Genomic DNA, 144179 nt, shown 5'->3' with positions numbered 1-144179 from the left:
GATAAACAAACTTCATATGCCCTGAAAGCACAGACAGACGGTGTTGGGTAACATAGGGATGACTGCGCACAAGTCACTTGCACAAACCATGTCTTCAAATGTCGCTTGCCGTCTTTCATCACTTAAAACATATGTGTTTATTGCCATGCCCCTTTGAGCACTAGAATCCAGAGCCTCTGAAAACTAGACCTTCCTTAAGTTAAGTACACATGCTGAGAATATCTTATTCATCGGACACAAAGAAAGGCGTGCAGTCGCTGCACATGCCTGCCCTCTTCAAAGGCCAGCAAGGGAAAGGAAAAAAAGCTCTTGATTCTAATCTAGGAGGTGTGTTGCTCTAAAAGGTGTAATCCTGTGGAATGAGAGGTGCACAGGTCTCCTCTCTCATTAACAGGTCCAATTACAGTAAAGGTGGTCTCCACATGAGGACCCTAATGGTTCCAGTGCGAGGACTTCACTGCACCCAAGGGACCCACAGGCTGGAAAAGCCACAGGACAGAAGACCGGAGCACAAACCGAGCCGAGGGCTAACAAGCAGCCACACCTCACCCTGCCTTTTCTCTCTCTTTCTCAGCTCATTAGGATCACTAAACAGTCATTTTAGGTTGGGGCGGTGGCCAGGTCTGAGACAGAGAAAGGCTCTGCTTTTATAGACAGAGCCCTCAAAGATCGCTTGTTAAAAGTAATCTCTGTGTTGAATTAAATAAAGCAACTAGTTAAGGCTGACTGACCGGCTGCTGATGTTTTACAGGCACGTACTGCATGAATGCCGCCACACTGCTGGTCCCTTTGTGGGTTCAGAGGTTACAGCGGTGAGCACTGCCTGCCCATGCTATCCATTTCTGTTGGTTCCCGTCCAAGGAGCCAACAGTGCCACCCACGAGCGCTTGCTGTCAAGGTCTTCGAGGTTTTGGTTTTGTCGGTTTTACTGCAGTCAGGCTGATGTGAAGAGGGTGAGACAACAGGAAAACACTCAGCAGTTTGGTCCGTCTGAACACCAAGGAATAGCCAAAACCTGCCTTGGTTTTTGTGTGATTGATGGAGCCCTTATCGCCAAGTGTTGTCAGCCGCTACAGGAAATAAAAGTACATTAAGTTGTCAAATGCTTCCTCGAACCCGAGGTTTCGACCAACATTTCTGATCTGATGGGTACAACACCAAATTACACCCTTGTTTCCTGCTGCAGCCATTAGACTTCCCAGGGTGCCTGGACTCTCTCCCTCAGTAATTTGCACCATTGAAATGAAAGCCAATGAAGGCAATTTGTGAGGAGATTCCTTGTAATTTTCTGAATATTCTGTGAGAGTTTCAAGACCCCAAACAGCTACTTCACACCGTGTAAAAATGTTGGTTATTTATTTATTTATTCTAAATGGCCATGGTGGGAAATTACTGAGATTCTCACTCGCATAACTGGCAAGCTCACAATCACACACACACATCCTGAACCCACTGTAAATTCTCCAGAGGTGTGATAATCTGCCAACTATTCCTCACCAATTGCAGTGAACTCAGCAACATGACAACTTGACCATAAATCTATTTGTAGGATATCGGCAGCAGGGCTTCCCATAATGCGAATGCCAGAGGAGAAATATGAGCTGATGCATGCCCATTTTCCAAAAGTACACCCAAACCTTAATCAGCAATGACGGACTTCACAAAGGCTGACGAAGATGAAAATATTTTGGGTGTCTAATGGGACTCACTTTGGAAAGAAAATGCCTCACTTTTTTGAGCTATGCAACTTACATCAAGGCATTTATTATAATGAAATAATCTAAGGTACAAGTATTACTATTGTAGACACAATAAAAAAAAAAAAAAGTTCAGTGTCTTTGGCCATCGCAGCCACATAATGAGATGAAACATGTAATTTTTGATTCATTACACTCATAAACAGCCACTGTATGATGAGATGCAGAGGGTCAGTGCAGCTTGCCTGACATCGTCAAGCCACACATCTGGCCAAGGTTGAACTGCGGCTGTTACTTTACAACTCTGGAAAACTTACTGGCAGCCAGAACATACAGATATAAAACATATATATACATACATATATACACCCCAACCTGCAATAAAGGCTATTAGCCATCTTCACTTGGAGACAATGCACCATGACATCTAGCTTTTGTAACAATATAGTGGTCTCTGCACACATATTGTTTCCCCTCTGTCCACTCTTCCAAACCACTCCAAATTATTGCAATGGCAAAGATGTAAGCAGGCGTTCAAATTGAGGTCTGGCAGTGTAGCCTGAGGTTGGATCTCCACACTCCACAGAGGAGAGACTGTGGCTTTTCCATAATTCTTCAGCCTGAGCTGGATCTCTGCTCTCAGCACTTCACAAATATCCAACACTATCACTAGTGTGAACAGGCCAAATAAAAACATAATGGGTGAGACTAAAAAACTGAAAAAAAAAAAAAAAAAAAAAAACGCCTAAAGGACACAAGTAATTACCTATCTGTGTGAGCTGATACTCTATCTGCTGCAGGAGATGTGATGGAGATGTGGCAGTGCCATCTGCTGCTCAGAAACACACTGTGAGGCATCAAAAGCAGTTCAGAGCACAACTCAACTACACTCCTACAAGTTTAATTATAATTTCAGATTAGACAAAAACTAAACTAAAACATCCACCTCGGACATATCGTTTGACGGAATGTAAAATGTTCTGGCCAAGCAGGAGCTCTACTCCTGACTTGATAAAAAAAAAAAAAAAAAAAAAACTTATAATGTTCACAGCTTCTTCTTCTTTTGATTCCACCTTTGCTGTCAAACTGCAGTAATATGGCGCTATGTTGAAACAGCAGGAATTGATAACTCTTGAGTGGGTATTAACTGGTTGGTAAGAGTATCCCTGAGGCCCCACAGAATCTCATAATCCCAGCAAGCGTCTGGACCACTTTAATGGCACTAAGACCCAGACAGAAAATTACCCCAAGTGTTAACTTTTTCCTCACATTTCTGCTGGCATTAATGATTTACGGTGGAAGTGCGCTGCACCCGAATGTGGCGTCAGGTTTGAAAGGCAATTATAGTTTATGAGAGGTCCAATCTTCGCAATTTCCAATAACGATTTGCACGAAATCTTTCACGCCATATAGCCTAATACTATTCTCACATAGTAACCCCTTAATAAACTTCACTTAACTCTCATTTAATTGTAAAATTATTTTTTTTTTAAATAACTACTTCAACAGTAACGTTATCATTGGTATTATTCATACATTCTCCCATAATGGGTCATCCTAAAGAAAAATGTGACAGATATTTTTATTTTTTTACTTTCTAGGAAAATTAAATAACTGAAATTACCTGCCCAAGGATGTTATGTTTCTTGGTGGCAGCAGCGGAGCGATTGGTGGCCGGTGTCGGTGTCTCCTCCAACAGAGCAGGCTTGATGGAGTTCGCCTTTGGGCGCGCCTCGGATACCTGGGATGTCCCTATCCTCAGTGTAGCGACGAGAAACATCACAATACAACATCTATTCCAAGTGGACACGGGCATCCTCGAAAAAATACTGAAATGTCAAAAAAAAAAGGCACAACCTCTTAAATTTAACTTTGTGTCACATGCGTCACGCTTGCCAAACTACAATACAGAAAGTAGTGGATGCCACTGAAAATCAGAAATTCAAAAGAACGACTGCGATCGACACAGATATCTGAAAACCGCAGAGAGCCCAGTGAAAGAGGGAAAAGTGAAAAGGTGGATCTGTTAAAATGCTGATACTCTGAGGGTCAGAGAGGTTTCCACTGTGTCTCTGTCTGGCTGTGAGTGAGCACTTAGTCCTACTGCCGGCTGTTTTATGATCTCGGATACTTTCTTTTTATAGGATTCTAATGAGTTTGCTTCCTCCGCCCCTATTCACAACTGACAAAGAATGAAACTGATCTGTGTGCGGCACTGCTGCTCTCGCATTGTCTTCTCGACACCGGCACCAGGAGCCCCGTTGGGAAAAAGCTATAAAATTATACACTGTGTATTTTAACTGAGCGATTGACCCTTTTTACTGCGATTCGGTTGGGCATGTAGGAAATGGAAAGAAAAAAGTCAGAGCTAAAGGGTAGTTTTGTTAGTAAGGTGGAACATTTTGCATTATCACAAGAATTAATTTATGTCTCTGGGAAATTTTCACGTATTCTCCATTGACACGTTGCCCTGACAAATGTGAAACAAAAAAAGCAGTCAGGGTTAATTTAACCAGCATTCAGGAATAATTCAGATTTTTTTTTTTTTTTTAATCGTATAACCATTGTTTCCCTTAGTGGGAAAGACATCCCCCATGATGCATGGGATAACAATGGTGATAAGGTTAGTTTTGAATTATAGAGGCTCCTTTGTTTGATTCTTAGAGCCTTGGATCAGGATAAGTTATATTCATGGTGGTTATGTAATATAGACTATTTGTTAAGTACAATGAACTCTTTCAGTTTCAGGCAGGTAAACCCTTGATGTTCTCAAATGAATAATTCATTTAGTTGACAGACACAAGCCCTGCCTGGAGAGTATCATTTTAGTATTGTTTTACAGCTCCAAATGAAAATATATACCTTTTACTGCCTTCTCTCATGTACATATAATGTTGTGATTGGTGCTCTGTCAGCCTTTGCTGCAACTATTAAAAAGAAAAATATGTCATGATCATCTACATGCATTAATCATGACTTGCCTCCTCTCTGACAATGGAAAATATGATGAACCACAGTGCATGTAAATGAAGCATAAAATCCATCTTATCAATATGAAAATAAGAAGCTCATCAAAACCATCTTTCCCACAATGCCTCTATGACTCTTCACCTAATAATGTTTTAGCCTTCACACAAGTTGGAAGCATATATTCAGGTCTGGAAGCTTGGTTGGGCTCAGATGAAACCAGTACACCGGTAGAGGCTTCTGACCTCAAAAGCGATCCATCACAGACTCCAATTCAAAGTGTCAAGTTCTTTTGTTGGAGACAATGGGCAACCAACTGAACTGGGGAGTGGGAGGAAGTATTGGACTTGTCTGATGTAACTGTAGATGCTTAGAGGTGATACCATTTTCGCCCTCGTTGTCACCTGAGCACACAGTGATTTACCTTGAAAGACTGCCACCAGACAGTTGCCTTTATTAGAAGTACGTTTTGAAAAGAACTCCACTTTCAGGGGAAAAGTTACCAGCTCGAAACAACTTTTTAACATTTAATAAAAGTGCAGGTCTGCAGATGATAAACTTCCTCTGATTAAGTACCGCTAACGTTGTGAAGTTTTCATTACTGATTTCTGCGAGATAAGTGGAAGATTATGTTCAAATAACCCATTGCAAAACAAAAACATTGGCTCACAGCGAGAACTTTGATTTATTCCATTAAAACTGGGTGGTGCCCAGCTGGATTTTGTCTGCCTTCAATCTTCCTGATGAAACAGCTTAAAAACTCACTCAAGAGAGGGTACAAGTGGCAGAGAACCAGAGCAGAGAGGGACGGGTTTGGAGTGTCTATGGCATTTCAAACACATTCATCACTTTTAATACATGCACGCTGAAAAGAGGAGACACTTAAAATGACAGACCGCTGAAACTCCAGAGGAAAAAAAAAAACAGCATGTTGACGCACTGGTGCTGATAAGTGTGGAAATGTCAAGAGGAACCACAGCAGATGAGATGTGACAGGCCTGAGTAATACGATAAAGTATCCTGATGGAAGCGAGGCGATGTGAATGTTTTGGGCAGCGAGGCTTCTGGTGGATGAGACAAAAGGTTCAGCATGTGGTGTGCAAGTTTTTAGGGATGATGGTGTAAGTAGGCTCATTGTGCTTTGTCACTTTTTTCAGTGTGGATTAACAAAGAGCTTCCAGGATGTCACCAATTAGTGTCAAAAATGTGATCTTTAGAAGAAAAAGAAAGTTTGACTTCCTTGTTATGCAGATCTGGAGCACCTGCGCCAAGATCTGTGATTGTTTTCTTGGCTTGCTCTGTTGGAAAGAGTTTCCCGCTGTATAATCTTGTGTTCTGACATGCCATCATCGCCCCAGCCTCCGCATGGTGATCACATTTTGACTTCTATTTTGCCGTGTTAATACTCTGACTATACAACTGTTGCAGATTCTCAGATGTTGAAGAATTTAAACCATCTGTAAAATAATATTTGAGTACGTATCAATATCTGTTCACCTGACAACAGAGAAAGCAAAGCACTGCTGATTTGCAGTCTGGATTTTGAGGGAAGATGAAAGTTGAATCTTGAAAGGTACACCCCCTTGACAGCTGACTGGATAACTCTGGCATCACTTACAAGTGGATTAGAACTGGAAAAAAATCCTTTGGTGAAATTATAGCTGTTTGTGCTGACAGGTGGTCATCTGCCAGGTACCACAGGCTCACTTCAGTGCATGGCTACAAGATAGTAAAGCCTGAGGCCAATTTCGAAAACATATTTTATATCTCAGAATGTTTAGTTAGACCAGACTGCTTAAGACAGTCTGATGCAGTAGAGGTGGGCTTTGGAGTTATTTCCAACTAGCAACATTTATGATCAAAAACTCCATTCTGCCAATAGTTTTACACCATTGTGTGAAACGTGGCAAAATTATACCAACGAATGTGGCATGTGCCAGCAATGACCAGGAAGAAGACGACTGCTAGCAAAGTCAGTGTAATATCAGCTTGAGCCCATGTGAGACTAGAGCAGATCATTGTTCCGAGAATGTGTTGATGACGTTTCCATAATGCGACTGGTACGAAATACAAACAATCGATGGTAAAAAAGATGAGTCATTTACACAAATCGGTCTAAGAGGAGAGACAACAAGATTCAGGAACTTTTGTTGGTAAGGTCCCATACTGAAATTGTCAGACAAAGTCAAGGAACGATGAGAGACTCAATTGTTTATGCCCAAATTACGGCAAACAAAACATTGTGATATCCGCTGTGTTCTTTTTGTATTTTTGATTTAAGCTTGATTTAAGAAAACATCTTGTTTGGGTCATTAAAAAAATAAATTGTAAGTAGCCTACTAGCTCACAAAAAAATAACTACCGGGCACCTCAAAGACTTTTTTTTTTTTAAATCACAGTCAAAGTTGAAGTTAAACATCCTGAACAACACATATTGAGTACTGAAAAGAACATCAGTTGTTTCCAATTACAATTAAAAAAAAAAAATTGATGATTCCTTTTAACTGTGTTTTCTGCATTGAGTGCATTTTTTTAAATCAACAATTTGAAATAAATACAAATAATTTAAAATTTAAAAATATACCAACTACATGAGTTTACAGGTTAAGTTCAGGGTCTATACAGTAGCAATTCTGAATTAAGCTTGATTCAAATGTATGAGATTTATCTTCACCAAGCTCTCAGTTCTCTTTTCCCTGATGCCTGCTCGAGTTGTGGCAAATGCAATAAAACTTGTGTTAAATCACACAGTGTATAAACCAAATAATATGACATAAATGAGATCAGTAGTTGGTCAAAGCACCATTTTACAGACTGTGTGAAGTCCAACTTCAAATTAAAAGTCTTGGACTGCGATTAAAGTCATTGTGGGTTTATTATTTCATGAAACTGAAGACAGTGTAAACCAGTTTCACTGTGGCACACTGAGTCTGGATCTTGTTAATGGATCACACAGTCCAGGAAGGGCTTCATCCTCTTGGTCGGCTACCCGCAACCATGCATCAGCACAACACATCAGTCGGCCCACTCTGCGTCTGCCTTTGATTCCGAGATCATTCAGAAATTTGGGTGTTTATATTCTGGCCGAATATGGGGTTCCCCACGGTTGAGACCCAGCAACATGTCTGTCATGCTTTGTTAGTGAGGTGGAGCTCAGTGAAAGGCTGTTGCTGACTTTGATGTGACTCAACATGCATATGGTGTACACCCACACTAGATGATGAACAAAATATCAGAGAGACTGTCTCCCTTTCTTAGAAGTCCATGTCCAGCAGATGTGAGCTGGTGGCATGATGACGCGGATCGTACAGCAGGTGGCTAACCATCAGAGCAGCAGGCCAAAAGGAAGCTGGTTCCAGGAAATTAAGTGTTCAGACTTCACAAGAGAAACACATTTCTTGGGAGTTGTTTTGACAAGTGTTTTGCAAGTGACTGTTCTTATTTTTATTACGGGAATTTTTCAGGATGACACTCGTGATGGATTATCTTCTCTGTTCTCAGTTTTCTAAACAGGATTTTTGATTTGCATAGTCCATTGATAAATTTTTCATTTCTTTTTCTTTTTTTTTACAAAAAGTCCTTGAAAAGAACAATTAACTCTTTCCAAATACATTTAAAAAACACATCCTATCCTTATGTCTGTAATAAAGAGAGCCTTGTAACATACACGATTCAGCCAAGAAAGTTTGGACCAAAGAGTTGTAAAGTCTCCTTTGGTGAACATGACCAAAAATGTAGAGGACAACATGACAGCCAAAGAATTGAATGAGTTAGTGAAAGTGAAATTTAAAGGGTGATTTATTTGTAGTTTCTCTTGACATTTAGAAAATTAAAGGTTCACAAAATTTGGGAGAGGAAAGAAAAGGAGAATCCAAAATAATATAATATAACAAATACCTGGCAAACACTTACCTCTAGAAGCCCTAACTTCTTTATTTAGAAGTTAACTACATGTGTGAATTTAATGTACCCCAATTTAATGTCCTTAAGGCCAAAATATTTCATTAACAAGTTTGCTTAACACAGTACAACCAGGTCAGGCAGACAGAATAAGGAGAAGAGAGCGTTCTGTTAATAGGTGTGCTCTTTTTATTAAGGGACCTGGATGATGATAGGCCAACCTGAAGTCCAAGTCAAACAAATGAGTAGCATGGCCAGACTGCAAAGGTTGAAAGCAATTATGTTGTTAACACCTTGAAAGAAATCAGGGGAGGGGAGAGAAAGAAAAAAAAAAACTCAACAGGCACTTCGTCTCTAAATATAGTTTAGTTTGAAGACTCAAAAATAAACACTTGTGTTTGACAGAGATAAGTAATACTTCTCAGTTTGTCAACTCTTTCCATGCTCAATAGATTAACATTGATACAATGTACCCAAAAAAGACTGGTCAATTCTAATACTGGTAATGGATTGATTTTTATCAGCCAAACAAAACCCACATAACCAAATGTTCCAACTTCTCCGACTAGCGTGATTCAAATGTAAGAAATGGGAGGCAAACCACAGTCCTCATTCTATGTAAAAACGAGATATACAATGATAGTTATACTGAGTTTGGCTTTTTAAGAGCAGAGGTGAGAGACCACAATCACAATGTGTGGCAGCAAACAAAGCCATAAACAGCTGAACTAAAGCGCTGTCTGAAAATGCAGCGCCCAGAGCAGGCGAGTAAATCCGAAGTTTGAGGAATACACCCGCTAGAAAAAGTAAATAACTTTGTAACAGTTTCAAAACGAGGACAGAAGGCCTCTTATTTGGTGGCTCGTCAGGTTGTAAACAGCAAGAAGCCAGTTTTTACAGAACACATTGTGGTTACAATGTGTTTGGTGTAAAAGTTAGGAAAGGGGAACTTTGAAAAAGTTTGACACCCATGTTCCAGACAGTGTTTCCTTTCTGAGCTGCAGCAGAGTGGTAGTTACACAGGCAGGACATTTCATGATGAAGTGGCTGTAACTCTGGACTCTGAATTACAGCCACCAGTAACTGTTTCAGGGTACATATGGGAGTTTGAGTAGTTTTAAGAGAGACTTGGAAAAAATGGGAACCTAACCAATGAGTCTCAGTGACATTTGTAACTTTATATATCACTTATTGTTGAGTAAACAATAAAACAAAAAACATGATATGTACAGAAGAATATAATGAATAATACAAAATGCAAAAACAACAAAGGAAAATATGCACGCTAAGCCAATTAACATACACATACAAACACATGTTGGTACAGCTATCTTTGTGAGGACATTTACTGACATAATGCATTCCTTAGCCCTTAACTATCACAACTAAGTGCCTAATCCCAAATCTTACTTACCCTAACCTAAACCTAATTCTAGCCACAACCCCTAAAACAGCCCTTTAAAGGGGTGTGAGAAAGTGAGGATCGGCCAAGATGTCCTCACTTAGTCAAAATGTACACACACACACACACACACACACACACACACACACACACACACACACACACACACACACACACACACACAAGATATGAATAACGAAAACCGCATGACAACCTGCAAAGTTTAACTGAATTGTAGTTTTTGAAAAGATCAGTATTGGGGAATCAAACTATAAGTGCTCTAAAGTTTATTAATATTACACTATACAAACAATACATTAACCATAGTGTACAAATGTTTTTCTTACAGTTGTAATCTCACTGACATAGATACTATTTAAACTTCTTAATTACATCAACATAGGCACACATACTTTTCTTGTCACAGTATAACTTGTGATTCGTTCATCTCTGCCATGTGTGTATGTCATTTATGAATTTAAGTAATTTTTAAGGCTAAACCATGCATACAGAAGTGGAAGATAGCTCTAGATGTTACTTCATGTGAGTATTGTAGACACATATCGCAGCCAGTGAAACTAAAAGCCACTGAATAACTTGCTCAGATGTCAAATGATTCATTGTTCTAACCATGCCCAATCTACGTACAGTACACGTCCTGCGACTCTGATTTGGATCGTGAGCACCATCACTTTAATCAAAAGCCCAACACTGATTTGATAACTTCTTTCAACTGCGCATTCCAGGAGGATGAACTGGAGGCCGCAGTAAGCAGCGGGGACGGCTCTCTTTAAAAGAGGACATGTTGCTTGGCAGATAATTGTTCCTATCCCCTCATTTCCCAGGAAGATGGATTAGGCCATTTCCGAAGAGTCAGGCCTTCAGTTGGGAACATGAATGCGCCCTGTTAGTGCTTTTAACTGACTGAGATTATTTAATCGATAACAGTGACCCCTCTCTGGCAGAACGCTGACCACATGAAAGCATGCAGGGTTCTGGTAATCAAGGACCCAGAAGGCCATTCCTGCCTCTAAATCAAACGATGCCCTCTTTGCCTCGGGCTATGGGAAGTGGTGACACAGAGCCACACTGTCACTGCTGCTGCTGTTATTTGAAGTCCTCTTTAAAGATGCCTGTCCTCCTGAAGTTTCACTATAGATAACTGATATGAGAGAAAAGGCAGCTTTGGCATTCCACATGCATGTCTCATGGGCAAATAGTGATACAAAGATTTATACCAAAAGACAGTAGAGCACAGGTATTACACAGAACAATGGCATGCATACATACTAGGCTTTTGTTCTTTATTCTTTAACGTCAAGGTCACTACGATATTAAATGGGAGGAGAGAGGATTAAATATAGTTCTCTATACAGGGGTTGACATATTTGAAAAGAAAATTTCAGCCTGCGGTTCAGACGAGCATGCACCATGAATAACAGGCTCCAGGTACACATTGAGCAAAGCATTATGCACTGGGGCCAAAGTCTGGCAGCTTGTGGCCAACTCTCCAAATTAGATTTATGATCTGCTTGACCAATATAGGCTATAAATACCATGTTCTCATGATAAACTGTGACTTTCCAAATATTCCATTGAATCAATATGGTAAACCAGAAAATTAGATAATACTATGTGTGGGATTTTCTTAGAATGCTTAGACCTCAACAGTGCATAGACAGCACAGATAAATGAAAGCTTAATTATTGCTGCTGAGATCCCCATGAGGCGTGTTGATTAGTTTTGACAGTAATAGTGTTTTAATTGAAGCCAGCCCCGGCCACATGCATGTGAGCCTGTTGCTATACATGCTATGTCTGGCTCACGCATGCTATTGGCTGTATACCTCAAAGTGCTGCTTTAAAATGTCTGCAGTAATTACAGTTGCATTTACAGTTTTTGGCCTGCAACCCGCAGACCTGTCTGCATATGTCCAGTAACAGTGTTTTCAGGTTTTGTAGGCACTGCAGCAAACAGCTGTTTCAGCAAATTAACCAATTTTATTACAAGAGTTACAGAATGTATTGTATAGGTGGTGAATATGTACACAGACATGTTGCGACAAGTATTAAGAATAAGTGATAAGTGATATATATATATAGTTCTGGCTCCAAAATAGCAAGACAAAAACACCCAAAATCCAAACTAGCGGCACAACAGCAGTTTACAACCAAGCACCAGTTGCTGTTTCAAGCTGCCAGAGTACCAGGATTCACCAAGCTCCAAGTCAAATGTTTTGATGAATCTTTTATTTGTACTTCTTTTCTTTAAATCATCCAAAAGCAACATGCAAAACTCACAGGTTTTCAAAGCAACTCAGTGCCTGCCTTTAGCTTGGTACTCCACCTAACAAACAGATGCCTTCATATTTTACCACTGGTTATAATCTCCCAACTCATCTGCTCACCTGTTCCTCATTCCCCAATCACATTATCCCAACCATTTTCACCTGCTCACTGCCATGTTGTCAAGGCCGCTGTGCAGTCTTTGGATTTTCTGAAACTTCTGTTTAGACCGACCCGTGTGCCTGTAAAAGCCTTTCTATTTTAACCTTTAAAATCCCTGAGCTCTTCTTGCCTGCCAGGTCCTTTGCAGAGTTTTTTTTAAGCATCTATCACTTAATTGTCAGTTTTCAAGGACAAAACTTTACTGTTTACAAAATGTCCAGATGCACTGATAGTTCATTGAAACATCACAATAAACCCCATGTACACTATCTGCCAGACAGCAGACAAAGCTGGTTACTAGCTGGTGAACATAGAAGCATTTAGCACCAAAACTTTCCCTCAGGAGTTGGTAGAGAGAAAAACAGAGTTTAGGTGTGAATATTAGACTGACATTCATCATGAAGCCAAAAAGGACTGTCCCTCTATAATAGCCATCCCCATAGGATATTTGTGAACCATAAGTCGCTCTTAGACTGGAAGAAGTTCTAAAAACTGTTGGAGGAAATGTGCCATTTTTATGTGTCTGCACTGACAGACCTGAGGCCGCTCATAGTTTCAAAAGGATTTCATTTCAAAAGTTGTTTTTTTTTTTCGCTCCTACTTCAGAGTAAGTTAACATCACAAGAGGAACTGTAGTGACGTAAGAGTACCTCGAAGACATCAGCCATATTTATTATCATGACCAACACTTGCCATCTAAGGCCTCACCAATCATCAATTGGCATCTAAGCAATAGCGAAATCATCTCACAATACAAACATAGTTCAAGAAAATGACTCAATGAGACAACTAAAAACTTAGATGAGAGTAAAAGACAAAAGGTCTGCATGGGGAGAAGATCAGGGTGGATGGATGGGTCAACAAAACATTGGACTTGAACAAGGTGGACCGCTGTTCCCTTTTTAAAACCAACCAGATGCAAAAATATCTGTGCTACCTTTTATGCTCGTATGGGTCTTATTTAGAGTATCACTGCTGACTGTATGTCTTATTTTGAGTTCTACAAACTCTGAGCTCCCTTCTGGCTTTAATCTGACTTCAGATTTGCCCATCCTAAAAAGGTACTTCTTTGTTGTTCCTGCAGCAGCTGTGGTGACATCATTTCTCTGTGATCACTCGCTATCAGTGTTACTGCGTAGTACAGGATTGAATGACTGCCACACAATGCTCCATTGTCCCCAAACCTGTGATGTCAGTGAACAGGGAAGTCAGGGAGGTGGACCTCTTTGTAGATTTCAAGCATTGGCCTCCATCAGTGTAATTGCCTCTCAGATCTTTTTATCCCTACACATTTGTGACCACTCAGTCCGTCTAGCCATCCATGCCTAGATTGGTTTTAACAGTGTCCTATTTTATTCAATATCATTCTTTTGAAGGGGCTGTACAAATTCTACTATTTAACAGGTACTGCGCCAGATTTCACACGTTTGAGTTCCTTTGGGAAAAATCATACCTATTGAAAATTGCTTAAGTTTTGTAGACCATCACAATGTTGATTGTTTATGAAGGAGAGATTATTTTTAAGGAACACCCTGTTCACTCACATATTTACACACATTTTTCAAATTTATTTAGGTCAGGCTAAGTAGAAGTTTGTATCGATACGTTATACTTAAATGGGTTATTTAAGTTAGATGTGATATCATCTCTGATCATCACAGGAGGAAAATATGCCTTTTGATTAGAGATGGAATGTAGACGGTGAAGTGCAGGGATAAATGAATAGCTGCACTGCTTCAGTTTTGTGTCTAATAATTTATTTTATGGTAATAATTATTTCAATGTTAATATATGCAATTTGGGTAGACTTGGGTGGAGTTTTTCACAAGCACATTTCAGACCGGATCTTTCTAAATGAAACCACAAAAAAGTATATTTGGTCACAGCACAGCTCTATTTTAGTAGCATAATGAGAGCTTTGTTCAAGGGTGCTAATGAAGGAATGTTACGGTTCACAAAAAAGCGGAGGAAAAAAAACGGTTGGTTTGCGATGAATAAAGCAGGCCGACGTAAAAATATGATACAGGCAGGAGCAGGATTGTAAAAATAGGCAACATCCAAAAAACATAGGCAGGCAGAAAAAAAAAGTACTACAACTTTATAATCTAGGTGAACAGACTGGGCGGTGGGTACAGCAACGGGCAAGAAACTAAACAATGGCAAGAAATAATGCACACATGGACACTAAGGGTAGAGAACTCCAAAATATAACAAGAAGAGATCACACCGAGTCCAAACAGGGTGTGACATGGAAGGCTAAGCCAACCCAGGTGTTCCTTTCTCAGCTTCTTTGGGACATTAACCCGATATGTAATTTCATTGGCAAAAACATGCATAGACAGAAATGGTCCATTTAAAGAGTGAGCTCCTGACAAAGGTTATGTTACAGTTCCCTAATGAAGTGTTGATAGCATAAAGTTCATCCCAGAGGATCGTCGAGGTGTCAGAAGAGAAAAAACTAAAGACCCTTCCCAAATCAATACTCCCTATACCACATCCACCACAATACCACAAACATCTGTGACTCTTACTTTTAATTGCAGATTCTTTCCGGTTCAGTCATAGGTCACTTAGATGTGTTGGTCAGAGTTGGAATATTTCTGGTTTGGACAAGTGTTGATGTTAACTCAGAGTCCAAACTCTCTGGCCTTAGCACCACAAAGACATCATTCATCTCTGGACATGCAGGAATCTTGGTCAGATGGACAGAATGTTTGCCAGCACTCAATCAACACCAACAAACCACTCATTCAAAGAGGCAAACACACATTATTCTGGCAGCAGCATCGTGCTTAATGACACGCACACACTAGTTTTAGGTGGATAGGTCCTAAATCACTAAAATCCTGACGTCCTTTGGACCTCGAATATCTTGTTATTCACTCTAAGGGCAGCTGGAAGATGTAATCGTTTGACAGACTTGTTAGCAAACATTGTTTAAGGATAATTCCAGTTTATTTCAACTTGGGACTTTATAACTATGTAGTGTTGGTCTTCCTCTTACTCAGCAATTACTGAGATCCGAGAAGTGACATCACTATAGTGAAATCCAATGGGGCTAGAAAACAGCCAGACTATCATGAAGTTAGTAAACAAGCCAACAGTTTATCGAAAGGCCTGCATACACTGCGATTTTGGGCTGCCCCAGATGTTCGTAAAAGTAACTTGGTGAAATCAAAACTGAGGTCACAATTTAGAGATTTAGAGACCAATTTCTAAAAGTGTGTTAGATTTAAGAGTACAGGCCTGTTTAGGTAAAATAAGGGGAAGGTAAACCCTACCTCACTGCCACTACTCTACTGCGGTACAAACAAGGGTTGTGATGATGGAAAGTATATCTCTATATTCACGTTATTGGAGATCAATGTCTGGAACATAAAACATCAAAACTGACTGATCTGGAATCAAGTCGTTTAAACACAAATAAGTGAACAGTCTGACTTCTTTTGGCATGTTTCATTAACTGATCAGAAACCATCTGATAATTCAACTGCTTTTACTACAAATATTACTCACTCAATACAATGAAAAAATAAATATACTGTTGTTATTACAGTGTGTCATTGCCTATAAAAGGAAAGATCTGTCAGTTATTTTATAGCAGTTAAAATCTATTAGGACAAAAAAGTGCAGTTGGTCTTGAGTATTATTTCTGTATAATCATCTGACTGCTGCTGTCTTTTGCAATATATTACACACTTCTTTGTAGCGATATCCTGGCCTTCTGAAATCCACTTAGTGAGTACAATGTTATTATTAGCAATAGAAATGATAGTCAAAGCTATCAAAGCAGGAATGATGATGGGAGTCCAGTTCTTTTTCACTCCAAATGTCAAAAATACATTTTATGAGAGCAAAGGGGAAAGTCTGCTCAGCTTAACAAAACAGTGCAGGTGATACAGCCGGAGACAAATCTGTGGTGTCTGGGTTTCCGTGAGTGTGGTCGTATGTGTGCAGTGGCATAGCTATGAATTATGAGCCCCCTGAAGGACCACTATCTTTCTGGACACCTACTTCTCTTAATAAAATAATCCTACTTGGAATTTTTCTCCAGCTGTGGCCCTCTCAAATTGTCACAACCTTTCATCCATCCAACATCAGCAATATCCCAGAGGCACAGGGCTTAACCCCCTGTACAACCTCTGCACGCCTTCTAAGCTGCAGCGGTGTGTCCAACATCCATAAATCTCAGAACAACTGGAGAAAAAAAAATGCAGTGTTTTTTATTACTATTATCCATCCTGGTCCTTAGTGTTTTTCGTGGTTTGCTGTGATGGGACCAGATGTATGTAGGTGTTAACTTTGACCTGGGAAAACTTGTTTTGTCTTTGTCCCACCAAAAAAAATGTAAAATGATTTGGTAGACCCAAAGTGAAGTTTTCATGTGGCATGTTTTCAATTCCTCGACAGCAAAGTTAAACCAAAGCTATAAGGGCAGCGAGAAACCTGAGAGCTCTTGAAATATCTTTTAAGAAAAGCTTCCTTTCAAGTGTCCTTAGCAAATCACAAAGCCCAACAAGACATTTCTGGGACAGGAAAATAACAGACAGCGGTCTTGTTTCTGAGCCACCCATTCAATTAGCTAAACGCTTATCTTGGCCTTTTTTGATCTCATCGCTCAGAAATGGCACTTTATGAATATGTGGCAAGGGGCACCATCTCCGCTTGGCTCCTTTTTGCTGGTTTGACACCTTACAGTACATCTTAAGATAGTCGATCCGTTTCCTCCGCTCATCACTAACAACTAGTGGGCTGAGTAACAGGAGGTGGATGAGCTGTATTCATGGTGGATAGCTTCAAATGTGTGCAGCATCAACCACAAATTTTACAGACATACTCAGCTGCTGGTATGAACAAGAATTACAGGCTTTCTTAATGATGGAAGCTGCTTTCATTCTGACATTATTTGTTTGTTATTGAGAGATCAAAGTTGTCATTGTATTATTTTCCCATTTTGGTCTTCTACTGGGAAAGGTATTTGGGAAGGTCCAACCACAGCTTTTTTTTTTTTTTTTTTTTTTTACCAAATATTGGTGTATATATACAGTATATATATTCAACTCTTGACTTTCTGCTGTAAAGTATCTCTCCTCAGTCAGTCAGAGCAGCGGGAACGCGAACACCACCAGTTTCTTTAGTTATGTCCTGCGTGTTGTTTTGCAGTCCCTTGCTGGCTCTGTGCCTCAGCCTCCGTTGTTTGTCTCTCTGCCATTTAATTTAGCTGTCAGTTTGTGTACTCCGGTTAGGACAAAACAACAACAATTAAAAAAATCTTATCACCATCACAAAATACTGCTTATTTAAGGGCAGGAGGTTTGTAATTAAATATTCAGAAAGAAACACAAGAACATTTTTACCAAGAAAAAATCCATAAAAATCAATTTCATGCTACCTTTGGTCTACTTTGTGTCATACCCTGGCTCAAGGTTGGACAAAGTAAGAGAGACCACACATAAGGTTACCTAAAAATAAGCACATTTCTAGAACTTAAAAGGGAAATTAACCTGTGCAAAAATTGGTTGTCTGCGTTGGCCCTGTGATGGACTGGTGACCTGTCCACGGTGTACCCCGCCTTCACCCAATGTCAGCTGGGATAGCCACCAGCTCCCCCGTGACCCTGTTTAAGATAAAGCGAGTAAAGATAATGACTGGATGGAAAAAAAAAAAACAAGGTGGAAGCCAGAGGGGGACTGGCTGCCTGTAAACGCCTTTTAAAAGCCACTTCTTCACAGGCAGTATCGGCTTGGCTCTTCTTTACCCACTTCGTTATAGTTTTTCATTGTCCGTGGATAGTTTTTTGTTTGTTGTATTGCCTGTGTTAGGGTTTTAAGCCTGCTAAGCAGATACTAAAAGGTGACATGAAAACACTACAGATCACTGTTGGTCAGAGGGAATCCTCACAATCACTTCACACAGACCATTGTTAAATAGCCAAGCTACAGATCAGCTACATTTAATTTGTGTTATTAATCGAGTAAGGGCAGCCTGAAAAACCCTGTCGTGGTCAATAGATGAGGTGCAGACGTTCTTCTCTTTAATGGCTGATGAAAGGATCTGAGGAGAGCTGGACAGAGCTACACAAAACAAAAAAGGATATCAAGAAGTTGCCGATTCTTCAGCCGCACATGGCTATAACAGTACTTTACTGCACTGCAGGGAAAAAGAGAAAGTATTGAAAAGTGACTACCAGTTTATTAAGGATCACGATGGCCGGAGAGGGTCCAACCGAAGGTACTGGAAGTGTTTCAAGCATTGATGTCATATACGGCCATCGACACCAGTCCAGTCGAAGGATCGATGGAACCATGATGGAGGATGGTAAGCTTCTTCTCTTTAAAGCAAAGTACATTCTCTGTACTCTGCTTGAAATATTTTTTTATTTTTGTTGCAATTGGAAGGTTCACCTCTACAAAAAAGTAAAGCTATTCTACTCCTAAACTTGTAAAACCAACATGTGGCAGACATCTGCTAGTGCTGCTGTTGTGCTAATGTTTACGTTCCATTCAGCTATCTAGAGCTGTTGTTGCTATTTCGTATCATGTTGCAGTCGTTCGTGTGATTAACAAAGGATTTGTATAATCTTTCTTTTCAAGACTCAACTTCACACAGTGCTGAGCCCTCCATTATCCCTAACGATGAGGCCTTGTTGGCGCCAGCCATAGCGTTGACTCCGACTCAAGCAGCAGCACCGACACTGGCGGCTCCCAGGCCGGCAGCCATCGAGCAACCACAGCATTATTGTCTTAACTATGTAATATTTCCTAAAGTCTCTTGTTTACTTCAGCAGTCTTGTCATACTGCATTCAGCCTCTTTTGAGACAAAATATGTGTCCTTACTGTAGCAAACAGACACGTATTGAGAATCAAGAACAGCATTCCCTCGTGAAGATGACGTCAAGGCTGTTTGGAGGTACTAGTATTAGGAGGTACTATACACAATGGAAAACCAAATCCATAGAAGTACTGGATAACAAAAGTGAGAATAGTAGAGTATAATCAAGCTGGCACCGTCAATGGAGAAACTGCAGTGGTGGCATGAGACCAGGTGAGCTTAGTCTCCATGATGGCCTGACTCCTCCCACCAGACTCCTGCAGGGATAGACCTGCTAAGAGCGACACCACAGTTGAAATAGACTGGAACATTCCTTTAAGATTCTGTGTGTAAACTGTGTGCAACAAGATTCCTGTTTTCACTTGTGAAAGTCAAAGCCAAAGTATTTGTTGCCTCCAGCGAGCCACTGGTTTCAAATAAAGTGTCACGAACCAAAAGGCCAAAAGACAAAAATTAAACCTAAGATAAAAGATTAAAAGAGCTTGTAATGCCAGCTTTGCTAACAAGATCCACGTGCAAGCAGGGAACCTATGACAACAATGTTATACAAACTGTGTGATTCAATGTGTTTATCTCTGTCTTTGTATGTGTGTGAATGCAGAATGTTCTGTAATAGATGCCAGCTGTTTAGCCAACCTCACGTAGACGAGCAATAAAGTGTAAAAGATGTGATAGTTGACCTGGACCTATGTGACAAACACGGACAGACGGTGCTGCAGTGATGCAAGTCTGGTTAAAAATTTGTTCGACAGCTTCTGCATGAAATGACACCACAACATGATGAAGGGCAGCCATGTGGGGCAAGCATAATTACACAGCAGATGTTAGACTTTGTGGAGGTCTGCTACTTGAAAACACAATTGATTTACACCGACTGTCTCAAAAAAACAGTAAAAAAAAAAAAAAAAAAAAAAGGACTCCAAGTCAAACCAAATTAAATTGCACTGGTTGGGCCGAAAGTGAACACGACACAGCCCAGTCACAGAAAGTTAATTCTGATTCTCGTGGACGCACTTTAGACTTCTGATATTTGGTCAGATTTCACATCGCCCTAATTGTGGTGAAGAACCACATTTGTCATGGTGGTTCAACAACACTCGACTGCTAAAGGGGTCTTGGGAATTTCTGAGAGGCATGTTGACCCATTGCCTCCCTGGGGATTTGTTGGGGCCAGATGTGATGCACGCTGGGCATGTTTTACTCCTCAGTTACCGTGCATATGCCGTACACGTTGGTTGTAGTTCTGCCTTGAGAAAATGAACAAAGTGTCTGTGGTCAGGCATAAGGAGAAGGTCCATTCCTCAGGCAAGGAATATAATGTCCAACCCTCTCTTGAACCCTCTCTTGCATGTAAATGACACTCAAAACAATTCAGATAATTTTCTTTACAAGCATAATAGCTCTAGGCCCTGTCGGACCCTTCACCTATTACATTAAACCCTCCACCACACATGTGCTTAGACTCTGAGCATAAGAAAGAAATTAGAAACAGAAAGTATCAAACTAATTTCAATAAATTCTTACGATTGAACTGAAGTGTGAAAATGTATTTCTACAATCTAAATTATAACCAGCCCATGTTATTGAGACAGATTTTCAATTTTGCCAGACCAGAAGATCAGAGGGCTGATACAGTATAAAAACCAGCACAGTAGTTATAAGAGATGAATGCTGACTACTACAATTTCTTGTTGTCAGGATGTCCGTTATTAGGGCCCGAGCACCGATGGTGCGAAAGCCCTATTGTTCTTCAAGGAATTATTATTAGGGCCCGAGCACCGAAGGTGTGAAAGCCCTATTGTTATCCAAGGAATTATTATTCTTTTCGTTCCTTATTTTTCTCTATACTATATTTTTCTCTCATACTATACTATAGCATGTTGTCCAAAATATGATTAAAAAAAAAAGCCATACTATAGTATGCCGTCAGAAATATTCAAAAAAAAAGTCATACTATAGCATGTCGTCCAAAAAGTGACCCAAAAGTAATTTTTGCACATAGTATCTTGTACATAGTGTATAGTATATAGTGTATAGTATATAGTATAGCCAGGGGGATGCAGCTAAGTTTGACATTTTGCCGTAACACAGGAAGTTGATGTTTAAGGTCAAACGATGTTCCAAACCTCATGAAACTTTGTACATGCACCAGGCACCAATTTTCATGAGTTTTTGAAGATGATAAAGCCGCCAACTTTTTTAAAGAAGAATAAGGAACGAGGTCGGTAAAAATTTTTTTAATTGCAATTGGGAATATGCGGATCCTCGCGTCCTGAACGTGCTGGATCCCCGACGTGCAGCGTGCAAGGGCCCACATATCACTGTTTGCAGTTTTAATTCTGATTATTATTATAATTATTATTATTAAAAAGTCTGCAGTTGATCTGAAATGCTGCAGTTCAGAGTACTGACAAGATTTAGCAGGAGAGATCACAATGCTTAAATATTAGCTTTTCTTCATTGGCCTCCCATGAATGCAAGGATTTCATTTGAAAATTCCAGATTTACAAAGCTCTTCTTGGCCTAACTCCATCTCATCAAACATATCTGAGAGTATATATGATACTTGTGGTTCCTAGAGTTTACAAAAGCAGCATGGGAGGCAGAGCCTTCATCTTTTTAGGCCCCCCTCCTGTGGAACCAGCTCCCAGTTTGGGTTCGGGAGGCAGACACTCTGTCTACTTTGAACATCAGGCTTAAAACCTTTAGATTTGTCAAAGCTTGTAATTAGGGCTGACTCAGGTCACCTTGAGCCATCCCTTGGTTATGCTGTTACAGGCTTAGACTGACCTCGTATGATGTAGCCTACTTTGCTCCTCTACTCTTTCCCTTTCACTCTCTATGTATTTATATGCCGCATTACATCTCATTAACTTTAGGAACTTATCTCTCCCATAGTTTTGTTTGTTTGTAGTCTCTATGCAGTTCTTCTCACTCACATAGTTTGTTCCTTTTTTTTTAAGGTATCCCTGGAGGTGTATGTCTCTGGTCTGCGGTTTACTAGCATCAACAGCTCATTGTTTTGGCACTCTATGCTGTTCTTTTCACTCTTCCTCCCCCTGGTCTGGTTCTGTCTGAGATTTGCTTCCTGTTAAAAGTTTTATATTTTTCCTCCCAGCTGTCACTCAGGTGGGAATTGTTAAATTGTTGCGCTCCTTTCTATAATGTTGTAAGGTTCTGTTGTCGGGACTTTACTATGTTACGTGCCTTGAAATAAAGTGCCGTGTAGTTTGGTGCTATATAAATAAAATTGAATGACGTGTCAGTTTCACAAAAAATACTGTATCTATAAATTGGACTTGGTGGGCATCTGAAATGTCTTCCCAAGAAACATTTGTTTTGTGTTTAGCCCAAAAAAATGTCCACACTGCCACCCGCATGACTACAACTCCAGTCATTGCTCACCTAGGCTTACTTATGACATAAACAAAGGATAAGCGCAACACAATCAAACAAAACCAAATTAACCAAAGTGGGTGCCTGAAAGGCAGCAGCCTTCCACATGGAAGAAGGAGACAGATTGGGAGAAAACTATCTTATATAGACTCCTCCAAAGGTGGAAACAATCCCTCAGTGAGGTAGGAGGAGCCCATGAGAGGCAAGCAGAGGGCAGACCATACAACCAATACTTTGATATTGCCCAGGGCTGACCCTATATAACCAATTAAGCAAAGATCAACTCAAATCAAGTAATCTGAAAAATGCCATTTAAATAACAGTCCTGCCACCAAAATATGAATGTGATTTAATCCTTAATTGGATTGTGGCACTCGGCTTCTATCCACATATCAATTGTGCTCGTCCCTCTCCTGGTTTTGTTATTGTAATTGACTGGACTAAATGAATGTTAATTAGACATGAATTTACACTTATTTTATAATAAATGGGGTGTTTATGTTTGATGTAACTTTAAACTAGAAAGCAAAGTTACATTGCAAAAAGTTTCCTCTTCAATTCTAAAAGCTGAAATTATTTTGTTTGGGGTCTGTTTTTACTAATGTCAGTGGATGTTAATCCATAAGTAAATTAACAAATGCACATCAATGTCTCAGAGTATTTGCTGGTCAAATGCAGGCAATAGAAAATGCACATCCAAAAAACTTAGAGTTAGAGTTGCTTAACAAAACAAAAAAAAGGATTCTTCATTTTTATGGCAACAAAAGCACACTGCTGAGTTCCCAGAGTGTTTTGTATATTATTGCAGTGCAATGTTTCGATTAATAAGATCCTCCTCAGGCATAAACAGTAATTCAGCATTCTTTGAAGAATTGTTGGACATTGGTTCAGTATTCACACATCATCTAAATAATACAGGTCACTTCAACACTGCAGTCTTTTAGCACTGATGGAACATGTGCTTGTAGCAGTGGGAGGCATCAACAATATCCTTTGTAGGAGTGAGACTTTCTATATTTGTAGTCTTGACACACTATCACATTTGTTCACATGTGGTTAATGAGTGCCCCATTGTTTAAAGTTGCTGTAAAGCAAATTCCAAGATTTGCTTCTCAATACATTATATACGTGTGAAATGAGTTGCTGAAAGCATGTGCAAAGTTTGAAAACTTTGTCGCACTGAAATGTGGAGTTAGACCGTTAAACAGTTTCTCATCCGTCTTCAGCTCAGTTTTTTTTAAGTGGGGCTAAAAGGTAGCTTCAGTACATCACCGAGCTATCGCACAGACGGTTTATATAACCTTCTGCATGGCTCCTCTTCTCACACGGTGAAATGCTATAAAAGCCTGGAGCTCATTTGCACAAGAGGTCATCCCACTCGACTTCAGTTCTACTCCTGCCATAGTCAGATTGTTATTGTACATCAGCTGGCTGCTACAGGATGTCTCCCTCCACAAGTGCATCTTTCCTAAAAGCAAGAACCTCCAAAGCAGCGCTTCGCTATTTAAATTTCCTACTGATGAAGGAAGGAAAAAGAGGCAGATAACTTTTCCAGAGGTAACTCTGCTACATTTAGTCCACGGGGCAAACCCCTAATGTGATTTTATTCAGTTCTATTGAGCTCGTAGCCGAGCAGAGTTCAGAAGAAAATGCTCTGATAACCGCAGATTTTTTTATGCCTGTCCATCTAGCTACGATAAGGAACTATAACATATGTAACTCTATATTTTACATGTCGGGGTGATGGTAAACATGGACCAGAGGATACCTTGTCCTCGTGATTAATGAGGGTTGTTGTTTTTGTACTCCGGTGTAACGTTACAATCACCGACCCTCTCGGTTACATGCACCGGTACCGGTCCGGATAAACGAGCCCGACTACATGTGCAGGAGGCTGCAGAGAACAGGTGGAGGTGGAGGAGGAGGTGGAGAGACATCAGTGAAAGAGAAAGACTGTCTGCTTGACCTGAGCAGGTCCAAAGTTTGAATTGACTGATATAATGAACGTGATGTAATGAATTGACATGTGATGTAATGAATGATGTAATGCAGCGTTGTTCATGTTGCAGTCGTTACAGAACTAAATCAACTCCTCCACTCTTATTATCTCCACTATTGTAATGCAGGTGCGTTAGAAGTATTTGGAGAGCTCACTGTCTGCTGTCTCTGGTGTCCAGTTTGACTCCTGTGTTACAGATCAGGGGGACAAGCTGTATTTGATTGCATCTGTATGTTTCAATCATTGGACAAATAAATTCTGATTCTATTCTGTTTTCCCAAAGCAGGCTGCTCCGTCCACCAGACAGACAGAGTGCCAGTGCGACATCATGCATAAAGTCACCGAGAGGTTGGATGTCAGACGGACCGCTTAGTGGGGAAAAGAACTGCAGCCACAGGACTGTCATACAGAACACTGAACACCTTCCAGCGAGTGGGCGGAGCTTCAGCGCCTTCAGGCGATACGCCCCCCAGTCTCAAAGCAGAGAAGACTGATGATTATCTCACGGTTTCAAATCCTAATTTAACATATGTGTCTGTTTTTTTTCATTCAAATTTGGATTGGTAGTTAACAACCCATACTTCTGTGGTGTGATGAACTTAAAACTCATTTTCATTTCTACTTTACAGCATCTTTAAAGACACACATTTGTCTTTAAATAAATGTTTCGTGGTTTGATCACTTGTAGCATTTTGTCATTGTTCAGAAAGATATTCTGATATGTTATTTAAACATTAGACATGCCTAAAAAGGATCTTATTGATCAAGACGTTTTACTGTAGCAACTAACAAGACAATGCAAACAAATCTAATATGACAAAGTAGTTTGCTGCACACCAAAAACTTGTCTCTGGACCAACATTAAAGAGTTGAGAGTGGGTGAACTGCAAGCCCTCACTTTGTGTGTTGCTTGTTGCTTAACATCATAAATCATCATGTTTTCACATTAATTTGGAGATTTATAAATTTTTGTAGGGTAACAATTGTCTGGATCCTTGTATTTAAAAGTTTCTTATCCACTGGATAAAATCAACAGAAGTTGTTGTCGAGTTTAAACAGTAGGCTATTATTGTAAATTTTGAAGAGCTGACTGGTAGCGGGCTTGGCCTGTGTTTCAGCTGGAAGGGAGAGGTGGCGGGAGTGGCTCTGGGAACGTTGCCGGGGAGGGAGGTAACTGACACATGTCTCTGGTGTTAACTGATAACGCTCTCTTCCTATATATTGGCAGCAGCGCACTGTGGCTGGTGTCCACACTCACACACACGGATAGACTGGCAACTGGTCGACTTTTTGGCATGTGGGCTAACGCCGGGGGAAATTGAAAGCACACAGCCCTTATGCTTGTAGTGTTTAGTGTGCGATTCACTGTTACTACTTTCTTTAAACTTACTGTGTGCACCTACTCTGCACACTTACTCTACTGGTGTGGTTTGGGACGAGGGAACCCACAGCAATATGCTTACACTGACTTGTTGGATAATTGAAATCTTTTCATCAACAGTGTTAAGTTACTCTGCTTTGCTGAATGTCTTTACTTTAGGGACCATAACTTATAATACATTTTGAAAAAAGATCCCTGTGCTTTCTGTAACTGTTCAAAATAAATCAAAGGTTTATGTCACATGCTCAAATGTTAAATGCATAGTAAAATGTGGAGCTATTGCCCTGGTAGAAGGGTATTGTCCTATAATTTGAGTAAGTAAGAGGGAGAAAATAAGGATTAGAAAAATGTTTGAATATGCTGAAAGTGCATGTTTTATTTATGTAATCATACTGTTGAATCAGATTAGCTGCATTTGTACATAAAATAATTAAACCTCTTTAGATTTTTTTTGGGGGGGGGTTTTGTAAGTAGTCACAAAATCTTTGTTCTTTTGACCATAAGTAGTTACGTTTGATTTGATCAGTTTTTCTGTATTCTATCACATTTTGGACATCTCAAATTTAGCAAAGTGTCGCTGCACTGGAAATGTGACTGATTTTCTGTGCCTTCACGCTTCAACACTTCATTTTATTTGACAAAGATGTCAATGTGAGCTTTTCTCTAAGCTTTTGACCACATGTTAGTGGAGTGGACGTTGCTCTGTTTTCATCACATAAAATATTTACAAACATGTAACCATTTAACATTATTAAAACCCTGGCCAGTGCACTTTTTTTTTCTTTTTTTTTTTAACAATTCCATACATATCAACCCCCTCAAAACCTAGATACAATATCATGAGGTGTCACCTCCAATTCTGAGAAAATATTCCAGACCGAGCACTGCTTTGATCAAAAACTGGCCCAATGGCAAATGTAGTGAAAATAACAATCTTTTTTTTTGGAATAAGATGTTAGGGTAATAAACAAACTGAGTTCCTTGGAAACAATCACCAAATTCTCAACAGCTTATATCTGTTTACACCCTGCATGATGTTACTGTGCATGTTTATTGACAGTACATGTACACCAGCAGATGAGGTGAGCATCTACTGGAGGTTCTTAACTCGTCTGATGCAGGGTAACATTATAATGTCGAGCCTCAGGCTATGGCACCACTGAAGACTGAGCCTCAGGCAAAAAATAACACCAGCCACACAGAGCTGGATAAATGCTCGGCTTAAAAACAAAACTGCAGGTCAACATTAACGTAATCTTGCAGTAAAATTCATTTGAGAGGTGGTTTATCACAACAGGGTTTTTTTGTTGTTGTTGTTGTTGTTGTGGTTTTTATAGAAACCATGCAGAATATAGAAAATTGTATCTCTTTTATTTAATATGTAGAGGAGTTTAATGTCTCAACATATGGTGAAAAGTGGGAAAGTGAAGTTTGTTTGTTAGATGGAAGTACAAATGACTATTGATTAAACTCCCTTTTACAGTGATTGAATTCTATATTTAGACCTGTTTTGAACAAAATATTTGTATTATTTCACAAATGGCTCAAATGATGAACAACTAACGGAGGATATTACCCAACTCTGTTGTGCCCATTATTTCATAGAACTGTTTTAGAGCCTTTCAGCTTTTTTGTTTGTTTGGGGGTTGTTTTCAAGCGAAACGCTGCATTGATTTTTGGATGCAAAAGCCAGCTGTTGTGTCAGACGGAGAGTAAATGTTGGATTAAGATTCATCAGGGGGCTGGAAATGCTACTCCAAATAAATTATAATGTTGCTCCATATCTTAAGGTGTGTAATAGGCAACTGTTCCCACACCTGCCATGACAAAAACTTTGTAATGACATGATTTGTCAGTGATGTGTGCCAGCTTGCTCATCTGGCCCGAAGTGGCCAGAACAATCAATTAATACAGCTTTCTACCCCAAAACCACCATATTGGTGCTAATGTGATATCGAACCAAGTTCATGGTATAATTTGAGAATTCTTAATCACCAAGAGGAGACTGTTACATTTTACTATTCTGACCATAGTTTCAGCAAAACAGTGTTTTGTAATTAAAATACAATCAAACTGAAGAGATTTTGTTGGTGGTGTTTCACAGATGGGATCATCAAAGAACATGATATCCCAATATACTGGAGTTTTAATGCTTTTAATGTTATTAAATCTCAATATTTTAAACAAAACTCTGCTCTGATCTCAGCATTGAAATGACAACATAATTTTGAAAACTGATCTGTGGGAACAATGATCAATTCTGGCCCTGGGAATGTCAAAAATATTTATGTTGAACAGCTTTGTTTTTCATGTGCAGAAGACAGTGAACAAACCATCTTGAGGTGGATCATTACACGTTGGCATCTGAACATGCCACATCATAAAGTAATGACCTCCCTCAGGATACACATTTGATACTGTTGGTGGGTGCATATTTCCTTCTCTGTGCTCTGAGGATGTTTTCCAATAAGAAATTATGTGTTGCACAATTCACTGTGAGGCTGAAGCTGATTCTTAAATCATACATTCACTTTAGTTATTGGTTGAAATAAGCTCTTTTAAAGGACCTGGCAAAGACTTACTCTGTCAACAGTCACTGCATCTTAAAGCCTTGCTTTTGGCCAGTTCCAATAAACTTTATTAAATACTCTAAAAGGCCAAAAGGCATTCGTGAATACACAATTATCTCAAACTAATGTATTTGGAATTTGGGTTTAAAGTCTCTTGAAATATGACATCCCCACAGATTATCATTTACTTTTGTCTTAAATCCCAGTAACAATTCTCAAATCCTTATCATGCTGTTTACATTAGATCAGTGTTTGTCCCAGTTTGTGTCTTTGCAGTAACTGAATAAGAAATATGGGGGAAATAATTTTAATTTAACAGCAATTGTTAATCAGCCTGTCATTAGAGATGGAGATTTTTCATCTTTGAAATGAGGGGTGTTGTATGCTCTGCACGAGAGTCATTACTCAACTGTCAAATTACATAACTGTGGTAGACTTATGATATGCTAGTTTTACCTGGTAGAGTTTGCACTGCACCTCATTTTCATTTATGTTTTTCGAAGGAGTTCCAGACAGGATCTTCTGCTGGTTGTAGTGTTTTTTGGCAACGAGCTTTTAGGTGCATTACTGAAACCTTGTAGGCCAAGAAAAATACGACAGGTTTTTGTAATGACTATTCAAAAATCATTACCCATCACCTGCTGAACATGCAATAAAGTGTCATACACATGAAAATGTTCCTCCAAAAATACGTACCTTACATTACATATTGTAACATTTTTACCTTCTTGCTACACTTATGACTATTGTTTGACTAAATACACTTTGTTATACTTGGGTGTAATAGTATCTACAGCCTTTAAACTTTTTTCATTGCTAATTTGAATAAAGTAGATGCTCATAATGTGTAATTAGTGTTTTACTTTTTATAGTTACTAATTCATAGCATACATCTGTTCTTGTTTTCAGTATTTTTGTTTTCTTCTTTTTGTGTTGTGATACTTCGCTGTGTGGGATCCAAAAATCATATTTTGTGTTATTGCTGGCTGTGGAGCTGCTCTGTCTTAACTACAGTTACAGATCAGTAATTCTAAACACTTGGAACAAAACAATACTGTTCCAATACCTCATTAAAACATAAATATTAAAATGATATAAAAGTCTTAGTTAAGTTCCCCAGGTTATTTTTGGTGCCACATGTTGGAGCGCTCTGGATGATCAATAAATTAAAAGTCTCTTGAAACCTCCTTTTCTTTAAAAAAAAAAAAAAAAAAGCATGGCTTAACACCATGGGAAGGGTTGGATCTCACATCATTAAAGGTTTTATGGTTATAAATAGAGAATTTTTGGAATTTGTGCTGCCATATTTTAGGATAACCGCACTGAGGTTCCACCGCAGAAGAACATTTAATTCCCAGAGACAGAGGTTCACGATCTTCCAGGAAGTTACAGTGGAGTTTGACCGGAATCCTAATTACAAAATGTTATCACAGTATGCACGCAGCTCTTGGAATTCCAACATGTTTGTTTCCTGCTGAGGGGAAGCTACAAAAGACATTTTTTGCTTGTGGCATGCGGGGGGTTAGCTGTGTGGCCCCTGGGACCAAAATGAGCCACCCAGCCTGTTTGTACTCCTGATTGCTGCTTTATTCCCGAGTCCATAATGAACAACTCCCTGTAGTCACATCTCAGGTTCTACTCATTTATTTGTGCTCAGACACGTCAGGAGAAAAGCTAAACGAATGCGGAGGAGGAGATATAAAGAGATCTGGTTCGATTACAGAACACCTTGTTTCATTAGCACATCCGGACTTAAGTCCTTCACTGCTAAGTGGCTGCACACTGGTGGCTGTGCTGCAAAGCTCATTGTGGATGAAAAACATGAAGGCTGCATTTAATCAGCCCATTTATCCTTTCACCGCTCTCCAACATACTGTAGGCCTCTGTGTCGGTGCTGGAGTACGCACTGGCTTCTCCTGTTCCACGCATTGTTTCCAGAGGGAGGGATAAGGCCCAAACTAATTACTGCAATTTATGATCAAAGCTAGAACAATGTCCAAGACAAATACAATCGTGGCATCGGGTAGCAGCACATCTGATGATAAGGGGGAACTTGAGATTGCCTGAGTGAGCTGTGCCAAGGAGAGGCTGAAACCGCATCACCACACTTCTTTGCGAGCAAAAGCGGCTGGAAGTCAATCACAGGTACTCATTATGTCTTTATGTACAAGTCGATCTCATGAACTCGAAGTGAACTGCAGCACATAATCCATGATTCACAGAATATATAAGGAGTTAACAGCGTGTGCTGCTGATATATATCGAGTATGAGAATATTAAGTATGCAGAGAAACTATGGTATGTTTCTGAGTCAACAGATGAACTTGGAACAGCATGCAGTGAAGGCACCCAGCTGAGTCCCTGAGATCCCAACATTCTTAGTCAAAGAGTCATTTTAGATTCCCTGCAGTTGTAATGGTAGGTGGTCCTTGTTGTGTTTTTCAGCATTCATTGCATAGAAACTATTGCACATATTTTGCCTTTAGTTAAGCCAAAATACATTTTAGTGCAGTGACATCCAAGCTGCGGTTCAAGCAAGGCTCTACCTGGTGGTACTCAAAGAGTCTTGCCGAACAATTGCATTGCAAAAGTCCAAAGGAAATTGTTGTGTAATTGAATTTGAATACAAGCAATATCACATACTCGTCACATTACAGTGATGTAAAAATTTGTTGTTATAATATTTTAGAAATAAAGTTTGTTTGTGTTTCGCCAGGTAGTATTACATCACATCACATCAGACATGGCACAACACCAATGTTAGCTCGACACTTGTAAATTATGACGTATCTGTCATGGAAATTTGGTTTGGTACATAGCTCTACTTGGTCTGAAAAGTTTGGGAACCCCTGTTGTAGCAAATTCTAAAAACTTGTGGAAAAGCAGGAGATTGGCAACAACAAAAAACTACATAAATAAAGGAGTAATTGGAGTGGAAAATAGTGATTTGAAATCCTGCTATGCTAACATTCAATAATAAATAATGGATCCATTTTAGCTCCTTCTGTTTTGGGATCCTGTTTTTTTTTTATATATATATTTCAAAGATTCACTCACTACACAACCCAGTTGGACTGTCTGTAACAAATCAAAAGATCTACTGTCTGTACAAAATTGAAGAACATGTTGAGAATCAGCGGGCCATTTGGCTGACCGAGTTGTGTTTGGGCCACGTTAACTCTGATCTCAGTACAAAACTGATTTGGTTGAAAAATAAGACGAGAATATCTGCATTTTCCATGCCGATGGATGTCAAATGAATAAAGGCAAGTGTAATTTCAGTTTCATGTAAAAGAGTGGAAAACAAGCAGTGCAAAATGAATAGCAGTACTACATATATTTCCAAAACAGAGAAGGTTTTGACTTGACAGGAGGCATCTGTCTTTTGAGGCAATGTGGCATAAAAACACTGGATACATCACAAAGTTATAAACAACACGCAGTGAGAATGTAAATGCAGAAATAAACACAGTCTACAGTTTATGCAACTGAGGAAAACAAAAGCAGGTGGGGGGGCTGAGCTGAAAGCAGGAGGAAAATATCAGCATGCAGAGTGAGTGACAGTGTGAAGGCCCGTAACCGGCTGCAATATCAGCACCGTGAGCTGCGATGGGTGTGGTAGGCGCCGCTGTCAGCTGACTCAGCAGTGTGATGCTGTCCTGCTTGTCAGAACTAATATATTTAGTGCTGATTCACAAAATATAGGCTAATACATGTCACCAAAAATAAATGACTCATTATGTTGTACACAATCACACATATTCATCTATATCAAGGACACCTCAGTATTACTTTACAAAGCGGTCTGACTTCTTCATTTCCCTTAGCTCTGACCTATGTTGTGTCTGTTTCCCCTGTTTACTCAGAACAATTTGTTTGTTGTTTTCTTTGATAAGAATAGAGGAACTTCTGGTTCAGCTATATAAAATTCACACAGTTTATTAAAAGGTAAATTAAATGTATGTCTTGCTGAATGATGAAGCCCAGTCTTATTGAACATCATGAGCTGATTTTCATGTCCAGATGTCGCAAGGCATTATAGGCAACCCAGCTATACTGAAATAAATTTACTGAAAGTAGCACTGTGAATTGCAATTATCTGCTCAACAGCTCCTACTTTTGTCTCACTTGTTCTCAGGACAGCCAACTGCACTCCAAATGTATCAGTCTTGTCACAAAACAAGGACGTTATTTTAAGACATCTACCTCCCACATTAATCAAATAAAGCGATTATCTCAACACTGTAATTAAACCTTCCTTCTTCTGTAGACGCTGTTTATCAGTGTGAAATTTAAAAAGAGTGTTTGGTACTGTGCATTTGGGAGCTTCGCACACGGCAGGGAAAGAAAACGCAAGGCAGACAGACAGAACACAAATAAAGAAAACATCTTCACTTATTTGACAAAACACAACCAAATACAATAAATGAGCTGCAAGTATAGAAAACAATGAACCGATTTAGCTCATGTGGCTTAAAACAACCTAAAATTGTAATGACACAACGACACATACCTCAAACTCATCCCACACCAAAGGTTAACTGAGCAGATTTTGGATTCAATTCAGTCCCTCTTCCAACAATCGACGGGGCTGGTCTGAAGCGATTATCTGCTCAAATGATCCTGTAGTTTGAGGGGATATAATCTTAATGTTTCCGACTGGATCAAAGGTTCCTAGATTACAAAAAAAAAAAAAAAAATGTTGCGTGAAAAGAACAGTTAGGGGAATATTGAGCAGAAGTCTGTAATAACCATTGAGTCGCCCTCAATGGTTATTGACCAGAAAGCGTCCCCATCCTCACAAGGCCAGAGCATGGTAATAATATGGAACAACAATTCAATGTCAGTAACAAGTCAGAGAATGTATAAAAGTTACAGAATTTCCAATGCTAACAGGTTTCACTCTCCCCTCCACCTGTATTCAAATGACATTAGTATCAGCTTGTAGCAGTATCTTGCAGTAGTCTAGCGCAGTTTGAGATTAACAATATAACTTTTTTTCCAACTCACCTCCAGCTCCCACTGCTAAATGTACAAGCCCAGCTGATTCTGTCTTTTCAGTCACGACTTCATCCACAGCGCTTTTCTTTTCTTCTGTTCTTTTGGTGTAAAACATTGCACACACTTGCGAAACAGGAAAAACAAACGCAAACCGCTGATCTCGACGGTCCGCCTCCATGTTTGTTTTGCACTGACGTACAGTTTAATCTCTTGAGTTTTTCCGATATTTCGAGGCTCTATAACCGGCACCCTGAAACAGTTTAGTGAATTCGCTAAGTTTGTGGTCCCGCTTTACTAAATTGTAACTTTATCGAAAAACTACTGATTGAAAAACCTGCATTGTAGACTGCAAAATCTTTTTGGATATTTCTTTGTCTTTTGAGGAGCTTTTTTTAAAAGATGTTTTCTTGAAAACTGTTCAAACTGATCAAATAGTCTACAATGAAGATATCTTTTAGTTTTTCTGACAAGGCATGTTGGATACAGTTGAGCTGGGTGTTTTATAAATAATTTATAAATATTAGGTCACCTTAGGTTATCTTTAATTTCTGAAAACGGTGCAATTTAACACAGCCTAGAAACAACAAAGCTCATCTGGCATTTTTATACATTATAGATTGCCGTGCAGCCTCTGACACTGTAAACCATACTGGTTTATCTTGCCAATAAATAAAGTTATAATGTTGCAATGTTGTTTTTACTGTTACAGGCACATATTGTGGAAATCTTTTTTGGGTCTTAGATTTACTTATCTCTTTGTTCTAATAAAAAAAAAAAAAAAACATAACTCGTGTCTTCTCTAGCCCTCAGTAATATCTGACACTGTACATGTACCAGTTTAGTCTCACTGCTGGTGACAGGTATAGATCAACTGTTTCCTCTTTCTCTGTTGCATCCTGTAGGTGAGACCCTCGCTGAGGAGCAGGGTTATGAAAACAACCCACCTTTGGTGCCTAAGAGAGTATTTGGTGAATGAAACCTGGAATTCCTCTTTTCCAGTGGTCCAAGGTTGTGAAACAGATGCTTTCCTTTGATGTGTTCATAAATCATCATTTGATGCATGATCTCCTTCCCGCTGTATGATCTTGTGCATGTTGAGCGTCTGGTTCGTGAGGTATTGTTCCCAAGGCTGTCCAGTCTCATTCTGACATGGTGCACTGACAAAAGAATCATAAAGCTGAAGGATTTATCAAGCTCTCGTAAGCGTGTAGTAATGAGTGTCCCCTGAAACCCATATCAAGGGCATGTGTGAGGTAGAATAACATATGATGGAAGCATGACTAATGACTTGTGGACATTTTCTGGCCACCAAAGAACATATTTGACATGCATTTATTTGTCAAACCTGGCTGTCTGTTACAACACAAGCAAAGAAATACACAAAATACAGTATATTCATCCTGTGCAAAGGTGTGTAAATAATGTAATCAAGAAACAGAAACTGTGGACTCTGAACTGCTGAAAAAAGTAAAAGGGAGATTACAGAATCATCAGGTACATTTTCTGGATGGGAATCAACCAAATCAAACAATCTAACCGAACATACTCATACATTGGCTGAATGTATTCCAGAAACTGCCCCTTAGGATGATAACGATACAGTCAGAACTTCCTAGAAATCCAGTTTATAAAACATTATGGGAGACGGCTCGTTCCAATGCCATTATCCCGGACCAGATGATCAGACAAAATCATTACTGCAGATGAGCAACGCCTTCACCCTGCACACACTCACAGTCATCACTTGAGGGACACGACTTTCCTTGAATTTTAACCATGTCCTTTATCACTGTATTGCCTTTCTCAAAGTAAAGCCTGTTTTTATCACGACGGGCTTTGAATGGAACTCAAACCAGATGGAAGGAAATTGGAGATAAATGCAGCTGGAGTCCATGTAAAAACAGAACCTTTTGGTGGTATGGGATGAAACAGCCATGATGTCATTGTATGTATGATGCATGCATGCAAATATAACATTATATGTATAGAATATAATTTTTTGCGATTGAGACGACTTTTTATTTGTTTCCAAACTATGCAATTGGCTTAAAACTATATATGAGGCACCATTTTTTACTTGAGTACCATCTCATTTCTTTGAGCTCTAAAGTAAGGACGAGGACATGATATGGCAGCCAGGTATGGTTGCCATAAACAGGATTAAAGTCCTAATGTCTGGAAAGATCGACTGAGATTAAAACCGAAAATTTTAACTTTGGAAAACTTTTTTTTTTCGATTGCAGTAACATATTTACAAGCTGACCCGCCTGTGTAGCACACACTAGCAATTTATTGCATACATGTAATATATAATTTATTTTGATCATTTACATACAATTTTAACAAGTTTGCTGTTTTATTATCTGTTTATTTAAACATGTACAACAAGTTGAAAACTGCCAAAATATGATTAGAAACAATATCACAATTATCACACTGTATTATTAAACATATATTAACTGTTTCATATGGCAGTTATAAATGGCTCAGAGGAGGCTGTGGTTCAGATGGTAGAGCAGGTTGCCCGCTAATGACGAGACTGGCAGTTTGATTCCTGAGTTGTCCTGACCACATGCCGAAGTGTCTTTGGGCCAGACCCTGAGCTACAAGTTGCTGTGCCGATGGCAGGCTAGCACCTTGCATTGCAGCTCTGCCACCTCTGGTGTGTGTGTGTGTGTGTGTGTGTGTGTGAGAGAGAGGAGTGAGTGGGAGGCAGGCAAACTGTAAAGTGCTTTGAGACAGCGACAGTGATAAAGTATATGAGTGCAAACCATTTACCATTTAACATGAAGAGCTCCAGTATTGTGTGGTACAAATTTAAAAAAAAAAAAAAAAAATCTTAAACAAGCTATCATGTGCCTTCCAAAAAGAAAGTCTGTCAGATCATGAGAAACTTTGGTGATAGCAGCAGCAAGAAAAAAAAAAATCCCTTATATGAATATAGCATATTTTTTGTATATAAATAATCTTATATTACCAATAAAATGTGCATAACTAAGTAACACACAATACTTGCAAACTGTAAAGTCTGGTACTAGAATCGGCACCTAAAAAAGTACAGCAAAAAATATTTTTGTAATGCCTGTGATGAATGTTGTTTATGACTGTTTATAGCCTGAATAGAAATATGTGGAGGCATAAGTCGCGTAAATAGTCGTCAGAGCACCTTAAGCCTTTTTTCTCTGGCAGTGTGCCACACAGTAACACACCCTCAGATGAATGAACAGTTTCAAAGCAAGATCTGATTATGGGGCAAACAAGCTGTAAATGGACCCGGGACTAAAATACACTGTGCAGGGTACATCTGAGATAACATCAAGAGGTTATGGATACAGATAGTAGCAGACACCTACATTACCCAGAGAGCACACATCTCCTCCAGACAGTTAAAAGGACAATAGAAATCATAAGGCAACCCCTCCATAATCATTTGATCATTTTTCTGTGTGAAAACAGGTCTCTTGTTCTGAAGTCGCACCGAGGTCCCAGCTCCATCACCATTTGAGATTGAACAAGCTCTGGTGAAAGGTAGGAAGAAAAAAAAAACTGCTGCCGGCAGGTCTCTTCATTACATCTTGGAGCTGGATTAGATGAAGTATCCAGGGCATTTCTGACAGAGCTACTCTTCTCAGTCTCGATTTAACCCTGCACGTTCCACTTTCTCTGCATCTGGAAGCCAGCTGCAGCTCTTTGTATACAGTGTGAGAGACTGTTCGAGTCTGATTGGGGTCACAAAAGGGTCTCTCTCACTCAGTATTCAGCTGATTGACCAACTGAGAGGGCACACAAATTTCAGCAGGCAGTGGTTACGAAACTGGGGAAATTTAGTGTTGAAGAGTGCGTTGATCAGCTAGCTGACAAAGAAACGAGTTTCCAAGACAAAGAGATTTACAGGAATTGAGTCATGCTCTAACATACTGTTACAGAAAAATCACAGAGCTCTCTCATCAGCCAGTTACATGAAATTCAGTGCCGGCATTTGAAATGAGGTGAAATTCTTTTAAAAACATGTATTTTAAACTCTTTGGTGTACTTCAAAAGAAAAGAAAAAAAAAAGAAGAAAAAAAAACACGCACACACATGCACTGTGTGCACCAAATTCAAAGATTAAAGAAAGGAAAAGTAAACAAATTGTTCTTTTTGCTAAAAATGGTTTATTGGACAAGGAAGATTACAAATCTGATCCCTCAGTGAGCCTCAACCATCTGATTATACAGGCCAACTCTTAAAAATGAATTACCACATGGAAAATATTACCAACCCGTGAGATGGGGGGGGGGAATAAAATGGTGAAAATGTAGCAAAATACCAAGACTGGCGAGAGAGAGACGAACTTAAAGCACCAAAACCACATGCACAACACAGTTAAAAAGAGAAATGTGTTAGGGCAGAATAAATACACTAAACAAAACAATAATTCCTAGTACTTGAGTGAGGTTAGGGTTGATATCTCAATAATAGCAATTAATGTTGATCTGTTTTGCAGACATTTCTTGACCTACTGGACCATTTCAGGCTCACAATACAACAGGTGTGTGTGTCCTAATTCAAACAAGACATTGTGCGAGTTAACTTTCTGAGGACCAAGGCACTCGACTTTTAACTTCCAAATACGTGCGTACATCAAATTCTGAGCAGCTGCCACAGCCACTCGCACACATACAGTACGAGGCCACTCGTTCAGGGTTCAGAAGTGCGAGACGTGGGCTCTGGCAGGTGCACGGAGATTTGAAATTTGGACATCACAAATACTCAACATTCACTCCTGCATACTGAAGTACTGGTCAACAGCACTTTCCATACAGGTCCTTACGAGTCTTTTTTGATCTTTATGTGTTAACACGATACCTTTAGAGGAAAAACACAAAACATCAGCTTTGAAATCATTTTTTTCTGTTCGTTCTCTTGAAATGCCAACTCTTCAGTCTAGCGACCTCTCCTGCTTTATTTCAGTTAGAGTAAGTTTAGTTAAATAAAGCACGTACAGCTAAAACACAAATGTGACCAGGTTCATGACTGACACTGACAGAAGCCAGAGCGAGAGAGAGAGAGTGAGTGAGTGGTCCCCACATTCATCACTTTAAACATCAGTGGAGACCACCGTGTTCCCATGGTTTTTCATCCGAGACTCGACCTTTAGGCCTTCTCCAGTGACTTATAGTATTCTTTCAACACTGCCCAGGCCTTCGGCGCCATGAAGCCGTCGGGAGGGTTCTGTCCCTCACGAGCCATCTTGCGCATGCGTGTGCCCGAGATGAAATCAAAATCTTGACGGCTGCAATGAAAAAAGAAAAATACAGAGTGCGGAGAGAGAGAGAGAGAGAGAGTTTTGAGTAACAGACATATTTCAATCAATGAAAAGATGCTTATCAACAAGGCAACGGAGCCAGCTGCTGTTTTAGAATCGGTAGGATCAAGGAGCGGGCCAGTTAACATTTCTGCAAATCGAAGCGAGGCTCTCATAACACTATTTTATGACACGTTCCACCCACCCTGTGAACTGGGACGTAATCATTTTTGAGTATGAGAATATATTACTAAACTGCATTTCATGTGCTGACCATTTCTCACGGCTACAAATTGCTCTAAAATCCCTCTGTGGCAGGAGAGATAATGTCACAATTCAGCAAGCAGCAGCAGCACGCCATAGCAATGGCGGTTGGAAAGTCCGGCCTGTACAGCTGACTGTCGACCCGTAGACGTTTGATATGTACGTTTGAGGGAGTTTCTGAGTTTTTACTACGCATTGCCGTCTGCCTCGGAATCGTTGTTGTTGCAACCAGTAGGACCCAACTAAAATCTGAATTTCTTTAACTCTGTCATTAATTCAGTAATGTTGCCTGTGAATACATACATTAAAAAAAAAAAAAACCCGTATTTTAAGCTATAGTCCAACAGCACTCGCCGAATGAGTTCACACAATGCTGATTTTGCCCGTCAGTGCCAGATGAATCTCTTTCACTTACACTGTGCAGAGATTTTAAATCCAGTGTCTGGTGAGACATTCCCGCATGTGCCAGATGAATTCATACTGAGCATGCTCAAGCCAAGCCCGCCAACTTCCGGTTTAGCCAGATGCTCATTCAATCGTGCAGCGCTTTTAGAGTTCCCAAATAACTGAATGGAACTAAATCTGATAGTGATACGAGTCATTTGGGTTTTGACACAAAACATTTTATCCACCGTTTTCCATTCGCAACAGTAGCTACAGAGCAGACATTGAGTGTTGCTGTAATTACTCCCATTGGTGGAAGGGGGAGACAAAAGTTCCACACTGCAGGTTTAAGTTTTCATAAGGACAAGAAAAGATGGTCGTCTGCTCCTTGCTTTAGTTTTGTTTTCAATACTTGAAGCAGAATTATGTAAACCGATCTGCTGGACGTCGCTGGAGGGAAATACAGTGAACCCTCGTTTTCCGCGGGGGTTACGTTCCAAATAGAAACCGTGATAGGCGAAATCCGTGAAGTAGTAACCTTTATTTTACAATTGAAATAGATAGAACTGGACATTAAATATATCTACGTTACATATAGTCGTAATGTGATTTCAATGCACGATGCAAATCCGTGAAGCAGCGAGACCGTGAAAGGTGAACCGCGTTATAGCGAGGGTTCACTGTACAACTAAAAGACAAATTGATGGCTGGAGAGTTTTCCCTCCACGCAGACAGATTGTACTTTTTTTTTTGTCCAGAAACTTTTCTCTTTTTTTTTTTTTTTAAATATCTTTCAGACATTCTGACATCTTCTCCCTTCTCTTTTTATGACAGATGGCTTCTCACTGCACAGAGTTCAACTGGATAGAAAAAAAAAAATATGAACAACTATGTGAAGCAAGCAGCCAAAGAGTCGTCATCCAAGCTGAGCGGAGCCCTGGCACAATTCCACCACATCCTCACTATCCTCATCTATACACTACAGTGAGGGATAATCAAGACCGTTTTAAACTCCCTGTTCGCAGATTGAGTTCACATTCAGAGAGTCAAGGAGCAGGCTTTCTAATTGCTATAACATGAGAGAGCACATCCTGTGGCTCTGAAACATTAAGAATCTGTGAAGAAAAAGAAGAGCTTGTGAAGACCCTTGGCAGAAGGTAAATGAGCTCCAGGCCAATTCTTCGGAGAACTTTTTTATACATTGTCAAATCAGAAACAGCTTGCTGTGATCTGAGCCATTAGACTTCAGAAACAGACTGAGGGGCATTGGGATTAAGCTGAGCATCCATATTCCTCCTGAAATCTGGCCAGGCCAGCGTGCTTGGGAGAAAGGAATGCCATAAATCTAACTGAGTGACAGGCTACAGACTGGAAATCCAGTAGTCCTGAATTTGCTCTCTAGCATTAGCCTTAGAAAGATGGATCCAATTTTAATTACACTACAAAAAACACCATGGAATATGGTATCAATACACTTCTTGATTAAATAACATTACATATAAATAAGTAGGTAAAATGCATTTTGCTAGAGGGCGTGACTTACTAACATTGTGAAATGTGTATACAATTTTCTTGAAGACTTTTGAGGTGATTTTTTTTTTTTTTTTAATGTTTTAAATAACTACAAAGCCTATTACAATACAGGCAACTTGAGCCTGTTGATGTTTTATTGTATAATTTGCCTAAAGTTAAGGGTGCTCTGATCAATCAGCCACAAATCATGATTGGCCGATATCAGCTCTAAAAAGTTTGATCGGCGGTCTCCAAAAAGGTGAATCAGAGGAGCCGATCACATGATGTAAAACTCTCTGCGCTCAGCTAAATGTAAAAAGTAATTCATCTGAAAAAGTTGTTATTTTACTTACTATAAAAAAAAATTTAAAAAAAAGGATAGAGAGATATTTCCCAGATGCACTCAAGCCCCACTTACGTGGGCTTCTTTCCGACCTCCCGGCCGCTGGACCGGAGCAGCAGAACGGTGACGCGAGTTAAAGAGGGAACGGCTGTGAGCTACAGAGAAAGTACCACGAGCTGCTCCTTCACGATCTGGATGTTGAATTTCGGGATAAAGATCGGGAACATAGTGGCAGCGACATCGGCGGCAGCTGAACCTCGAGCTTTCGGAGACAGATGCCGCATGAAGCGGACAGGTGTGTTTTTTTTTTTTTTAAAAACAAACAATTTTTTTAGAAGGGCAATAAAAGCCACTTTCCCAGGCACACAGAAGTAACACGAGCCAGCACGCGCAGGTGTAGATAGCAGTAGACTTTTCAGCACAGCTGGGGATTTTATTCATGAGAAGAGGAACAGACGGTCTGCCAGAAATGCAGAGATGCTTGTGTTTATAAAGAAAAAAATGCATTGATGCTGAAGAAGTACGGTTTGAGAGGTATGAACGATAGTAATGGTGTTTAAATGATACTGATCTCTATCCACCCTCTGTCTCTCTGAATAACCTGTTCCCAATAATCAAACCGAGGCTGCTGGGATTTAAGTTTTGTCTCTAAGAGAGACAAAGGAATATGTTACACACGTTACCTGGCAATTAAAAAAAAAACAGCAGCCAATTACTACTGATACTTTATCATCTCTTAATTTTATTGGCCATTGGCCTTGAAAATCCTGATCGGAGCATCCTTACCTAAAGTTGTGACGGAGGTCTTTTATTTATTTTTTTTACATATATTTATACATTTTTACCTTTTGCATTTCATATTTTTGTATTTTGTCTGGATGTTTTTATTATTTTTGCGGAAGTCTTGATGAGTATGCCACACTGCTTTTGTCGACAACAAATTAGAGCGTTGAATGCTCGATTTGAAGACTGATGGTAATAATTTTGGTAATAATATAGATTGAAAATCACTGACATCATTACACAATTGAACCCTATTTGAATGATCAGCCCTCCCTTTTAGACCCACGATTGCTGAACATTTAATCCATCTATAAAGCGGGTGAGATTCAAATGACAACAGAGCTTTTCCTAATGTCCCTTCAAAGCCAAAGACTGCTAAGAAAATACAAAATGTAAATATTTTAACACATACTACTTCTAGCAGCACTCTTACTTTTTCCACAGAAGAACTAAATGTCCCTAAACAACAGTCCACTTTGGACTTAACGTCATAAATATGCATCATGGAAAACAAAGCAAATCTTTTGATTAGTCTGGCCATATTTAGTTTTAACATTCCTGGCTGAGTACAGCTCCAGTTGTATAACCTGACGAAGGAGGCTGCGTCAAACCTGGAGGAAAGGCAAAGAAATTGCATGATTTTTGTTAGTCACCATGTGCAGTGTCCAGACTTAAATTGATGGCAGGTCTCTGTAATTTTGAGGAACATCAAAGCTCATGCTAATCCACAAAACCTTTTAACTCTATAAGATAGAAAAACAACTGCTGTTATTCTTGGCTGGATGTTCACTGCAGATAGAAGAGATGAAATAAAGGAAACGGATGAAAGGGTTTTTTGTAAACAAGACAAGTCTAATGAGGAATTAATTCAGAGAATAGAATTTCTGTTTAGGCCACTCGCTCTAATTGGGCTAAATGGGAGGAATCACTCTGGACTAAATCTACTAATTAACGGAATAATTTAATGTTAGGGAGCACTGCCTGTAAACCAGACCTGTATTTCATGACCATAATAAATAAACCTATAGGGAACTAAATGAGACATGCTTTTAAAAATGGTATTTAACAATACTTACTTTTCAGGGTCATAAAAGTCCATTGCCTTTTTGACCTTGTTGTAAGCAGCGACCTTAAAGGGCACAATCTCAAGGGTGATGAGGCCTGGGGCCATGGTGAGGACCTTGGCTCCATGAGTGGGTTCATACAGGTCCTTTCCCGTGTCAGGGTGGGGCATGCCTGCAGGGTCACGGCCTACAATGTAGAAATTGGCACCGGCCACCATTCGTGCTCTGCAGTGCCACTGAACCTGTGGCCAAGGAGTAAAAAAGAAAAACTGAAGCTACAGAGGACACAGTTCCACATGTCGAGGATTCATAAACAAAGGCAAGAAACCTTTACATTTGTTTTGTTTTGTTTTTGTTTTTTTTTTTTTTTTTTTTTGGGGGGGGGGGTCGGGGGAGGGGGGAATTGAACTATTTTTGTCATGGAAAATCTCGGCAAAACTCAAACTATTATCTAATTATAGTGTTGTGTAAAAGTGCATTAGATTATCTGAAATCCTAAAACATAAAGCTAGTTGCACCGTGACCATTTTCACTTTTTAACAGACGTAAACTATCTCCACATAAGTTCAGCCAGCCTCCAACAAGTGCTCCTCTTAGGAACTTGCATTTATCATAAGCACTGAAGCTCTTTTTCGGTTTCTCATTATCAATAATTGTTAAATCTACACGTTATCCGTGAGAATTACAAACACTACCTCCAGCAGGTTTCGTGTCCATGTAGTTTGTATATTTCAGATATAATCTATGATTTTTAGACTTAAAAAACTGGTAGTTTCAACTCAAGGCACACTTTTAGTGTGTTGCTTAAAAACAATGTGTAATTGTGAACGCTGGAGATGGAGTCCTGTGATTTGATTGGCATGGAGAATAAGAGTATACATGTTTTTAATGGGTACACCAGAGCAAAGAGATAATACTAATGCTGTGACAGCACCTGGCTCTCTAAACCTCCCATTCAGAATTACAGACCGGATAAATTCAATACTTGGCCCCGATCATTTGTGCCATAGCATTATCATAAGTGAATGATTAAAAGATTCCCAGCTACGCTCAATCACACGGAGAGGTTTGTGTTGCATTGACGCGTAGTGCCTCAAGACAATTCTAAATTTAATTTCCGGCCATTTTTTCCCTCTCGAAGTATGCGATGGTCGTCTTTCCTGTGCGTCTGTTATCAGTCTTCAGTGCTGCAGGCACATTTTTTGTTCTGTCACTTTTGATGAAAACATGACGCCTTTATTTAACAAAAACCTCAAACGTGCAACTGGAGAAATACAAAATACAACATTCTTGATCATCCATACCTCAGTCGGCCCTGCGTACATCATGGGCGAGGGAAAAATAGCAACAATGGTAGAGTCTGGCTTCAGGATGCCCTCTTCCAGCACCGCAGCGTGCTGCTTCATTCTCCAAGGCAGCGGCACGTCGTCGTCTTTGGTCCAACCTCCCAGTGGGTGGAGCAGCAGAACAGGCCGACGGTAGCCTCGCTCGATGAGACGCTTGTGGGTGTCCTGCATCAGGAGAGCGTGGCCGTTGTGGACTGGGTTACGGAGCTGGAAGGCAAATACGGCATCTATATAGAGAGGAAGAAAGGTTTGTTGAACTGCGACTGAAGACGTCTGTACAAGACAAACAAAAGGCCAAATTGTACTTAGAGATAATCAAGCTGCTAAGTGCCTAACCTCTGGAACCACATACAATCTGTGTCTGGTTGGTGAAGGGTTAAATCACACCATAGCCTTTTCTCTTATGAACTACTGTGACCCTTTATTTCTTTACCAGAATCTAAACAAAGAATGAAAGTGAAAAATAGAATGAATAAAAAGTTTAAAAAAAAAAAAAAAAAGTGGTGGACTACCCAAAGTCCTCTTCTTTAAAAAAAAAAAAAAATATATATATATATATTATTTTTTTTACAGCCGTGTGTTTATCATCTTTCCTTGATTCAGGATTTCATCACCGTTTTTAACTCGAAACAAAAATTTAAGTAAACTAATACCATCTGGACTTGTCCTCATACCTGCATTCATTTCTTTAAACTTCTGTTTGAGGTCAGTGGGTGTCAGTCGGTACTGGTCGAGTCCGTCATTCCAATAGATCCTGTCCAGAACCTGCAGGTCTCCACCAACCAGCCAGTCCCCACTTTCCATCACCATCTGAAATTGGAGCCACAATGATCATGACAGTGAACACAACTCAAACATTATCCAGACTTAAGACACTGTGGTCCTTAAAACCTTCACTGTGCTGGAAGCAGGCCAGCGGAAATTCTAATAAAACTTCCACGTTATTACCCCATGACAACAGGGACACCGCAGCATAAATCAAAGTCTTGATGTGTCGTTAAAAGAGCCAACAAAACTCTGGTATGCTTGCCCTTCTGCATTTGGTCAGGACTGCAACCTTAATTTCAACAACAGCGCTATGACAAAATCAGATTGTATTCCACAATGAGACCTGGTGATGAGCTCATGACCACACTGGAGAGAAATTTTCCCCTCATGAGAGTCATCCAACAATGTCACTAAAGTGCTCAGGAGTCAGGCAAAGGCTGCTATTGTTTCAGGCAACATCTTTCGCCTGCCTCCTGTGGCACTTATGAGACCGTCGCTGGAGTTACTGAAAACACTGGTCTGTGTGATGTTAGCGTGATACAAAGTGACAAATTTCTACAGACTAGGCTGGAGAAGAAGCAGAGCTGCAGCAGTGAGACTCAAGACAACTCAGAAAAGGCCACAAATAAAACGAGAAAAATTTGGGACTTGATAAATTACATGTCAACATCAACAAAGCAAGTGATGGGGATGAAGTTTCCTTTTGTGCCTGTGAATGCTCTTTGATTTTTGTTAAATCTGGCAAACTACACATACAAATCTGGAAGTTGTCATCAGCAGAGGCGTCTACGAGATGTGATCAAGAACCCCCTGGAGGCTTCGTTCATTTAAGAAGCATTCCGGGTCATGTTGTGATTTGTTTTTCACAATGCAATGCATCCAACTTATCCACTGCTGGCCTGATTAAACTCATGAAAGATGCTCAATAGTCTTATTCTTTGGACAGATTAACAGCGAAGGCAATTCCCAATCGGTTTTCCTCAAGGAAGTGAACAGAAAGTGTAGTGTCTACATGGATAAATCAGAGGAGGAGGCCTGCCGGGTCACATGTGTTAGGTTTAACCATTTAAAGTGCCCCATGACTTCACGTGAAAAGGGGCCTCGCCAAATAAACAGCCACTACACCATGGCTTCCGGTGAAGGGGGCTCCTGTCTGACTGACAGGCAGGTAAACAGGAAAAAGTGGATTAACTACATGTTATGTGGAGCAGGTTGTTTCTGTCTGAAGGAGACGGGATACAAACGTTGCAGCTATCAGTACCGACCGAGGTGTGCTGACAGACTGGCTCCGGAGCAGTAAGCTAAACATACACTGATGTATACATACGCACACTCTTTAATGAGTGGGACCTTAATCAGAGCAGGCTGAACACACACGTCAGGTTAGAGTGGATAAAGAATGGCAGTTGGGTAAATACAGAGCCCACGGCATGTTTAAAGGTAGCACTGAGGCATCACATGTTGACACTGAAGATTCATGGTACCAATTTATGAAACTTGCAACTTCCAATGCGTCTTAAACCACACTATTGAGCCAGACTTACATCATAAACAGGGTGAGACAAACAAAAAAAGATATTCACTAAAATTTAAAATGACTGCCAATTGTGCCGAAACATCGAGACAGCTGTTGTCTGGAGCTCAACTTCTCTGCCCAGAATGTTTTGCATCCAAGTGCTTTAAAAACAGCCAGTGAGGTTTACAGTAAGTCTGCCCCCAGAGAGTGAAATCACGAGACACCATGTGGGGGAGTATTAGTTTGGTTTTGAACCTTTGTTACAAGTGGTGATGAACTGCACACATACTGAAAACACTGACAATATGAAATTGGCCTTACATGCGTCTTTTAAAAGAAACTTTGCAGTATAAGTTCACACAGATGGGATTACAAAAAGGCAAAGCGACAACTATCTTTATCAGTAACGCCAGACAGTTCCGTTCTTTTCCAGCAACGAGCCAATGCCACTTTCCCGCAGGTTGCGTAGGATCATTTCAGGACATTATCTCACCACAGAGTCTACCTGAGCCCCATGGCAGTGGATAAGAGACAGATGGAAACGATTCCTGGGTATATTTGGAGAGAACTTGAGAGAGCGGAAAGGTGGAAGCTGGCAGCAGAGCGGTACAATCTCAAACACATTTTGGTGGAGGCTGAGCAAGAGACTCTGCATCCAAATATAACACCTGCAAAAGGAGGGCGGACCAAAAAGATCAAGTGATTACATTCGGCATCCAGACAGACTGTGAGAAAAGCATCTCTCCTACTCCACCAATTCATTCTTTCCATAAGCAAAGTGAAAAGGCCAGCTGGGATCTGTGTCCTATCAGTGCCGAATCCAGGGAGGCTGCTTGCTTTCACATGGACAGTGTTTATCACATCTTACTCTGAGACAGACGGTCTGGAGCTCTGCAGATGCTATTCAGTACTTTGGCCAAGGTTAAGCTTCTAAAACATTTCTGACATATTAGCCCATGTTGTAAACTCAGTTATCACAGAAGGACAGAATAAAATAAATTCCCAGTAATAGCAATTTCTATTTGAATAAGCCGAGATCCAGCTTTGGATTTGAGCCTTTTCTCAGGAAACATGCTGCATTTGCACTAAATGTTGCGTGTACATTGTGGACACATAGGTACAACTTACTTAGGGCTGCATGATGTAGAAAATGTCTACTTAATGGAAATCAAGATATGACAAAGTTTAAATGGAACATAGATGTAAATCACCGTCTCTGACTAATAACAGTCCCATTAAGTGCGATGTGAATGTGGCCCAGCAGCAGTTGAAAAAAATGACATTAACAAACCTCAACGTAATCTGAGCCATCGGATCTCAATGTGTCTTTGGTGCATTCACACCTGTACTTAGAGCTGTCCAGTTGTGGTCAGATCAACCAAGACATTTCAATGTCAAGTGTGAACATGGCCTCACTATAGTCAGCTCGCTGCTGATATTGTATTCAATCCAGAGTACACATTTTAAGAAAGGGATAGCCTGCGTGACATCTGTTTGTGTTAGCTGACGGGTTATTACTTCTGGCTGCGAAACGTGAAAAGTGAAAGTCCAGAGAACAGAGTGTGGATTTGAATTTATTCAGTCTGTGCCCGCTGGGTAGGTGTAGCTAATGTGAGCAAGCCAGCTGTCTGTGGATATCCGGCTCATGTCTTGTCAACACAAACAATGAATTATTGGTCAAACTTGCAATTTTTGCATTAACATTACTGTTTGAAATAGCGTTTATTTTTCTCATTTTACATTGAATCAAACACCAGTGTTTCTAACTGGTTGACTGTGAAAGAGATTGAGGTTTAAAGATACATTTTGAGAATCATTTTTAACATCAAGAATTTAATCAAATCAGTTCTGGCTACGCATATATCAGACAATATATTAATCCGTCTCCTGTGGAGACTGTAGCTAGAGTTACTGAAAACACTGGTCTGGGTGATGTTAGCGTGATAGAAGATGACAATTTCCCAGAGACGAGGTAGTAAAAGAAGCACAGCTCTGGCGCTGAAACTGAGAAAACCATAAAAAAAAATAAAAAAAAAGACCACAAATGAAACCGAAAAGTTCAAGCTGATTTAAAAAAATAAAAAAAGATTCTATCCACGTTACTCTTTTATTGACTCATAATGTTATCATGTGGATAATTTTTTGATGTGTATACTTTACAAACACTCAGTTTGATCTGGCAAACTATGCCTAAAAATCAGAATGTAGCCAGCAGCTCAGGTGATGTGATCAATTATGAATTGGCTCCGCTTTAAGCCGTTTTCCACGCTACAATCAATCACTACAATCAATCCAACCTGTCCACTGCCAGCCTGACAACAGTCATGAAAGATGCTCAACAGTTGTATTCTGAGGTCAGATCAGCACAAAAAGTCACAATATATCCTCCAAACAGAATTAAATGGAAAATATAATGTCTACATGGATATGTCAAAGGAGGAGGCCCACATGTACGCATGCGCTAAGTTTAATCAACAGAAGTGCCCCCACGATTTCACATGCGAAAAGAGACCCAGAAAAATAAACAGCCGCTTTAGATGAATTTATCTTTAGAGGATAAATACCATGAATACCCTGAATGCATCCGTCATCTCAGGCACTGACCTTGATGTACGGGTGGTCCTTGCAGGTGGTGCCCCACTGCCGAGCGCAGCGCTCTTCTTTTCGGTGTTCGTAAAACTCGGGGTTACGGAGGATGGCCACTCGTCTGCCCTCGTAAACCAGGGCTATAGCTGTCACACCATCCAAACGCTCTTTATCTGCAGTTGACACTGGCAGCACCACAGGCACCGAGAGGTTGATTACGCCACCTATGGGCCAAGAAGGTGCGTTGTGAAAAGATTGAAAATACTACAATGGTGCAACTAGCATTAATCTAATGAATATCGTCATTGTGCCAACATTGGCCGAGAAGAAGATGACTGTGATCGTGTTAACTTCACATGACCTATTTCCTTTTTTCTTTTTTTTTTAATTATTTTAAATCAGCTTTCAAATTAAAAGATGCACTCAAAGATCTGTTAAATTTGAAGAATATACGTGTGGTGCATTCTGGTGAGAAACCAGAAAGTATTCAGACCCCTCGACTGTGTGCACACTCTGTTACAGATTTAATTTCGAAATGAAAAAGAAAACGTAACTTTGACCATCTATCTAAACTCGACCGATACTGAACAAGTGAAAACATCTTTAGGAATGGAAAAATAAATCTATCATGCTTTTTGTATGGAGTTTGCATGCTCTCCCTGTATCTGCGTACATGGTCACTAATGACAATTTATAACTATATAAAAAGGTCTACATAACATACTTTCTGAATCCACTGCAAAGATCAGTTTTGCAATACAGAGATCTAATATCAGACAACATACAAAAGGCAGGTTAAAGATGAGGTATGTGCAACAAAACAGCTCAACCATTCTTGTAAAGTATCATGTCGTAAAACCTTGAGGCTAAATGTGGAGTATACGGCTAAACCACAGGCTACAGTGACTCTTCAAGGCTGCAATTTAAGAAGTTCAAAAAGAAAAGTCCTTTTACGCTAACCCTGGTGCATGACCTTTTCTCATTTCATGATTTGATTGGCGTCACGACAGCGTTCTTTTGTTAAATTCTTTCTGCCTTCCAGGTTGATGAAAACGTTGAGACCAGCACGCTTTTCACGTCACATCAGATCAAATACTGAGGAGAAAGGAGGGGACGCCGCCTACTCCGGGACCCCCGTCTGGTCCCTCTGTCACAGTGGACCACTTACAGCTGGTTCCAATAAAATGTGCACACACAACTTCTAAATCCCCAAAGAGGGAGACATAATCTTGAATTTGGACTTCTGTTTATTTTTGCGGACTATTTGATTATTAAAACGTGCAGTTTTATGCTTCTGACCAGTTTCAGCATTATAGTGTGTGTGCAGTCAATCCTTTTACTGTCAAATTACTGGGAGAAAGTGAAAATGAACACATGGCAGTGTGTGGTGTTAATCAATCCAAAAGTTTCTTTGCCTTCGTTCCTCCCCCCTCGGGGCCAACAGACAAAAATCAGACAGGAATATAAATACAAATATATAGATTTAAAAAGTCATGACTCACTTTCCTAATTTGTGAGATTCAGATTGTTTAATCTTTTAGTGGTTGTATATACCTGTCAAAATGTAAAAATTGAATATAAATTATGTTAATCTACGCTGTACTTCATTTTTGTGCGTGTTTATCTCACTGAATATTTGGCACCACAACACAGAACTGAGGATATTGCACAAGTAGTCACATGTGCAATACATGCAAATAAAAAAAACATTTTGAATATCAAACAATACATGAGAAAGTATTGTAATTACACCTAGTATAATACTCATTCTCAAAACCCTGCCGAAGGGTTGAAATCCTGAGTGCTCGGTGCAAATTGAACATATAAGTATTCTTAAAAATCTGCATATAGATCAATCTTACATCAGATTTTATGTCATTAAGCCACAGTGGTTAAGTTGTGGATCACCGCTATAATGGAACACAAGAAATGCTTTTTCAAGTCTCTCAGCACATCCAACAGTACACAGTAAGTATTGCAGCTTGCAGAAACACGTGCATGGAGGATTTGTTCAACTAGTTTAAGGCTCCATTTAGTCAAAGGGCTCAATTGTTTTAATTTAAATAATGAAAAAGTGGGATGATAAAAGTGGCAGCTCAACAGATTTAATTAACACAAAACTAAAATGTTAAAACCATAAGAGAATTTTGAATTAACCCTTTGGCCAAAACACAATCTAATAAAAAATGGTTGATCAGCTGAACATCGAAGGAATCACATTGCATAAAATGTGAACCAGAACTTACTCATACTGTAGTGATGGAAGCACCAGAACATGATGTACCAATGCAACAAGTAGACTTGAATATTGATAAATACACAATTGCAAAAAAAAAAATAGTAGATGACTCTCTGTTGCGACATTATATTTTGTGAGCACTCAGCTGTAATGAATGCCTTTTCTTTTACAGAGAAATGTTTGGACTTTCTATCCTGTGAAAACAGTGACTTTAAACAACATCTTACCATCCAGCAGACAGTCAAAGTGAAGACACTGCAGAAACTCTCTCTCTCTCATGAAGCCATTCAGAGGAGTGGCCCAGCCTTCAGCCAGCACCTGCACCCACTGCATGTCCACCTGACGTTGACACAAACAGTGGGTGACATTTTGTCCAACAATGTTTCATATACGGCATCCAAATAAACAGGATATAAAATGTTTTTATCAGTGGACGACTAATAAGTACTACCAGTTATAAGTTATATGCATCGTATACGAAGATTATTAATAGTTATTTAGTTTCATTTATTAAAATGAGAAAAGACAATCCCAATCACCTTCCCAATCTGTACAGCAGGAAGAGTCTCAGCGTCAGCCTTAGCCAGGTCCAGTTTATTCTCCTGAACGTACAGCTCCTTCACTTCATACGAAGCATCGACAGGAACTATATCCTGCAGCATTAAACATCACAATGTCACATTAGTTACAAAAAAAAAAAAAAAAGTGATAAAAATGTAGATGCAGTGGCATCAATATCCATAAAAATATGATACTTCCCTGCCACCTAGTGGCCATAAGAAAAATGACAGGAGTTTTATGTATCAAGTGAGAACTTCAAGACTCTACGTTTACCTTTAAAGGTGGCGTTAAGGCTAAAAAACTGAAAAAAAAAAAAAAAAAAAAACAAAGGTAGGCGCAGGATATTTCTTCCCCTCACCCTCTCCTGAAGCAGGTCAATCAGCTGTTGTATACACTCATTCACATTGCAGGAGTCGGTCTTCAGCACCAGTTCTGGAGCCTCCGGCTTCTCATACTCAGAGTCAATGCCAGTGAAACCTGATAAAGCAGAGAATTTAAAGCAGAGTTAGCTCTGTTATGTTGACAATATTCAACTCATCAGCAACCTTTTCAGTAGAGTCTATCTTTCCATTTCTCTCTTTGGTTTTCATTATTGAATAGATGTGAAATGAACACTAGGAAATACACAGAAAGTCTCCAGTTACAATGTTTGTAAAGAAATGTGACAGATTTTCAACCAGTTCTGGTGTAAATACAAAAATAAGAATGCGGATACAGAAAATGTTTTAGGCAAAGCCATTTACTGTATCTGTATTAGACCCCTACTACACAAGAGCTACCAAAGAGCAAACAGACAGAGGCCAATCTGCTCTTCAGAGATGACACGATAAATTCAAGATACTGTGTCAAGATCTCCCCACTGCAAAACAAAAATAACTACGTGCTGCACCAGTGTGATAAGAGACACTTGCTCTGACAGTGATGTGGAAAACTGAATTGCCGCAGTCATTTGAAATGATAATCCTGAGTAATTACAGAAACCAAAGTCACTATTTTCTGCTTAGTAACAAAACATCAAATGACCAAACCTCTTTAGCTCTTAAAGTATAGAAAACTGTGCACCATTGACACATTCATTTATCTGTTTATCTAGTGCGAAAGTTGTTATCACATACTGAACATGGACTCCCAGTCTTGTATCGATTCTGCACTGCACATAAAGAGAACTAAATCATACTCCACCTCTTATCTCCCCAGCTCTGGCTCTCTTGTAGAGCCCCTTCACGTCCCTCTGCTCACATACGTCCAGAGGGGCATCCACAAAAACCTCAAAGAAAGGCAGCCCTGCGGCCTCATGGATCTTCCTGGCATTGAGGCGATCCTGATAGGCATAAACAATATGCAAAACAAAGTATAAACATGATTTTAGACAAACATTTCGTGAAAAATAGCACATGGTTAAGGCTACATCAGGTGTGTTTTTTTCCTGCTGTAAGAGGACATCACAATGTAAAAGTAAGTTGGGTTATATTTAGAAAACGCAGCTCAGAATTGGCCTCCAATAATGGTTGGTAAAGGCATTATTTTTTTTACGTGATTAAAAATCCACATTTGTAAAATCACTTTTTGAAATAACTCAACAACAAAATTACTGAGACAGAAATAATTTTAAGTACATGTGATAACATAAAATCTTACCTTCAAAAGCTGTATTTTTTCATATTAAAACACAACTTATTGTTGGGGCTGACGTCATTAAATTCAGCAGGTTAATGATGACCAAAAGTGACATGATTAAAAATGTGATCATAGTCAATATCAACTGTGGCATTCACAAAAAAACGGTCGGGATTTTTACAATGCTGTAAAGCACGAGTCTGATAATGCTAATTTCCTTTCAGCCTAGACTAAACCTGCTCACAAAGGGTCAGACTTTGTTTACTTATGGGTCAATAAAACCTAAAAAAAAAAACAGAGTGAGAGACAAATTTAGGTGAAGTATCAGTTAGGCTTCGCCACATTCATCGCATGTCGTCATTTCTCTCATTCAAATGCTGGTGTTGGAGAGTGACACTCACCCGGCTGTAGGGAGAGATGAAACTGGCAATGCAGACCAGCCCCGCATCAGCAAAAAGCCGGGCCACCTCAGCAATGCGTCTGATGTTCTCCTCACGGTCCTCTGGGCTGAAACCCAGGTTTTTGTTCAGCCCCTGACGGATGTTGTCCCCGTCCAGGGAGTAGCAAGGGATACCGTGACAAACGAGGTACTCCTCCAAAGCCATGCTCACTGTGGTCTTCCCTGCACCGGATAAACCTTTACATGAGGGAAGAACACGGGGGTTATGAAAAAATTGGGAAACCACGGGTTTATTGAGGCCACCCTAAAATGTAACATCTCGTGTCCTACCAGTTAGCCAAACGGTGCATCCTCTGAATCCTCCTCTTGTGCCCACAACCTGCCCACGCTTGTTTCGGCTTACATGATGAGCTTGATAGGTGACATTAGTTGCACGTTGCATTCCCTGAAATAACACAGATTTTGTGTCAGTTCAACCTGCTTGCAGCCCAATAATACAAGTTTATGCAAATAAAATGAGGTCTTAACAAGTTTAAGTTCATCACATAAAAAAAGTGTCATCAAGGTGGCCTTAAAATATGATTTCAGACATTTGTAGCTGTTCTACATTATGACAAGACCTCGAAACATATATGTAGAGCTGCAGGTATAATTATTTACATTATCTGTTAATGTTGCCATTATAATGTAAATGAGCCCTTTTAACACAGGTCAAGTCGATGAATTCAAAGTTCTTGTTTTCTCCAACCAGTAAATCACAACCCCAAAACATTTAGTTTACCAATACACATGACAGACGGGCTTCAAATCCTAACATTTGAGAATGCTGGTCTTTTTGCAAGAAAAACTATTGATATCAATTTAATTCAATTCAGTTTTATCTATAGTGATGGAGCATAGTCCCATTACACTTTAAAACACTATAAACAACAACTAAATGTGGGAAATAATAATAATAATAACAATTAAAAAAAAAAAAGTGAACTAGAACGAAGAACAACGTCTTTAAATACCAATGACAAAACAAAAAAAGTGTACAACACAGGAAATGAGTTAAAAATATCAATACAAATAAAAGGTCAGTGTTAAAGTGTTGGAACAACATGCAGTAGTGGCCAATGCCTGGGAAAGCAATGGACAGCATAACAAGGGGAAGGTTACAAAAAAAAAACAAGTAACACAATGCTGTCGCTATTTATTTAGGCTCTGTGTGTGTGTGTGTGTGTGTGTGTGTGTGTGTGTGTGTGTGTGTGTGTGTGTGTGTGTGTGTGTGTGTGTGTGTCTGAATTGTGAATTGTAGAAGACCATTGAAAATACTGCAGCGCAGAGAGTTTAACCAACAATCAATCAAAAAAAAAAAAAAAAAAGCTGTGCACTTATCAACAGGTGTACCTCTGAGCACGGCAGCTTTTCCAAGCAGTATTTTTTTTTTTTTTTTTGCTGAAAGGATCTGGTGAAACAATCTTGCGTTTCACGTCATCACAGCAGGGAGGACATCGACCAAATTAGTTCAAGCTTCCGCGCTAGCGGTGCGCTCTCGTTCAGCCTCGCTCCCGCTAGCATCCACCGCTTTAAATGGATAGCCGGTGCAGCTAAATGTGAACTGTGCTAATTACCCAGCTGTGCTGCAGGCCCCCCCCGGGGCGGTTCGCTCATGAGCAGCCGGTTTAGAGGAGGTGGTCGGACGTGACGGCGCGTCGTGTTGGATTAGCGTAACTCGGCAGCAGATTGAAAACTCACCCAGCTCTCGGCGGCGTTGCTTAGCTTCTGTTTCTTGTGGGAGTTACCATGTGTCTCCATGGGCGGCGGCAGTCAGCGGCTTCGTTCAACCGGCTACCTCGTAAAAAAAAAAACAACAACAACCAAAAAAACAACACAAATAAAACGACCGACCGACGGGCCTCTTTGTTTACCAGCACAGGTATCTCTTGTTTTGTTTTTTTTGTTTGCCAAAGTAGGGTCCAGTGGATGGAGGAGCCCGGAGTAAGAGGAGCCTGGTTGGCACAACAACCAGGAAGCGCTTTCCCGAGCAGCCACGTCACCGGCGAGGAAGTGACGTTTGGCTACGTCTGAGGTCGCTTCCGGGAAAAACTGATCTGACGTCAGTTTTGTTTCAACGTCCTAACCCAGCACAGTAACAGACTCGGGGACTCAACTGATCTGCAACCTGAAGGGTTCACAGTTGCAAGTAAAACTCCTGTAAATATATAATCATTTCGAATATTTATCTTTTGAGAATTAAAATATGTATTATTACTAATATGGCTATCTGTGGAATTACGTAAAACAATATGATTGACTCGTAAATAAATACGCAAATTTGGAAACTAAATTAAAATAGATTTTAATATTGCATCTCATGTTTGTAATCTATAAAGTTATTTAAACAAAAACAAAAAACAGAATTATTTCCATAATAAATGCTGCACTCGCTCACAATAATTAAAATACCACTTAAGAGCGAAATATCTATTTTTAAATCAGCGGAGTTACAGGGTGATGCATATGCTGATTACAGGACAGAGGCACTGAATTAAAGGGGATGCGAGGCAGGAGGCTGGATACGTAGATCTGTGAATATGAGGGGCATCAGGGAGGAGCGCTCCCTCAAACGCGAGCGGCAGTGTCAGTCTAACGTAGCAGACCAGCCTGAGAGGAGCAGCGACCAGACAGGGCGCAGCATCGGGGAATCAAGGAGCTGCGACTCCAGGAAGAGGTGCTGGGAGGCCCGAGCAAGGCAGGTAGGATGCTACAAACTGTGCACCATGTGAATGCAGAAAAATCGTCTCGTCGTCGTTATGTGTGGGGTTGGTTATGTTTAATATATGAATAGTGGTATTATTGTGATTTTTTTTATATATATTACGTTATACCCTGCGAACAGAATTTTATACTCCTGATGACGTTCAACTTTTTCGTCAGTCTTGCATACAGATACGGAAAAATAGCCTAATGTGGATACGACCTAACATCTTTGAATGTTTATTTGTAATATCGGTTCATGTATTCATGTAAACGTTTTATTCTATGGATCGCTTACATGAGCTGGAAGAGTACGTGTTGTGATGATGAAGCATCAGGTGACATACAGTAATGAAAAACTTGTCACAAATCATATCAAAAACACTATCCTATTTCTGAATGCTCCTTCATAAGTCTTTTGCTTTAATTCCGTTTTAATAATTCAGCTGTCATTTCCCAACTGCAATAACTTTGACTGTCTCAGTCAAGTCTAGAGGGCTTAATTACAGGACAGGACTGTTGCCCCACCCAGGAGCCCCATATGGAACCTGTTTAACACTGTGTGTGGGGCCACTGTTACACCCCAAAAGTAAACTTCAAAACTGGCTGTGCTGAACACACCATGTGTGACAGACTGCCACCCTGTAATATGTGGGAGGCATACAGTAGACACCCAAACCTGAGCCTGACATTACTGCCAGTATCCACCACACATGTGGTTATGGAATCCAGAATAGTTGGGGTGGGTCCACACAGTGGCACTATTTTTGCTTGCACCGTATGAAATGGGATGTCTTTTCAGAAATATAAGAACAAATGTTTGTTCTGTTAGCAAATACTGTGTTTTTCTGTTTTGATCAACAGCCTCGGATGATAAACTTGTGTAAAACAGTAATGGAACCCAACATTTGCTCTCCGTCATTCACATGATTGTCCTAACATGTTTAAATGAATATGCAAAAAGTCTATGACTAATTACAATTCTGATACTATAAAATCAAGACCTGCTACTACAAGTAATACTATTTTGATTTCCACTACATTACAGAGAAAATACTAACTGGGGTTGAAAGTAACATAAGTTCATTCCTGTTGTTCTGGGTTGTGTACCCTTGTGGTTGAAACGCACTTGTTGTAAGTCGCTTTGGATAAAAGCGTCAGCTAAATGAAATGTAATAAGGACAAGAGCATGTTCAACCACTGTCCCGAACAGTTTTACTGGTGCTTTACTTATTTCCAGTCCCTGCTAATTCATGCTGCTCTAACATATTTCAGAGGCCAACATTGATTTACTCTGTGTACTCACTCAGATTATGTTTAGACAATGACATGTATTTGGTTGTACTTCCACATGGATCCATGAGCTCAAATAGAGTATTGAACTTATTTCCAGTGAAAATAAGTCACAGTTAGCTCCACCTGAACCAGTTAGAACAGTGAAGCACTACATACACATGGAAGTATCACTATTAAAATGCCAATAATATAATATACAGGAATAAAAAGAAAAATCCTGCATAACAAATACGTCTACTTTTGTAACAGAACATTTTTCTCATATTTATCTGCTCTTACCTAAGAAATATGTTGAACATAGTATTATTTACTTGCAATGAAGTATTTTACACAAGTATAGAATACTTGGTCTGCTGCTACTACTACACACAATAATAAGTATAATAGTAATAATAACAATAGTAATATTAAACACCTATCTAGTCATTCTTTTGTCACAGATTCATTATTGTTATTAAAAAAACTCAACATGTTGCAATAAAGAAACTTGTCAGATACTTCAGTAACTCTTTAGTGAGACTTTAAACATCCGTTTTGAGCATCTGTTATAAAAACCAAAATAGCATCTGTTATGAAAATAAAAACAGAACACATGGGAGCACAAAACTAACACTGAAACATACTGAACATGGAGATTCTTAATCTTGTTTCAGAGCAAGTAAAGTCAGCTCTTCACTAGGTCTTAGAGGGCAGGGCCACCTCTTGTGTGACTTATTTTTAACCCTCCCTTTGATGAAGACACTATGCGGAGAGGAAAATGAGTGGACAGCAAGAGAAGCATGTTATTACGAAGGCCCCAAAATGGAGTCAAAACCCTGGTTCCCCTGGAGTAAAATACAGCCTTCAAGGCAACCAGTTGACTTCTCTTGAAATAGCTCGGGTGAGTAGAGGCAGCCAAGTTATCCATTACGGCCTGTGACCATGTGGAATAGGGTTTTTTCTCTGCCAGTTTTCCATCACCACCCATCCCTTTAGAGTGATTGGTGCTTTGGCCGGTGGGAAAATGCTGTGTACTGTACACTAGGGAGGAGGGGACTGGAAAAAGAGTATGATGGAGACACTGTGCCCCATGCACAGTATACAGTACAATGTCACAATAAACACTAGAAAATAAATATCTCACTTCGTCTTTATACTGAACACCACACTAATCTTTAAAAAGACTCGGACATAGATATCAAATTAGTGTTTGAATTAGCAATCAATATTTACGAGAACTATGCCCTCAGACCAATTCAAACACTAGATACCTGTCTAAGTGGTTTTAAAAATATATTGATAAAAATGTGTTTCTGTTTCCAAACCAGTGGCCTTATGCTGGTTTGACAGATAACTGGTGAATCACCATGCAGTCTGAGACTGCTATAGTCTAGAAATCGTTCAAACTCCTGATGCAAACTCTATGGAAGACCAGCAATAGGGACTTCCTCTTAAATGTCTTTGACATAAACGATCTTGCGGCGTATAATAACCACAGAGATGCAACACAATCTCATGTATCACAATAACATAAGGGACATAGCATTGTAATTAGCTTATATTGTTTGTTTGCTCTTGTTGATGTTGTTTGCCCCTCTTGCTCAGTATTAACAGACCTTATGAACCTTTAAAGCATGCCAGAGTTTTTGTTCTGTAGCCATCAGTTGCATAACAAAGACTGAAACGGTTATGGGTTAGTCAGAGGCTATTCTACTCTAATCCTTTCCCCGCTGCAATAATATTTTCCCAAAATTTGATTCTGTGGAAACTGATACATTCAGCAGCTCTCTTGTATCCAGCTGTGCTCTATTTCTATCCCATCTTTTATCCTGCTGCTAGATTTCTCTCCAAGTAAACATAGCTTTCTGTGTGTATCCCAGATGACATTTATTATGATGCATTTCAGGGCTGATAGCAGTATTCTCTAATCCATTCATGGAGCTATTAAAGGGACGAGAGGCCTTTTAAAATGTGAACGAATGAATATGGTCATTGCAATGGTGCACTCTCAAGTCAATACATGAAAATAGCTCAAAAACAAACCTTTCACTTGCTAATTTCTAAAAAGTTGCATTTTCCTTGGGACCTCTTGGTCCGGACAATTTACAGGTACATGTATTTAAACAGTGCATTAACTCATACAACGACATCTACAATAGCTGGGTGTTAAAAACTCAAAAATAGCTTTTCACTGTGAGATGGGGATTTCAGCCATCCCTTGCATTGCTTATCCCTAAAATAAAAATGATGACATGTGCTTTCCAAAGCAGAAGACTTTCATCCTTTTGTTTTCTCTCATGCAGCTAAAAAGCCTCAGTTCAGAGGAGCAGTGCCTGTGGATGGACAGTGCAGGCACCCATGGCATCACAGGAGCTTGTGGATGCGAGAGACTCTGCCACTGATAATCTGAGCCCAGGAATGGAGGGTGGACCTGTGCCCAGCGCCGGTAAAACTTGTCCTGTTCACACTCCAGGTGGAGAGGATACCAAGAGGGCCTTTCGGAAAGGCATAGGAAGGCATAATGACTATGTGAAGATCTCTGTGCCAGAGTCCAAGGTCAACCGTCTGCCCATGGAGTGGTGGAAGACAGCGATCGCTTTCTTCTATGCTGGTTTTAACCTGGTCCTGACAACGGTCGTCATCACGGTCGTCCACGAGAGGGTTCCACCCAAAGAAAGCAGCCCACCTCTTCCTGATAAGTTTTTTGACTATATTGACAGGGTCAAGTGGGCATTTACAGTAACGGAGATCAACGGCATGGTGCTGCTGACCATTTGGATGATCCAGTTGTTCTTCTTTAGATACAAGTAAGAAACATTGGTACTATTAATTGCACATGTGTTTTTCAGCATTATGGGATGTTCTATATTTTATTGATATCAGTTCATCTTTGTGGAGATTGTTGATAACTGGAGAAATACAGAATTTTAAAAAACCATGAGAAAAAAAACATTGCTGCAGAGAGAGTTGATTGGGCAACAGTATTTCCTTTTCATACTATATGTACTCTGTATGGGTTGTGACCTGTCACTGAGCTGTTAGTACCTTCCGATTACTCAGGAAGTTCATCATATTAGTTTACTGCGGCGGCTGTCAGTGAGGAGATTGCATTTCTGTCTTTTCTACTTTGGAGAGCTCTCCGTCTTACTCTTCAGAATGAGTAGATGAGTAGATTAGAAAGCAGTCTTCGCTCATTAGCGATTACAACAAAGCCAGATCCTGACTGTTTCAATATAGCTGAAAAATGTATAGTTTAATTAATTATCATGAAGTCTTCCATATCTGGTCACTTGTCTGGGAGCTAGGATGGAACAAAAATTGGTGATTTGCAACAATGCAAGCAAAATGACAAAAACCTATTTAACATTTTTAATGCATACTAGTTGGTCTTTTCTCATTGTCATTATATGCTCTGGTTGATTAAATTCAATTTGACTTGCGAACAAGATCCCTCCAATTTGACAACATGTTGAGTAATCACAATGAGCAAGACTGCCTCCGGCATTTTGTTGATTTGAGTAGATGTTTGCCATTTTGTCAATGAAGTACACTTTTTGCACTTCATATACGTTATATGAGAAGTATTGCATAATCAAAAGTTCCATTTATGACTCCATGGCGGCTGTTACTTTGTCCATTTTCAGGTCAATAGCATGCAGACGGTTCTTTTTCCTCATTGGCACCCTGTACTTGTACCGCTGTGTGACCATGTACATCACCACCTTGCCTGTACCTGGCATGCACATGACATGCGCTCCTAAGGTGAGTAGCATGCAAACATACGGAAAGGGTGTGAGCAGTTGTTTCTCGCCTATGTACTCTCAGGCACTTCTCAGGCTTGTTTTGCACAGCTACACAAGAGAAAAAACAATTAAAAAAATTTAAAAAAGCCACTTGAGGTTTGACTGCCTCAGGAGACCAATGATGTTGTAGTGCATCAGTGTCTGATCAAAACATGCGCTCCTGGCACTTGTTTGCTGGGTGGTATAGTGCAAAAGGATCAGAGGTTAGATGGTTTAGTCGTAGCTTTTTTTTCCCCCAAAATTTAAAAGTGGACAGAATATAAAAGCCGTCAGCTACTGTAAGAAGTCTACTCTGTAATTTAGGCAGCAAGTTCAAGAACCAAGATCTTATCACAATTGCATTTTCATTACGTGTCGTTGAAGATACTGCTGAACATTTTTGTTGTCCTGTAATTTCCTGCTGTCGTCACAGGGACATTACCAAGTAACCAGTGGAGACTAAAATGTCAAACTGTTTAACATCACTGGAAATTTTATGTAATTTACTTTTGAACTGTTGTAAGAAAAAGCAAACAATTTGAAGAGATTATGTTAGTCTTTGGACATTGACATTTTTCCCTTTATTCTGACCTTGATTAGAGGAAAGAAGTGATTGCAAACAAACTGGAAGACAAAATAATTGGTAATAATCAGTAATGTAGCGTGAATGTTCTTGCTGATCCGGCGTTTATTTCACTCATAACATCTTCCCTCTCCTATATCAGCTTCACGGAGATTCCCAGGCAAAGATTCAGCGAATTCTGCAGCTGATTTCAGGTGGAGGCCTTTCCATCACAAACTCCCATCTCTTGTGTGGAGACTTCCTCTACAGTGGACACACGGTGATGCTCACTCTCACCTATCTCTTCATCAAGGAGTGTGAGTACTCAAGGTTGTGCTTGTTTGTTTTCTTGTGTGGAATAATTTATGGGATTTTACCCTTAATAATACATGAACTACATTGTGTGTTTGCATTCTCAATTCATACGGGCCACAGATTGTATTATACAGCTACACATGAACCTTCTACAAACTAACACAAATATTGTATTAATATAATCATATTGATATATAATACTATATACTGCTTTTATTTTAGTAATCAAATATTCAGTGTTTGACAGCAGAGAGCTTCTAAAGCTGTATATTTCTGAATATACCTGTATGCTGGATATTTGTTGTAGCTTGATAAAGCATTTAAAAAACCTTTCAAAAAAATGCCAAAAAAGATGTTGTTTAATTGAGATTTACAAGCAGCTGTTTTAGTTTCCATTGTCATTAATATTTTGTGTTGCAATAAATTCTTCTGGTCTAGTTATATTTCACTGAAATACCACAGCATGCCTTTTTTCTTCTTTTTTTTTTACAGTTAATACTCGTAAGAACAGAGAACAAATGGATGTTGTTATAAATATTGACGGCACTCTTGTCTTTCCCTCCCTCAAGACTCACCACGGTCGTTTTGGTGGTACCATCTCATGTGCTGGCTGCTGAGTGCTGTGGGTGTGGTGTGCATCTTGGTGGCACATGATCACTACAGTGTGGACGTGGTCGTGGCCTATTTTGTCACCTCCCGTCTGTTCTGGTGGTACCACACCATGGCCAATTTACAGGTCTGAACACTGTGTGTGTGTGTGTGTGTGTGTGTGTGTGTGTGTGTGTGTGTGTGTGTGTGTGTGTGTGTGTGTGTGTGTGTGTGTGTGTGTGTGTGTGTGTGTGTGTGTGTGTGTGTGTGTGTGTGTGTGTGTGTTAACCTTGTGTATAACCTTGTTATATGAATCATCATGTGTCTCTGCTGTCTCCCTGGTGACACATGGTCCATTTTGTTCTGGGAGTTTACTTTAACTGTTCAAGCTCCATGCAAACACACGAATTAATAATGTTTTATGTTTAAAAGGATTTATTTCACGTATGTAATAATATGTAATATATAGACCATTTTCTTAAGACTGTTTCAAAATGCCTGTATGTAATTTATTGTCACTGTGCCTTCAAAATGGTGAATTGCTCCCTCTACTGGGCAAATTGTAAAAAGACAGTTTTTATGGCACTGCATCAATGCTCAATTATCTTAAAGGTAACATGAAACAATAATATAATGGTTAATATGCTTTACACTTTTACCACAATATTTCCAATCAAGAAGACCAATAAAGTAAAACACAAAAAATACAACAATGGCCATTGATTTTAGTATTATGTTCTATTTCAGTTTGTTCAAACTAATTTAACTGTTTGGAAGTCATACTGTTTATTGTTTGTCACTGGATAGTGGTTCACGGCTACTATGAGGCTTTGGCATTCAGACAATTTATTGGCAAATAGACTGTCTCTGTCTGTTAAACAAGCACTTTTATTGTCCATGATATCACTCTAAAAGAACATTTTTACTGTCTTTACAGACTCTGAAATGCTCGCCCAATAACTACCTCACCAACACCTGGTGGAACCCACTTTTCAACTTCCTGGAGAGAAATGTCCAAATCTCGGTGCCGTGTTCGTACAGTTGGCCCATCACCTGGCCGCCTGCCTGCCTTAAGAACCCCTGCAAGAAGTATTCCATGGTACAGAGCACACGAGAGGAGTGACACGTCCCAGATACCACAGCAGTGTTGCTTGATAATCCAATGAAGGGGCATCTATTCATTCAGTCTTGTCTACTGGACAAGAACATTAATAACAAATGAAAGAAATCTTTCAGCGAAATATGCCTGGAAGGATTATCATAATGTCTTTTTATTTGCAAAGGTGATTTATTCATTGATTAAAGTTCTTTAAGTCTATGTTTTTGTAAATGATACTTGTAATTGCTTCTGGTCAGTTCACACATGAATCAAGTTTTTTTGCAAAATACTCGTAGGTTTGTTGCAGTATTGTCAAGACTTTGACTTTGGATCTGCTGCTTTAACTCTTCCATTATCAAAGTGCTTTAGCACATCACAAGGTGCCTTAGTGTGTTACATGTCCGTAGGTGTACCAAAGCTGCCATTATGAATATTTTATTGTATTTCTTTTCTATCAGTTTTATTAATGTTATGATTCATTTTATATTAATTTTAGTAGCCTTCAGTGTGTATATCCCAGCTGTAGTCTCACATTGTACTATTGTATTAAAATGTAATCGCTTCAGAGGATTGCTTTTGTTTAATTGAATTAATAACTAAAGTGAATTGTTATACTTTAAAGCACAACTATACACAAAAAGTAATTTCTGTGTTACATGAAAATATAGTCAAAACCACATGCCTATCCCCATAAAGAACAGTAATGCACGGTGCTGTGTATTTATATTATAAAAAATATGCTGAATATGGATTAAATATTTAACGTGGTTTATTTTCCAAAGTTCTCACATTTTATATTTTAATATATAATTTGAATGTTTATACTAGTTTATACATTAGTAGGAAAAAGTAGTCTAGATGCTTCCCTTTTCAAAGGGGTGGGCTTTCTCATCCCTGCTATCATTCAGAGTAGATTTGGACTGCAATCAGACACAGCAACCCAACATATATAGCAACATGTACAGCCTTTTGATTTGATTTGATTTGATTTGATTTGATTTGATTTGATTTGATTTGATTTGATTTGATTTGATTTGATTTGATTTGATTTGACTTGACTTGATTTGATTTATTTTGCACAAATTAAAAAACACACAAGATCTTACAGAATAAAAAAATTCAGTTCAGTGTAGGGAGAGGCAAAAAAAAAACAGTGGGCTAATTTGGAGCCTCCACCCGATAATATTAAACATTTACAATTATAGAAAATACAAAGTTTATATGCAGAAATAACAACAAAATATAGGCTACAACAATCAAAGCAAAAACAATAAAGTTAATATAAAAGCAAAAAGATATGAGTATGCTGATGGCTGAGAGTGTATATGCGTATATTGCAGTTATGAAACAGCAGTTGAGTTATTTTTTTAAGCACCTTTTCAAGCATTTAATAGAGGAACAGCTTTTTGTTCGATGGGGGAGGCCATTCCATAATTTGGTACCCCTGTATCAAATTGAAAATTGACCTCTGCAGGTGAGAAATTTAGGTGGTAGAAGATCTGAGACTTGAGTGGTAGAGTAAGAGTGAACCTGTGCATTTACTTGAAACTAAGTCTTAAACTGTTCAGTAATATTTCCTTCTTTTGAGTATATTTTTTAAAAATAAAGACACATTTTTGAAAAACATTAATATCGTAAATGGTAAGAATTTTGAGTTTCTGAAATAGAAGTAGAGATGGACTATGTGCATCTGATCGGGTTGCAGTCAGTAGATATTGTTACATTATATTACAAACTAACAAATGGATTAAAGCACTTGCTTAAAAGACAAGCAAGAGTCATGGAGGGTTTTACACCATCTGGCAAACCAAAAGTTGTTGTTACTAATTGTTTTTTACAAATCTAGAAACCATAAGTAAATTGTGTGTTAACCATCGAATGGGTTGATTAGAGCTCATAAAGCATAATAAATGGTGCCCTACCAAAAAGTACAAATTCTCTGTTTTTTGCCGGGTCGTGGAAAGCCGTGGTGTCTCCTTTAAGACAAAATAAAGGCTGATTTAAGCAGACCAATCACAGCAGGCTACAGCACAGTCAGCCAATAGGAGGCCACTGACGGTAAAAACATTGACTCCTGCCGTTTTACAACACAGGAAGTCGTGTTGGAGAATTAAATACCTGAAATGCTCACTGAGTTTATTTTCTTTGAACTCTGACGCCATGGTTTCGCTGTCATGGCTGGGACTTCAGAGCAGCTCGGTTTTTTCACACGTCAACATTGCAGCTTTGATAGTTGTCTTGCTGGTGTGTTATATAGTTGCTTTTTATCAGAAACAACGGGACTGTTACAAAAACATCCCTCCGGGTCCGACGCCGTGGCCGGTCGTCGGCAACTTCGGCCACTTTCTCATCCCCTCTTTCGTCCAGAGGAGATTTGGACGGGGGCCAGTCAGAGCGGACGTAAACGTCATGGATGTTTTAGCAGAAATGGCCAACATTTACGGAAACGTGTACAGCCTGTTTGTAGGGAGCCAGCTGATTGTTGTGCTGAATGGATACGAAGCAGTGAAGGATGCCCTGTCGAACCATCCCGAGGTGTTCTCCGACAGACCGGACATCCCCGCTGTGACCATCATGACTAAACGCAAAGGCAAGCAAGTGTTTGCGTTCAAGGACTGTTCCACACCTCAGTGGAGTACAGTCCAAAAGCATGTAACAGACAGACGTGTGTAAACAGGCTCAGCTTTATCAGGCACATAGCTGGAAGGATTGCAATCTGTCAAGCCCTGTGATAAATAATGTTTGTGTGCGTGTGTGTGTGTGTGTGTGTGTGTGTGTGTGTGTGTGTGTGTGTGTGTGTGTGTGTGTGTGTGTGTGTGTGTGTGTGTGTGTGTGAAACAAAAACACGTTCAAATTTGGTTGAATCTAGTGAGGTGTAGTTATGTGAATATGGTCTTAGGATCCTTTATCCTTCCAACATGCTCGGGTGAAAGTGAGTTGTGGGCTGTTAACTCTCCAGTTCCTCTCACTGTGTTTGGACCCTGTTTATGTAAACGAAAGCGCAAACGTGTCTTGACTTCCCTGTTTTAAGCATATCGGGGGAACAAAGACGACATGAATGTCTGGACAAAGTTTGAGGCTTGTGGGCCTACTCTTATTGCTCTAATAGCTTTACAACAGTGGACATGGAGGTATGGTTGTGAAAGTGATGGTGGCAAATTGAAGGAGAATGACCGTGCCGGACGGGTGTTCTTGTACTCCTTTAGTGATGATTTATTGAAGTGTGGTCCACAACCTTTCCTCAAGGTAAACATCCAGTCAGTGCGCTTGCAGTGCGTAAGTCAGCACAATCACAAACTTTGGACTACACGTGAATGTCTACAGAGAGGTCTGCACTGACCCTTATGAAACTTGGACACGATGAAATTGACATCACGTGGACACACCGTCATAGAAAGCATGAACTGACCAATGGCCCGCATCACCAAATATAGGGTTTGGGAAGGACTTTGAGTCTGAAACAATACATGCACCCTTCTGATAAGTCTGTATTTATTAGTATGTTATGGTTTGATCAGGTTGAAAATAGACTTAACTGACACTGGACCTGGATGCTCTCTTTACTGGGGTTAATGAAATGAGCAATAAGCCATTTATTCTCTTTGTTTATTTCAACTTCAGGCATAGTCTTTGCACCTTACGGGCCGGTGTGGAGAAAGCAGCGCAAGTTCTGCCACACCATACTCCGAAGCTTTGGCCTGGGGAAGCTGAGTCTGGAGCCTTGCATCCAGCAGGGACTGGCTACCATCAAAACAGAGCTGCTGCGCCTGAGTGATGAGGGCGCTGCTGCCGGCGTGGACCTCACTCCACTGATCAGCAACGCTGTGTCAAACGTCATCTGCTCACTGATCCTGGGTCAGCGCTTCCATCACGAGGACCGCGAGTTCCGCACTATTGTGGACCTGATGGTGCGCGGGCTGGAGATCTGCGTGAACAGCCCCGCAGTCCTCATCAACATCTTCCCGCTGCTCTACTATTTGCCGTTGGGGGTCTTTAAGGAGTTACGACAGGTGGAAAGAGACATCACGGTGTTTCTGAAGAGGATTATTACAAAGCACCGTCAAACATTAGATCCTGACAATCCCAGAGATCTTGCAGACATGTACTTGATGGAGATGTTGGCCCAGCAAGCTGCCGGGGAGAAAGACAGCAGCTTCACAGAGGATTACCTCTTTTATATAATCGGAGATCTCTTCATTGCGGGAACTGACACCAGCACCAATTCAGTTTTGTGGATTCTGCTCTACATGGTGTTACACCCTGATATCCAAGGTAAAAGAAGCAACGGTCTGTTTGATGTATCCGTTACTGACTGCTTACACACCCTTTTGTCAAATTGAATCACTTTGTGTAGTTTGCTGAAGCAAAACTGGCCTCCAGTGGAGTGGAGTTATGTTACCATCAAATGTGATATTTGAAATCAGATAATGTCTGATAAAACCCCAGAAAATCATCTCTAGCCCAAATCTGAATTCCTGTTGCAGATTTCTAATGGAACTTTGCACATGTTGTTGATGAATAAACAACATAAAAGTTATAATTTGCACACACAGTAAAAGATTTTACAACAGTACAATTGTCAATAATAAGAGTTTTACATCATTTTAGAGCTTCAAAGTATATTTTCAAGATATTGATGGATAAAAATATAGTTACATAGAAGTGATTGATTTTTTTTTTTTTTTTTTTTTTTATGTTGGCAGACCTTGTTTCCTCATTAATGCAAAGGTCTTGTGGGGAAAAAAGGAACTGGAAATGTGCATCAGAAACCTGTTGCTCGAATACTTCCTGGTTTCAACATAAGAACACGTATGGTTCGATGATGCATCTTACCACACATTTAACCAGTTGGAGAAGTGTGAATTCACTATTGCATTTTCATACTTATTTAAGTGCCCTGGAGTCACACTTCATTTCTGCTGAGGTGACTTCATGCATTTTTTATATATGTGTGTGTATATATATAGAGTTTATCCTACTGTTTTGATTGAAGACAAGGTCCAGGCAGAGATTGATGAGGTGGTGGGCAGACATCGGATCCCGTCTCTGACTGATAAAGGAAGTTTACCTTTTACTGAAGCCACCATCATGGAGGTGCAGAGACTGACGACTGTGGTTCCCCTGGGTATTCCTCACATGGCCTCAGAGACAACAGGTAAACAACACCAATATAACCCCACCGCCACCACCCAACCACTCAGATCTCTGTTTTCTCAAAGATAAAAACTACTTGAATGTTATTTATTTGACAATCCTGATGAGGGTAGTTTTAGATTACTTAAAATAAAATTACTAATATTACAATTCACATATTGACAATAATGTATCTAATTTGCTAAGGGGGTTGCATTTAGGTGTGTGTGTGTTTTTTTTTCTCCTTTTTCAGTGTTCAGAGGCTACACTATTCCTAAAGGAACCGTTATTTTGCCCAACCTGTGGTCCGTCCACAGAGATCCGTCTCTGTGGGATGATGCGGACCGTTTCAATCCAGCACGCTTCCTGGACAGTGAGGGGAAATTGCTCAGGAAAGAGTGCTTCATACCATTTGGGATTGGTATGCCATCCTTTACTCATCAGACTCAAGCATTTGTCTCTATATTCATGTATTTGTATGCACCAACGTCGTATGATTTCACACCTATACGTCTCAGGTCGCAGGGTCTGCATGGGTGAGCAGTTGGCAAAGATGGAGCTGTTCCTGACCGTCACCAGCCTACTGCAGGCCTTTAAATTCACACTCCCAGAGGGAAAGCCTCCTCCTGCTCAGCACGGACGCTTCGGCCTGACGCTAGCACCCTGCCCGTACACTGTGTGCGTGAGTGCTCGAAACATGTAACAGTGGAGAAGATGTTACGTAAACGGGGTGGTTTGATGCTGAGGACTTCACCAAAGTCCAAAAATGTTTAAAGGTCAAGTTCTCCCGGAGAGACATTTGAAATATCCGGAAATAATTAAATGTATTTTTTTATTATACGACTGACATCCCAGATTATTTTTGTTGTTGATGATTTATAGATTATTTGCCTGATTATCCATGAGTTGTTGAGTTCGTAACATTTCAAAAGTATTGACAAATGCTGACCATAAAATGAACACAAAGACAAGGAATGTTTTATAGTTTTTAATTTGTTTTTTTAAGTAGATTTAGACTGTTATCAGTTATCAATGCTGTTTATTTTGAATGAATCGGGAAATTCAATAATAAGGTCTGTAATAAATGTTGGATATTGATATTATATATTGTAATATTGTATTAGTTTATGTTTTTATGATTTAAATAAGTGTATTCTGCTTAAGAATTTAAAAACATGTTTCCTTTCAGACTGGATGCATGGATTACTGTAAATCAATAAAAACTTCTTTTTTTTAAATAATAACTACCTGAAGTTATGTTGGGTCATGAATGTATATTTTTGGCTCTTTTTTTTTTTTTTTTTTTTTTTTTTTTTTTACTCTTTTAATTATTTTTAAGTTAATTTCATTTATTTTAGGATCTATAAACTTCTATCAAACTGGAAACATTGCAGGTCCCGGACTGAGGGCGGAGAAAATGTCACCGTGTCTCGGCCGGTGTCTTTAAAGGTAGTCAGCGTCTCCGTGATCACGTGACCGCTCACCACGTGCTACGTGTCCGTATCATTTCCCACCGTGTCCTTCAACAGGTTCAGGTCCACACACACACACACACACACACACACGAACCATGGCTTTCTTCACTCACCAGATCCACAGGGGTTTCGCGTCTTCGGCTGTCAGGAGTGTGGTTATCAAACATGTGACGATCATCGGAGGCGGACAAATGGGCGCAGGAATTGCACAAGTAAGCGACGCCGTGCCTTCGTGGAGCTTTTAGCCAAGTAGCTGGTTAGCGTTACTGACAGCCTCACAAAGTGATTATACGGTCCATCGGCTGTCATGCTTTTTGTGTTCATATAAAAAAAAAAAAAAAAAAAAAATTCTATCACTTTTTGTGAATCCTGCGCAGGTGCAGCTAAAAGCAGGTCAAGTAGGCTACATTTACAATTTCAAGTACAATTTCGAGGTATTTGTACCTTTTTAACTTGAGTGTTTACATTTGGTTCTACTCTACAGTCTCACTCCACTACGTTTCAGAGGGAAATATTGTACCTTCTAGTCCACTACATTTTTATGATGGCTTTTATTACGTTAAAAGTTAACATTAGACACAATAGATGATTATAAGAAGCTTTTGAAATGCAACGCATTGTTAAATATTAAACCAGTTGTTGTCAACCTGTTTTTCCTGACATGTTACAAATAGCTGCGTGTAGTCGGATCACATTTCTACGACGAAGTGTCGCATCAAGGAAATAAAAGTAAGAGGAAGAATTTTTTTATTTTTTATTATTATTTTGTATTTGACGAACGAAGTCTAAATGTTGAGGGTTAACCTTCTCAACTTTTTGCCTTTATTCTCTAGAAATTTTGACTTTGTCAACATCACATCACGTTTTTTTCTGCTCATACTTAAGTACTTTTTAAGTAGGGATTTTCATGCAGGGCTTTTACTTGTCATTGAGTATTTTTTACATTGCTTTACTGGTTCTTTTACTTAATTAAAGGATCTGATTACTTATTCCGCCACTGGGTAACACGAGCAGCAATTCCACATAACGAGCTCCTACTTTAAAATCACTGACAGTGACATCTGTGTTTCAGGTAATCTTGAAATTATTTCCTTTCTGAAGGTTGCTGCGTCAACTGGCCACTCGGTGACTCTGGTGGACACGAATGACAGCATCTTGAAAAAGGCCATCAAAACATTGGAAGGGAGTCTCAAAAGAGTGGTGAAGAAGAAGTTTGCTGATAAACCGGAGGTGAGCCGCAGGAGATTGACTGACAAAAATAAACGACCACATTATTAATAGGTTGAAATGTGCCAAGTTAAGTAGAGAAGAACATAATGTTGTGTTTGGTTTGTTCAAGGCAGGTGAAGAGTTCATCCAGAAAGTCCTGCAGAACGTGTCAACCTCGACTGATGCTGGCTCTGCAGTTCAGGGCTCAGATCTGGTGCTGGAGGCCATTGTGGAAAATCTGAAAATCAAACAGGATATTTTTAGTCATCTTGACAAGCTGGCACCAGCGTAAGCAAGGCTTGTTTTCTGTTGTGTGATGTGTCGGAAGTAGTTTGATTAGCAGTGGATGCTTTCCAAATTCATTTTGAAGTTCACGTCCGAGAGGGAACGAATATTTGTTGGTCTTCTTAAAGAGCAATGAAAAGGCACATTTCTGCTTTAATATTAACTTCTGTCTGTATTATGGGTGACTCATTGTCTGTTTTTTCTGCACTTTGGGTTTTAGACACACCATCTTTGCCAGCAACACATCCTCCCTGCCCATCTCTGACATCGCCAGCTCCACCAACCGGCTGGACAGATTCGGTGGCCTTCACTTCTTCAACCCGGTCCCGATGATGAAGCTGGTCGAGGTAGGCCCTCCAAAAATCAGTGTGCTTGTTTTATTCATTCATTTAACAAAGAAGAAATTGTGATTTTATTTTTTTACACACAGTAGTAGGACGTAATTTAACAGATGTAATGTATATGGGGCATCTAGCTGAAGCATATGTGCAAAAAAACAAAAGGAGAGATAAAATAGACTGTGATCATTTGTCTGCGTGTACAAGTTGTATATGACTGTGTATTCAGGACGGGGTGGTAGGTGCGAAAATGGGTGATTGTAGTTTATCTTTTTGTATAAACCCATTCAGAGTTCACATGTCCATTATTTCATAACAATAGCTCATATACCACACCTACGGTTTATCTGGGGCTGAAGAGGTTTAGAGGGATTTTAAAGGGGTTATTAAGAAAGCACATCTGCATGTCAAAACCTTGAGACAGCTGAGAAAAAAAAACAGTCTGGTCGGATTGAAAAAAAGAGTCAGCTATATATAGGCGTGACCTACAAGGCTGTCATAGTGTTATACTTATCATAATGAGGGGCACATTGTGGGAGTTAAAACTCAAGACTTTATTCAGCTTCCTCGAGTTTACAGATAACACAAATGTTTAATACTCTTTTCTTTTAAAAGAGTAAATCGAGTGACCACAACGCTCTGCATCTCTAACGATAAGATACAGTTATTAATAGTAATACAAACAGCCGGTTGCGCATGGGCATGGAGGCGGCAAGGGCAGGGTGCTTCAGTACAATGTTGAAATTGTAGTGTCTAGTGATAGCCTGCATGTGAGGTGTTTAGGGAACATTTTTTAATTACAAAAATAAATAAAAAGAATACTCTCCCCCTCTAAACTGCATAAAGATTTGTCCCGTAATGTAATTTCATTTTTGTTAAGATGGATTTAATGCAACTGATATCAATAAAAGCATGCTTCACGAACCGTCATCGAAGTCAAGGTATCATTACCTGTATTGTACATTTGAAAATTGCATTGCCCTGGATGGCATCTGTTAGGGAAGAAAAATACAATATTATATGTATTTTTTGTTCATTTATCTTTGCTCAAACAAAGGGAAACTACTAGCCAGGTTCAGTTTAGTGGTAACAACATCCACCCGATATACACAGGGACTTTTAATCATTTAATTAGAAAACAGCATCAGTTGGAGAAACCTGTATATTGGGAATTATAATGTTAATTTTTTTTTTTAAAGTTGCTAAAGTATTAATCTTCTACAGGTCATTGGCACCCCAGCTACGAGCCAAGAGACTTTTGATTCCCTCCTGAACTTCAGCAAGAAGATTGGAAAAACACCAGTGTCCTGCAAGGTAAGCTTATATACTGACGTCACGGATGTAGTCTCATACAAAACACACTGATGAGCATTATGGCCACTCACAGATGAAGAGAATAACCTTGGTAATCTTGTAACAATGCCAATGAGACACGAGGGAGAAATGGGCAGGTGGAACGACTGAGCGACTTTGACTTTGACAGCTGAGTCGGAGCGTGTACCTCTAACATCGCACTCAGCAGTATCCAACATCTGTTTATTCAGGATACACCCGGATTCATCGTCAACCGTCTACTTGTTCCTTACCTGATGGAGGCCATCCGGCTGCACGAGAGAGGTTTGCCTCTCTGTCATTTCAACATCCTTTAATATTCTAGTTTTTGATTGATTACTGTTCACGGTTGCGACTTTGTTTCCTTCCTCAGGTCATGGATCCAAAGAAGACATTGATGTTGCAATGAAACTTGGTGGTGGTTACCCCATGGGGCCCTTTGAGCTAGCTGACTACGTAGGACTAGACACGATGAAGTTCATTATCGATGGTGAGTGAAACAGCTTGGGCAGAGGGAAGAGGAAGCAAAGCTACTGGGAAAGGTATATAAAACCGATATATATTAATCTAAACCCTGTTCCTGTTTATCTTTAGGCTGGAAAGCAATGGATCCCGACAGCGTGCTCTTTAAACCAAGTGAATTGCTGGACAAGTTGGTTGCGGAGGGCAAATATGGCAAAAAGACAGGAGAAGGATTCTACAAGTACAAGTGATTTACTGTGGATGCCATCACTGAAACTAGAAGTGCCTGTGCTGCTACATTTAAAATCAACTCGTGTTCTCTCCGTCTAATTTTCTTACTAACCTCCACTGAATGTCATCTATGTATGAAAGAAGAAATTAAATCTGATTAAATATTTATTTATTTTTATTTATTTTTTTTCCAACACCTTGGTGTCTGTTCTCATTGGCAGATTGAAAGGCGTCGACTGCTTTGTGGATGCGAGTGTCTCCGAGATTGATGAGCTTCAGTTTAAAGATAGTTTGATGATGATTGAAGAACAATCCTACTGTTAGGATTGAAGATCAAATATTTATCCCAGTTCTTTGAAAATTGAGTTAACTGAAGGTTTAGGCTGTGTTGTGATGCAGCAGGATAGATGAGTGGATCAAAGGGCCTGCGAGTGCAGGTGCATTATATTAACGTAAAATACAATTTTGATGCGTGCTTTAAAACCACAGTGGGTCAAACTATGGACAACTTTTCAATATACGAACAAAGCTATTGTTATTTAATTTGTTGCAAGTGGATGAAAAATAACTTATTCTCAGCATCCTCATGCAGTCAGTCACGCCAAAGCAAGCAATGCACCTGCTAGTCCACTAGAGGACAGTGTGTCCATGTCACAGTTTTGCCTTGCTGAGGTTTAAAAAAAAAAAAAAAAAAACGTGATTAGGTTAAGGAATAAAAAAAACACGGTTAGGGTTAGGCACAAAAATGAATTGGTTATTTAGGAAAAGATGTCTTTAAAGAAATCCAAGTGGTTTTTGTATCTAACCTTAACCATGTGTTTTTTGTTTCGAAACTTAACTGCGTGGTCTTTTACGCCAAAGGCAAAGCAAATCTGTGACATTGACACGCTGTCCTCTAGTGGACTAGAGGGTGTATCACATCATTTAGATTCACCCGTGTCACAGCCATCTGTTATCAGCAGAAAATGGGACAAAGGTTGAACTCAAGCTGCTCTTAACCTTAAACAAAGCAAACAGAAATGGTGTGTTTGTTGTACCGCACAAGGTAATGACATAGAAAGAAAACGTTCACACTTTGCCTGAAACCATACAACGCTTTAAAAGTTTGTTATAATTTATATATTAATGATATTGTATCAAATTCAACGAAAGACAATGTGAAAGAAGTTGTTTGTAGTGATGAATCTACAGAGAAGTATCTGCAGCACCTGTCAGCTTTTACGGAGCCTGAAGGAGAGTTTGCCCGGCCCCAAACAGCAGCACGCTTTGGAGCCTCCTTGAGCTACAAGAGATCTCCAGAATACATCCATGGTAGAGAAACCACCCCCTTTAGTCCAGACCTGTAATGTCAGACACCGCACACACACACACACACACCGTTCTACACAGGAAAGGCAGTTTTAATATGCAACAGTTCAACTTCATACTGCTATTGTAATTCTGTCCATGTTAAAGGGGTATTTGGTGAGATGCTCACGTTGAGTCCACAGATAGAGGGTCACACATTGCGTCAAACTGCTAAATGCTTGGACACATTTTGTGATTTTGGTCTTTAAAAATGACCTGAATGTGCAGAATGAATCATATGTCACTGCTTTCACAAAGCATTTCACTCATGGGACTGGTTACCTCACCACTTGGTGTCTTCAAAGTGTCCCGTTAACCTGACATGAACACAAGGTGGCGCTGTTTGACTTTACATAGGACTCAATGGCAACGTTCAGGTTTGTCTATAAATAGAATTTTCTTCTGATCTGGGATCTTTCATGAAAATATTAGGTCAACTTTTAACACGTAACGGTTACTTCAAGAATTTTAAGCCAAGTCTGTTTGCTGTTCAACTTTTACATTACGGGACAAGAGAAAAGATGCCTCTTACTCTTGAAATCAAGTTACAAATTTTCCCCACTGTGGGATGAATAAAGTCCAAATCTAACACAATTGAAAGGTTTTCATACCCAGATTCTGCAATTTTCTCTTTTCATTATCATTACAGTAACACTATAAATGCAGATCTGAGCATCTTGTGCTTTGGGAGTTTCAATTGCTTGTTATTTTCTTTAAGCTTTTAGAAGTTTCCACAGAGAGTCATATCCAATATGTTTTACCTGTTTTACACCACCATGTGTCACTGCTGCCTATGGTTGCTTCACTTTAATCTCCAAGGATGACACACAGACTGTTACATCTGGCACATCCAGCTCCTGTCTTTCCACCACACAAGTGATCCAAATGAGCCATTGGTGCCTTTTTATTTTTCTTTAAAAAAACAAAACAAAACATGTTGAAACCGCTCAAATATGACCACTTGGGAAGCAAAATGCTTTTCCAAGATGACAGTGACCCAAAATATGATAATAAAAAAAAAAAGAAAAAAAAAAAGGAATTCATCAAGTAATACTAAAATAGAGCATTAAAATCAAAATGTTACAGAGATGTTTGCATGGAATAAACAACATGGCTAAAGACCACACTATTAGCTACCAGAGAGAAAAGACAAAGGTCCATTGCAATAAAAGAAAGACTGTCAAGTGCTGGGGTAAATATATATATCTGCTTCATTTGTCATGTTTTAGAACAATAAAATATAGGCCTCTGAGCTGTCACTCGCCTTTGTCCTAATGTTGCCTGCAAAAATACCAAGAAAATTGACATATCCTGACAGTTTTAAAAAGTACACATACTGAGCATTATTTTACATCTGAGCAAGACTCGAGGTCACTATTTGTTACAAATAGTTATCAAAAGAAGCCTTAAGTTTCAATTTCTGCAAGACGCTTCAACAAGAAAAATGGCTTTCCTGTGTCCAAAGCTTATTTTCATATATACCACTATATAAAAAAAACAATATTAAAAAAAAAAAAAAAAGTCACTAAAATATACACCAAGAAATTGAAACAAGGGTTCAAGATACAAAAAAGCATTCAAAATAAAATTCAGTCGAAAATGAAAAGCAAATCAAAATGTTGATCCTTTTTTGCACCAACTGGTCAGCAACGAACTAAAATAGCGTCTTGAAGACGTTTCTTAGACAAGATGAGATCCCTCCATCTTCCTTAGTGCAGTCTAAAAAGAGGTGTTTGGTCGGTCGGGTGAAACCCCAAATGGTCTCAAAAATCCAGTGAGAGAGAGAAAAAGGAGACAGGGGTGGGAGGTGTCGAGGGGGCGGATGTCGGCCTAATGGACTATACAAAGGAACAGAGGTGACAAATAACTTATAATAACTTAGTAACAGGTGTTTCCGAGCGTTCGGGCGGTGCAGGGGGGAGAAGTTTGTGCGCACATCACAATTGCTGCTGTTTTTCAGTGCAGTGCCTTGGATTGCAGTAAAGCTGATATTCAAACGGTAATAGACAAAACACAAGACGTCAAATTGATATTTTCTGGGTCTTCGGTGAGAGAAGGTGGTCGCGTGAGGGTGCTCCTACTAAATCATGATTGTCTTGTTCAGTTCAGTTCAGTGTCTCTACAGCAGGCACCTTCAGGAAGGAGTAGAGTCAAACCGTGAAGTGTTTTTTTTTGGTGATGGTGGTGGACTTTTGAAGGGAAGGGAGTTGGGTTAGGTGGAGTACGACGGGGGTTGGAGGAGGAGGTGGAGGTGGAGGTGTGTGTGTGGGGGGGGGGGGGAGGTCCTCTGAGAACTGGAGGCTTCAGTTTGGAGGATTTTAAGGGTCTTCATGGAATCTTAACAGGCCTCCATCTCTAGCAGAGGGCCCGTAGCTGCTGCCTTCGCTTTGCATGTGGAGAAACTGTTCCGTTTTCCTCCTGGATTAATACACAAAAGAAAAGAAAAAAGAGGAAGGAATAAAAGGAAAGACGGTTTAATCAAGCACGCTAAGTGAAGTAACTGCATGTGAGAACAGAGACACTGGTCGCATTTACATCATACGGGCAAACACCAGACAGACATCAAGATGACTCAGGAGTGACTCCCAAGTGTCTCACCATGCAAGCATGCATTCGGTTCAAGGAGGGACACATTATCTGTCATTTCCACAAACATAATCGATCATTAGTTGTTGTTTTTTGTTTTGTTTTGTTCTCAGTGTTACAGCTGATTAGCTCGACACTGCTGAAAAGGCTTTCATTCAAACACAGGGCTACAGAGGGGTTAGAGGTCAGTGACAGGATGTGGGCCGGCCTGGCTTTGATCTGGTCCAACACGAGGGTTGCCGTGACCCATCTGGCAGTGCTACGCTCCCTCTGTTGCTCATTCCTCACTCTCACTCTCACTCTCAAGTCGTGCACCCAATTGTGTTGCTTCTGGTTGACATTTAAGTTGCCGCTGCCGGTGGGCGACGGGAAAACAAGAAGGGGAAATTCTGCAGCTTTTCGAAAATATAAAACATTTACAGTCTTGAGCGCGAAAGTGTGCGCCACCCAGATCTATAGGTAGTGGACAAAGACTGTTGCCCACGTCGAAAAAAAATGCCAACACAAAAGTACAATTAACGCCACGCTTGTACAAACGTCTAATCCCGCCTCAAAGCGGTATTCAGATGGAGCCAAGTGTATCCCACAATTCAGCACAGTTTACTGCACCGCTCCAGTCCGGTTGTCGGCGGCAGCAAACGCAAGAGCTGCGTTGGATTCGGCGTCAGTATTAATACTCATGCCCAACCACAGTGATGGCAGAACCTCCGCAGGTGGTTATCCCATAATATTAGTAATATCTTACTCTACATGGGACTAATAAGAATAATATTGCGCATCTGAAATTTCATTGTTTTATATATATTTATTTATCCTGACCAAGAGTTTATAAAATGTTAAATTCTTCCAAAAAAATTGGCAGAAACCATTCAGAAATAATATCATATAATACAGATTATTTTCTGTACAGTATCTGTGCTTCTAAATAACTTATTTTTATGTTTTGTTTTTGCCTCTCGGCTCTTTGATATGCATGTTTTTTTTTTCTCCTGCTACTGGTAATACATATTTGTGGCAACGAGTACAGTAGCCTATTAGTGATTTCAAGCGAGCTGACATGTCTTTGTTAACTCAAGTGTGTCCCAGTGAGCTCCGTTTTACCTCCACAGGCCTGCGGTCTTAACAAGCACTTGGGAACTGTGTCAACTACCCAAAATACGTCTGGCGAACGGGCATCTGACGATCAACTCTCCGCACAGCGCGATCGCCACATTGAGCCAAGCTGGTAAAAACTAGCCGGGTTCATGGAACAATGTTGGTAATTATCTGAACCCGTGTGGGTCACGTACACGTTGACACGAAGGTGTCAACACGCTACCTGAATCCACTTCACAGGACATTCAAGAAATTGGCCCTCCTTTTCCTGAGAGGGAAATTGTTTGTCAAGCTGCAAAAGTGTTCTTTTCCCTCTCGTGATCTGAGCCTGAGCTAACATAACGGAGTTAGTCTCAGTTATTGACAAGCCAAGGAGAGTTATTTTAGACCCGAGCAGCATCAAATAGAATCTGTGATCAAAGTGGAGAGGCAGAGACAGAGGTGGATAGATGCCTCCTGCGACTAAAAAGATGGATGTTTTGTGAAGACGAAAAGAGGAAAAGAAACGGTATTAGTTTGCTTCTCCCCTGTGGCAAAACCAAGTGTGTTTGTGTAGGAGAGAAGTCAGTTGAGTCCTGCTGCTTGCTGCATCTTAACGCTCAAAAGTCTTAACACGCAAACACACACCACCCTGCAGACTGCTTTACCACATGTGGATAAAAGGGAACGGGACAGAGGCCACCTTTCCCGAGGAGAGCTGACCCAGAGCTGCACAGAGCAGAGACTGAAAGGAACACAGTGCTCAGAGAAAAAAGAGAGAGCCCCTGTCGCTTTTATTTACCTCCGCCGCCCTCCCTCTTTTCATCCCAGGATCTCAAAGCAGGCCCGCACGCCCGGCCCTGCACCCAGTTTCCTGGGGAGCATTTTTCCTTCCCCCACCACAGACATGAAAAGCACCGGCCTTCCTGCCTGGGGAAGAGTCCTGAGGGGCTGCGGGCGAGAAGTGTGTGTGTGCGCGTGCGTGTGTGTGTGTGTGTGTGTGTGTGTGTGTGTGTGTGTGTGTGTGTGTGTGTGTGTGTGTGTGTGTGTGTGTGTGTGTGTTTCAAAAAGGGTTGGTGGTAACAGCAGGGGTGTGTGCTTGCGTGGTGTTGGTTGTAGGGGGCACCAGGCCAGAGCTTCACAAGGTCCAGCTGACACAAACAGTGGAATTCAGGAGCAACTTGACCTCTCCTCTCCTCTCCTCCTCTCTCCTCTCCTCTCCTCCTCTCCTCTCCTCTCCTCTCCTCTCCTCTCCTCTCCTCTCCTCTCCTCTCCTCTCCTCTCCTCTCCTCTCCTCTCCTCTCCTCTCCTCCTCCCCTTCCCTCCTCTCCTCTCTTCTCCTCCCCCTCCCTCTCCTCCTCTCATCCTCCCTTCCCTTCTTCCCCCCCTCCCCTTCCCTCCTCTCCTCCCTTCTCTCCTCTCTTCTCCTCCCCCTCCCTCTCCTCTTCCCTCCTCCCTTCCCTTCCCTTCCCTTCCCTTCCCTCCTCCCCTCCTCTCCTCCTCCCTCTCCTCTCCTCTCCTCTCCTCTCCTCTCCTCTCCTCTCCTCTCCTCTCCTCTCCTCTCCTCTCCTCTCCTCTCCTCTCCTCTCCTCTCCTCTCCTCTCCTCCCCTCCCTTCCTTCCCTCCTCTCCTCTCTTCTCCTCTCCTCTCCTCCTTCGCCTCCTCCTACATTAGTGCTCAGGAATGCTGGCTGGAGTTTTTTGCAGGAAATGAAACACTCCTCTGTTCAGAGGGCGAGCGAAGGTTTAGTCTCCCCCTTTCTCGCTCTCGCTCTCTCCCCCAATTCCTTTGCCTCTATGTGACAGAGTGAGGGAGGAAGGGAAGGAGGGAGGGAGGGAGTGAAGGAGTGAGAGAGGGCGGGAGGAAGGCGTTGGACCAGCTCTCACCCAGCTTTTGAAGTGTGGGAGGTTAAGATAACTGGCACAGTCTTGCACCTCAATCGCTGCTTTCACCTCCCCAGCCAAATCAAAGCGCCCGCAGCTGGGGCCCGCACACCTTGTAGACCCTTAACCTCCATCCCACAGAACCCACCCACCTACTCGGTTCCCTCACTCCCTACACACAGTTCTGGGGTTTCTTTTGGTGCCATTAAAAAGGAAAACACTGCTGACAAATTACTCTAAAAATAAGCCAAGTTGAGAGAGGTGTCTCCAGCACAGTCGGAGGTGCAGACTTTACAATGGTAGAAAGAAGGGGGGAGATTTGGGGGAGAAATGGGAGGGAAGACAGGGGCTGAGAGATAGAGAGCAAAGCAAGTACAAGACTATGTTTTATATGATGTTTCCTGTTACGACTTGGGTCTTATTTTTATAGATTTGGCCATTTAAAAAAAAAAAATTTAATCACTTATAATATTGTACTCAGCAAGTTAATTAAGATTGGACAACATGTGGGAACTTAAAGGAAGTGTGTAAGCATGTTTACAACTTTTTTTCTTGCCCTTTCAGTCACTCCGTGCCAATAATAAAAAAAAAATTCTCATCTTAAGTTTGGGAAATGTGTTTTTTACACATTTTAACTATTCATTCAGTCAAATCCCCAAAGATGTTTGTTTTACTTAATATAAAACTGAAAAGCAAACAAAACCACTGAATGTTTGGGTCATATTTGCTTTGAAATCATTTAAACACGACTTGGAAGTTACCCAGATTGTGTGGAATAGCCAGGGACGACTTCATGAATGAGGTACAATCAGGAAACCGTCACTACTAAATGCCATTAGCACAGATAGAACCAACATTTGGTATGTTCAATCTGGTTCAAATAAAGATGAATGCTCCATCTATGTATCTATGTGCCACATTAACTGGGCTTAATTCAGTTTGGCTGGACATAAGAGTTGTCAGGTCTAGAAAGTAAATGTCCACACATTGTGATAAGAGTCTGCAGTGGTGTGTCTTGGCAGTGACCTTGGCTTGGACTGCACAGCTGGTTTCGGTGTCACCTTTTCAAAGGAGCCTCCACACAATAAAAGTGTGACAGTGCCGCTTTTATAAAGACAAAAGAGAAAAATAAAACGGACGGGCCATAATTTTTTTTTTTTTAAATTAAATTTAAAAAAAAAGAAAAAGGCACCTGGAAGAGATGGCGATGTTTGAAACAAAATGCTCTGCACTGTCAGCACTTTCTTCAGCTCTGAGACATTCAACATAAAAGAAATCGCCCCTTAAAAAAACACTTTGAAATTTTTAACCTCCAATCAAAAGGCTGACTCCGGGGATGTTGTCTCTTTTTCCGCAGGGGCTATCAGAAACTAAAAAGTGAGGGGCTGAAACTAAAAGGTTAAAGAGAAAGAAGAGGAAAGACAGTGCCTGCTTTGAATATTGGAGTGTTGGGAAGGGTGGGGTCTGGTTGTGGTCAAAAAGGGAATGAGGAGGGGGGAGTCACCAAAACCCCAAACCTCAGGCATGTGTTGGTGAGACTAGGAGAGCACAGAAGGGTGTGTGTGTGTGTGTGTGTGTGTGTGTGTGTGTGTGTGTGTGTGTGTGTGTGTGTGTGTGTGTGTGTGTGTGTGTGTGTGTGTGTGTGTGTGTGTGTGTGTGTGTGTGTGTGTGTGTGTGTGTGTGTGTGTGTGTGTGTGTGGTCCGCCCACATCTGAGGCAGCATCACTGGGGGCCCAGGCAGCTGAAGTCTGGCCATGTGCCCCCGCGCAGCGCAGCTCCGTCTGAGTCGCTGCAGGCTGAGGGGATGTCAGGAGGGGAGGTGGGAGTGCGGCACATTCAAAGAGCCTGCACAATGACTGTTCCCTCTGCTGTGGTCTCGCTTCAAAGGCCTCCACCGCCGATCATATTCAGCATCAGGACAGAGGAGTGGAGCAGGAAGAGGAGGAGTGAGGAAGAAGGGGAGTAAAGAGGCAGAAAATGAGTGGAAGCAGAGCTCGGGTTAAAGTTTTGCCTCTTTTTTTTTTTCTTTTTTTTTAACAATGGCTTGACTGACTAGAGCAGAACAAAAATAAACAGCACTTCTGCCAGCTCCACTGTCCTCTTCCTGCCTGTTACCTGGAGGCCTTTCATTCGCAGATAAGCATCTCTGGAGAGGGAGTGTTTTATAAGGTCACGGATCTCCACCTCTTCTGAGAGGCTGCAGTGCCTTGAGGTGCCTCAGGGGTGAGGCGGAGAGGTGTGTGTGTGTGTGTGTGTGTGTGTGTGTGTGTGTGTGTGTGTGTGTGTGTGTGTGTGTGTGTGTGTGTGTGTGTGTGTGTGTGTGTGTGTGTGTGTGTGGGAGGGGGGGGGAGGGGGAGGAAGTGGGGAAGACATCACAGAAAGCCACGAGACTGGACCCTCATACTGTTACTGCAGCTGGCCAAACCACAACACAATAGGCCCGTGACTCAATCAAAACAAATTTCAAGCCCCAGTCTAAACAGAGCGTAAGAGCTGCATTTTCTCCTGAGTAAACACAGACCTTTAAGAGAGTTATATCCCCTCCTTTAAATGTCAAATAAGGTTGCCCGGCCAGGATAAGACAACCATGTCAGTGTGAAAGATGTGTACTTCTAAGCTAAAAAAAACACATACTTTAATTACAGGTCCATAGAGTCGAGTGCTGATCGGCTCATTTTTCTTCACAGAGTGGGCTTTGTGGAGGTCAGAGGAGTCGGGGAACCGGAGGACTGTGGGGGTGAACATTTCCGATTCCATTTCCTACCTACAGTAACATTAGCCGGGGCGTCACTCTGATTTAAGCCCAAATCTCTCTCCCCCACATCCCGCCCCTCTATTTTTTATTTTTTTAACCCCTCTCTCTTTTTTGTAAAGAAGTACAGTTTTAAAAACATCCTCTCATCTCCTGTGTGCTGCTCAAAGCGAGACCCACAGTCAGTTTTGCGATCCGGATTCCTTCCCCAATTATCCCGGGTCACTAATAAGGCAGAGTGTGGAGGCACTGGGCTGTGCCGCCGTGGCCTGGAGGCTCAGTGCCAAATTGAAACTCGGGAAATGGAGGCAGAAGCTGAATCTCGCCTAATTGCAGCCGGAGTGTGTGGCTGGCTGCTCAGATTTGTGCTAGAGAGAGAGAGAGAGATGTGTGATGAGGGTCCGGGAGAGAAAGAGAGAAAAGATGAGAGGCAACAAATAAAGAAAGAGGGAAAATGGGGGACGAAACGAGGAGACCAGACTGAAGGATGAGTGGCAGTCGAGTGAGATTGGGTAAACTCTGGAGCTCTGGAGAATGTGGGATTTTCTTTTGGCCCCTTTCTAACCCTCCCTTTTCCTCTAACACACTCCCTCCCTCGCTCCTCTTCTTCTTCCTCCTCACTCGTCAAAGTCTTTTGACAGCTGACTTCTGGCTGCACACATCAGAGGGAGCGAAAGCTGGGGCACGACAGAGACGGAGAGAGGAGGAGAGAGGGAGAGCAGCGGCCACAGGAGCTCCTGCTGCAACAACACTTTCTTTTATGTCTCTGGACCAGGACACGTGGACAGAAATGACCTTTGGTACCATATTTTTTAAAAAGGAAAGATACCCCGAATCATATTAAAAAAAAAAAAAAATACAACCTCTTGCACAAGCGCAATCTGACTTGCAGAAGCGTATCGACAATAGAGCACCTTCATAAAATGCGGCGCAACATGACTCACATGCAGTGTTGTGGAAAGTGTTTGCAACTAGCCCGATTTAAAAGGCCACCTTTGTTAGGAGTGTCTCCCCCCTGTGAAAAAAATGTGCAGTGGCTGAGGCGGGAGAGAGCCTCCAGGGCATGAATGTGTCTCGGCCAGATAACTATCTGTGAATCAGTGGGCTTAGTCAGACAAAAGACTAACAGCACGAGGCGAGGCAAGACACAGGGAAAGGAAATAAAGGCAGCGGAGAGAGGAGGAGTAAAAGCGCACATTTCCAGTAGGTGAGGGAAGAAAAAAAAAAGAAGAAGAAAAAAAAAAAAGGAGGGTTGGGGAAGGCAGTGAGGAGGGAAAGAGACGGAAGCTCTAATTTCCCGATGTCAGAGTAATGACTTTTCAGAGGAGTTCTGCTGTGGTGGGAGCCCGGCTGTGTGGTGGGCCCACTGTTTGACAGTGCTAAAGATAACAAAGAGGAACAACATCGAGCCATTAAAAACGCGACTCAACTCCTGGTCTGCCTCACAGGCCGAAAAACACAGCAGCAGAGAAGCCATAAAGCACGTTGATATGAAAATGTATTAAGTCATCCCCCCCCCCTCATAAAATCTACCCAAGGTCAAGTAGTTCACTTTGTTATGCGGAATATTTGTCATTATGTCTGTACAGAGTGCTAAAAAGTAAAATGGAATGGAGCAAATGTTGAGTGGGTTTGACCCCCTCATACAAAGGTGCACAGATCGTGTCTTCAAAATTCACTCCTTAACAAATTTCCTTTCAGATTTTTTTTTTTTTTTTTTTTTTCCTACGGGGGAGCGACAGATGGGGTAGAGGCTGGGACAGATGAAAAGAAATAGACAAACGAGTTCATTTAAAGATGTTTTTTTGGCGTCTACAGCAGGCTAACCTCAATCCAGCTCTTTGGGATCTGCATAAATTGAGGGCTTGGGGAGTTGCGGCAGTATCCTTGGTATTATGCATATTAGTTTAAGGCTGTCACTGAGAATCAGCAAGGGTGTCCATCCCGCCGCGGCTAGGCACTGCTAATTATTGGATCAGAGATAAAGTGCTTTTTAGCGCTCGCGCTCTCTCGCGCTTTGAAAACTGGCCATTGCAAAAAAAAGGAAAAAAAAAAAAAAGAAAAAGGAAGAGAAAAGAAAAGCAGCCCAATTTTGGGTTCAGAGAGAACCACCGGGTCAGGAATCGATCAAGTGGAAAACCTTTGTCTGGTTGGGGTGATTTCGACGTAAGACCAGATTTGTCACATCTGCCCGGCTTTTCCTGCTGCCAAAAGGGAGCGGAATAACAGGATGCTACCAGACTCTCGCAGGGAGGAGGGAGGGAGGGGGGGGGGTGAAGGGGTGTGTGGGGGGGGGGGGGGGGCAAGCAAATAGACGGAAAGCAAAAAAGATCCAGAGAGAGAAAGGACGATTGAGAGGGGAAAATAGAGTCGCCTCTACCACACACTGGGAATGTTAATCCTGCTTTCAAAAAAAAAAAAGAACAAAGGACAGGTGACAGTTCAGGGAGGGTTTGACATTTGATCTGAATCTATACATCTCTACATATCTTTCACATGTTAAAAGAAAGAAATAAATACCACGGAGTGCCTTTGTTACGGGAGCATTACAGACACCCTGGAATCCCAGATACCATGAAATCGTATTAAGGTATAGCATCTCATTAAGTTCCTACCAAACAAGCTGCTGGATCCTGCTCTGCTTCACAGAGACGCAGAGAAAGACAACACATGTAGTCCATATGGGGCTGAGCTGACATCCCAGCCTCCACCAGCAGTTCAAAAAAAAACAAAAAGAAAGTTCTGGGCTAGTAGAAGTGTTTTCAGAATTTTTCTTTTTTCCAGATTTATTTAGTCCCTGTTTAGAAAACATGATGAGTGGACGAGCTGCCTGATTTATGAAGCTATATTTTTCAAAAAACACTTTTTATTCGGACATTTTTCTTACACACTGGAGGAAAAATCAGCCACAAGCTTCTGACACAGCATCTGACCCTCTCCGCCAACCGGTGCTCACACAGAAACATTGAACTGACCAATATGCATGCACACATGCACGCTTGCACACGCAGGAAATCCAATGCATTATTGTGCTAAGGCCATTGAGCAAAACTCCATACACACAAAGCACAATCCCTCTTCAGGCCTTAACACCGCTGACACAATGACTATGGCGAGGTTAGGGTGGACCTTTTTAGGATTAGTCTGTGAGCACATATTCTCAAGTCAGTGTTTAGCAGTTAAAAAGAAAAAAAAAAGAAAAAAGCTTGACATATATTGAAGCGGACCAGACAGGGAGGGCATTAGAGGTTTTTGGTTTTTTTCTTACCATATTCTCAGATGTACGCCGTTTTCATTCTCTGGCCTGTACCTGCAGAAAATTGCATCTTTTAAAAAAAATAAAAATTGGAGGAATCTGGACGGGCATAGATCATAAACGTCCAGCTGGCCTACACAGTGTACAGACCAAGGAAAAATACTGACATTTTTACTTAAGACGCAATTCTCTGTGGATTACAGTTGCAGTGCTAAGAGGAGGCTCAAAAAGCGCAGCTAAACAAGGTCAGCAGAAAGACATAATGTAGTGCAGCAGGCAAACAAATAGTGCAAAGCCCAGAATCTGTAAGTAGTCGTAAAGAATGGACAGACTAATCCCAAAGTAGGTGGTAATTTGTGAAGACGGGGACGAGAGACAAGCATTGGACAAATGGATGGAGGGATGTACTCAAAGAAAGTGAAGTCAGTCTACTGAGGCCAGGATGAGGAAAGCAGGTGACATTAGTTTGGCTAGAGTCAGTTAAAACTATGCTTGTCCCTCTTCACTGGGAGATCCGTTTGTTTTACGGCTTTACAGTGCGTGTATTAGTACAAATGCGGCAATATGCTCCAAAAGATGACGTGTAGCTCGCCACTTCAAGATGCAACAGACAAAAAAAAAAAAAAAAAAAATAATAATAATAATAATAATAATTGAAGAGAAAAAGCTGCAGGGACCATTGCTCACCTGGGGCCGATTCCTGCATCTTCTCCCTCTTCCGCTTCTTCTTCTTTCCCTTAAAAATATTCAGAGGAACGCATAAAGTGTGGCTCCAGCACTCACGCTCACTAGACCACTCTGATATCCTGCTGCTGACTGCCATGTTCACTCATCCCCTGCTGGGCACCCAACCAGCATCCCCCAGACTCCGGACTCCACCGCAAACTGCATCACTGAGAGGGACTGAGCTAAGTGTGCTCTACCTGCTCTCAACTGATTTTAAATTACCAGGAGTAGTAGTTTCTGTCATTTTTAGGCCCATTTATGAGTTGTGACCAACCGTTCTGCTGTTCTGACCACTCCGTGTCTCCCTTTGAAGTCCCCCTAATGACAAACATTGGCGTGAAGTGCAATTAAAAACGCTCACCATAATTAGGCTAGTCTATCTCAATGGCTGGTGAAGAGCGCCACTCTTTTCTCCAGCGAGGTGGTGGGAGTGTGTACGGATTTATAGCTTATGCTAAATCCCCAGGGGGGAGACTATAGGTATAGATAGCAGTGTAGAGTCGTTCTAGTCAAATATGAGCAGCACTTTGGTTTCCTGCTGCAAAGTCTGCTAATCCACTTATTCATGAGCTAATCTGCCTTCTACTGCTGCGGCAGACAGGGAAGAAGAGAGGCTAAGTGAGTGTGGGTGAGAGAAAGGATGAGTGAGGGGGTACACAGCAAAACTATGAATGCTACACGCTCTCCATGCCAGTGCGTTTCCTATTTTGGGTGTTTCCAGGCACGATGCGCTGCCTGCGTACAGCTGAGGATCCTGATTATGGGAGCGGTCACAGGATAGCTCTCACAGGGATGCAATATTTACTTGTGAGAAATGTTTTGCATTTACCATCTTTCTGGTATGCCAAGTAGAAAGCCATTCCTCTACTCTTTTTTTTTTAATTTTTTTAATTTTTTTTACTCCACAACACGTCAACTACACTTGTACTTACAGAGCTAGAATTTAAATGGGATTTGGGCTAACTGTCACCAGCTGATGTTGTGTATCTTTTAACTGTGCTGCGCTGTGCTTCACTGGGAGCAGAGCTGTGGAACTGTCTCCCCCTCAGCGAGGCATTTTGGCAGTGGAGCAGTGGAGGCAGAAGGAGGAGGGATGCTGTCGGTGTCCGAGGGGAGGCAGATAAACACCACAAAGCACTTTGGTGGTGGAGTGAATGTGAGTGCCGGAGCCACACTTTTAATAAAGGCTGGTGCTCTCTCACAAATCCATACACATCACGTACTCAGAGACAGATGTTGACAGCTTCCAATCACACACACACACACACACACACACACACACACACACACACACACACACACACACACACACACACACACACACACACACACACACACACACACACACACACACACACACACACACACACACACACACACACACACACACACACACAGACACACACACGCACACGCGCATACCGCGATTGACACTAAAAACAGACGGGCTCCTAAAACCCAGCCCGAACCTCCTACATTCACAAACAAAATGGGCAGCTGGGGGAGCCGAGGCTGCAGCTGCTGAATGCTGCGTGTACGATCCAGCCTCCTCAACTCGGTCTAACAGTGGCCTTTTACATCCAAAGCTCTATGCTGATATGGAACATCAAAGACTGGCATAACCATTACCCGTCAATTTTCACTCACAGGGGCAATAATAGCGTCTATGGCACTACAATCCATTTTAGTGTGGATGGTGCTATAACAGTGAATCACAGTGTTATGAATTACACATTAGCCTGAAACAAAAGGGTCTACAAATGGACCCCATTAGCATGGAGAAGGTGTGTGTGTGTGTGTGTGTGTGTGTGTGTGTGTGTGTGTGTGTGTGTGTGTGTGTGTGTGTGTGTGTGTGTGTGTGTGTGTGTGTGTGTGTGTGTGTGTGTGTGTGTGTGTGTGTGTGGTTCTAGTATGTCATATTAAGGAACAAGTCATGCAACACTGACACAAACAAACAACATGAATCGACATTAATACACACACGCACGCGCACCTCTGCCAATCTGTTCTGTTGATACTTACATAATTGTCTCGAGCGGACCAGCCTGGGTAGAGCTGCATGTGGAGCTGCCGTTCCTTGCGGGCTAACTCATAATACTTAGCTTGCTCTTCCCGAGATAAAGCATGCCACTGTTTCAGTACAAAAGGAGATTGGGGGGAGGGGGGGAAATAGCATTCAGTCAATTACCGGCATGCAATCGCATGTTTCCTGCGTAGAAAAGTGCGCTAGAGTTTTGGTAAAGGGAAAAAAAAAAAACTTTTTTAACTTTCAAGCATTTGGTGTAGAAAAAAAAAACGGGATAAAAGACACAAAGAAGAAGTGGTAAACATGATGAAGAGATTAACATGCACAAGAGACGGAGAGGGAAAGAACAGAAGAAAAAAAAAGAAACTTTGATTTCATATCAAAACACTGCTTCCAATTTAGCAGTGCTTTTTATGCAAACTATGTCAGCAAGCAATTACCCTATGCAGGCCACAAACTAGGCTTTGCTGTGGCTGGCGCCCTCAACCGCCAGGCCTATTCGTTAAGGCTTTTAACATGGCTCTGTGGTTCCACTCTTTTCCCAATCCTCAAAAGGAACAAATTTTGTCATTTCCAACCGTGCCATTATCCAGGCATATTTTATTAAAGCCAATTTGACTAAATGTCAGTTAGATAGGCAGTCGTATCTGTGCTTCTGAGGGGGAAGTAATTGGCCTGGGCAACCATTATGACAATAATCACAACTAGTTCATAAAAAAGCTCTGTCTTAATAGAGAGAGGAATCTTTGTACTTTTTCAGCTAATTGGGCCCAGGAAGTCAGTGCACGCAGCTTCTTTAAAGCCACGGCATGAACTGTGATCTCTGGGCGATTTAAGCCAAATCAACAAAGATAAACTACAGCAAGAAGGAAAATGAGACCAAAATGAATCCGGGTTCCAGCAACGACGTGACCTACCCTTCGTCCCAGGATCTGATTGATGGCAGCGCTCTCCTTCAGCGTGCACTCGGCAACCACATTCGCACGCATCTCTTTCATGTAGAGCATGAAGGCGTTTAGCGGCTTCTTGATGTGCGGTCTTTTGGGCTCTTGCTCCTTTCTCTGTTCGTGCTGGGATTTCCTGTCGAAATAAAACAAAACAATAGAAACATGGATGGAGGTGAGAAGAGGTAGAAACAAAATAGTTAAGCGAATATAAGCACAAGAGAAGAAAGGAAATTGCAGCGGTGAGGGTCTGGTCGCTCGCAGCCGATGGCGAGGCAGCGTGAGAGGGGGCCGCCACGCCATGGGTCCCTGCCTCTTTAATCATGTACAGTCGCAGCCCTTCATGCGGAGAGATTACTTCACCAGTAATGGCAACCAAAGCCTCTTGTCCACAGCACATTGGCAATTACTTAAAACCAAATGCTCAAACTATCACAGTCAAAGCCGCTCCGCTCCCACTCCTGACTCTCTTTCTAACAACCTTTTTGATTCTAGTGCAGTCTTATGGTATGAGGATGCCATGAATAATGGAAATATCGGTGATAACCACTTCAGGGCGCTCACAGCACTTCCCACTGCACACACTGGGGATGTGAATTCAGTTCATCCGAGTACTAATCTGGGACCTGTATCTGTTACCGGCTGAGAGTGTTGTGATCCCTGAGGCCAAGTGAAGCATAGGCCTGTTATCAGTAGAGCACGGGTCCTCGCTGCTTATCTGCTCACATCAAGAGAATGAGTGCAAGGCTCTGACAGAGGGTTTGTTCAGCAATGGCCTACTGTGGTGGGGTAGTGCACAAATACCTGGAAGTATGTCAACTCAGAAAACAGCTGATAGAGCGGTGATGGCATGAGCTTAAAAAAAAAGAGTGTGTAAGAGTGTTTGAGTGAGGTTTGTTCGGTGCCTGCAGGACTCACATGTGCATGATGTCAGTGTCATGCGGAGGCTCGTGTTTGACCTGTGGGTTGACGATGGCTGGGTGGGGGATCCCTGTGGCGTGGGGCCCTGGGGGGCCGGGCACCATGTGGTGCGAGAACCTGCAATAACAGCAGACTCTGATTAATAAAAGCAGATGAGGAGCATCAGTAGCACGGAAAGGGTCCCCTAAATGTCAAAAACTCACAAGTGTAGACTCTGTAGCAAGTGTGCGCCTAACAAACAAAGTAAGTAATTAAAATACATATTTTTGCTTGATATTTGCTTTTAAATGTTTTAGATTCAGAGAGCTGTTTCGCTCACAAAATATTCAAGAAAAAGACAATGGAGAGAGGTCACCCACGTTGCAGGAAAATGAAGAGTAGAAGTAAAGCTTTGATTTCCATAAGGGGAAATTTGGCTTACAAGCAGCTGTCAGTAATAACTATAACAATGTGATACTGGACACAGTAAGTAAGGCCACATGAAAAAGACCACAAACATCTTAATATGAGCGGTTCCCAAATGTAGACCCTTACAAGAGAAAACAAGATTTTTATTTTATTTTTTATTTTTACATATAAACTCCTGTTTATGTTTCAGACTTCTCACATGTCTGCTTCTTTCTGGTGTAATAATGTAATGTCATTATTCGTAGAATTTCAAACTTAATCTGAAAGAAGCAGAGTGAGGAGGAAAAGTCCAAACTGACCCGCTTAAACTTTAATATGAGGAAATATTTATAATATTTTGACCTCCATGAAAGGATTGCCATCAAATGAAAAGTCTGGGAACCATTAGTTTAAGTGATTATACAGTATAGTAAATTGCATGTTTGTATACACAATAGTAGAGTGTGTGAGACAATGATCCAACTGCAGTAACTAATAATGTGAGGAAGTACATGTGTGTTTTGCCCTCTCACTGCACCTCAAGAACAATCAGTATCAGGAAGAATAAAAGGAACTCGTAGAGAAACTTCTTTAAGTGTTTGTAGAAAAAGATCTGTTTCATTTTGTTGTTTCTTTCAGACATTCTTTGTATATGTAGACCAGTTGCCCATCAGGAAATCCTAAGATATGCTTTTCGTCTTGTGTCACATCTTAAATTATCTTCGATTCCTACTCAGACATAATAAATAGTAAAGTCTCATCATCAAAGGGTCAAAAAAAAGTTACATTTTGGTTCACTTTTCTATTTATCAGTTCATCGGACTGTGGTTATGTTTTAATCACCTGCCAACGTTTGTTATATAAATGAAGATTATTGTGAGGCATTACATTTACTAAACAGCATTAACGCTCACTCTGTCCCATGGACTTTGTAGTGGCTAAAGAGGAGGAAATCACTTGGTTCCACATGTAAAAAAAACAAAACAGGAAAGTTCCCAAAAGAACAATCCCTAATCAGTGGGAAAGTTTGAAAATCAAAAAAATGAGCTAGTATATTGCAGGTATTCAGATTTAAGAGGGTCTAAGGAGGAAAGGAGGAGACCCGCTGCGTTTCAGCTGTCGCCCGACCCTGCACCTTACATCTGGCTTCACTCAGTGCCTGCCTGAAGCCATCAACACCGACAGAGAGAGAGACAGTGAGCGGTAGATGTGTTTGGAAAAAGAAAAAGAAAAAAAAAAAAAGCAGACGGATGCAGTGAAAGAGGCAGAAAAGAAAGAGGTAAAAGATACTAATAAAAAAAAGTACTTCACAAACACTGAGTCTCGGAGAGAGAAGTGCTTCCAGAAAACTTTGATGGGGGTTAAGCAGCCATATGGCTATGCAGGGGCACGTATGCGGTGATGTGTTTGACATGTGCAGCGCTCACGGAAGAGCGGTGAGGCTGAAGCCGCAGCAGCGCAGCAGAAACAGCCACAGGCAGACCTCCCCCCGTGGAGGCTGCTGCTGCAGCCCAGCCATTCAGCACACAGAGCTGGTGCAGTGCAAGTGGCCACACTATGTGAAGAGACAGGAAAGTAATTGCTCCTTGTTTGCACGAAACGACTGTGCATGCTTTTGCTTTTGTCCGTGTGTGACTCACCAGCCCAGCGGTGGCGTGATCTGCCCAACTCCTCCAGGAGACAGGGAGTAGAAGTTGGGCATGTCCGGTCCGTGGTGATGCCTCGCCATACCTGGACAAACAACAGTGGTACGCAACTATTAGACAGGCATAATGCAGATATAAGTCAGGGTAGCAAAATTCAATACATTTTGAGTGCCGACCAAAAAGTTCAAATGCTTTTTTCAAGGTCATGTTTACGTGTTGTTTGCTCACATAAAATGGTATACAATTGGCAAAGTTAAATCAGAAAATCTTCTTGTGCAGCTGCTTATGTTAAGACAACTTTTAACATAGCTGTGCATGAAAAGTTTAACTGGTGTGGTAGAAACACTGAGGTCTGGTATTGGAGTCTGTATTGGGGAGAAAAGGTGCAACAGTTTGCAAATTCTAGACCTGGAAAATCTTGTAAAAAGTTAAAGCAAGTAGAACTTCGAGATGAAGTTGTTTTAATCTTGAATCCATGACAACTGAGTAAACTAGAAGAATGTGAGCTTTGGTTCCAAACTTCTGAAAAAGCTTCTTTTTTTTTTTTTTTAATGATAATCGAACAATAGAACCCTACACATTCCCCTCACCCCGCCCGGCTTCACCACAAGTCAAAGACAGGAGACATGTTAGGGTATGAACGTAGCCCTTGACCTCACATTATCAACCACTAGAAAAGGATAATATTTTGTCCGCTGAGCTGGATTCCTTCCAGTGTGTTTCAGCGTCTTTAAGCTGCATAATTGAGGCTTCCTCTTTGTGGCAGAGGCTGCAGCTCTCCCTGTAGACACGGGATTGACTGAGACTAACTGTCAGTGGATCTTCAGGACTAAGCTCCTCCATCTCCAGCTCGTCGGCTCCTACTGGGCTTCAAGGTCAATGGGTCTCCTTTTGTCATCCTACAGCCCAAGTCCCCTCACAAACATCTGTAGCGCCTCACGTCGTCTTCATCTAACACCGATTGGTTTTTCATTTTGGGCGAGTGATAATAGGACTGAAAGTCTAAAGCTTTCCGGAAATACTGTTCATACACATACAAGTGGAATGTGCCTACATGTGTGCTCAAATGCACACACACACACACACACACAAAGAAAAGAGGGCAAATGCCTCCAGATTAACACCATCTTCTAATCCCTGCTGGAGCCAGCCTTTTCTCCCTGCCTCTATCTTTTCCCTGCCTCCTTCTCTCTCCAGGCTGTGGTCTGAAGGGGCCTCCCTCCTCAGAGAGGCTGGCCGAGTGGGAGGCTTATATCTCCAAAGCCAATGTTGCGACGCTGGATTCATAGCCCGGATAGCACTGCTCCCTGCCCACTAATCCACCACCTAACACTCCTCCGGGCCCCTCCTCGGGGCAAGAAGAGAAGGAGGAAAGGGCTGAAGCAGCAGGGGAGGAAGGGAGAGCCCCGGCGTGTTAACCTTGTCACTCACACCCCTAAGGTGCCTAATTACTCACTCCCCCTTTCACACGTTCCCGTTGGCATCCAGCAAAGCTTCACATTCACGTTTCCTCTCAAAACAAGCAACACTAACATGATTGTCATTGTGGATGTAATCGATTAGATTCCCAATGTTATATTTCAGTGTTTTTTCAAACAAACTAAAGGTGTAAATTTAAAACGTTCAAAGCCCTTCCCCTCTTCCGACCTTCCATCCAGCGATGCGGCCCTGTGCATATTAGAGCTCATAATGAGAAAATCCATGATTGTTTTTCATAATTAACGAGCAGATCAAAGTCTGAGCCCACGAAGGAAAGCAGAGCGGCAATTGGTCGATATATATGAGAGAGAAATGGAGAGAGAGAGAGAGAGCAAGAGGGACAGCAAAAAAAGAGAATAAGAGAGATTTATTTTTAAGCATCTTCGGCTTAGCTCCACTGATATACACATGAATATACCTTGGGATATCATTTGCAGTTAATTCTGCAGCTGGCTTGCTTGGACATGGATTTCTGTTGGGCTGCGAGTGCAAAGATCAAATCGTAAGAAAAAACAGCGCTCCAGGGGTCCTTTCTCCTCTACATTGTCAGAGATGGAGCGCATTTCATCATAAATTGTACTACATGAAAACAGATTTCTGAAATTGAATTTCATTCTGTTACCTGTTTGTTTTTCTTTCCTACTGCCATTAGAAAAATATTCAAGAAAATGTGTCAGACGCATGATTCCTCTGACATATGTGGAGCACAGTTTCTTTATATGTCCCGCTTCCCTTCATCTCACTACGCTGTGTACTCTTGTGCTCAGTTCTACATTGTTATTTATAGCTGGTCCCTCAGAACCTGCTAGCCTCCTCCTCCTCCTCCTCATCATCATCATCATCACCTACATCCTGTCTGATCCCTCCCCTCCTTTTCAACTGGCAGTCGCAGGAGAAGAAAGCAGAGAAAAAGAGAGAAGGTGCGGGACAAAACTACGGAGGGCCCACGTCTTTCTCTGCATTAGTGAGAAGCTGCCAGAGTCTCCAGCTGCGCGGGGCTGAGGAGCTCTTCCAAACGTCTGAGGAGTTCCTCTGCAGCTGTCAGAGCTGGAGCTTGATGTTATTACTGAGAGGCGAGGAGAGCAGAGGGAGAGGGCAGCGGAGCTCAGAGTGCCATCCCACAGGCTGCTTCAAATGAGTTCAGACACAGAGATGACAGGAAGGATGACTTTGCTGCGACACATTTTAGTTTGTGTGTCTCTACTGATTCCTGACAGCGCTGCCAGATAGGAATGTCAACAAAAAATTTTTTTAAAAACACTCAGGTATCGGCTCAGTCGAATACAGGCTGAGTTCACCATTCGCCATTCAATACTTAATTTCTGACTCTGAGGAGTTTAAACACGAGTTTTAGTAACCCTGTTTTACTGTGTTTCTTTCAGGGTAAAGCTTTCAGTCTCTTATATGCCAGTTCAAATGAAATTCAATAATGCCTATTGACCAAATTTGGTACTACAAAACGTCCCAACTGTTCCCTCTAAAAAGCAATGGTGTTATATGCTTCAAACAGTTACTACTTTTCTTACTTTTGATAACCTTCTATTGACTTGCCAGTCAAATCAAACCGTTACTGTTCTTTTCCCACTGGAAGGTGGAAGTTGAAATGATGCAGAAACTGTATTGAACTTCAACTTGATCCTTTATTGAATTAAATAGTAGTAATGCACCAATCAAGACACAGAGACTGTGCTGCACTGATAATGACCTTATCAAGAGGACTGGTATGTTACTAATCCACATTAAATACAGTGTCTTCATCACGTCCTACTACAATTTGGCGTTTTTACTTTTTCACTCAGTGATGGCACTGTGACACCCAAGTATTTACTCCGGCAGCAAACCTGCAGCCACGGACTCGGACACGACACGAAGCAAGCATCCTGTACATCTCTACCTTGTTTGTTGTTGGCATCCTGAGGGTGATGGCCAGAGTGGGACCCTGGAGCGAAGTGCTCGTCACTGTACGTGATCAGCGGGGTGAGTGGGTGGACTGCATGGGACGGCTGCACCACAGGGACTTTGTTGGACTGAGGAGAAAAAAATACAAGTGGATTTTAAAAAAAAAAAAAAAAAAAAAAACTATATGAAAGAATGATGGCATTACACAGGAGCTTTCACTGCATTATTCCATGTGCGGTATAGCCCTGTTCCCTGCCACATGATGCAGGCACTGGTACAGCACAGTACAATGCCGGTGGTCTGCTCTGCAACACAGAGCCTTCTTCTAGCTGTGGGTAAAGTTTAATGGTATGGTCAAGAAGTTGCTTAAAAAGAAAAAACATTTCATCAATTTCTTCTTTTTTTAGTAGCTGAAAACTTTGTTTGGCCTAGGTCAGCAGGATTGAGAATCCCAATCCCTGAAGGAAGGAGGAAAAACAAGTCAAAAGAGGTGTTTGAGACAGAAAGAGAGAGAAAGATGCAAACAGAGGTGAAGCGAATAGGAGCGCGCGAGCGATAGAGCAAAGAGAGGGGAGAGAAAGGAGAGACTTGCAGGGTAGAGTTAGAGCAGAGGTCTTAGGCGGTAGATCAAAGGCAGTCATTAGCTGTTGAATAAGGGGAGTTCATTACAGAGCAAGAGCCGGGGGAAGGAGAGATGAGGGATGGAGGAGGAGGAGAAGGGGGAGTTTGACTATGGTGAGAGAGCGCGAGTGAGACAGATGTCTGCAGCGGTACTTAATGCAGGGTAATCACGTCAACACTGGCCTGGCCGCAGACCCCTCATCCCCGGCTGACTCAGAGAGACCTGCCTCCTAACAACTAAAATAAACCGGACCAGGCCCGAAAAAAGCCCCGGCCCCAACCACCGGCACTTACATGCTTCAGCTGCACTGAACACATGGTAATGCTTAGCCATGCTAAATCTACTCCTCACAATCTGAGCCCAGAGCTGAGCTCGAGTCAAAATATCACCTCCACAGGATATATGGCTAATCAGGGAGACGTCAGTTCACTGCTGGCTGAGACACATCTCACACAAAACGCCTACCACAAGCTTTGAATCAAAGAGTTTCATGAAACTGTAATCAAATTTTGTTTCACTGACACAGTCACCTGATTTACGATGCTGCTGAAGACAGTCATCTAAATTTAGTACGAGCATAACACTTTAAAGAGATGATATTATTAACTGACTTTTCTTTATTGGCTCTTGCTTTGTGGTCGAGTGACATGTGTGCCAAGGTGACATTCCTGCAGGGCTAAGTGGCGACTAGTGCCACTCCTCGACCACTCTCACACACACGCACACACACACACACACACACACACACACACACACACACACACACACACACACACACACACACACACACACACACACACACACACACACACACACACACACACACACACACACACACACACAGCACCCTCTTGGACACAAGAGTGGCTGGAATGTCTGAGTTTCCCCGAACCTCTCGCAGACTGGCACTGGCTTCAACTTAATCCCCCGCCCTTCTGGGAATGTCCTAACCAGGAACACAAAGGGCAGTATGAGCAGAGTGTGTGTGTGTGTGTGTGTGTGTGTGTGTGTGTGTGTGTGTGTGTGTGTGTGTGTGTGTGTGTGTGTGTGTGTGTGTGTGTGCGTGATCAACCACACGAACCATCACTCACATCAGGCTCCTAATCGGGCTGAGAATCTCATCTGCTAGAGCCAGTTTTGATACGAATCTCATACAGAGACATCAAGAACAGGTCACACTGCCCACTGCCTGTCTCAGAAAAAAAAAAAAAATCCAAAAATCCAATCTGAAAGCTAACTTAGCTCGGATGCAGATATTTTTTTTCACACTAGCCCAGGTGAGTTGGGTTCTCTGACCCCAGTCAACAAGAGTCAAAGGTGATGGGATAATCTGTGAGCGTGGGAGTCTCCAAACGCATCCTTTAGGGGGGGGGGACTTATTAGTAAGGCTTATAAAGCTGGAAGAGGGACTAACCAGGATTGAAGTGGCTTGGACATGCCTACACCAGAGGCTAAATGATAGCATTCTCGCCCATATTATTTTACGCCTCTCCACTCCCATTTGTTATCCTGTGGGAATGAGATAAGAACCTGGAAGATTATAATTTTAGCCAGAAGTCCTCTCCAACTAGAGAGAAAAAAGCTGGTGGAAACAAAAGTTGGTCTCTCTTGTTCACACAAATAAACTGCAGTAGAGCAAAATAAAAAAGAAGATGATTGACTCCGTAACACCTACAGTAAGAAAGCTGGAGGTTTCTGCCATGGTGGAGAAGCCCTCTTTTGTGCTTTTCACAGTTACAGCTGTCAAATCCCATTTTTCTCAACTTCTTAATAAACTGCCTTCATTGTGGGAAAATCCACCAGGGAAAAACCTGTCGGCCTCTGTGACCAAAAGAGAATTTATGGCTGTTTAGGGGCACATTTACGCAAACTGCATGCTCTAACTAACCATAGTTTACTTTCAGCGGCGAGGAAGAGCAATAAATTGTGAATCATGCTTCTCACAGCTTCATATCTCTCCAGATATACATAGAATATGATCGCAAAAACCTTATCAGGATTAAGCAAAAACCTTGCTACATGTTTTGACTGTTCAAATTCCGATGATTACATGTCAAGAGCAGTCATGGAGCAACCATTTTGCCACGAGCTAGAGACTTGTTGGCGTTAACTTCGATGCCATTTTTGTATGTAAACTCTAGGAGCTGCACTTTTTTTTTTTTTTACCAATGTCCTAGATGAAATATTTGGAGACATTAAACTGACCACAACCATGAGTCACGCCATGTTCTCATCCCCCTCCTGACTCCAAAAGCAGCAGCGGCAGCGGCACTGTTGCAATGCAGAGCAGCCATATTGGAGGTCTCTTATTGTATAGGAGAAATAATAGGCTTACGATCTTTCTATTCATATTTTTCAGGGAGAGCGAAAGAAGAGAGGCGGCGAGGATTGAAAAGAAAACGTTCCATTTGGAATTTCATATCCAGGCTTGGCCGGCCCTTTTAAAGAACCCCTCAGATGTGGTTTTAAGAGAAATTCATTGTGCGGAACTGGAGCTGGCAGGGAGCCCTCCATGGAGGAGACACTTCAGTGTTTCAGCACGGGCATCCAGTGACTTGGCGTGCTGTCTGAAATTGGGGGCAGGGAAGGGAAATGGGACGCTTCATTTTTGTTTCTGTTTTTTTTTTTGTTTTTTTTCCTGTCTGATTTTCATGACGACACGCCGGTTTCTGTGAGCTCGTATTCTTGTCATATTCCACCAACACCCTGCTATGGTTGCTAAGCATGAATGGATGTTTTTATATGTGTGTCTATGTGGTATATGGAGTCACTATCCCTGCAATATTGCCTTTTTAGCATCCCTCGCCATCTCTCCCCTCACAGCAAAGCTTTTGTACTCCACTCGATTATACCACTTCTGCAGAGTGGAGCGGAAAAAAAGGGAAAGCAGGAATTTTATAATAATCACTTCCCACTTCTGTAATTTATATGCAATGAGGACTCTTTGCGCCTGCAGCTACAATCAAGTGTGTAGAAACCATGTGAGGAGTTTCACAAACAGCTGGGGAGATGGCAGCTCAAGTGGTGGCTATGGATTCCCCTGCTGCTAAACCTATTCACTAAGAAGCCCTTCTCACCCCAAAAACCCTACCTCATCTACTCACAGTATTCTCTGCACTCTGGAGGAAAAAGATGCCCAGTAGAGGGCCCAGGATATTAACAGAAGAGGAGGGGGAAAAAAGATGAGGCAAGAATTTGTTCTGTGATCAAAAACAATATCAGCAAAAGTTTGGTGTAAATTTCCAATAACATGAAATAATTCCCACTTCTAATGAATAAAAAAAAAAAAACAGCAAATCAATGGCAGAGAGCACACACCCTCCTTTGGCTGTTTAAACAGTCTTTGGCTACTGTTTCCACCGGCAATGCGCTCCCAGTAGAAGACAAGTATACAGAGACAAAGACTATAAATGCTCAAAGCTTGCATATGAAGCCAGGGTGTGCCCACTGCCAAACTCCTACAGTCACCCTCAGACCAGGTGTTCACTCTTAGGTGTATTTGTGTGCAAGTTGTCCAACCTTCCTCGAACAAAAGTGAGAAAACCTGCACCTGAAGTAGCTTTACAGCATGGAAAAGAAAAGGCCTTCCCCCCCCCTCCCTCTTTACCAAAACCAGTGGAGACCAACCTGAGGATGCTTAAATAAATAACCAATTACCATTCGTAAAGCAGGTTGAACCCCACCAGCTTCGAGTAGAGTGCTAAAAATGGAATGTTTTATTGGCAGGATGGCCCCTTGGCCAGGGGGCTTAATGTAACGAAACCCAATTAATGGAGAAGAAAGCCGGGCCGCCAGCGAGCGAAGGAGCGGCACGCGCCCAGGGTAATGAGACGAACACACGGAGCCAACCACAGGGACGGCAGCGGGGGAGGCTTCGAATAACAGGAAAAGCCTGCCCTGGAGAGAAATATACATCTGTGACGACGATGCACCCCCCCCCCCCCAAAAAAAAAAAAAATCTCTCTCCTCTTTTTAGTTCAATCAAAAAACAAAAAAAAATCCCTTCATGCTACTAAGAGTCCACGACTTAAAGGGAAGCAGTGACACAGAAGGCTGCGGCCAGTTGGTAGAAATTGTTAAATAACAAAAAGGTATAAAAGATAACACAAACTTGAGGAGTGGAGTTTGTTGAATTACTCATGCAGCAAACATATGCACGGACCATACAGTCAATTCTATGGGTTTAGTGGCTAAGTTGCAGCACAAATGTGTCATGCAAGGAACTTGACATGCCATCCTTCTAAATGCTGGTGTTGCACCCACACAGAATCACAAACCATACATCAACCACTTCAAAGTAACACACATGACTGTCGCTTGCATCTGTAAAACCATGGAATCCACACAAACTAAACAGAAACACACACTTTAAAATATGTTCATGGTGTCGGGAATCGGGGACCGCAATAACCACGCTTTCAATGAATTTAACACATACATGTTGCATATGAACACAGAGGAGCTATTAACAGCCAGATGTCTTCTTTCCCACCACCGAGCGCTAACTGAATAGGACGAGATGGATTACCCATCATCCTTCAGTTGGCATGTGGAGCGTGTGCTCCGAGCGAACCGTTCGTGCTCGCTCTTATGGTGACATTCTGAACGTGCAAAGAAGATAATTTGTGTGAAATGTGCCTGCCCCAGATGAAAAGACTTGATTCGCTTTTTAAAGTGTTCATTTCTTGAATTTCTATATGTCGCGGTGCTATTAAAAAAAATAAAAAATAAACGGAGGGAAAAGGAACAGAACATTCGAAACGATCCAGTTGCTTTTTATTCTTCACGTTATGCCACAGAAAGTAGAGAAATGTAAGTAATATGACAACAGACAGTCTGTTTTTAAAGAGGCGAGGCTTTAAAAGGTCTTTTAATTAGAAACTGTGGTAGACAGCAGTGTAATTATTATTAAAAAAAAAAAAAAATTTAAACAACGGTTCCTGGGGTCCAAATTGCTTTTCTCAGCAAAGCAAATACAAATCAAAAAGAATGTGGTATTAAGGTGTTTATTATACATGTGTGCATTTTATCTGATTTTATCCGGCAGTATCTCTGTTTTCAGTGATGCAATGAAAAGACCAAAACCAGCGATGTGTCAGTGATCTCTCAAACCTTTCTATGACTCAGCCTCAGACTCCCACTGAAGTCAGAAATATACATTTTCATATACAAAAGAAAACAATTTCCTATAGTTGGTGAGCACTGAATTGTTTTCACAAATGAGACTTATAAAAGGAGTAAACTGTGTGTTTATGTAGAAATCTATTACTGAAAATAGTCACCAACATATGGTAGTTAGAATTCACAGCAGCAAGGCCAGCATTGGTTCGATTGACCCATGGTCATACAGGTACATATCAGCGCATGGTCATACTCATACAGTAACATATTCCAATGCAACACTGGTGTGTTTTCAATAGTTTTTGGACAATAATGGCAGACTGAGGCAAAGAGGAAAGAAGCTACAACAAGCTTTGACTACACACACAATAGTTAGTGAGATCAATTCATTGAAGGTTTTGGTCTTTTAGTGACACTTATTGAAATGTATATTCAAACAAATAAATAATATCCCCAGACGTGTCATTTAAATGATTTTAACAACAATTTGATTATCTTATATATGATTGGGACATATTAGAATATGGTAAACATAAAAAAAAAAAAAAAGATTTAATATCGATCCGCATACTGTTTCATATGGTGTGTATTGTAAATATGGGTGCAGGTGAGGATTTTGGGCTAAAAATGATGCTGTGCTCCATCAAGGACTGTCTCTGTGTTCACACGGTCTACATACTGTGTGAAGGTTGATCAGCTCTGAGTCTGAGGACTGCTCCTCCACTGTTCCGCTTGCATTTTGCAGTGTGTGTGTGTGTGTGTGTGTGTGTGTGTGTGTGTGTCGGAGGTGTGTTGGGGGTTGGGCCGCTGCTCTGGCAGAGCCCTGGGCGAACTGCAGGATGTTCACCTTGCGGCGGGGCACAGGGCTCATTATCACAGCGGGTCCTGGTCACATCAAAGGACTAAGGAAAGGGCAAACATTCTGCTGAAGTGCCACTGTCAGCGGGCCTGCAAGCGCACACGCAAACACACACACACACACACACACAAAAGATAGACCGCACACGCACTCGAGCGCCCACTGGGCGTCTACACCCCCACAAAGAACGTGGCTGCTCTCTGCAACGCCATCGCTCGGTGTGGATCTGCGGAGACGTGCTAACTGACAGCAGAACGGTGTCATAGATTCACGGCGGCACAAAAGAGACGAACGCAGCCACCTGGAATCTGCCGCTGCGTCTGACGTGTTAAAAAGTGACTCACAAAAGCCTTCGGCCGCATCGCCGCATCGCACACCCGATCAGCTGCGCGCTTCAGACCAGCAGCGGTGTCCGCGTCGGGGCCCTGTGTTTAAACCCGGCCTTTATAGCTGACCGCAAGCAGAAAACGTTTGGGAGGACACTTCTTCTTTCCGAATCAATCGGCATCCCTCTGCCGCAACTATTTATAGCAACCTCGCTGCTGCATTAACGCACTGCATGATTTATCATTAGAAGCCAGCTCTGGTCTGCTGAGTAGCTCCATTCGTGCCAGGCGGCACGGCGGTGCCAACATCCACATTCAACAACAACACTCGGGGGGCCCGGGGAGATGCACGCAAATAAAATCGCAGCACAAGGTAACTTTGTGTGGCCACCGCGCTAAAACCTTAGCCTGCGTACAATAGCGCAGACGGAGAGAAAACACAGCGCAGAATGGGAGGAAAAAGTGCTGATGAGTTGCCTTGCGGAGGAGCTTCATAGATCCGTCGAACAAGAGCGGATTTGCCTGCTACACCTAGATAGTGTTCCCCCCCCTCAGCTTTCGCCCAGGTATTCTGGGCATGAATGGCTGTCAGTTTGGATTTGGGAGCTCAGCGTTGAGGGGGAAAATAAGAGTCTGGTGGGGGTCTTTGTGCGTCTCTACTTGTGGAGACGAGCGCTAGAGACAGTGCTCTTCTCACTGAGCCCCGGCTGGTGCAAAAAAAAAAAAAAAAAAAACGTCACATTACGTCTATGGAAAGGGACGGGTGTAAATATTAGCACTGCAAGCTAGCCAACGAGAGATGGACGAGGGCAGGCGGCTGCAGAGGCGCTGCTGGGTTTGCCGGGAAGGTTTTTTTCGATGGCACGCGCACCAGGAAAATGTGGACGGGGAGGTGGTTTGAATGAGGGCTGCTTCTGCCTGAGCTGAAGAGAGTATTGACCTAGTTTTCCTTCTCTATTTCACTCCGACAGATGCAGACCCACCCACATAATGTGTAAGAATAGAAAGAATACAAATATTCATGGGTTAGTGAGCCTTTACCATTGATGACTTAATGGAACCAATAGAAAAGACAGAAAAAGGTCTGAATTTCCATTCAGCTCATTGTGATAGGGTTCAGTAGGGTTACGCAACGTTTCGTATTTGGGTTCAGGTTATGTAATCATTTAACAGCGGCAGGCTATGAGAAGCCTTTTTTTTTTTTTTTTTTTTTTAGCCTCAAGCCTAACCCGTGTCCTGGCCTGGATCTGAACTTTTGACCCTGCAGTAACATGATCATTATCTTTTCACCTCAAAGCACCTCTGCTCTTGAAGATGTAAATGTCCCATCTCTTAAGACAGACACCCAGACGGAGCTGGGGTTTTCATTACGTTACATTTTCTACACCTGTTTCGGTACAGGTATAATGAGGTGTGGTTCATGCCACAGAGCTAAGGAGCATTCACGGCTGTGGATCACATTGCAAACCTTTCCTCTCATTCACAACCAAACAATAATACCCACAGCCCAGTATTTGGGTGTGATTCCACGTTTTAAGGGATTAACTGGTAAAGACTACCAACAACTGCCTTTCAGCGTGGAATTAGTCATTAATCAAACCACACATTTTAGGGTTTCCTTCAAGCCAGGCGCACACGCCCCTGCTAAGAGCTGAATGGCAAACACAAAGCTATTCAGATCTGATCCCCTCTGAACAAATGGCTTTTCTCCATCCCCACAGAAGCAGGGAACACTTAAAGAACCTCTCCAAGGATCTGAACGGTCACAAGAAAACTCCACCCCGTCAATTAGCTTTGTGGCAGGCTTTAGTGGGCTTTAATACAAACAAAACAATGACCATGTACAACATGGCAATGGACTACGTCTGCTTATCCCTTGATACGTCTAAAGATATGGTAATAGGGAATTTCTGGAACACAAAAGGGACCCCTTAGACTCGAGACATATGGTTACTGCAACATTATAGGTCACACTCACGCACCTGATGCCACGAATCTGAATGATTAGGCATATAATGAGCACAACCAGGTTGTAATTCAGCTGGATTTATTCATAGTGGACCACAGGTGTGTTTATCTAATTTGTCGATGTAGGATTGAATGAGCTGCAACGTCTTTGAGTCATCAGCAACAGAAAAATGATTCACTACCAATTTTCAAGCAAAAATGACAAAAAATGTAAATGTAAGAATTTTATGTTTGTTTGTTTTGTAATTATAGTATACTGGTTATGGACTGTTGACTGGACAAAACAAGCACTGCAAATATGTCTCCTTTGGGCATTTTTTTAAATACATTTGAACAGACTGGGAAATCAGCAGATTAACTGATTATACCCCACGATGAAGTCGTATTTTCTAGAACTTGTAGTGTAGAAATACAAAAAAAAAAAAAAAGCAAGACATAATAAAATGGAGTAAGTTTTGTTATATATCCATACGTTTACTGTTGAAATCAAATGAAATTTGACTTTCTTTCCTCTACTATACAGTTAATGTTATTGTTTGTGTACAAACAGAACAGGCACCATGATGTATGGCTAAAATGGCTTGAAGTATTAATATCTACCACAGTAGAGTTGCTGTAGGAAGTTAAGAAAATGTTGTACCTTCAGTGTTGCTGTGGACGCAGGTCAGATAACCGCTGTTTAACTGAGTCAAACAACTGTTTCCACTGTATCTGTATCACTGCTTCAGTATGGAAGCGGCAGTGTTGATGAGAGCGGTGGAAATGTAGAGTCGATGTGTGGGGGTGTGGTGGGCCCTTACACTTCCCCCCCATCTTTCATCTCAAAAGATAGGGGTACAGTGGGGGTGGATTGATTTGATGTTTTGATGCATTGTTTGATGACGGGCAGCTCAAAGTGGAGGAGGCCTCTGTGATGTCTCTCCATTGGAGGACATGAAAAGCGTCACCTGGCCCCTGAGCCGAGGGTTATGGCTGATAGTGGATTTAAGGGCTCCTGCTGAGCTGGACGGTGGCTCCATTCACGCCACATAATCCATTCAGCGTGACCTTTATATTTTTAGAGTCAGTTGCACTTCCCTGGCCGCCTGCCTTGTTGAAACTATCGCACAAATCGAGGTCCTGATCAACTACGTGCTGTGAACTGTATATCTAATTTATTCAATGTGTACATCCCATGAGGAAAATAAGAGCCTTCCATCACCGACCGAGCTGTCCGATGATCAAAAGAAACATGGAGCACAAGGCGAGCTCGTCAGATGAACAAACACATTCTTGCTGGATATCTATGTGGGTTTCATCATCCTGCATCAAGTGACTGCTGGGGGAAAAAAACAAAGCCTTGTTCTCATCCCTGTGACATCAGCGCTTACAGACAGAGCGCAGGGGAAGAATCAAGGCTCGGGCGATCATATATTTCCAATTAACTAGTCCAAAGATGTGAATCTGCAATTTTCCATCTGCCCTCCACCCATCTTCCAATTAATTGTTTCTCAAAATCTTACACAAAAATATATTAGGATCATTAAAAAAAAAAAAAAAAGGAGAAATAAATAATATCCTAATGTGCGCTAGGCGGTATTAGTCATGAGCTTCAAACTCCTACCATGTTCTAGATTTGCCTCAACTAGGAGCAAGCATAATTGGTATAAATCTCCTCAGTAAGCCACATGAAAAAGCAAAAGGGTGTAAATTGTTACACTGCTGTGTGTTAAGACACTGAAACAGTTGCACAGATCAGAGGAACTGCAGCAGCAGGGAAAGAGCAGCATTCAGCTTCGGCTGTTTTCCTCTGTGACTTGGGGCCACTGAGTTTTTCTCCAGCCATAGTAAATTGGGCGCCTGGGGCAGGAGCCTTGGCCAAGCTTGCATTTCGGAGCCGACTGTGGAGGGCATGAGGGATAGAGATATGGGGGACAGGGCGTAGTTGGGTGGTGGGGGGGGGAGGACTAGAAGCACAGCGGCGGCGACATTACGCACACGTTTCACCACAAAAGGGACCTGGCTCGTTAGCACACTAACTAGCAAGCTCCATGGCAATCAGCACTCCTCTTTCTTTCTGTTCTCTCTATCCACCTCGTCATAAATATGGCTACATCTGCAAGTGTAATCACTCCATTGTACTCTGATTTTCTGCTCTGCTGGGCAGCAGCATGGCAGCCTGCTTTTCAGCACATCTCCCTCTCCCCTCGCTCCCCTCCTTTTCCCTCAAGTGTCCTCGCCTGTTCCTTGGCTACTCCTCTGCCGGTGAGGCCGGTGTGTCTCACAGATTACAGAGCTCCGGTCACTCAGGTAACAAGAGTCACTAATCTGGCCGGGGTTGAATTACACATAATTGCCTCGGTACCGTGATTGATTTCAGCCCTGGAAAGGAAAAGACGATGCCCCCCTCCCCGCCCCTCCCTCTCCCTGCCTTCCAAACACCCCCACCTCCCTCCCTGCCTCTCTCCAGCGCTCACGAGCAGCAGCCAAGACTCTCCATCTAGTAGGAGGCAGGAGGCTTTGAAGAGATCAAAGCCAAGGCCGGGAGCAGTTGCGCGCCCTGGGAATACGGGAGAGAGGCTTTCTGCTCCTCAGCCCTATTTTCTAGCGTCATGTTGGATTGCAGCTGTATTGCATTTCGCCAGTTTTCTTAATGCTCTTGGTTTTGACTTTGACATCAGTGATCCCCCTCGGTTTCTTCAAAAACAAGGGGGGAGAGGAAAAAAAAAAAGAACGTGAAAGAGGAAGAAAGAGAAAGAAAGAAGCAGGGGGAAAAAGAGAGGAGAGGAAAGAAAAGAGAGGGGGTAAAGAGATCTACCGACTGATTTTTATTTTCACAACTCCATAATTGGCCAGTTCAAAGGAGAGGAGGGGAGAATGTAGCATTTGTTTTCAATTCCGCTGCCGATATGAAAGGAGCGACAAACTTTTATGGGTTTCCCAAAAATTAAAGACAGGCTTTTTTCACAGTCAAAGAACAGGGTGTTTTTTATGTCCAAGACCACACAAAATGAACTGATAGCAAAGCCCTCCTCTTTGTCCTCCCACAGAAAACTCAGCAACGTAGTGAAGCATGTGTGTGTGTGTGTGTGTGTGTGTGTGTGTGTGTGTGTGTGTGTGTGTGTGTGTGTGTGTGTGTGTGTGTGTGTGTGTGTGTGTGTGTGTGTGTGTGTGTGTGTGTGCACATGCAAGTCCCCCGTTTAGTGCATGTGTAGGAAAATGTTAGACAAAAAGAAAGTGGTTTGATGTTTAGCTCAAAAACAAAAGGAGGCATGAAGAAAGAGTGCAAGCTATATCCATCAATTCATTTAATAGCTTGGCTAATAAAGCCTGGTGGCGAGAAGGCACCCTTTGTACTGCAACTATGCCGGCCCTATACCAACCTCCTACACTGGGGATCATTAATATTTCAACGCTGTCAGATACACATTGCATGTGAGCCTGTTTAGCACTCACACCCACAGCAGAAAGAAATAATGAGCTTCTGAAAAATATGAAACAGCAAAAAGAAGGGAGGGAGGGCGAGAGCACGCCCGAGACTGACCAACTTCTTACAACAGAGCAGCTATTGATCACAGCTCTATTTCTTAGCTGGACAAAGTGAGGGCTGTTTGAGCTTCTCTGAAGTCTGGACACAGCCGGCAGGATTTGTTGCCATGTTTCACTCCTGTGATCCTATTGTTCCCCTTGCTGCAGTTTACTAGTTGGAACACTGCTCGCCTCTATATAGTCCTACAACCTGTCAGGATCAAGTCAATAAAGCTCATTCATGTTTTTACTCATTTTATGGCTGTATCAGGGAACAGTGAGGTACTGTGATCAGCTTTTAAGGACTACTGTCAAACTTAAAGACTTTAATTTATGCTTCAGGATCACATAGGTTACATTTTTATATCGGAAACAACTGTAAATCTAGTTCAGATGATTGATTTTGAAGTGTATCTAACTTTCGATTTCTGCCCTGTGCTGTCCATGATCAAAATCCAACAAAAATATCTTTGCAATGCGACTTCTTCCACAGTCATAACATCACGAAGAGTGACAACAGTTGCACCACATATTGACAAAAACACTCGACACATGCACACACCGCCCTCTAGTCTCCATTTCTGATCCACCCTTACAGGAAGTCCACACCCAGGCCATTCAAACAGAACTGGGCATTAGGGACAACCTTGGCGAGGGCCCTCCACTGACCCCTGGAGATCAGGGGCAGACTTCTGGTGAAGAGTGAAGCCCTCTGAGCAGGTGTTGCGGGCTGCGAGGAGCAGCAGTGGGTCCATGGAAGCCTGACTGGCTGGCTCCAGGCAGCAGTGCTTGATTTGTTAAGCTTCATTCAATTTCAGTGGGAGGATCGGGAGTTAAGAGAAGCGTGATCATCTATGAGTGCTTTGAGCAGTAACACGTGCCCAAAATAAACATAAACGGGGTGTGTCAGGTGTGTGCCTGCTTGTGATGCTCACGACTGCTTTTCTCAGACGCACATAACGAGTCACATTTTTAGAGCTTCAGACTTTGTAAATGGCTGTCTGTCATCTGTGTCACGTTTGTAAAACTAAACCCAAAGAAAAAAAGGCAGCAGTTTCTGATTATATCTACTGCTTGGTCATTTATTTCTCATTTTAATGCAACAACACTGCCTTCAAATTCAAAAGTTTGCCTTTTTTAAGGTCTTACAGTAACAAAGCAGACACTTGTTTATGTTACATTAAATAAGACTTGGTAAAAACCTAATGTAGGGCTGGACCATCTTGATTGCAAGATGGCTTTTAACTTAAAAGGGATTAAGGAAATCGCGGCTATCAAGTCGACAAATTGTGTAACTTTGTCACTGAGTAAAGTTCTATGTTAATGTGATCTATGTTTTGGGTCAGCTATGTAAACATAAATGTTTTTTTAAGAATTAAAAGTTAGCTGTATTTCCATTGTTGGTTTTTTTGACATTACAACAAATCAACAAGCATGTCATCAAAATACCACAAAAAAAACAACAACAGAAACTTAAACCTTGATTGTCTTCTCTTTGGTTCTCGTCTTAAAACAACAACACTTATCTCTTGGTGATGGCAGACACTCTCCATTGAACAAGATGAAAACACTGATAAGGTGATTGCAACCACATGGCATCATTAACGCTGCGCATAAGGAGTAAATGTGTCAACCAGCAGAGAAACCTTGGCGTTAATGTTGCTTTTTATAAAACACCACGACCCAGCAGCACTAAAGAAAGCCTGGGACGCAAGTGTTTCTTCTGTGAGGTCCCTGGTGCGGTCCTTCATGTGTTCTCACACATTTCACTCTCCGATAGATCTGCACAGCAGATGACATCGATGTCAACGTGACTGATACGTACGCTGCCAGACTGAAGAAAATTACTGATTTGTTATGGCACAAAATGGGCCAATTATAATTCTGTCTTAAGAGTTGCTATATTTTCTTGGTTTATTTTTAGACGAAAACACAGAACTGTGCTAAAGCCTCCGCGTAGAAAATGAGATGAGCTGACAGTGTGATAATCAAATGGAGTCCAGCTGCTTAACGGCAAAATGCTGCATTCAGCTGTAGTAAACTTCACACAGCATGTCCAGCCTGTAGTGAGACTTAAAGAAACTACTCAAGGTGCCATAAGCTGCCATCTAGAACATTATGTGTGGACATGGAAGGCTGCTGGTAAATGTAGTGTTCTCTTTAACAGGGATCTTCCACGGTAGCGCTGGGGGCATGAGCTCAGGACACACATGGCACTGAGGGACACCAGAGCGGTCCTACCAAATCCCGTTAGGTAAGCCTGGGTTAGTGATTCCACGCTGCGAGACACTGGCTAGCAGATCCGTCACGTTCCCACTACATCAAAGGAAAGTGCAGCGCTGCACCCCCCCTCCTCCTCCTCCACCCCCTCTTCCTCGCCATGAGGATCTGCAATTGAGGGTCCAAAGGGAAAAAGAGTGCACGGCAATGGAGTTCTCTTAAACTCCCCACGCCCCCTCCTCCCCACCCCCCGCAACACAGCAACAAAACTCAGCTTAAGAAAAAATATATATATCAGCGATTCTATCCGTTTCTCTCATCTAGTCGTTGCCCGAGACTTGCAGGACTGTTCGCACCTTGTACTGTGTCTCTGCACTATCAACATTTCAAAACTGCAAACATATAGAAGCGTTTTTATCTCCTCAACCATGCACTGGAGGTTATTCAAGGGGTATAGTGGGATATCGCGGGCCCAGGGGTTCTATAGGACCCATCTAAAACTATAGATATATATTGAAAAAAAATTCGCCTCGGGGATTAATAAAGTAACTACCTAACATAACTTAGAGGAGCTCGTAAAACTGGAGTTTTTGTGGCTTTAACTCATGGGGAGCTGTTTATGTGACAACAGCAGCATGCACTGAGAATGGATTTTGGGTCATTTAAAAATATGTATGGGGATCTCTTTTTAGAAAGCTGTCATTTTTAAATGCTGGTACTAGTTTGGGAGACTAACGAACTGATCAATGATAGAAGAAAGCCCTTCAAGGCAGGGAACTTATCCTCTTCCACACATCAAACCTGGTGGAGAATCATACTTAGCAAACATTCCTGGGGGTATTGTGATCATTCTGACTCGTCACAAAGAACTGTGCATCTTAATGATCTCCGTTACCTTTTTCGGTTTCACACACCAAAGGGCAAAGCAGCAGGAATACGAATCATTACATGTACACAAGACTTCACGTTATCTGATGCACATAAAAAGGCTCAGGTAAGCTGCCATGACACAAAATCACCCAGGTAAAGACAATTAATGTGCTTCTGAAGTAAAATAAACTTTAACATAATTTTAATAAGCGATCCACTTTAAAATCTTAGGGGGCTTAAACCTTGCTTTGAACATGTTCATATGAGAGGAAAACATTGTTTGTGTTTAGCCTATGTAGTGGGATGTCCAACTGTAGCTGCTACCAGCTGAATTTCAGCTTCAACTTTATTTTGACAATAATTGTTTTCCTTTGCGCACATAAATGTCAACAAGACAATAACAGTCCAAATAACTTTAAATAAGAAATTCAATTACATTTAAGCAGCAGTTCCAAGTATTGTGTACAAGAAACACAATGTCCTTTTGCTTGTTTAATAGAAGGATCAACATCACATGATGATGAACTCAAAAGTCATTACATTACCTTTTGCTTAGTAGACTTCACATAAAACTGCTATGGGTTTGCATAAACTTCAGAGAATCCATAACACAACAGTGACTCTTTTAATTGCACGTGTATAAACAACTGGCACCTTCAGCATGGCCACTTCACAATCTGAGCTCTTGTGGCTTATCAAGCTCGAAGTCCTAAAATCTGCTGACAATCAGCAACTCCCCACAGCTCCGTCGTGACTGGACGGCATGTGCAGGAATGTCATGGTCAATGGAAATCAATCTAAACTACTGGGATTGGGGGGTGGCTGGAGATGGAAGAGAATGAAAGAGAGAATGTGCCTTTGATCTCAGTGAAAACCGATCCCAGGCCTGCAGATACTGTGGCTGCGGTGGCCAGCAGCACAGGCAGCAAGCTGACATCAGTGAGGGAGCCAGAGGACTCATGTTCCGTGATCCTTCCACCAAGCCTTGGCTCTTTTTATTGGATAAGTGAGAGAAACGTATATAAAATGACTACCGTTTTATTGAAGACAGGGTGGGGGGTGGGGGTTGGGGGGAGAGGTGGGCAGGGGAGAGGGGGGTTTGGGGGGGGGGGGCAGCCATGGTAAATGAAATGAAAGCTGGGCTTTAGAAGTTTTGCCAGCAAGTACGCCGCCTAACTGCCTGGCCTAATTCATCTGCAGTGAGGGGTAATTTCCTCTCACACAGTCAGCTGGTCTCTATACAGCCCTCTGTAAGTCTTTCAATGCATTGGAATACGATGGTATAATTGATCAAATTGACCAGAAAATGTGCCATAACGAAAGGGAATTTGGAAAGCATCACACCCCGCGTTTCATAAGCTATTCTATTTGTAAACTGAACGGGGCAAAGCATGAGGTAATCAGGATCACGTTTTCTCCACAATGTCACATACTTTCAGCCTCTGCAACTTTGGCAGCGGGGAAGCAATGCAATTTTAACATCATTCCGTGATAGAGTTGCGTGTGAATGAAGATCCTTTACACACAGCATGTGGCGTCTGCCTCCAACAATGGCATCTGCCTCCAAAAACTGGTTCTTAAGAGAATGCAGAACGCACATTTCACAACTTCACCCTGATGAAACAAACTCTCATGAGCTGCAAAAGCACAACAAGCAAAGGCTTTGGGTTCCTCGGCACTATGTGTAAGCCTTTTCCTCTATGGAGGAACCAAAGCAGACAGACCGAAGCTGCATGTCCTCCCAAGTGTGACACAGAGACATGGACGGAACGGGATTAGGGTGGACAGCTGCTGGTGTGCCCTGCATTTTATGTCTGCCTTGAGAGGAGAAATTTGCAAACGGGACAGACACAGGAAGCCGCCAGTGAGAGATCTGCAGCTGGCCTGAAATTAATACCGTTACAGGGACGATATCTGCAACACACGCCACCCCTGGACAAGTACCATAAACCCTCCTGCAGGGAAGCCTCGGAGATGTGATGTTGCCTTGAGGCCTCCGCAGTCATGCTGGGCTAATTAGAGGGTTTACTTGGGTCACGTAGACATGCATCACTTCTAGATTTTAACGAGATGAGAAGTACTGTACGTCTCACGTTAATCTCCTGGAAAGTACGGCAGGCATATGGTTTCCAAGGGTCACATATGGTTGTCAAGTGGGCGGGTTCCAACAATGTTGGTACGCGAGATGAAATACTGCACAAATGTACTTTACAACACAAACATTAAACATTAACAACACCGGAGAAATTCTATTTTGGGGGGGTTTATATGATAAGGTTTAAGTTTGTTACAAGAATGTCGAGAAATATGATTTTACCGGGAAATCTAATAATTGATTCTTGAATTATTTTAAATGTGCAATTCATTGATTAATCACTAAATTGTTGGCAGATTATTGTTTTATGATACAGGTTTTGAAAAGTAAAACCAAAGCACTTGATTAGCAAATAAATAATTTAACAAAATTATCTAATTTCTTACTCTGCATGCATTTTGACCCACAAATTTCAGTAAGGAATTTTTTTTTTCCATGCAATCGTGCATATTTTCTGAAAGAGGCAATGAAAACAGTCCTTTAATGGCTAATGGATCAGGAATATCTTTTAATCTAACCAGTTTTTAAATCCACTGATTCATTGTGTAGTTTTAAAATATCCAAAACATTGAAAAACAACCTATCGCAAGGTATCAAGAGTCCAAAGCGATATCTTAAAATTGTTTATCTCATCTAATCAACAATCAATATCACAAACTATTCAATTTGCAGAAACAGAAGTAAGAAAACGTTCCCATCCGAGAGGCTCATAAAAGCAATCCTGGTACTTTTACTTGATATATGACAAACAAAACTATTATCAATACAAGGGATGGGAACAGGTCCTAATTAGTACTCTGGTGAATGAATTAAAAACAAAAACAAATTATTATATGGTGTCAGTGCTGTTTCACATCATAAGTAAAATGTTTTCAAAATGAGACAGTGGGTCTCCTGACCAAACCTCCGGTGATGTTCTCAGAATCTGTGAGTAGGTAAAGCAACAAGTCGCTGTCCTTCCTCTTCCTCAGTCTACATGCTCTGTGTTACAACATCGGCGTATGTGGCCCTTTTTTGAGAGAATTAACAAACAACTTTACCATTTAACTTCTGTTGTGAACTGTGATATTCTAATTAGTGTCCGAACTTAACCTGAGCAGGTCTGAAAATAAATTAAATCTCACAATCTCAGAATCATCCTTCATGTTTGTTTTTGCTTTCCGTCCTGCAAGCGCTTCTTAATAAACAAAACTAATGTTGCTAACCATAGACTATAGCCTTTAACAGCTAAAAAAACAACAACAACAACAATACATTTTACACTTAACCCACCAAAGAAAATAACAAATTTCATTCCTCAGACACACTGATGAAATAACACTCGAGAGATTTTTCTCACCCATGATTAATATTGTCAGTGGTTTACTTTCTAACAGCTAAATTTGATATGATATCTATATAAATCCTGGCAATGCAAAAAAAAAAAGGAAATTCATGGTTCAGCCATTTTGCTGATTTTTGTTTTGTCCGAGTGGCACTTATTATTACCATTCAGGCAAGTTCGTTGTTATACCAACAGCATTTCACATCATGACATCATTTGACTCAAACTGATACACTGAGTTGTGAGAAAAAAAAGAAAAGAAAAAAAGAGTTAGTACTGACCGTTCTGGGCATGGGTGGCGAGAGGGAGCCATTGTTCATGTACGAGTCGTTGCTCATGTTGCTCATCATGATGTAACCTGGGTAGCTGGGGTACGGATGGCCTTTACTGTACATGTCTTGATGCTTTCCTAAGAAAAAAAATTTAAAAAAAAAAAAAAAAAAGGTGTAGGAGTCAGTCTCAGTGTGTGTTTGGAAAATGCACAGATAAACATACTGACACAAAATAAACAGGAGATTATCTGACAAAACTCAAACTCCTGTTTCACAGTGGGGCTTTAAACACAAACATATCTTTAAAAGGATGAATACAAAATATCTTTCGATCAACAAACCAGGCAACTAATAACAACAAAGCTGAGCACAAAGTTGGTCTGCCTGTTCCGATGCCTTAATGATATCGCTGTCGATCGCTTTAACCTCTGCCCTATTTTGCCTCTGCCTTTTGTTTGTGCCCTTTCTCCCCGTCTTAGAGAGGAGGGTCGTATTATGCAGAGGAACAATGGAGCCCCTCTGTGCCAATTAGCACCAATTAGACGAACATACAGACTGTGTCAAAACAGGAGACGCCCCAACTGTTCCTCTATGCCTTTGACCTGAGAGGGGGGGCTTTATACAAGAGGCCTCAATACAGCGCCACTCGCCACTCGGCTGTGCGCCACGTAATAAGGCCAGAGGGAGGAGGGGCAGGAGGGGAAGGGTTGGGAGTGTTTCTGGTACACAGCCTGATGGCAACGTGGATCTTGTGAAGAAAAAAAAAAAAAAGCCAGTGTTTGGTTTGAGGGGATCTTATTGAGTAGTGAAAGGGGAACAAAGAGGAGACACACTCCTCTTCAAAAGGCCTAATGATGACCTGCAGCAGCGGGGGTCAGACTACAATAGCCAGAGAGCGACGAGCCCCCGAGCGGCAGCAACATGTTGCATGTGACAGTGCAACCGGAGAGCTGCTGGAGGTGAGGAAATCTATGTATATATATATATATAATTATTTTTTTTAGGGGGGGGCGGGGTATTTGCATAATAAGAAACACTGGAACCAGAGAGTCATGTGATTTTGTTTACCATGGCTTGTGACATAACAACCATTTCCACATTAAACCATAAGAAATATGTGTACATAAGTCTTTCCTCCTTTTCAATTGAGGTATTCCTTGTTTTCTGCTTCTGCAGGCGCCCTCGTCTGTGAGCAGGTAGCTGTGTTTATGAAGGTATAGCATGTCCTGACTAGACCTTGGATCAGCAGAAACAGGGGCGCTGATAAGAAAAGGACCAACAGTGTGATCGCTTCCGCGAGGGGGAACACAAGGTTTTCACACCGTCCCGCGTCACTTGAACTTCAGCGAATTACTCTGAAAATCGGAGGCTTTATTGCAGCTGACTGGCGTGCTGACTGTCCTATAAAAGCACGCTGACTTAACGAGCTCTTGCTTAAGGCTGTGGCACTTACCGTCTTCCGGATGGTCTCTGTGTTTTTCATGATATGAATCTTGCGGTATTTGGGACTGTCTAGCTGCCTGTAAAAAAAAAAAATTAGGAGAAGAAGAAGAGGAAGAGGAAAATTAAAATGATGGTGAATCAATTAGGAAGGCCTTCACACACAGTTACACACACAGACATGCTGATACAGTCAGACACACACAAACACTGCTGCAAACACTGCTGGGACAAATGCTGTCCCTTCTCCTTGTAACCAAAGTAGAACAAGCACACGCGCGCGCGCACGCACGCACGCACGCGCGCGCACACACACACACACACACACACACACACACACACACACACACACACACACACACACACACCACTATCTATAGAGCAGTGATGGAGCAGCCTGCATCAAAGCTTCAGAAGAACCACTTAATTAAGCTTCATGTCCTTAAGGAGCCTACAAATTAACTTGTTTTCAATACCATAGGTCCACTCTCATTTTCATCTCTCAGCTTAAGCCTCCTTAAATTCAAATAAACAGTGTGTATTTGTGGTATAAATTAAAAGGCTCTGTGCAAAGTGAAATAAAATTAGCCTGCAAAACGAGAGAACACCGCAGACAATTTTTTTTTTACTAATATTAAAAAAAATATTTTTAAATCCTGTGCACTTTGCACATCCATTTCCTTTCTCTTTTTCGAATCAGAATTGGGAAGGGGACCTTTTTTTTGGAGTTCAGACCCCTCAGGATGGCTTCAAGCTGAGCAAGGGAACTTCACTGGATTCCTAATTAACATTCAGCCTCTGTCTCGTGAGTCTCCAGGACATTCGGTGGGGAGTGTGTACAGTTTCGTTTAGGATGTGGCCAAAAATTTCATTAACACCGCAGTTAATGACAAAACAGCCTGAGTAACTTTGTGATGGAGGAGGGAGGAAGCTGAAGCTGCATCCTGAGGTCAGCGCATTGGTGGATGGATGCAGGGGGAAAAAAATTAAAAAACAAATTTGTAGCTGGTGTTTCATGCTCTGTCAATTTATGTGTGCTAATAAAATGCCATCTTGCGAGTATAGAATATTAAGCATGTTAGTGAGAATTTTTACAAACCTGAAAAATTAAGTATTAATCATTTTTCCACTGAGATTTGATGTCCATTTACATTTACAATGAATTTAGCACATTTTTACATTTAAGAATTGATGTATGTGGATTCATCTCACCTCTTTAAAATCCTTTAAATTTGATAAGTTGGGATAGGCAAAAACAAATGTTGCATGCTTACTATTTTTGTCAGCCCCAAAACATGCAAACATAATTGATGGGCACCATTAAAAGGACACAATAAAAATAATAGATAAAAAAAAGGAATATGAAAAGACTATATCCTTGACTTCAAAACAATTGGACATCATCCTTTCATTTAGGTTAAATTGTATTCATTTTTACCAATAAATTAATTCCTAATATTGTTTGCCAATAGGTTTTAAGCCACGTGTGTTAAATGGATTCATCTGCTGGTGTTTACAGCTGCTGAGGGTTACAGTGTACCACAGCAAACACAGCCATTAGCCTGCTTGTCACAGGCTGCTCACAAGGCCTCAATTCTTCCATCTTTAAATATCTATGAGCTTTCTTTTTATCCAAATTTTATAACAAATACATAAACTGTAACTGCTATAGAAGGTCAAGTGAGTATTTGGGCCTGTAGTGTCTCCGGATCAGGAGATTACCAGTGCTTGGATGTGGTATTTAAAGTTTCTGGAAGTAGGTCTGCAGACTGTCAGTGGCATCACAAAAGCCACATTTACAGTTACACAATTCAATGTAATAGACATATATCAATAGGCTACACTATACACAGACAGGATTGGATGCATGCACCTGGACTGTACTGTGATTAATTATGAGATTGATCGAAAAAAAAAAAAAAAACGCATTTGTGCATTTTACAATGAACACAGGCAGGAGTTTTCAGAAACGTTATTTGTTGGTCTGATTTGTCTTTAATTGTGCTGCTCACATCATTTTAAACTGACAAATCATCCGAACACATCCCAAGTGCCACAAGCTGATTAAAAATCAGGTCTTGTGATGTCAAAAGTGAGCAAACAACTCGCCTCTCCAATAGAGTTCAGAGTTGATACCCACCTTCCTCTCTTCCTCATCACACCAGTGAAACCACAGCAGTTTACTCACATCGTGGTTGTTGCTGTTGGGGCTGCTCTCCGACTCATTGACCAGGGATGACTTGATGTCTGCCAGGTCTCCTTCCTCCTCCGAGTGGCTCAGCTCGGCGAAGATCTGCTCCTTGTGCGGGTCTCCTTCGTCTTTGAACGGGATCATTTCGTCTGTAGCGCAAAGCTCCGGGTCTCCACCGCCGCCTGATAACTGGGGCATTTTCAAAAATATTTTGGTTTGTCTGTTTCGCCAAGAAAACTGAAGGCAACACACGGGCCACCACTGTCCGGGATACTCCCACTAATATTCCCCGAAACCGAGTGGGAAAGCGTCCCCGTCTCACACCGGAGCGCCGACCGTGAGTCACTTGGAGAGGAAGCGGCGAGCACACAAGCTGCCGGTGTGTTGTTGTTGTTTTTTTTTCTTTCTCTGAAGCAACAGGAGGAGTGTGGCTGCCGTCGGCGTCCTTTTTGTTTTTGTTTTAAACCACCGGAGTTTCAACTAAAAAATTAAAATTAAAATTAAAAAAGCCTGAAAGTCAGACCCCAAACAAACTGAGAGGGTCAGAAAGAGAGTCCGGTGCACGCCTCAATGTCATTTGGAACAAGTAAAAAGGGAGACAAACCACGAGTTAAAATCTCATCACCAGTTATTGTTTTTTTTTTTTTTTTTTCAGTCAGCAAATACAACAACCGACGGTGGTCCTGTAAAAAAAAAAAAAAAAAAACGTTAAAATAAAAAGTGCATTTGCAAAAGTGAGAGAAAATATTTCCTCGCTGGTCCAGTGAAGAAGCTTGCAGGCGTCGTTCAGCGTGGAGGGAAAAAAAAAAAAAAAAAAAAAAACCCACACAAAACCAAAACACCCGTCTGGAGGTGAGAAGGTAACTGATGGATGTGGAGGAAAACAGTTTGTTGTTGTTGTTTTTTTTATCACTTAGACAAGACAACAAGCAACAGCAGTGAGCCGCTGTGATGCTTAAAAATACATCCTCCAAGCTGCTCGGACGAGGAGGGATAAAAGCAAAAGTCATAAAACAATCAAAAAAAAGGGAGATAAGAGTGGGGGAAAAACGCCGTGGACCCGACTTCCCACTGCTCCCGCGCTGCTTCCACACTGTAATGTAACCAGTGTGTGTATGTGTGTGTTGGTAATGTAGCCGTGCTCCCTCCTCCTCCTCCTCCTCCTCCTCTCTCTCTCTCTCTCTCTCTCTCTCTCTCTCCTCAGTCACTGGGAGGAAGGAGAGATGAAAGGGAAGCCGAGGCTCTGATTGACACCGCACCGATTGACACTCCTCCTGAGAGAGAGAGAGAGAGAGAGAGAGAGAGAGAGAGAGAGATTTCTACACAGCTCACAACAAATGGGCAGACAGGGAGGGGTGGGGGGGGGAGGAGGAGGAGAGGGAGACGCGGGGAGGCTGACACACGCGCTGTGTGTGATGGGTTAAAACAATTAGGGGAAATACAAATGATCATGAGAATGGAGAGAAATGAGACGAGTTTAAGCTTGTTGGGTCGAGGCAGAGGAAGGTTGAATTTAATCTGAACGCAAGTAGGCAATAGACTCATTTTTGTTGTTGTTGTTGTTATTGAAGAAATAGCGTAAAAAAAAAAAAGACCAAAAAAAAGAAAAGAAAAACAAAAAACGAGGGCCCTTTAAAAGGAAGAATCAAATATTTAAAGCCTTTTTCAGGTGTAAAAGTATGTGGGGCTATAGGGTACGTTTTTATAAACCATAAACAGGCCATAAGATATAACCTATTATTTATTTAGCCTATACTTTCCTCTTCTTTTTTTTTTTTAACCGCATTGGGGGGTGTGGGGGGGTGGGGGGGGTTCGCTCTGCTTTGTTTTTGTTTGTTTTATCTCTATTTAAATTGCATTGTAATAACCAGTGTTGGCTACGTTTGTCGGTTTGAAGTGCTCACATGCAAATATTCAACAAAACAATGCAGCCTTTCTCTTGCCACAGTGGCGAGATAATAACATGCGATATAATGGTCGAAGGAAACACGGGAGTACATGCCGCGGGTATTACTACAGCCCATCTAGTCATGACTAGAACATAGGCCTACAGACTCATTCATTCAAAAACAAATTTAAAAAAAAATGGACAAAACAAAGACAGACGGCAAAGTTTCAGGACCGACAAACGGACCCAACGAAACTGTTTTCCAGTTATTATTCAGAAAAGAAACACGACAGAAAAAAAAAAAAAGTGCAAAACGGGGCCACTAACATTTTGGAAGAGAGGAAAAAAAAAACATGTTTAGAAGAAACTAAGAGTTAGAGCATTTTAGTGTCGAATATTTCATGAGAAAATAATGTGGGGGGGGGGGGGGGAAAGAGAAAGAAAAAAAAAAATCAAGAAAATAAACCAAGAAAAAGCAGTGGAAGTGGCGTGCTTTCTGTGTCTGTCTGAGCAGATTGCGTGAGAATCAAAGTTGGGATGGGGAGGCAGATCTTTATAAAGCGCGGAGGTGGGGTTAGCGGGGCGGAGCCGCGGAGCCGCGGCTGCCTTTGATCTTGCGGCGGCTGGCTCTTTCATCCCCGACCCCCCCCCCCCCTCCCCCGCCCTCCTTCCTCCCTTCCCCCGCCCCGGTTCCCCCACCAGCTCCCTCCCCTCCCCTCCCCTCCCTCCTTCCCTTCCTCCCGCTTCCACCCCTTCCTCCCCCTCCTCGCTCTCCCTTCGCCTTTGTATGACTAAATTTGGCCCGAGTGTGGAGCCGGGCCAACATTTCCACGTGTGCGTTCATCCCAGCTGAGAGAGGAGAGAAAAAGAGGGAGAGAGGGGGAGAGAGAGAGAGAGAGAGAAGGGGTTCTCTTCCGGGTAAGGAGACAGCGAGGAAAACAAAGATCAAAGGCTTTGGGGTTTTGGGAGCCGAGTGCGGATTCAAAAGAGCCGAGACTGGCTGCATTCCAGAGTATAGCGGAAAGCGCGAGCTGCTACACGCGCCCCCTTCACACGCAACGCATATACGTGCACGCGCACGAGCACCGCACGCACGCGGGACACAGGCACCAACCTCACGCGCAAAAAAAACAACAACGCAGCACTGAAAGAGAGAGAGAGAGAGAGAGAGTTAATTAGACAGATTTCACACAAGCAGACAAGAACAACCAAACCTTTGATTTAAAAAAAAAAAAAGGCCCTTTAACATTATTTTTTTCTTGTTTGCAGCCAAAAACCGTGATACAAGGTAATGAGAAATAAAAACTCTGGCTGTTTTTTTTTTTTTTACCCCCCACTTTGTGGAAGAGGTGCTTCGATAATTTAATTATCCGGCACTTTTCCTGGCACAATCTGAAATGATGCTACCTACATCCACCACCATCACCCTACAACCATGCTAACAGGAGCAACCTCATTTCCTTTACATGTTTTTTTTTTTTTTTTTTAGTGTGTTCTTCAGAATTCACCTTGGTTATGGTATTAAATCATAAAATTAGAAGAAATGGGGGTAAAAAACGATTTTTAGAAGCATTAAGGCCTATTAAGATACTAAAACGAGTCGGTACAGGCCTGCAGGGCCTGAGGTAAGAGGTGAAGATATCCAAACTGAAAAATAAAACAGATTAAATAAATCACAGGCTTAAATGATTCATGTTTTTTCCTTCGGTTTTGGTTTGTTGGCATTCAAATATATGAAAAAAAAAAAAAAATACAACAGGAATCTTAATCTTAATGTTCTGTTCAGGATCATTGAGACCTAAGGCCCCAATTTAACACATACTCAATATATTCATGGTGGCTCATATTTTATGAGAATTATAAACATGATTTTGAACCAATTAAGATTTAGAAAACTGTGCGTTACATCCATTTGTGGTCTCAAAAAAATCCTGCTGTAAAACATATAAATATTTTCATCTGCTCTGTACAAGTGATTGGTGGTTTTTTTACACAGCACCTCTCCATAAATAAATTGCTCTTCATTTCTTCTTCTGCATGACTTTCTAACATATTCTTTCACAGATAGCCCATATAACAAAACATTGAATATATTTATATTAGTCAAATCTGTTTTTTGATGAAGCAAAGGTCACGTCTGATCTTATTAAACTCAATATGCCAATTAACGGTAATAATCAGTCTTAAATCAGAGATTTAAGGCAGGTAAATTGATGATTTTGAAGCTACTTTTTAAATTTTTAGACATACAGCACGGGGTCTGTGGAAGCCTAATCAGTGAAGAAATCGAATGTCGACAAAACACCAAAAATAATCTAGATGTATACAGGCACTCCTCATCTGACTGAAGAAATACTGAAACTGATAACTAATTAAAAAGGAAATTTAATCATAAAAAAATCTGACATTTTTTAAAAAGCGAACCAGACAGACTACCTGTAACATTCACAACAACAACAAAAAAAATCATGAAAAAAAAAATGGATGAATGCCAATATTCAAAGTGCAAACATAAAAACATTAAGGAGTTAAACAAATGAGTGTTATTATATATTTTCAACATCATATTACTGCTGCTGTTGTTGCAAACGTTCCACGCTACATTTAACCTCTGAAGGAGCAATTATACAAATGACAATTTGGGATCAATTTCATTTTGTTTCCTGCATGTAAAACTTTCAAAAATAAGTCTCGGCCTAAGTTTATGATGATTTATTATTCTTGTCTGGTGAAGGGAGGTACAGTTTGTGGAAGTCATGAGTGGGAGATTCATTATTTAATGTCCTTCGCTGCATGGCGAGAGACCACTGCAGAGAAGCCCATCTTCCTGATTAGAGGAGGCCTGAGAGGAGAGGTCATTTGTTCTCCAGGATACTACGCTGATGTACATATTTCACCGGCTGATATAGATTTTCCTTTTCATTTATTTAATGAATATTTTTGGCGGCAGCCGCAGAAGAAGAAGCACATCAGTAATAAGCCAGCATGGGTAAAAGTTAAGATGTCAGCTTGCTGTGTAATAATTCCGGTTTAGCGACTTGATGACAAGGCAACGAACGACAGCCTCTCTAATGAAGCCGCTGTCAGAACCACCTAACACACTTTCCCCCGACATCAAACTACATTATATTCTCTGGCGAGGTTCGGTGCATCGCGGCCCTGATTGTTAAAATAACCAGGAAAGTTGAAGTGGGGAGAAAAGAGAGAGACGGAGGAAAAGGGAGGGAAAAGAAGAAGAAGGAAAAAAAAGAAAAAGAAAAAAGAAACAGAGTTAAATTAGCATTTCTCTCCTAATGAGTTCATAAGAGTGACCCCTCTGGATCTCACATGAAAAGGAAGATTTCCTGCTGCGTTGTGACCTGAATTCAGTTGTCTCTCACTTTAGATACTACATTTTGCATGTTATATAAAGGAAGAAATATATCTATGCACACAGCATAATTTATCACCAGCAGATTCCAATTCCTTATCTCCCTCCTTTAAGACCGGTAGTCAATCTCAAGGAGCAAATACATATATTAATGGTGTGCACATTGTGGTGGGATCCAAAGTGTTGATGAGCATAATAATGCATACTTTGCATATATTTTGTTTTATATGATGTTTTTCCTCCTCTTATAAAGTTGGGAGAGGATATCAATTTAGCATACAATATGAACTGTGTCAAACAAAATGCTCTTTGTTGGAACAATATCCAGTCAAGGTCCTCTTTAGATCTATTATTATCTCATCTTTTATCTGTTCTATTTTCATTGCAACGCATAATACTTCAAACAGAAATTACCCTAATTATCTGCTGTTCGCTCATTGTGCTGCTCATGCGTCTCACCGTCTGTCTGCGTGTGTGATATAAGGCCATTCTGCACGATGATGTGTCGATATCATCTCCTACCATCACTTGCCAGGTGATTTCAGTGGGGAAATCGTCACCCCGCTGTCTCTTTCCACCTGCTCGTCGTTCATAACAACTTCCTTGATGTAGAAATTATAGCCCTAGCGCTTGCAGGCATCTTCAAGAAAACGACAGGAAACAAACATTAAAATATGATGAAAAGAGCTTGCAATTAAAGTCGAGAAAAGACACCATTCATCAAACGTGCAAATCAAAACCGGGGGAGGTCCAGGTTGAGTGATTATTGGTGCCGCTCTTTGATTGGTAGGAGATGAGTCACCTTTTGGAAGGGGAGGAAAGTGTCTTGGGGGTAAGGTGAAAGAAGAGAGGGGCAGGCCTGTGATCTGATGATTTATGGCCTTGCTCGTCAGGAGGCTGTCTCAGACAAACTGTCATTAAAATGAAATTATCTCTTGGATGGAAAGGGAGGGGAATTTGTCAGGCTATGTACAGTATATATTTTGTATGTCTCCAAATTGGAACGCAGGCCTGGAAACTCAGGTCTACAATAAGAAAGCGCTAAATTCAAGCATAGAGGGAAGGTATAAATATCACAATACTCCAGTGAAAGAAATTCAGCTCACTGCCACGCTAAAGGCTGGGTGACGCTGCACGGCAGCGCTGTGAGCAAACAAGCAGCATGTTAGTATCGTCACAACGACAGCGTTAACATGACATGTTTCGCGTCTACCACATTCACCACCTTACTTTGGCATGTCAGTAAGATACCGGCTGTTACTTAGCACCAAATACAAAGTGCAGCCAAAAATAAAACCAGCTGACAAAGCAGTTTTGATCTGATATGAGAGAAAACGAAATGTCAAGGGATCATCAAAATAACTACATCTGATGCCGATGAATTTGACGGCAATCCATCCAATAAGTGTTCCGACTTTTCACTCAAAACCACAACTATCAACTTCATGGTGGTGGTAAGAGGATTCATTACATAGAAACAGTCAAGGTTTGCAAAATATCTCACCCGGTTAAGCGGAAAACTTAGACCTGCGGTGCGAATGGAAAAAAGGTCTTTACACACCTGGAGTGTGACACATTAACGACACAAAAATGCTAAATACTCGTTGGTGAATATTGTGCGCCAAAACTTTTCAGACCTGCCTTAATGGGAATTTGTGACAGTTTCAACACTCAAGGTTTGAAAGATTTGCACCAAGTCATTCTTTGGGGAAAAAAAAAAAAAAAAAAAAAAAGATCAATTTAAAATGGCAAATATCTTTTGAAAATACGCAAACATAGGCTAAAGGTGGAAAACGTCAATACTGTCATAACACTGCTTCTTTTTCTTCTAAACTTATACAGAGATACTTTAACATGCATATTATAGTGCACAACAGTCAGTCGTGACATGGGCAGCTGGACGGACAGGCGGGCAACCGATCTGAGAAAGAAGGGTGTTCATGGGGAGTATTTGGGGTTCAGTCCCAATGATACAGATGAGCCGACCAACATGGACGAAGCTGCGTGCTCTGTCTGTTCAATGGAAGGTTTGGAAATCACTCCGCACGTGATTCAGCGTCATTCAGCGTCTGAATGAATATTGTAGGAAACAACGAATGTAACGACACGCACACACGCACAATGTGATTGGATGATACCTTAAACCGCCGTGTGAAAGCTCAGTATATTTGACTTCCTTCCGTTTTTTTGCCACGCAATACTTGCGTCCTGTGTGGAAGGAAGTACTCATGAGAAAAACAAGTTGGAAAAAAATATATTGATGTCCAAAAGTCACGGGAATTACAACTGTCATTAAAGTTAATCCTTTTTGGCATCCCTGATATGTGTACAAAATGTGCTAATTCAGAGGATCATTAAAGTAATTTGGAGAATATATGCACTGCAGTAGTAGATGAAATATTTCATTTTGGGGGGTGTGGACCAAAGTGGCACCAAGCAGCTGACACTGCCACCCCGGGAACTATTCTGTGTGTACAATGCAGCATTTCTACAGTTAAAACAATGTACCTGGACCAGAAATGTACTCGGGAGGATCCACACAGCTCACCCTGTATAGACTACTAAATCCAATCTGCAGACGCCTCTATTGTCTCACTGACACAGAAAACGAGTGATTCAGACCAATTGGCAGCTGACTCCACCTTTCCATCCACACCAGTCAGTGATGCTGACAGAAGGGAGAGCAGCGCCGAGTTCACTCGGGAGAGAGTTGAGGATCACCTTTCCTCTGAGACTTGGCTCACTCTCACAGGTGAGGCGGTATTGACTTACATTTTCCAAGCTTCTGAAAGAGTGCTTGCATGCCGCCGTCATCGCCAGAAAACGTTAGACACACGTGAACAAGGACAGACAAAATCTGGATTTCTTCTCTGACTTTCCTCACGGTCTCGACACGCAAGCACGTCCAACGTCACGCAATGATACTCAAAAGGTGCTGCCTCACTGCAGCCAAAAAGAAAAACCCTCTCAGCCATATAATATCATGACAGACAGTCCTTCTCCTCTGTGTGCACATGCAGCCCTGTCCCACTGTCACTCCTGAAGACTAATGGGCAGATTAACACTTGGCTGACCCAGGTGCCTCGAGGGAACCAGTAAGCGAGGGTGTTTACCTACAAACTTCACCCAGCTGGGACGGCCACCTTCTCTCCAGCGGACTGTCAGTCAGTCGGCAGGAATTAATGGGAATCTGCTGAGCTTGCCAATTGACACAGTGGGTTTCTGCGGTTGATAGGGGCAGTTATCTAACTCTGTGTGCCGTACAAATGGTCTGAAATGACCTATCTCACAATGCAACGCCATGGTTACTGATATATTCAACAGAAAAATCACAAAAAAAGTACTTCTTTTGTAGTTCTTCCTCTTCTAAGTGAAAGTTTAGAGGTATTTCCTTTAGTTACGCTGTGGGAAAGGGCAAGGTCTCAACCGGTGCAGTTGATCAGGTTGGAGAGGCGTGACAAGGCTCCTTTTTTTACTGCACAGGGCCTACACATGTCCAGAGGCTGGCCGAGCTTCACCACCAGCTGTCCTCTGCTGTGTGCTGCTGTGTTGTGCTACATTCTTCTGGTCCAAAGGGGAAGTGGTCCAGTCCTCTCACAGCTACTCCTTTCATCCCACTGTGTTATTGGTGAAAGCACTGAGCACTGCGTCAAGGCCCGCTGTGTCAGGGTCAGGGGTCGGAGCTGACCCGCTAAGAGGTCGCGGGGCCCCCGTCCAGTCTGTAATCAAGCACACAGCACACCTCGCTGACCCCACTCCTCTGTCTGTGTCCATCCCCCAGCCTCAGCAGCCTGAGATCAAACACGGAGCGGCAGCACCTCTGGCCTTGTGTTATCAACCTGGGTGTCTCATCACATCAACACGCAGGGCTAAACAGTAAACACAGTCAGCCTGGTTTGGCTCACTGTGTGTGTGTGTGTGTGTGTGTGTGTGTGTGTGTGTGTGTGTGTGTGTGTGTGTGTGTGTGTGTGTGTGTGTGTGTGTGCGTGCGTGCGTGCGTGCGTGTGTGTGTGTGTGTGTGTGTGTGCAAGCTTGCGTAGATATCAGTGGAAACCCCCGGTGTGACTGCACCTATGGCTGAATTTATCGATTTATGGCTTGAATTTGGAGTTTATCATATCTGGCTCCACCAGGAGTTCTGGTTGAGATTTAGGATATTTTCTGTTACAAAATAAGCGATCAAAATTTGTTTCAAGGAAAATGTTTTTTTCAGCAAATGTAAGCACGGTTGGTATGGTGAATGAGCTAACTTAGACATTCAGTAGACACGAAAGAACCGTCAGCACCTAAAATGATGCGTCAAACAACCTGATAACTTCTACCCTTTACTCAAATAGCTGGGAACTGGCCGAGAGCCTATTTTTACGAACATCCCATAAACAAGCAAAATGGCCGCCCCTGGAAAATGTGCTTCATTTCTGTTGTCAGACTGCAGAGAAATGGCAAACAACCCCATCCTTTGGAACCAACATCAACCAGAAATAGAGCTAATCTCAATAGTTTTTTGTGAGCCACCGCTACATTTCTACAAATGTCAATGTACGGGCGTTTAACTTTTAAAACAGCCAGCTCACTAGCTGGGCTAACCGAGTCAGTCAGTTTATCCTTATATTCACAACAAGTACATTCATTCCTTTCACCACAAACGCAGCCGTATGAAGTGACGAACCTCCTTCCGGGCTCTCAAAAGCCTCTAGATTTCCCTGGTGGGATAGTTTACTAGTTCGACAGGTGTCCCGGTGTATTTTCTCCCCTCGGAACATCCCCACTTGCTCGTGAACGTCCCGCCTGCGTAGATTAAAAAAAAAAAATCACTCGGTTTCACTTCAGGTAAAACTTTCATTAGAGAACAGTATTTCAGTCTTTTCAAACTACTTTAGGAGCGCTTAAAATGGCACTTACTTTTAGCACTTTGTAGTTTGGCTTTCTTGAAGAAATTGTATTTTCTTGATTCTTGTTGTTCTGGGTTTTTGTACCCTCATGGTTGAAATGCACTTATTGTAAGTCGCTTTTGATAAAAGCGTCAGCTAAATGAAATGTAATGTAATGTTTAGTGACCGTCAGTAAATTGTAGTGTCTAATAATAGTGTCAAATCATAACTTCCACGTGAGGCGTTCAGGGGACACCTATTAATCATAGGGACAGAAAACAAGAAATTCAAGGTATTGATGCCAATACATTGAAAACATTTGTCAACGATACTCAGCCCTAAATAGATCACAGCAGAGTCTGAAATGCATCATCCTGTTTCATTTGGAAGAAATTTCTTCTCATGAAATGTTTTGATAAAACTGGTATCAAAAGAAAGTATTATTTTGGAACAGGTATTGTAGTCTACATATTGGTACTGGGATCGATAATTTCACAATGATACCAAGCCTTAGTTATAGAGTAACAGTGAACTTAGAAACTGAAAATCACTGCAGAGTCAGGTTGCAACTCTTGGTGGGTTATGATCCTGTTTACACACACTCGTTCGACCCGTAGTGTTTCGTATTTGTTTTTAGTTGAAGGTTAACATTACGTTTTATCTTTGCTGTTGACATTGATTATCCCTTTTCTGGGACATTAAAAACACTGCATTCTCATGGCATGTTACATTAAACTGTTTATCATCTTGCATGCAATCATTTTTAGCACTGCAGGTTCACACTTAACTTTTAAAAGCCCCTTTTCCATTTAAATTTGGAAGAGTTTCAACTTTTAGTCAGTTTTTGATACCTAGAGTGACTGCATTTATGTTCGCAGCGATATGACTATTCACGTCCATTTCAATTTACATGTTCCACCGGCTCAATTTTGAGGCTTTGCTGCGAGTAGGGTGATGAAAGGGCCTGCAGCTGAAGAGGGTCTTGTTTTAAAGAGCCTGAGCAAGCAATATGTAACCAGCCTGGTGGCTGATTTCCTGTGTGCACCAGCCCGCCTACACTATCAGGATATTAACTGTTAAAACCACTGAAGTGTGATAGTTACTCGTGCTGATTGATTTTTTTTCTAGTCTCTGAGAAAAAGTCCATTAATTCCCAGGGGTTGTTACTAGAGAGGAAAGCATTTCCAGACACAGGCACATGCTGCCAATTTGACAGGTTTAGTTGGGCACCTTGGCTCCGCTCTTTTGTTGTATTTATAAAGCATTAGATGAGGGGTTTTCTTCCCCTTCTTTTCAGGCAGGCTGTATTTGACTCCTTCGGAGTCAGGAAACTATTTTTTTTTTTCCTCCCTTTGTCTAAGGACTTTCCCCCCACGTCTCCCAACACGAAGAGATTGTTGCAAATGAGTCATGCCGTCTTGGAAGGCCTCAGGCGAGTTGAAAAAAAAAAAGAATAGCCTTAAACTTCAGTAGATAAATATGATTTACGCCTGTCACCACTTTTAATCACGTCTGATAAAATCTTCCATAATAAGTACATTTTTAAAATTTAATATGGTAAAAAAAAAAAAATTAAAAAAAGTTGTCATTTTACACACACAAGCACCAATTTAGAAGTTCCGTCTGGGACTGTGTGTGTGTGTGTGTGTGTGTGTGTGTGTGTGTGTGTGTGTGTGTGTGTGTGTGTGTGTGTGTGTGTGTGTGTGTGTGTGTGTGTGTGTGTGTGTGTGTGTGTGTGTGTGTGTGTGTGCAGAAAAATATTTTGGAAATTGTGTGTTAAGGTTTGTGTTTGTGTGCATGGATGACTTGATGTGTTGGTAAATGAGTGTGTTATTGTTCTTGTCGGTCTGGGAGGGAAGATCAAAGGCAGGCCTTGTCTTTCAGTAACTGGCCTTCATTTTGGGGCTGACTCGAAACTCAAAATGTCATATTTTCCCCACCCAAAGTTTCCTTCGAGCTTGAACATGTGGTTGCAGGTAATAGTGCAATGCATACAGTATGGGGTGGGGTGGGGGGGTGGGCTGAGACAAACAGTCTACTGTAAATCTGCAGCTTGTTTTGTCTTGTTGCTAATTTCTCATTCTTTTTTTTTTTTTTTTTTTTTTTTTTTACTTTTGAAATATGTGGCCAGGAGAGCGTTTGAACTCTTGGCTTCAGTCTCATCCAAGTTGTGGCCTATTTTGAGCCAAATTTGAGACAGTAAAATCCCAAAGGATGTATAGTAAAGTGACTGTGCCAAACTCCTCCTTGTCCTGCCATCTGCTTCATAAAGTCTAGTCACGAAGAGGCCTGGGAGAGATTTAGTGCCACCACACCTTAAAAGACATTTGACAAAGTAAGGCCTGGCCAAATGTTCTGCAAACATTCATACCATGTTTTCACATTTCCCTGCATATATTTAAAATGTATCAGGGAGGCATTTCATTTAGTGGTGACCTGCTGCCCCTGTTGAATTTTTTTTTCCAGTTCATGCCGCTGGTAATGTCGTTTGCCTTCTTCTGATTTCATTGCCCCGCTTGACTTCCCCTGGCTTTGACTTGAAGTGATGCTCATAAACAAGTCTCCCTCGTGCATGTCTGTTTTCATCTTCCTCCACCACTACCCCTGCCTAAATGTTTGAGATTTCTGACAACGCTGGTGCTGTTGGATTCACCTTTTTCTCGAGGCACGGCGGTATGAGATGCAAAGACAATGAGACAGACGGAGGTGAGAGAAAGATAATGATTAAGGAGAGGCCAATCCTCTGGAGATGACAGTCAAAAAATGTTCACACGTTTCCTTAGACAGAAATCCCTCCCACTTCACATAAAACATGTGAATGTTTCCTCTCTTTGTAGACTGTCACTGGTCCAGGTTCAGAGTTAAAAGACATTCCCAACTTCTCAATCGAGCCCTTGAGCCTCATTTTTATATGGTTCCTTGCTTTAATCCAACTCACTCAAAGACTGTTCTCATGTTGTGAAAATGTCCCAGGTCAATGACAAAACAACTGATATGAAAAAGTCTATGAATCTCAAGGGGAACGTGTGCAAGGCATTTTTAGCAGCCAAAATAAGATGTTAGAATATATTACGATACACAATAATTTCATCAGTTATGGCAAGGAAAGTCATGACAGCGTTTCAGTCTGTGAGTCTCTACCTTGCTTCAGTCACAACTAGCCTACTTAAAAACTAAATGATGGATGAGTACCACCCTACCGCTTTAATGCTTCATACAAGACTGCAGCCGGACCTAAACAGCACATAAACACCTTCATACAGCTGTAAACTAGCATTTTTACACTTTGTTTTTTGTATTGATTCAACAAAATCTATGAACTTTAGAAGGGCTGATTGGTATGTTCTGCTTCCAGTCTTAAGGTAAAGTTAGCTCAACAACTGCTGGCTTAAGCCTTTTATTTACATATGAAAGTAATATTGATTTTTTTTTTTTTCATCTAACTCTTCACCATAAAACAAATGTGTGTATTTCCCAAAATATCAAAGTGTTCCTTTAAGTTTCAGGGGACATTCACTGTAACGTCCAGTCACTGAGACATTTTGTCAAGATTTCAAGGCTATCTTCAGATTATTTACATGAGCACGGTAATGGTATGACCCTTCCATCCTTATCTTGCAGTGGAAGCAGAGCGTCAGATAGCTAGCATGACCAAAGACAGAATAAGAGAGAAAACATTTTCTTGTTCCTTAGAAAGACAGAAAGCAAAACCCTCCATCCAAGCGGCCGAACTGCATGAACAGAGACATTTATAGTTATAGTTATCAGCCGACACGACGTATAACTGTGCAGGACGGTGGCGGCAACGCAGCACGAGTGTTGGAGCCGTGAATATGTGTTTTAGGCACCCTGAGTGCTGCTTGGCTTCAGTACGTCAGCAGATCTGGCCAGATGCTCAGTGTGATTTGTCATAGAGGATCGGGCTGGGTCGTAGTGGGTTAAAATGGAATTAATCTTGTTCCAACACAATATCCCACAACTGTTTCTTCTCAGTGATATGAGAAATGCTTAAATGAGGAGAGCAAACAAAAGGAAACTATGTTATAATGCGGTTGTTTTATGATGCGAGAGTGATGGGTGGGGAGTCCTTTGTTCTTGCAAAATGTAATGATTTCTCAGACAAAACCAGATTTTCTGCAGCTGCCGTCATCAAGACAAGTTGTAAAATTCTCCTGGAAAGTCCAATTAAAAACACACCTTTTTGATGTATAATTAAAATTGCTTAATATATAATATCACCATCGAGTTGAGCGTTATAATTTTATGAAGTTTAATCCTCTGACACTCAAAAATCATTTGAGATTTTTTTTTAAAAAGAAATATAAACAAAGCTTTTGTATTTTCTTGATTTTATTCTTTAATATTATGTAAATTTTCTATTGATTCTTAATATACGATTGCCTTACGTAGAAATAAGAGACAACTGTGAGGAATACATGTGAATATAAAGGGACATGATAGAAAAACTCAACGATGCGCCTTAAAAACAAAGCCCCGCTACCTAACCGTCCTATTTTAAGCAGATGACACTGCTTTACCATCCATTACACGTGCATATTATCTGCACTAATCACGCTATTTGTGGGCCTTATTGCAGTGTTGCTTAAGACAGGGTGAGAAGGGGGCTCCTTTGTGTTGGAGCTAATGATGTCCCTTTGTGATAGGGCTGGGTGTGAGGGTTGAGGACACTGGTATAGACTCCGAAGAGTTGCTGTATGGGTCTTAGTGTGACTGGCAGCTGCAGTAATCCGCCCTTTGTGTCTTCAACAGGGCCCCACTGAGCTCCCCTGACAGGGACCGATGTTCCCAACTCCACCAGACAGCCCAGATGGGCTGAGTGACACAGAGGGAGCAGGAAGGAGGGTGAAAGCATCAAGATAGCAAGGGAGAGGGAATAAGAAAGTCAAAAGGAGGAGAGGAAAGTCAAAAGGATGGAATTGGGGTAAAATGGAAAATCCTGGGGAGAAAATCTAAAGGCAAGAGCGTGGAGGAATGGGGCTCTGCTCCTGAAAGCCTTGTGACAGCTCTGTCACAGGATAGGCTCAGTGGCTTCGGATCAGGGTTCGTTTATTTGCCCAGAATTTGGTTTTTGTTCCTTTGTGGTCACCCTGAAGCGTGCCGGAGTAATCCTTCTGATTGGTGGAGGCCTTCCGGGCACAGCACAATTAAAATCACACATGATTACAGCAATACACACACTTACTCGCCCCTTTTTCTGTCACACACAAGTGTTTGTTTACATTGAGTGACCCTGTCATGGCATCGACAGTTTTCCCTGTTGCTACTTGTGGTTTGTGTTTGTCTCATCGCATTACTGTCAGTGTTGTGTGGGTTTTCCCCCATGACTTTATATGGGTTGGTAACGTGAAGGATACATCAGCATGCTGGAATTGAGTTCTTTAAAGTAAATCAAAGTCATTCAGATGCACCTCAAAAACAAACAATACCAAAAAACAGAACAAAAAACACAGAAACAAAACCAAAATAACCCCACAGCACACAAAACCCCAATCCTCTACCATTTTCCTGGAGACAAACCAGTATACTTTCTTCCAAAATCTTATATACCCTGTCACCTGCTTTCTGCTGCCAATCAGGGAGGGTCCCCAGAAGCAGTACCCCTGTGACCCAGGTAGCATCAATCTCTCCTCATTTGGATGTGGTACTCAGTTGTACTTTTACAGAAATATTAAACAAATTTACCTTCTCAAGAGGTAGAATCAAAGGATAAATTGTCGAACAAAGAAACATTACTTTCTTGCGAACATTACAGCAGAAAACACACAAAAAAACAGTGACCCACAAAGACACCTTAAAGGGGAATGTGCACTCCCTCTTAAATCATCAGACAGGTTAGGTAACTAAAGTCCTCCTACAGAAACCCTAAACTCAAGTGAACAATCATTTGCTGCGTTCAAATGGAACATGTGCGCTCGTGGTTACAAAATGGGAAGCCATACTCACCGTATGTTTGACGTTCAAGTGTTGCTGTCGTAAAAACACTGGGTCGAGGCAGCAGCAACATAGACGGTGTCTAGAAGCCACAGAGGCTAACAATTTAGCAAGCTAGCAGGGAGATAATGTTAGGTTGGAAATGCGAAGGCACAGAGGGAAAAGATGAGGCCCTTGGGAATATCAGTATTTTCCTCAGACATAGGCTATTATCTAAGTTACGAAGACAATCTCTACATGACTAAAATTACAATAGCTTAACATCCAACGAAAAATGAACTTCCATGGCCTCTGCCATTTCTGTAAACGTTAGCAAACACGTCACAACTTGTGAACTCGAGGATTATAGAAAATGTTTAGTTCCGCCGGTGTGAATACCGCATTTGAATGCAGCAGTTTTCCAAACGTTTCAAATTCTCTGCTCTTATAAATGTTAGAAATGTGCACCTTCCTGTCACACCTTACTCTTAGCAAAGCAAAAATATACTGTATATTCAGTGGTGGAATGTAAGTACAATTTTAAGCTAATTGTACTTTTCTTGAGTATTTCCATTTGATGCTACTTTATACTTTTACTCTACCACATTTCAGAGGCCACCAATATAGATTTTACTCCAATATATTTGTGTGACAGCTTTTGTTACTTGTTTCTTTTCAGAATAACTTTTTTACCCTTCTGTGCAGTAAAAACAACCTAAGTCCAAATTTGGTGATTTTAAATTTGAATGTTTCTGATAAACTGAAGGATTAAATATTCCTTTATGCAATGAGAAAATTCTCCTCCTTCTTAAGATGATTGAAAAAAATGAAATACACACTTGGATTCACTGGACAATGTTAAAAAGCTGAACAACTGTTTTTTTTTAGCATGTTGACTTTTCAGAAATACATGGGTCTTACAGGTGAGCGACACTGCAAACATGATAATTTTATAGAATATAAAGTATGTGAAGATTGAATTAAACTAACAAACATTATAAAGCCAGTAAAATGACCACAACCTAAAATATCTGCAGCACTAAAATGCACATTAATGCAGCTGTAATATTAATCCAAAAATATCAAAAGTAAAACACTGACAGGGAGCATTTACTGCATAGTGTGTACTTTTACTTTTGACACTTTAATTTTACTTGTAATACTTACACACCTTACATTTATGTAAGTTTTTAATACAGGACACTAACTTTTAGTGGAGTATTCTCACAGTGGGGTATTAATACTTTTACTCAAATAAAAAATACCCCACTGTGTATATTTGGAAGGGCTCCAAGTGTAATCTAAGTGAAGGCTTGTGTCGTAAGCTCCTCTAAACATTTTTACATCTGCCTCAACCACACAGCTTCACAAGATCTTATTGACAGAATTGTGAGTCTCAAAACGTAACATGTAAATACAGTAGGCTTCAAAATCCTGAGACCATATTCATAAACTGTCAAAGTTTAATGTAAAACTTCAAATAATCTGCAAGTTTGTGGACTAGTAAATACACAAAAGCAAAAAAATTCTGACATCTAAATGAAGAGGAAATATTTTAGATTCTGTACATTTTCTAGATCAGCAATCAAATTGAAGCACATTTTTTGCTTTGGCCAGGTTTAATAAAAGCACAGATTCACTTCAGGTGTGTCCTTCCACTGAAACAGATGACCCTCAGGTAGTTCAATTGACTCGTTAGAGGCCCATGAAACCTAATCAAGCTTTAACCATTGTTCACCTGTTAGAAATATGGCTGTGCCTCAATTTTTAGGCACAACATTGCTTACTAAGTATAACTGTGATAGTGGGAAATATAGCATCAGAACCTCATGAAATTTTTATTTTAAACAAAAAGTGGCTTTTTCAGCATCAAATCATGGCCACACTGAAGGTTTCTATAGCAGGCAGTTCACTGTACTCTAAAACACTTTGCAGAAAATGAATCAATTGTTTCCAAAGCACAAAGATGCAGACCAAAGTCCCGACACCATCAGAGGATCAATAGATCAAATCAACTTCATAACAGATAGAATTTGCTAAATAAAGAACACAGGACTCCAATCAGTAAAGGTCCTGTCAAAAGAAGGTGATCAGTTATACAATATCTGCAATCAGTGAGAAAGGGCTTGCAGCCTGTGTTTGATCTAAATTCACACGAGAATATTTACTGGTCCCTGATGACGATCAATAAGTGGTGTAAATATGCTGGTCAGCAGGCAGCGAGCAGCAGAGTCAAAGCCAAGCCTAAATAAACCTCCCAGTGGAAACAACAATTTCCTAAAGGCTTAAAAACTAACCCATAGCCAAAGTCCCGTACCGTGATATTATCTGTTCTTACTGCAACCAAGATGACAGGTCTTTGATTTTAGTGTGAATGAGCTCTTCACTTGAGACATCAAACAGAAAATAAAGCAATGGGATTTGAGAGTAATAGAAGGCCCATTGATCTTTCGCTTTCTTCTTAATTCATATTGAAGCGTTGTCTTCGCACCAACAAAGATTGTGTTTATGGCCTTCTAAAATCCATCATTAATTTCTTACCGCTAAACCCAGGCCAAACAATGTCGTAAATAATGTTAATCGCAAATGAAAAATGCGTGATTTCACCATCAACATTTCCTCAAACAGCACTGTATTTACCCCAGCTCCCACAACAAGCTGTTGAGCCTTAAAGTCTTGGTACTACACGGCAAGGAGAAGCAGTAATAGTCTACATTGAATTGCATGAGCTCAAATGGGAAGTTGCTCAGATGTGTTTGAAAACTAATTGGTAGCAAACAGCTCTGGTGAAGGGAGCCGGGGTAAAGTAAATTCAAACAACACAAACTCTGTTTAAATAGTGTGAGATTTCTAGACAAGATGTGTGTGTGTGTGCGCACCACGGCAGGGGTAGATAAATTCATGAAGTCAAAGGGATTGAATTTTTGCTCACACAGGGGGAAGAACTTGATTTTAAACTAATTTAAATTTACAATTAAAATGTTAAAAGGATTTGACTTCCTAAATTGGGTGTATCTCCTACTAGGAAAAAATACATAGTGGTCAAACAATTGTTTCAATTATAAGGAAGTTTTAAGTCTAGGAAGTTTATTTGTTTTATTTAATATGCCAATTGGCAAGAATCCTAATTTGTACTTTAATGTAAAAGGAATTGCTCGTAGTCACAAACCCTGCCTGCGATGCCTCCAACAATTCATGTAATCGACAAATGACAACTTGATGTTTTAACCGTCTGCATGCAGTGATTGAGCCTCAGATTACTGCACACCAAACATATAGGGTCTGGTCACCCTCCGTGGAGGATTGTCTCCAGTCGTTGTATGTCGACCTCAGCTTCATTTTGAAACTAGTGGAGTTGCCTTTGACCACCATATGACACCATGTTTGTGTGCCGACAGTCACCAAGCTGTAACGGAGCCCCCCCTCCCCTAATGTGAGCAGACGGCAGCACTATTTTGGTAAATGACTATCGCAAATGTTTTTTTGTTTTGTTCATTTTTGGCATCGTTCTTGCTTCTGCTTCAGTTGTGCTGCACCTATTCCTGTCGCACCACTACTATTGTTGGAGCTACATTTGGGAATGAACGCTTGGCTTCAGCACCATTACATTTAGCCACGCTAAATTGTTTGCTGATTGGTCCGACCTTAAGAGTGGCTAAGGGAAGCTTCATTAACAGGGTTTCCAGACTATAAGCACAACAAAAACTGAAGATGTGAGCAACAGGTGGGTGGAGCCAAGCTGGTGGTGTTTGGCCACGCATGTGAAGATGAAGAAGAAACCAGGGTTTCAACTTCTTTCTGTTACTTTTCCAAGGCTCTGCTCTTTCACCCCTCCATTCAGAAGAGCTTCAACACTTGTCTTTACGTGTGGTCGGACACATATACGCAAGTTCATTATGAGCATGTTGACACCTTGTTGCCTTTTGCCCGTGCATGCATGTTTGTGTGTGTGTGTGTGTGTGTGTGTGTGTGTGTGTGTGTGTGTGTGTGTGTGTGTGTGTGTGTGTGTGTGTGTGTGTGTGTGTGTGTGTGTGTGTGTTGATGGATGAGTTAAATGAAGGGCGGTGAGTGAACCTAATCTGATGCCCCCGGTCGGTAGATTTCCCAGTTTGGGAGCGGATTAGAAACTACAGAGCTGCACAGTCGTCCTTCTTTATCTTTCTAATTGGCATGTCGTAATTGCAACTCCACAAAGCCCAGTGATGTCTGGACACTGTCTTAAAGTAGGTGTCTTTGCTCCTCTCACTCTTCTGAAGGCGTTTGAGTCCAATTCGATAGTTCTGGAAATCAAAAGGTTCAGATCAGTGTTACAATTGAACATAATTAATGACTATGAGCATTCAGTAAATCTCTTTTCTTTTTCCTTGAACTAGAAATATTGCGAGCATGCATGGAGATCTGAGGAAAATCAACTGCAAGACTACAAACAAGCAGCAGCAAAGGATATCCACAGCACAGAAAAGTGGTATATAACTGTAAAGGCTGCAACAAAACTTTCCAAGGAGTTTATGCTAGTTTCACATAAGTCCTATTTGAGCTTGGTCTCAAGTGCTGCTTCATGAACATGATGAAATGGCCTTTTAAAGTAGTCTCAGAGGAGCCAACACTTCAAGGGCTTCTTAGAACCCGCACCACAGCCTTGTATCACCCCGGGAGAGGGAGAGAAAAGAGGGCCAAAGAGAAATAGAAAGAGAACGCAAGAGACAGCAAGCAAGAGGGAGAACACTCTAAAACCAAAATGCAAAAGAGTCATAGGGGCTGAGATGAGCAGAGAAACCCTCACAGAGAAAAAGAAACTCAAAATGAAAGAGCGCGCAGCCAAAGGAAGAAAAAAAACTTTTACACTGAGCTGATCCTCAGATCAGATGAGATAAGAGCACAGTAAGTTCACTCTTCGCTTGCAGCTGAGTTCAGGCATTTCTTTTTCCAACTTACTGAATGTAGGACTAAAAGGAGGACCAGAGGAAGAAGAAGGCAAGAGCAGCATGAGCGTGCCCACTAGCTTTTAGTCAAGAAGCCTAATGAGTTCCTGTGGGACGGGGGCTGGCTGTCAATCATCTTCATTCTTCTCCAATACTATGCCATGTTGTCCTGTACGCGTTGAACCAAGGGGCATGAAATAATTAGAGATGGCCAACCAGCCACCGTCTCGGGTGTCTGGGAGAGGAAGGAAGTCACAGCGTGTCTTTTTCGAGTGAAGGGACGTTTGAATTTGTTGGATTATAGTTTTGGAAGATACTGTACCCGCCTTCTCGACAATGCCGAAATGTGACAATGAGGTAATAATGTTTCAGTGTATTGCGTAATGTCGCCCTGATCCCCCAGTTATTGTGAGGGTGATGAAAGAAAAAACTGGTGAGCAATGGATTCAGCATATGATGAAAGGGAGCCCCTGCTGATAGGGCAGCTGTGAGCTTTCTTTTTTGGAGGCGGGATGGCAGAGAATGAGGTGGAAAGGAGGGGGAAATGGATGAGTCGAGTGAAAAATATCATTGCTATTGTTGCTGATTTCATAAAAACAGATGACACTGGATGGAGAGGGGACTTCAAGCTCCATGCCTGTAATGAAATATTTATCAGTACTGAGAACCAAAGCGTGCAGGGGTTGATTATACAGACCATGTAGCCAATTAACATTTCTGTACCATCCACACTTGGGCTTAACCTCCTTTTTTGGGGGCTATAAATGTACATAAGGAAACACATAAACAGGAGGAGAGGGAGCTGAGGGTGTGGGGAGCAAAGGCAAAATGAGCCATCCCTGAACCAAAACAAGAGGAGGATTTAGTAGCATCTGCATGTGAATGGATCCTGCCTGACATCAGCAGCGGCAGTATGGGCTTTATGTAACTGCTGATGAACAATGTCACAGAAGTGGCAGATTGGGGGAGGGACAGCTTAGAGAGTCCTGTGATGAGAACTATCTCTATATTGGAGTCAGTGTTTGAGCTGTGTGACTGTGCAAATCTAAATTTAACTGGAACACCTTCCTAGACAGTTCATGGGCAGCTGAGTCAGTAAAGGTAAAGGAAACTGTGGTCTGTGAAGGGTTTTGTGTTATAATTCCTAAACAAATGGTTCTACCTAATCACTGTATTTTCAGCATCAATTAGACAGATCGCTATTTTCATTTTGATACTTACATTTTCTTGATTAAATATCAAAAAGCAGTGAAACATATCCATGAAAACACGCGAAATATCAACTCCTGTTTGTGCAGTATCATTGATCCCAAGATCGTTTGCGCAAAGCTTATTACAACTCACAGTTACATTTAACGGCTCACACTAAAAAACAACAATCTTGGCGTCTCAGGTGTGCCGGGATCACTTATGTGAAATGATCATGACCTTTTAACACCACATTAAGTGGTGGTGGAATGTAATGTGTTAAAATTATGTGCGGGTTCTGCGGAAACAATGCCAATCAAAAGTCAGTTAGGATTCTTTGTTGTGGTAACCACATTAGGCTGAGCCAGAGAAGTGATGCTGTTAAGTATAAAAAGGGGACATAGCTTTCAGGTCTGAAAAATGAAGCCAATGCGGAAGTGCCCTAAACCGCAATATCACATATGGCCTCTAGGGGTCGGCTCCAAAAAGCCTCTGGCTCCACAGACTCCCATTAAACTTCTGATTATGTGAAGTCAATACATTTTTCCATAAGTCATCATCGTGTCATTTGCCAAAGTCACTCCTTCTTATTTGTTTTCTGGTGGTCCATCTGAAAATAATCCCATCATTAATGAGCTATTTGGCCTCAAAAAGGGCTATGTTTGGGGGAGGGGGGGTCTGTTTGATTGACAGGTATGTGGTGCAGTCGGGTTTCTGCAATAGGTAGGACACAGAGCAAATCTCACAATTGACAAGACAGAATGAGGGAATGTTTGCCATTTTTGTTTTTAAAAATAACTAAAATAATCAATAATTAATCAAATTACTTCCCAAAGTATTTTTCTGTCAATTGCGTAATTACTGCAGCACATATAACTTCAGTCGTGCTGTTAACATTGATGCGATCCGTCCAGAAGCCCGAGCAGAGTGAGCAGCCAGTGAGCCAGAAAGGTTAATGGATGGCTTTTTCATTAATTTAGCCCCCCTCATGCACTGCTAACATTTCTGACTGTTTGCTAACCTGCCTTCCATACCTCTCCAGAAGCCCTGACACCGAGTAAAAACGCCCACAGTCCAAGGTTAATTACATATCCATCTCTGGACAAAAACAGCGCATTGTATCCTCTTTGGTTTGTGTAAAAGCTGGCAGGGAAAAGCAGGACTGTCTGTGCCAGGGG

The 144179-nt window shown here is 41.3% G+C and overlaps 6 protein-coding genes across 12 annotated transcripts in view; 3 read left to right on the top strand and 3 right to left on the bottom strand.

Moving 5' to 3' along the window:
* The window catches only part of dkk2 (dickkopf WNT signaling pathway inhibitor 2), a 13706-nt gene extending 9911 nt beyond the window's left edge, over positions 1–3795 (bottom strand). The window contains exon 1 of the mRNA XM_069689362.1: positions 3322–3795. Within this exon, the coding sequence (XP_069545463.1) occupies positions 3322–3513 (192 nt within the window). The 5' untranslated portion in view covers positions 3514–3795. The remainder of the gene's footprint in view (positions 1–3321) is intronic.
* A 33758-nt stretch (positions 3796–37553) lies between these two features.
* On the bottom strand, positions 37554–56267 carry papss1 (3'-phosphoadenosine 5'-phosphosulfate synthase 1). The gene is made up of 12 exons (XM_069689359.1): positions 56003–56267; positions 54593–54707; positions 54264–54499; positions 53428–53566; positions 52604–52722; positions 52224–52337; positions 51912–52023; positions 49464–49669; positions 45250–45385; positions 44534–44802; positions 43242–43471; positions 37554–38867 (listed from the first exon to the last, which is right to left on the bottom strand). The coding sequence occupies exons 1-12, from the start codon at positions 56060–56062 to the stop codon at positions 38729–38731; spliced, it is 1875 nt and encodes a 624-aa protein (XP_069545460.1). The 5' UTR covers positions 56063–56267; the 3' UTR covers positions 37554–38728.
* An 18-nt stretch (positions 56268–56285) lies between these two features.
* Positions 56286–65192, top strand: sgms2a (sphingomyelin synthase 2a). Of its 2 annotated transcripts, XM_069689360.1 has the most exons (7): positions 56286–56461; positions 56781–57003; positions 60583–61086; positions 61924–62041; positions 62787–62940; positions 63508–63674; positions 64464–65192. In XM_069689360.1, the coding sequence occupies exons 3-7, from the start codon at positions 60638–60640 to the stop codon at positions 64647–64649; spliced, it is 1074 nt and encodes a 357-aa protein (XP_069545461.1). In that variant the 5' UTR covers positions 56286–56461; positions 56781–57003; positions 60583–60637; the 3' UTR covers positions 64650–65192. The 2 variants fall into 2 exon arrangements, with proteins under 2 accessions (XP_069545461.1, XP_069545462.1); XM_069689361.1 differs by lacking the exon at positions 56286–56461 and having other exon boundaries at positions 56683–56999.
* Positions 65193–66732: 1540 nt separating this feature from the next.
* Positions 66733–71009, top strand: cyp2u1 (cytochrome P450, family 2, subfamily U, polypeptide 1). Its single transcript, XM_069689357.1, has 5 exons — positions 66733–67215; positions 68247–68897; positions 69619–69780; positions 70012–70179; positions 70277–71009. The coding sequence occupies exons 1-5, from the start codon at positions 66786–66788 to the stop codon at positions 70459–70461; spliced, it is 1596 nt and encodes a 531-aa protein (XP_069545458.1). The 5' UTR covers positions 66733–66785; the 3' UTR covers positions 70462–71009.
* Positions 71010–71263: 254 nt separating this feature from the next.
* hadh (hydroxyacyl-CoA dehydrogenase) lies at positions 71264–75286 on the top strand. The gene is made up of 8 exons (XM_069689358.1): positions 71264–71445; positions 72335–72463; positions 72573–72730; positions 72948–73074; positions 74290–74379; positions 74610–74682; positions 74771–74887; positions 74992–75286. Exons 1-8 carry the CDS (start codon positions 71329–71331, stop codon positions 75108–75110), a joined length of 930 nt encoding a protein of 309 aa, XP_069545459.1. The 5' UTR covers positions 71264–71328; the 3' UTR covers positions 75111–75286.
* A 1983-nt stretch (positions 75287–77269) lies between these two features.
* On the bottom strand, positions 77270–121930 carry lef1 (lymphoid enhancer-binding factor 1). Of its 6 annotated transcripts, none has more exons than XM_069689353.1 (11): positions 120829–121930; positions 118654–118720; positions 117210–117337; positions 98012–98144; positions 94633–94723; positions 92603–92722; positions 91658–91820; positions 90737–90844; positions 88676–88724; positions 88001–88042; positions 78765–78855 (listed from the first exon to the last, which is right to left on the bottom strand). In XM_069689353.1, exons 1-10 carry the CDS (start codon positions 121027–121029, stop codon positions 88008–88010), a joined length of 1095 nt encoding a protein of 364 aa, XP_069545454.1. In that variant the 5' UTR covers positions 121030–121930; the 3' UTR covers positions 78765–78855; positions 88001–88007. The 6 variants fall into 6 exon arrangements, with proteins under 6 accessions (XP_069545451.1, XP_069545452.1, XP_069545453.1 ...); XM_069689354.1 differs by having other exon boundaries at positions 88676–88718; XM_069689355.1 differs by having other exon boundaries at positions 88676–88715.
* Between the last annotated feature and the right edge of the window lie 22249 nt (positions 121931–144179).

The sequence above is a fragment of the Brachyistius frenatus genome, unplaced genomic scaffold, assembly GCF_029030835.1.
Source record: "Brachyistius frenatus isolate BFR_SWC_R1_liver_20210118 unplaced genomic scaffold, ASM2903083v1 Contig_7, whole genome shotgun sequence".
Taxonomy (NCBI): Eukaryota; Metazoa; Chordata; class Actinopteri; family Embiotocidae; genus Brachyistius; species Brachyistius frenatus.
The sequence above is the reverse complement of the archived record's forward strand: the minus strand, read 5'-3'. Positions and strand labels throughout refer to the sequence as shown.

Coding starts and splice junctions, on each gene's coding strand:
- cyp2u1 (XM_069689357.1), top strand. CDS start 66,786: ATGGTTTCGCTGTCATGGCTGGGACTTCAGAGCAGCTCGGTTTTTTCA. Junction 67,216..68,246: donor CATCATGACTAAACGCAAAG/GCAAGCAAGTGT, acceptor TTTCAACTTCAG/GCATAGTCTTTGCACCTTAC. Junction 69,781..70,011: donor CATGGCCTCAGAGACAACAG/GTAAACAACACC, acceptor CTCCTTTTTCAG/TGTTCAGAGGCTACACTATT.
- hadh (XM_069689358.1), top strand. CDS start 71,329: ATGGCTTTCTTCACTCACCAGATCCACAGGGGTTTCGCGTCTTCGGCT. Junction 73,075..74,289: donor CGATGATGAAGCTGGTCGAG/GTAGGCCCTCCA, acceptor AATCTTCTACAG/GTCATTGGCACCCCAGCTAC. Junction 74,888..74,991: donor GATGAAGTTCATTATCGATG/GTGAGTGAAACA, acceptor GTTTATCTTTAG/GCTGGAAAGCAATGGATCCC.
- papss1 (XM_069689359.1), bottom strand. CDS start 56,062: ATGGAGACACATGGTAACTCCCACAAGAAACAGAAGCTAAGCAACGCC. Junction 44,803..45,249: donor GTTTAAAGAAATGAATGCAG/GTATGAGGACAA, acceptor CTCTCTATATAG/ATGCCGTATTTGCCTTCCAG. Junction 38,868..43,241: donor GACTTTTATGACCCTGAAAA/GTAAGTATTGTT, acceptor TTTTCATTGCAG/CCGTCAAGATTTTGATTTCA.
- lef1 (XM_069689350.1), bottom strand. CDS start 121,029: ATGCCCCAGTTATCAGGCGGCGGTGGAGACCCGGAGCTTTGCGCTACA. Junction 117,338..118,653: donor CAGAGACCATCCGGAAGACG/GTAAGTGCCACA, acceptor TTTTTTTCTTAG/GAAAGCATCAAGACATGTAC. Junction 88,725..90,736: donor GGTCCGCTCGAGACAATTAT/GTAAGTATCAAC, acceptor AATATTTTTAAG/GGAAAGAAGAAGAAGCGGAA.
- sgms2a (XM_069689360.1), top strand. CDS start 60,638: ATGGCATCACAGGAGCTTGTGGATGCGAGAGACTCTGCCACTGATAAT. Junction 61,087..61,923: donor TTGTTCTTCTTTAGATACAA/GTAAGAAACATT, acceptor GTCCATTTTCAG/GTCAATAGCATGCAGACGGT. Junction 63,675..64,463: donor ACACCATGGCCAATTTACAG/GTCTGAACACTG, acceptor CTGTCTTTACAG/ACTCTGAAATGCTCGCCCAA.